The 121,896-nt window shown below is 50.0% G+C and overlaps 4 protein-coding genes across 7 annotated transcripts in view; all 4 read right to left on the bottom strand.

Moving 5' to 3' along the window:
- Positions 1 to 762: 762 nt before the first annotated feature.
- On the bottom strand, positions 763 to 81,203 carry Nlrc5 (NLR family CARD domain containing 5). Of its 3 annotated transcripts, XM_013119507.3 has the most exons (49): positions 80,654 to 81,202; positions 62,326 to 62,480; positions 58,862 to 58,974; positions 54,042 to 54,330; positions 53,358 to 53,417; positions 52,716 to 52,784; positions 50,060 to 51,722; positions 48,190 to 48,273; positions 47,974 to 48,057; positions 46,600 to 46,683; positions 46,422 to 46,511; positions 45,636 to 45,695; positions 44,437 to 44,502; positions 43,939 to 44,022; positions 41,573 to 41,656; positions 40,530 to 40,619; positions 39,576 to 39,644; positions 38,662 to 38,730; positions 37,832 to 37,924; positions 37,383 to 37,466; positions 36,001 to 36,090; positions 35,055 to 35,099; positions 34,273 to 34,362; positions 33,054 to 33,137; positions 29,005 to 29,088; positions 25,560 to 25,649; positions 25,348 to 25,410; positions 23,947 to 24,030; positions 22,022 to 22,105; positions 21,214 to 21,303; positions 20,896 to 20,961; positions 19,756 to 19,839; positions 19,593 to 19,676; positions 15,743 to 15,829; positions 15,080 to 15,160; positions 14,302 to 14,385; positions 14,015 to 14,107; positions 11,831 to 11,914; positions 11,166 to 11,249; positions 7,932 to 8,015; positions 6,154 to 6,237; positions 5,808 to 5,891; positions 5,625 to 5,702; positions 4,873 to 4,956; positions 4,718 to 4,789; positions 4,384 to 4,467; positions 3,093 to 3,176; positions 2,683 to 2,766; positions 763 to 2,218 (listed from the first exon to the last, which is right to left on the bottom strand). In XM_013119507.3, exons 4-49 carry the CDS (start codon positions 54,316 to 54,318, stop codon positions 2,116 to 2,118), a joined length of 5,502 nt encoding a protein of 1,833 aa, XP_012974961.1. In that variant the 5' UTR covers positions 54,319 to 54,330; positions 58,862 to 58,974; positions 62,326 to 62,480; positions 80,654 to 81,202; the 3' UTR covers positions 763 to 2,115. The 3 variants fall into 3 exon arrangements, with proteins under 3 accessions (XP_012974961.1, XP_012974962.1, XP_021087826.1); XM_013119508.3 differs by lacking the exon at positions 4,384 to 4,467 and having other exon boundaries at positions 80,654 to 81,203; XM_021232167.2 differs by lacking the exon at positions 44,437 to 44,502.
- On the bottom strand, positions 65,702 to 67,427 carry LOC121137920 (heterogeneous nuclear ribonucleoprotein A/B-like). Its single transcript, XM_040740814.1, has one exon. The coding sequence runs from the start codon at positions 67,226 to 67,228 to the stop codon at positions 66,224 to 66,226; it is 1,005 nt and encodes a 334-aa protein (XP_040596748.1). The 5' UTR covers positions 67,229 to 67,427; the 3' UTR covers positions 65,702 to 66,223.
- Positions 81,204 to 86,737: 5,534 nt separating the features above from the next.
- LOC101825761 (cholesteryl ester transfer protein) lies at positions 86,738 to 104,891 on the bottom strand. The gene is made up of 16 exons (XM_005078609.2): positions 104,693 to 104,891; positions 103,879 to 103,993; positions 100,660 to 100,794; positions 100,497 to 100,567; positions 100,248 to 100,335; positions 99,602 to 99,671; positions 99,353 to 99,413; positions 97,637 to 97,728; positions 96,761 to 96,940; positions 96,012 to 96,062; positions 92,963 to 93,130; positions 89,956 to 90,023; positions 89,335 to 89,368; positions 88,907 to 88,976; positions 87,474 to 87,559; positions 86,738 to 86,997 (listed from the first exon to the last, which is right to left on the bottom strand). The coding sequence occupies exons 1-16, from the start codon at positions 104,808 to 104,810 to the stop codon at positions 86,923 to 86,925; spliced, it is 1,482 nt and encodes a 493-aa protein (XP_005078666.1). The 5' UTR covers positions 104,811 to 104,891; the 3' UTR covers positions 86,738 to 86,922.
- Positions 104,892 to 121,417: 16,526 nt separating this feature from the next.
- Positions 121,418 to 121,896, bottom strand: part of Herpud1 (homocysteine inducible ER protein with ubiquitin like domain 1) — a 10,113-nt gene continuing 9,634 nt past the window's right edge. For both annotated transcript variants that reach the window (XM_005078608.4, XM_005078607.4), the window contains exon 8: positions 121,418 to 121,896. This exon is cut by the window's right edge and continues 277 nt beyond it. The gene's annotated coding sequence lies outside the window, so the exon portion shown is untranslated.

Below are 121,896 nucleotides of genomic sequence, written 5' to 3'. Positions count from 1 at the left end.
GCCTTCCTGACCTCATCAGTTACCTTGAGTCTGTCTACACAGGTGCAGAGAGAGAAAGAGAGAGAGAGAGAGAGAGAGAGAGAGAGAGAGAGAGAGAGAGAGAGTATCTAACGCAAAGAAATAGTTCATGCCTTACAACATAGGTCTCACGAGGCCAAGTCATTCTCAGCCACTTTCCCAATGTGCCACACTCTTGTCCAGGCAAAAAGCAAAGGACAGATGATAGGTGAGGCATTGCAACCCAAGGGATGTGTGCTCCATCGAGTAGCCTTGGACATTCAAGTGGGAGGGCTAGACTAGCTCCTCCCCCCACCCCAAAAGAGTCTCTCATAGCCCAGGCTGTCCTGGGATTCGAAATGCAGCAGAGAGGAACCTTGGGCTTCTGATTCTCTTCCCTATGTAGCCCAGGGCTAGGGCGGGAGTTGCAAGCATGTGCTACCATGTCTGGCTTTAGACTAGCTTGGGAGAAGCCAGAGTTTGGATTTTTATGAACAAGTTCCCAACTGTAAATACTGGTCATTAATTGAGAAGAGTTTAAGGATTATGTAGGTCAAACAAACCTGTTTCTGTCACCTGAACTTGGATAACAGCCGAATGCGGCAGGTGAGGTACGGTGAGTTACCCGTGGTCACATGACTGGTGTCGTCCAGACACTGCCCATCCTAGCACACTTCCATCATCTCCCAATTCTCCAGCCCACAGTGCGGAGGTACGCTCTGCTGACCCCAGAAGAGCAAGAAAGCATCAGACGCCAGCCACAGGTAGGAGGACTGTCTACATTTATTGATCATTTGAAGTGTAGTGAGGCTATCCTTACCCTCTTGGAAGTCACACATACACACACACACACACACACACACACACACACACACACACACCAAAAAACAAAACAAAAACCATGGAGTGTCAAGGGGTTTCAGAATCCTGCTGAGGTAGTGGGTGGGCCCAGAGGCTTTACCTAATGTTCTGGAAGTACCTATCCTAAGGACTTGGCTTTGACCTTATACCGGGAAAGAAGAGCTGAGCCTGAACTGTCCCAAGATTAAACTAGCTCCTAAGCCTGGACTGAAAGTCCTCCAAAGGGAGGGCTACCCAATTAGCAGAAGGGATAACTGAGGCTTTGGCAGGAGGGAACTTCATGCTGAGTCCCAGAGCCCTGACTATTAGGCTACTGAGTCAGTCAGTGCTTTTCCCTCCCAACCCAGGGCAGAAAGATGCCCTGGCATAGCTGCTCCAGATATCACTTATAAATACTTTCTAAAAAATGATACTGAGCCAGCCAGTGGTGGCATACACCTTTAATCCCAGCTCTCGGGAGGCAGTGGCAGGCAGATCTCTGTGAGTTCAAGACCAGCCTGGTCTACAAAAGCTAGTTCCAGGACAGCCTCCAAAGCCACAGAGAAACCCTGTGTCAAAAAACAAACAAACAAACGTTCCTAAGCATTCAACCGAGGGTTTCACACATGCTGGGCAAGCACGCTACCACTGAGCTGTATCCCCAGCCCCTTTTGACCTTGAACTTGCAATCCCTCTGCCTCAGATTCCTGAAAAGCTACCAGGCCTATGCTATTAGCCTAGCTTCATGTTTTTAAATAGTAATAAATTAGGTCTTGGACTTGCCCATGGTCCCTTGCCTATGGCAAGCTGAGTGTTATGTGATATAGACAGCATGTCATAGGTGGATTCCTGATCCTGTGTACTGCCATTTACAGTGCTAAGAGCCACTGGCCAGGTGCCACACTGTAAGTTCCATGTAATACTATATATGGCCTATTCTATCATGAGTATGACCTTCCCATGTTGAGGTCATGATGCACCATACATAGCCTTCCCCATCATATATGACATCACGGTACTCTCATTGTGCCAGCGTCCCACTGGTAACACATGTCACATATGATGTATGATCTTCTTTTGGTCAAACAAAGTTCTCAGTTCCCAAGAAAGTTCTCCCTAAGGATTGTGACAAGACAAACGCACTCTTGCCTCCTGGGATTTTCATAGGATGCTGAGCTGAGCACCAACTGAGGCTCTTCTCCTGAGACCCCCTTCCTGGGAGATGATGTGGTTGTCACTGGGATGGACCCAACAGTCTTGAGAGGTCCATCACGTTCCTCAAAGAGTCTGGGGCTGCTGGTCAAAGAAGGCAAAGTCCAACCTGGGATCCTGGCGCTGCAGACTCTGGGCCACATGGGCAGGAATGGGGTTGTTCCAGAGGCTGTGGGTACAGACATGGGCCTCAGCTCCAGAGTTGTCCCCTTATTCTCTTGGCTCTACTCCTAACCTACCTACAGAGTTAAAGATGACGTCCTAAAGCAGAAGAGCCACCCATGTCACCCAGTGGAGGCAGTGCACACCAACGCAGCCACCCAAGCAGGATGCCCCCCACTGAGAGCCAGCATGTCCCAGGCTCCGAGCCCTATCCATTCTTTAGTTCCCACCACCCTTCCAGGTAGGGAAGTTAAGGTTCAGAGACACGAAGTTACAGATGTAACGTTAACACAGTCGGCAAATAGCAGAGCTGGGATTTGATCCAGGTCTGCTGGCTGCCAAATCCTTAATGGAATAGTCCAAGTCTCCCTGGATAATCCTCAGCCCTGGGCCCTGCCTTTCCCCACAGGATGTTGATTCAAATTGTAGGGTCTGTGTGGTCTTCCACCGCAAGGCTAAGTCCCTCATTACCGAATGACTGGAACGCAGGAGCCCTGGACCAGCCCTTGAGCCAGGAGTTGGGCTCCACATGCTGTGATCCGGTTCTTCTCCAAGCTTTGCAGTGGACAGTGGCAGGGGAAGAGGGAAAGAGGCAAGCATGAGGCTGGGGACAGGGTTTCCTCCTCTATGTCCCATCCCAGGCAAGACCAGTCGCCTCCTCCTCCATTGCCAGCATATAGCACTGGACTCTGACTCCTTGTGGGACGGTGGAGAGGCTGATGGCCTGAGCATGGGAAGAACTAAGATTGGCAGGGGCTTGGGACCAGCCAGGGTATTCCAAGACACTGGACAGACTTCCGGGAGCCAGGGATAGCCCAGTAACCTCTGTGCTTATTTAGGATGAGGGTCCCTTCTACACTTCCCACCCAAGGGTGTCATACTCCACTCTCTTCAGCTGCCCCATCTGCGGCAGGACCTGGGCCAACTCGGCAGCCACCTCGTCACCAAGGAGGTTCCACGACAGCCTGCAGAGTGAAGGCGGGGCGAGCTCAGAGGCAGAAGACAGCAGTAAGGACCACTAGGTGCCAGCAGTATCAGGTACAAGAGCTGTTACCCAGCCAGATGCTTGAGTACCTACCCCTGAAGAAATCGCAGGGCACAGGTGGTTCCTTCCTCCCTGCCTGTCCCCACCCTATCCTCCTTCCTGAGCAACATGTTCTTCAGAAACAATATGACTCAATGTACACCAAACCGAGCACCTCGATGCAGTGTCTGCCTCCCATGTGATAGTGTGTCATATTTTTTTTAACTCTCCCCCACATTGTTTTTGCTGTGAGACATTAATCTTCAATGGATGCATATCTCTCTGCTGTCTGTGGAAGCTCCATGTGAAGGACGGGAAAGTGTTGAAGACAGTGAATACAGTGCCACCAAGGGCAGAACTCCCAGTGGGGACCCATGTCCTTCCCAGGGTACTCAGCTGGGGGGGGAGGGGGGAGGTCACTGTTAGCAGAGCTCAAAATCAGCGAGCGCTGACCTGTGGCATAAGGAGGAGGATTAAGAACTAAGAACGCTGAGGACTGAGGGTGTAGCTCAGTGGCATAATACTCACCCGATGTGCATGAGTTCTATTCCCCAAGACAGAAAAAAACAAGTATCCCCAAACTCTTTAGGATGCAGACCTAGAAATCCCCTTCCACTCTGTACCCTGTACTTTGGGAGTTAGAATTTTCTTCTTCTCAATGCCCAGTGCCTCGAGTCCCAGCAGTCAGGTTTGACACCCTCAGAGTTTGAGGTCTGAGGCAGTGGGATGGCCAAAGAGGTCACAGCCAGTGAGTGTGTTGGGGGAGGGGGGGTAGTGGTGGTGATGGTGTTAGTCTACCAGCTTCTACCTTCTGCATTATCAACAGCTATTCACAAGCAGAATCTCCATAAACCATTAAAAGTGCACCCCCAAAGGGAAGGTCAAAGGCCAAAACCCTTTGCAAAGGTCCACCACCCTTCCCACAACACACTAGAGAAACTGGCAGGAGAGGTCCAGTGGCTCTGCCCTGTGTTACCGGAGCACATGGGGGTAAGACTGTGGGTGGGGGCAAGAAAGGGCTTCCCATCTCCTGAGGGGAGGACTAGCTGAGAGGCAGGGCCAGCTCCAGCACACAGCAGGCAGGACCAGGCACCCTCTCCCCGCCAGGCATCTGCTCTTCCCGACTCAGGGCCCTCCCAAGCACTCACAAGATTTCTTCCAGGGCTGGGCAGAGCATGAGGCTGGTGGCAAGGTGCTTGGCAGCTTGGTCATCAATTTTGCAGGAAATCAGGCTGGGATGGAATGGTGATGTCCCTCTGAGACAGGGGCCACCACTAGCAGGACCCCCCCTTGCCCATAGTGAGAGCAGGAAGGCCCAGAGTAGCCTGGCCAGGGCCAGGGGTTAAGTCTTAGAAAATCATCTTTTCTCCTAGCCCCCAGCTCCAACTCCCCTCTTTTCAATGGCCTTCGTGGGTATGAGTTCACTGAAAAAGAGCTGTGGTCCTTTTGCAGGGCCCCTGGCAACGCGGACAGGCTACTTACTCAATTTGCCTGAGCAGTGGGAGACTCTTGCAGAAATGTGGGACACTTCCAGCCAGGTTATTCTCTGCCAAGCTGTGGGGCAGGGTAGACACAAGTCAGAACTGCCCGAGACCCTCCCCAACCTGTTCCTCAGCACAGGCAGGGCTCCACCTCACCTGAACTCTTCTAAGCGTGGGCATCGCTCCAGGGCCCGGGCCAGGCACAGGGCCCCCTCTGGACCCAGATGGCTGGATGGCAGACTGGAAAGAGAAAGGCGAGAGGAGTCTGGGGCCAGCTCTGGGGGTTGGGAGCCCTTCCCTTAGCCTCACGTTCTTAGCTGTGCCGCAGACTACAGCAGCAACCTTAGCTGGCCTCTGACTGTCTCTCCTCAAGAAGGACCCAGTGAATGCCACGGTCCCTCCCTGACTTAGGGGGACTGAGACACTAAGTCCAAGCCTTGGCTTCTTTGTGTATTAGAAAGTCAAGCTTCCTGCACTGTTTCTAGTCTTAGCTCTCTTCCTAGAAAATGGAACACACAAGATCCCAGCCCCAGGGCTGCACGGGACTCAGGAAGCCAGGAACTTGACCTGAAGAGGACAGAACAATGCACTTGGAGCTTTTGCCTGTGGCCTTTTGCTGACATTTGTTGGAACACCCTCAGAGACTTGCTTTCAGGCAGGAAAGCTTGGCTTGGTGACATCTTTTTACAAGTGAGGAAAAAGGCTCAGATGGGGCAGAAACTTGGCTAAGGGCTCACAGGGACAGTGGGTAGGGTCAACATTAGGCTTAGTCTGGGGGCTGGGGAGTGGCAGCAGAGAAGGGGCCATGCTGATCTCAGGCTAGGCTGCTCAGCCTATGGCTTGCTTGGATCCCACTTCTCCTGGGTTCCTTCAACACTGCTGTGTGCACAGTCGGGGGGGGCACTTACCGTAGAACCCTCAGTTGTGGGGGCAATCTCTGAGCCAGCCCCAGGACTGTGGGATCCCCCAGAGCGTTGTTGCCCAGTCTGAAAGAAGAAAGGGCGGGGCGATGAACCACTCATCGTTCTGAAAGGACAGGTGGGCTGGGGGCCCTGTGGGGTACTCCACCTGGATACTGGATAGATACTCACATGATCTCCTCTAAGCACTTGCAGTGGATGAGAGACTTGGCCAGTGGCTCTCCCCCCGCTGGGCCAATGCTGTTCCCTGAGAGACTATGAAAGGCAGGTTATTGGACCCTCTTCTTCCTCATCCCTCCCCACTACATTTGTACAAGAGATGCAGTCACGCCACCCTCCCCACCCCGATAGAATACAAAGACCCAGAGAACAGGGTCTAGGAGGTCACAAATCTCCCCTCTCCAGGCACCAAAGCAGGGAGAGATTCCCTTTGTAGTGCTGGCCTGGGCCAGGGGCCAGGGTCTCTTAGGAGCATGGCATGGTCCTGCCGGCTCTCTTCAGTAGGGCTGAGACTTACTCTAACTTCCTGAGCCCTGGAAGACCTGGCAAGATGGCAGCTAAGTTCTGGGAACCCGCGTCTCCAATCTGGTTGTGCCTTAAGCTTGGGGAGAAAAACAAAGACGAAGAACCATGAGCTTGCCACCCACCTCGCCTTGCCCGTACCCTTCCTGGTTAAGACACACAGCGAGAGGCCTCAGTTCATACAGGAGTTTCATTATCCCACGCTTGGATGGGACTCCTAATTCTTGGTGTCACCCTAAAATCTTTCCTGACACTCTCGCATACCTTCTTTGGGAGTCCAAGGCTGTCCCTTGGAGTTGCTTTTGCAGCGTGGAAGCGAACGGCTTACTTGAAGAGATCCCCCTCCTCCCCATCATTTCTCCCTGACAGAGTTGCTTGGAATCTGGGGGAGGGGCAGGCAACTTGTCCCAGCTCCTCCAAGCTGTCAGCAGCTCTGAAGGGTTTCAGAAAGGCATCAGCTGTCATCACCAATCCATTCCTGCTCAGCCTGGACACAGAGGACAGGCCTGGAGGAGCACAAGGGCTCTTGCAGGTGTTGTGTGCGAAACTCTATAGACTGCCAAACCCATATCCATCCAGAAACTCATATGCCACTCATAAAACTCTGGAGGAAAGTAAGTGGAGTGACAATGACAGCTCCCAGTGTCCCAGGTAAGAAAACCGAGCTGCTAGAGACTCACAGAGACTTGCAGGCAAGGCGGCAATGCCCAAAGCCCAGGCCTGGAACAGACTACAACCCCCAGCTTTGCCTTATTTGCCTGGACCCCATCAACAGGGTTCCCCAAGTGAGTCTGGCAGGATGGAAGCTCATGTGGATTCCCCCGCTAAGGCATCTGAACTGAAAGGGGGCTTTCTCTGATATTATTACTCTATTACCTCCACCTCCACCACCACCACCACCACCATAACCACACCCACATTACCACCATCACACCATCATTACCACCACTACACCACCACCACCAACAACAACAACTACCAACTACCAACCTCCACCACCACCGCTACCATCACCACCATCATCATCACTGCCGCCTTTTCGGCACCTGGACTAGCCTTCCCTGCATGAGAGGCAAAAGCTATGCTAAACTAAAAATAAACTAACCTGCCCAGGCAAATGGTTTGCCCTCTTGTTACGAGGGCTGTTTCCTTCTCACATTAAAGTCCAGCCAACTGCCTTGTAGAGGATTGACTTTGGATCTTGTGTGTGCCACATATATCCTGCAGCATGCTAACCATGGGGGGCTCTGCCAGAGTCAGGTGGGCCTGTGACAGAACCAAATGCCTGTGGCACAGCTGAGGTTTGTTTGAGTCACAAAAGTTTGCGCTTGGGGGAAACACCACATCATAAAAGAGTGTGGCATTCTCCTATCGACTTGGCAGGGGTGGTGTCCCAAGTGAGGACTAGTCCAGCCCCTCTTCACAAAGTGTGGTCTCTGGCCCATAAAACTGTCACCACTAAGGTGCTCATTGGAAATACCATGCAGGCACCAGTACCTGTGCTGTCCAGGTACTCTACACAAATCTACAGAGAATCCTATGCATGTGCAGGGCTTTTATGGGGCTCCAACCCCACTCTGCCAGGTCACTTGTGTGTCCAGGAGGAAGCTGGTGGCCCTAGCAGGTAAGAACAATGGGTGTGCACCCCAAAGAGCGCTGTGATGACCCCGGAGGGAATAAACCTAGGTTCCAAAGGAGGTACCCAGTGTTTCCCTGGATGGTGTCCCAACAGTCTTCTTACTCTTTCTTTCCCAGGGGTCACTAATTACTCACCAAAGGTGCTGCAGAAGGGTCATGTGGCTTAGTCCTTGAATGAGCAAGGCCAGAGAGGAGGCTTCCAGCGGAGAGTGACTGAGGCTAGAGAGAGGAGACCTGGTGAATTTTGCATGTCTGGGATGCAGACTGAGGCCCTGTCCAGACAGACTCATGAGGCCTCTGCACTTAGCACACCCACAGCCATCCAATGTAAAGTGTGAAAGGCAAATGGCACCCAGAAATTGTGCATGGGTTACTGAGTCACAGGGCCAGTGGTTCTGTGTTCTCAACCATGTGCGTAGACTGTGCAATAACAGAGATCACATAATAGCGGCCAAAGACTGGGCTTGGGCCATCTTGAAACGTGGGTGCACCGCCATCTCCATTCTGCACATGAGGAGCACTGAGGCTCAGAAAGGAAGGGGGTCTACTCAGGGTCACAAGGGAGAGCAGCAGCAGCAAGGATAGAACCGAAAACCTCAGGACCCTTTCCAGGGCCCCAGTCATGTGTTACCCACTGGCGGGCAATCCCAAGGCCTCCAGCTTGAGCACAGAAGGGAAGAATGACGGTATTAGCCAGGCTTCCACCGAGAGAACTCAGTGAGCTTCTGTTCACAGCCCTCATCGTGCATCATTTCACTTAATCCTCATAATCCCAGAAAATCAAAGCTCGGAAAGAGGACTTAGCCTAGACAGGTGAAGAGTGTGCCCAAACCAGCACGGCAATGTGGCAGCAGGACTTGGCCAACTGCCTTGGTTTCCTAGAGCTAGAGTTCTTAAGGACACATGATCAGTGATGAAACTGACAAAGCCTCAGTCAACAAAGACAGTCAACAAGTCTATCAAGAGCCTGTCCACAGTACGGGGATGGCATAGTTCTGTTCAGGGTCCACTTAGAGCCTATTCACTGTACCAGGATGGTGTGGGTCTGTGTAGGGTCCACTTAGAGCCTATCCACCATACCAGGATGGTGTGGGTCTGTGTAGGGTCCACTTAGAGCCTATCCACCATACCAGGATGGTGTGGGTCTTCACAGGGTCCACTTAGAGCCTATCCACCATACCAGGATGGTGTGGGTCTTCACAGGGTCCACTTAGAGCCTATCCACCATACCAGGATGGTGTGGGTCTGTGTAGGGTCCACTTAGAGCCTATCCACCATACCAGGATGGTGTGGGTCTTCGCAGGGTCCACTTAGAGCCTATCCACCATACCAGGATGGTGTGGGTCTTCGCAGGATCCACTTAAAGCCTGTCCACCATACCAGGATGGTGTGGGTCTTCTCAGGGTCCACTCTCTTAACCTAAGAAGTGGGTGAGGACAGCTGGAAGAAGCTGGCTGGGTTTGAGGGGAGCTGCCAGTGGCAGAAGACATGGACCTGACAGATCTGGCTTCTGCATTTAGAGGACCCACCCCCTTCTTCCAGAGAACAAGGAAGAGGTAAGGAGCAGCCTGAGTGTCTGGGACTCAAGCCTGAGGGTGATGGGCAGGATGAGTCATCCTACAGAACCACCAACCCCTAGCCCTGGCCAAGGCTTCGGGGCCACACAGATGAATGAATCAATGAATGACCTTTTGGGCCTTTTAGCCCACAGATAAAGCTTCTGGAAAATTCCAGAAGGTTGAGCAAGTAGTAAACACCTGGGGAAAGCCCAAGCAACAGCTCCATGGAAAGATGGGGGTGGGGTGGGGAGCTTGGTTTCCTAATGGTTCAAGGTTTCCTAATGTCTCCCATCCTCTCTGTTTCCCCCTAGATGACCTAGGAGGGACACACTAGGGACACATCATAGCAATGGGATGAAAGACAGGGGGCTGTTTTTCAACTCTGTGCAGCACATATGCGGAGAAAAAAATCTGGAAAACAGTTCACATACTGACTGTTCTGGGAAGTTTTCTGAAGAAGCTTATCTCTAGGGGATTTCACCCTCTTTGTTACATATTTTTGAAATTATGGAGCTTTTTATAACCAGGGTGTATTTTGGGTCATCAGAAAAACAGATTCAAAGCCGAAAATGAAGTTAAATGTGCTCATAAGATAATGCCTTAACAGGGTCTAAGTGGGATGGGACCATTTCTTTTGGGTTGGGCTGTTTCTGGCATCTCCATGAATTTGATGATTGCAAATTACCAGGGAGAGTAAAAGTAGACAGTTACTAAGAAACAACCTCGGCTGGCAAGATGGCTCAGTAGGTAAAGGTGCCAAGCCTGAGGACCTGAATTTGATCCCTGAATCCCATGGTGGAAAAGAGAGACTCCCTAAGGCTGTTCTCCGACCTCTGACTGCTCACCATGGCGTGTGAACATGCACGTGCGCACACACAAGCGCAATGTAGGAGGGAAGGATGGACGGGCAGATGGACAGAAGGAAGGAAGGAAGAGAGGAAGGAGGAAGGGAGGAAGGGAGGGAGGGAGGGAGGAAGGGAGGGAGGGAGGAAGGGAGGGAGGGAAAAGGGAGGGAGGGAGGGAGGGAGGAAGGGAGGAAGGGAGGGAGACAGGGAGGGAGGGAGGAAGAAGGAAGGAAGGAAGGGAGGAAGGGAGGGAGGAAGGAAGAGAGGAAGGAAGGAAGGAAGGGAGGAAGGGAGGGAGGAAGGAAGAGAGGAAGGAAGGAAGGAAGGAAGGAAGGAAGGAAGGACAGCGCTGAGCACAGGAAGGGGTTCCGCTGACAGTTTGTGTCCTCTCTTCTGTAACAGCATCTGAGTCACCACTCTTCCTAAGTCCAGAGGACAGCATAGGCCTTAGATCTCAGTTAGCCAATGAGAATTCAGAGGCAGGTGTGTGACCTGAGTTCACTCAATCCATCTCCCAACTGAGCACAGGGAGAAATGTGCTCCTTTCCCCCAAGGGAAAAGAAAGACGTGGCGGGTGCTGGTGGGCCGGCACAGACCAGTAACTGGCCCATGGGTCCAGCCGCGCCTGGAGTTAGTTACCCTCTTGCCCTGGCTGCTTTGACTTGGGGATTATGTTTCCAGATTATGACACTCAGCTGAGCAGGGAAGGGAGGTGGGGAGAAGTCATCCCGGGACTAGAAGGTACATTCAGAGGAGGCGGGGGAGGGGGGAGAGACAGAGACACAGAGAGACACAGAGAGAGGCAGTGGATCCGAGCACATTTCATACACTCCTCTGCATGGTCCCCACTCATTCCCCCCTATTCCCAGCTGACTTCCTCACTCACCCCTCCCATGCACTCCCCGTCTGCTCCTCTCCCATCACTCTCCATGCACCCTCCTCCCCGTTGGCCTCCCCTCACTTACTGCAGCCTCTTTAGCTTGCAGGTCCCCTGAAGGGCTGCCATCAGTGGCTCTATGTTCTCCTCATAGAGATGGTTGTTGGAGAAACTGCAGGAGCCAAGCAGAAGGTTCCATTCAGGCAAGTGTCCTGGACAGGTACTTTTCCCAGATCTTGGAGAGGCACTGTCCCATCTGTCCCCTGCCCCTTGACCCTGGGGAGGCTGACTGGGTTGCAGATAATAGGCTAGACTTTCTGTGGCGCTCCTACCCCAGGAGCATTCCTGGTCCCAAGGGCCAAGCTCTAGGGTCCCTGCAGGAGTGGTGGCAGCCACAGCCGGATCAGATAAGGAGGATGTCGGGTGAAGGCTACAGAGAGGATGAGGGACATGCAAGCATACAGCGACTCTGCTGTCCCTTAGTGCTTTCTGCACGCTGGCATTCATCACCAGCGGAGGCAGAGGCATACTGGAGTACTGTTTTGACAGATGTGCAGTCCCAACCACGGGGAAGAAGAAAAATCTAGCCAGAGACACCCCATGGGTCCAGGGTAAAGGTGAGACCAGGAACACAGTGTTCAGCCGGAGGACTACTAGGCTTGGTCGGGGAGAACAGAGACAGGTGGAAGGGCCTCTGTCACCCTAGCAGAGCTGTCCTCCCAGCCCTGCCCTCGGCCAGCCATCCCAACTCACTCCAGCTCTTCCAGATGGTGGCAGTGTCTCAGACCAGATGCCAGGTGGGTGAGGCTCTCTGTGCTTACACAGCTGGAGGTCATCCTGTTGGGGACCAAAGAGTGGCAGGTCAGGCAGAGCCCATGCCTCAGGATATCCAAAATTGATGACAGAGGCTGGGAGTGCTTCTTGGGGAGAGTGGGTAGGGGACACCTGTCCTCCATAAACCTTGGACTAATTAAGTCAGGGTGTGCTGGAGGCAGAAGCTAGGTGTCCTCTACAGTTGGACACCATGGTATATTCAGCTGACACTGTACAGCTCTGCATCCTCTGGGGTCAAAGTCTGATAGCTCCAAAGAGGCTTCGCTTGTTTGTTTGCTTCTTGTTTGCTTTTCTGAGGCAGGGTCTCCCAGTGTAGCCCTGGCTGTCCTGAACTCACAATGTAGACCACGCTAGACTCTACCTCACAAAGATCCGCCTGCCTCTGCTTCCAGAGCTCTGGGATTAAGGGAATGAGCCACGACACCGAGCTCAAGTTCATGAGTTTTTCTTGCTTGTTTTAAAATTTTTCCTCCACTTAGATTTTTTCATGTTATTTTACTTATTTATTTATAAAAATTTGTTATGGGGAAAATAAGGAAAACTCCTGAGAGTGGGAGAGGTTCCAAGGGAAAAATACCAAGTGTCTCTATCATTTAAAAACTATGGTTTTATTTATTTATCTAGTGTGTGGGTGTGTATGTCTGTATGCATGCACATGCCATGATGTGTGAATATGGAGGCCAGAGGCCAATTTTGGGGAATTCTTTCCCTCCTCCATGTGGCTCCTGGGGATTAAACTCAGGTCCCCAGGCTTGGAAGCAAGAGCCTTTACTCACTGACACATGCCACCACCAGCCAAGAGTTTCTTGACGTAATCAGTTCACTGAACATCAACAAATTCCTTTTGAGTTGGGTATGGGGGCTCATGCTAGTAATCTTGGCAGTCAGAGACCAGGACAGGAGGATGGAGAGTTCGAGGCTAGCCTGGGTTACACATTCACACCCTTCCTCAAAATCAAACCAAACCCAACCAAACCAAAGCTCCATTTCAAAGTCTTCATTCTGATAATTAATTCAGGCAAGATTTACCAATAGATGCCAAACTTTGTGGAGGAAAGTCTGAAGGACTGGATAGTGACTCTGAAGTTATCTTCCTACAAGACATGTGTCAATCACAAAGAGAAACAGTAATTTTGCAAGTGAAGGAACTTGGCAGACACCACCTTACAAGGTGACCCAGTGAGTGTCTGCAGTAAAGGGACACACACATGTGTGCCTCTGATAAAAGGTGAAGAGGAATACAGACGGCCTGGGTGGGAGTCCTGTTATAAATGCAGGCTCTAAAGCTAGGCAGACATAGGCTTAAGGATACTCCTGCCTGTAGATGTCAAAGACAGTGAGTGTCTAGAAAGACACAGGCAGTGGAAGGGAACACACACACACACACACACACACACACACACACACACACACACACACACACACACACGCACGCACGCACGCACGCACGCACGCACTGAAGTTCATACTTTCCTAGATTATGGCAAATGACACTCTGATTCTTGGGACAGTTCTAGTGGTTAAAGAAGAAAAAGAGGATAAAAGAAGGAGGAGAGAGGAAGGGGAGAAGGAGGGAAGGGAACAATGTGAAACTATTAACAGAGAGATTTAGGGTAAATTCCCCATCCTACAAGTTTTTCTTTTTGAGATAAGATTTCCAGGTTGCCTCAGTTACTTGTGCTTTGTAACCTTTTATTTGCAGTTATTCCAGAAGAAAACAAAACGAAATAGAGCGTGGAGAAGGGAATACTTGTTGTTTGTTTGTTTGTTTTTTCAAGACAGGGTTTCTCTGTGTAGCCTTGGCAGTCCTGGAACTTGCTTAGTAGACCAGGCTGTCCTTGAACTCATAGAGATCTGCCTAACTCTGCCTCCTGAGTGCTGGGATTAAAGTTGTATGTATGCCACCACTGCCCAGCTGGGAATACCTTTTTAGTTGTATGACTGTGTGTCTGAGGTCACATTTTGGACCCTGTAGCCTTAGCATCATCTCCAGGACCCTGAGGCTTTAGCACAGGGTGGGACCAGCATCCTTTGGGCCTGGAGCTTAGGATCAGGTGGAGTGGGCAGGCAAGGGGACCCCCGTGAAAACGCAAGTCCACATACCGGAAGCTCTTGAGCTCACTGCTAGACAGCAGGAGGTTCTGCAGCAGCCCAGACCTGGCGTCATCGTCGTCTTTGAAGTTAACCTGAGACAAGCTGAAAAGCACCAAGAATATTCTGGAAGACTGCAGGCTGGGCACACTTCGGGGGTCACCATGAGGGAAAGACCCTCTAAGAGCTCTCCTGGGCCCAGGTTTGAGGCCCACCCCAGGGAAGTGAGAATATGGCCCGGGGAAGACGTTGGGGTAACTGATGAACCTGAAGCCACCACTAGCTTTGGCAGTGCCAACCTGAGCTGTTGCAGTCTGGCACACGTCTCCTTCAACTGTCTCTTAGGAAGACTGTGGTCAGCCCCTGGGTCACAGTGAGCCAACCTGGAAGCAGAGAGGGAAGCCACAGTTTCTGAGCTCCTGGTTCTCGATGGGGGTCCAGCCCCTGCCTTATGCTCATGGCAAAGGGTAAATACATGTTAGTTAAAGAGTTTACTACCAAGTTACAGGCACAACTGGGAAGGGTAGTCCAGGTGGGCGGCTGGCATGCCCAGGCAGATCGTTGGCTACATGAGGGTAAGCATGCAGACAAGGGCGTAAATTGGGGCTGAGATCCAGTCATGCTCCAGTCCCCAGAATGTATGCATGCAGAGCTGTGTCCACTCAAAAGAGGTGACAGTTCAGTTTCCAAAAAGTATGACATTTGGATCCAGAGGTCATAAATCCAGGCACCTATGAGGGTAGAACGTGGGAGGACTTGGCCAAGTCTTGGCTCGCCACAGTTGAGATGGGGCATTTAAGCTGAAACTCGGAGTATGAAAAAGCATAACCAGATAAAAGAGGAGGAAATTAGTCGGAAACAAGAGCCTGTGCAAAGGGCCTGAGGTTAGGAAGGGCAAGGTGGTGACTGAGGAATTGCGAGTTGGTGGGCTGGGTGGGGCTGTTGGGTTGGAGTGGAGATGGAGAGTGAAGGAGCAGATCTTTCAGGACATGGAGAGACAAAACATCAAAAGACGCTGAGCAGGGGCATGATCATTGCCACGGCCATTCCCCCGAGGTTCCTGCTGCTGGGTCCCACCTGCTTGCCATGAACTCGGAACTGTCTTCTTGGTGCCGAAATTCCAGCCGGAGCCACAGCTGCCGCTGGGTCTCAGAGAGGCTGAGGGAGAGAAGGGGCAGGGGGAGACACATGGCAGCTTGTCTTGGCAGGTTGAACAGGTCTATGTCTGCCTGCTCTCTGACTCAGATCATGGTACAATAGATCCTCCAGCCCCAAACAAGGGCAAGAACACCTCAAAAATGGGACATGATGCCAAGAACAGACAGCACGATGGTGAAATCTGTTACCACACGTGACCCAACCAAAGCCTTGCTCCCAACCGTCCCCATAGTTTTCTTCCATTCCCATCATTGGTATCTATAGGACGTGTTACTGCACCCCAGGCCACTTCTGGGTAGCAGCATGGACCCCCAGGCTTGCCTGCCTGGACCTTGATCCTTGAGTTTCCTTCCTCTGACTTTGTGACCTGCTTACTGCATGAGATTACATAAATATGTAATCTAAACAAATGTTGTATACTAAACAAATGCATATAGCTCTTTAGGAATGTCCAGGAGTCTCTGCCAGTGACAAAGCTGTTAACCTACAGGACAAGACACCAGTTTCTAGAGGACTGAGGGTAAGGAAAGGTTGCAGTGGTCATAGAAAGGTGAATTCCCAAAGGTTCCTCTCTGGACTCACCTTAACTCAGTGAGACATCCTGAGGCCTGGGCACAGACGTCCATCACAGTCAGTAAGCTGATGTGACCCACCCAGGGCTCTTCTAACCTGTCACGGAAGGGACACAGGCAAGGACCCCTGGGCTGAGCATCAACCTATACCTGAGCAATACCTGGGGGAAGGCTAGTGTCACAAGGAGCCTCGAAGATTGTGTGTATGTGTGTGTGCTCGCACACACGCAGGTGATTTTTAAATTATAAAATCAGGACTGACAGGACTGAGGATATACTCAGTTGGTACAGTATCTGCTTCCAATGTATGAGACCTTGGGTTCCATCCCCAGCACCACAAAAGACCAGGTGTGGTGGTGTATACCTATAATCTCACCACTCAGGTGGTGGAGGCAGGAGGATCAGGAGTTAAAGGTTATCTGGGGATGCTAACATCTCTAGCTCCTGTCCTCCTTAGGAAGGGATTGCAGCAATTACAGATGCACTCCACGACCAGTTTTATACAGATCTGGAGATCTGAATGCAGACTCTCTAGTTTCCAAGCCATCTCCCCAGCCCAATGAGAGTTTTTGGATATTTTTCAAATTTAACACACGTTGTTATGTGGTAAAGGCAATGAAACCAAAACATACGTAAACTATAACTCCAATTCCGTATTTAAAAGAAGGAAAATGAGGTGGAGTTAGACACAAGGAAAATGTATGGACTATCCTCGGCACTGGTTAGATGGAAGAATTTTCATGAGCGATTTTATTTTGATTTTAGTTTTCTTTTTTAATGACTTGTTTTTTATTTTATGTGCATTGATGTTTGCTTACATGAATGTCTGTGTGAGGGCATTTGATTCCCGGGAACTGAAGTTACAGATGGTTTTGAGCTGCCATGTGGGTTCTGGGAATTGAACCCAGGTCTTCTGGAAGAGCAGCCAGTGCTCTTAACCACTGAGCCACCTTCCCAGCCCTTGATTTTGGTTTTCTACATTTTATAAACTTTGATTTTTGTTTGTTAGTTTTTTTAGAACAGGGTTTCTTAGTGTAGCCCTGACTGTCCTGGAACTCATTTTGTAGACCTGGCTGGCTTTGAGCTCAGAGATCTGCCTGCCTCTGCCTCCTGAGTGCTGGGATTAAAGGTGTACACCACCACTGCCCAGCTCATTTTCTAAGCTTTGTGCAAAATGCACAAATAAATTTAGTAGTATGGAAAAAGAGTTTATTTTTTTAAAAAAATTCCTGCTTTATAGTTTAGTTCCATTATATTTTTGGTTGTGAGCCTAGCCTTTAACCGCTGAGACATCTCTCCAGTACTAGTTGCATTACTTTTTTAAGCATTGTTTTCCTTTAGGCTAGCCTGGATTTTCCACCAATATGTAAAATGTTACTTTTGGGCTTGGAAAGCTTCACTTTAAAGCATTATTTGGGTGATCTAGGAAAGGACTGAAAGCGGGGACACAGTCACATTTGCACACCCACATTCACAGCACTTGGTTGAAAGGCAGAAGCGGCCCGAGCGTCCATCAGCAGGTGAAGGAGTAAACTGTGATGGACCCAGATGCTGGCTACTAATCAGCCTAAAAAGGAAGGCCCGCACCTGCAGCAACACAGGGAACCTTGAAAACAAGGCCCGTGAAACAGTCAGCCACCAAAGGGTAAACACAGCAGGATTCTACCCATAGGAAGTGACTGCAGGAGTCCGGTTCACAGACTGTTCCTGCCAGAGGCTGGGGTAAGTGGGACACTAGGAACTGTTCTTTGGAGATAAGGCTTCGGTTTTGCAGGATGGAGACTGGTTGCTCATCAGGCTGAAAGTCTTTAGTATTGCCGAGCTGTACACTTAACTGTGTTAGGGTGGCTAATTTCTTTTTTACTTTTTTGTTATTTCATGTTTTTATTTTTTACTTAAACCTCTCTCCCTCCCTCCCCTCCCTCCCTCCCTCGACAGGGTCTCATGTAGACCAGGCTGGCTTCAAACATTCTAGGCAGTCAAGGCTGTCCTTGATCTCCCGATCTGGGAATTGCAGGCTCATGACAGCACTCACACTGGTTTTACTATAATTTTAAGAAATGTGATTTCTTACGTCTTAAAAAAGAAAGTAAGCAGCTCTCACGTGCCTTTCTTGGGGCTACAGTCAGTGATGTGCAGCGCTGCCCATGAAGCCAAGTTTTGGGGTGAGTTTGTTTGCTCACCTCATGGAGTCTTCTGACAGAGTTACCACTCTAGGAAAGGTAGTGGTTAACCCCAGCGCACAAGCACAGCCCAGAGCCATGGACCAGGAGTGCCCAGGAGCCTGTGTGGACTTGGGCCTCACATGTAAGGACCAGGTGAGAATTCCATATTGAATCAGATAATGCATGGCCCTAAGGGTTGCCAGTAGAGTCCTTAGGGGTCCTGGGTGAACTAGAATCTTTATTTATTTGTGCACGTGTGTTTATGTTCCTCTGTTGTGTTGACTTAAATGAGAAGTGTCCCCCCCATCCCCTCAGGCGTTTGAGCACTTAGTCTCCAGTAGTCACTGTTTAGGAAGGTTTAGGAGGTGTGGCCTTGTTAGAGGGCGCCATTGGAGGTGGGCTTTGGGAGGCCACAGCCTCACCCCACTTCACCTTCTCGTCCTCTGCTTTGTGCTGTCTTAGCCTCCTGGAGCTACTGCATCTGCAGCTGGCAGCCCCGCCATGATGGACTCTGTTTTTTGTTTTGCCTTAGTTTTTAGAGACAGGGTTTCTTTGCATAACAGCCTTGGCTGTCCTGGAACTCACTCTGTAGATCAGACTGGCCTTGGACTCACAGAGACCCACCTGCCTCTGCCTTCCGAGTGCTGGGAATAAAAGTGTGCGCCACCACCACTCAGCTCATGATGGACTCTTAGGAACCGTAGGCAAAATAAATTCTTTCTTCAAAGTTGCCTGTGGTCATGTTTTATCACAACAGGAAAAGTAACCATGCGTGCATGGGTTCGGGTTCCAGGGTGTGCCCGTTTGCATGTGGGTGAGTGCATGTGCACTCCTGCATTTGGAGGCCAGAGGACAACCTCAGACACTGTTCCTCAGGACATCCATCTTGTTCTTAGAGACAGGGTCTCATTGGCCTAAAGCTCGCCAAGTAGGCCAGGCGGGCTGGCCAAGGAGCCCCAAGGGTCCTCCCATCTCTGTCTCCTCACTGTTGGGGTTACACCCTCTTTCATTTCATGGGGTTTTAGTTCTGGGGCTGACTTTGTGTGGCAAGGCAAGCATTTCACTGACTGAGACACCTCCAGCCCCCGATTTTTAAAGAGACTCACAGCGAGATGTTTAGAAGAGGCATTTTTATGAGGTCTGTGTTTTACTTTAAAACACATTTAACTCGAAGTAAATATGGAAGAAACTGAGCAATTACCAAACACGGGAAATGGAATGTGGGTTTTCAAAGATGACTCTCTCCTTTTTTAAAATGCATTCTTTTTCTGAATGCTTTCACATTACAGTGGACATACAGGCATATTTTATGTTCCATTAGGTATCCTTCAGAGCTTTTTTTTTTACAATGAAATAAATTATATATTTATATATATATGTAGTTTGTATATATGCATATATACATATATCCTTCAGAGCTTTCTTTAATTATTTATAACTGATTTTAATTATTATTTCCTTTGTGGTGTTTGAGATGAAACCCGGGGCTTCATATATGCCAGAAATGCTCTACCAACTGAGCTATATGCAAAGCATCATTTATCTTTTTAAACCCCAAAGCACAGCCTCCCTGTCCTCAGGGACAGTTTCTCTGTGTTCCTGGCATGGCTCTGAGGCAGGGAGTGGCCAGGCTATGACTGTAGTGACCCCCACCTTCCTCAGCTTCCCCACTCCCCTCCCAGTGAAGGAGGGTACCTGAGGCCCAGCAACCCTGCTGGCCGAGTCACCAGATTCAGGAGGTTCGTCAGCTGTGGCAGGTCCAAGTGGCACCTGGTCAGCCTGGGGACAGAGATCAGTTATTGGTAGGCTCAGGCCGGCAGGGTGCCCCACATGTCAGTGGGCTGGGCCTGTCACTCACGTGAGCTCGGTCAGCTGTCGGGCCTGGCTCAGGCTGGAAGCCATTCTGGATACATGTTCTGGGCCGAAGCTGCACTCACACATCCTGAGGGGAGAAGGCAGGGCTGAACCTGAGGCTTGCACAGCTGGCCTCTCTCCTGGGATCCCCAGAGGACACAGGCCTAGGCCGGAGCCTACACAGACAACAGGTGCTGGGGGCACTGCCCTAGGAGCTGGGAGTTAGTCACTTGTGGAGCATGACGCACGGGCACAGTGCCAGCCTCCAGGCACAGGGCGCCCGCCTGCTACACATCTCATTTAGACCTCACGGTACATGGTAGGCAACCACGGACTAACCCCCCCACACACACACAGCTGCTGGGTTATTTCTGGGGAGGGAAAGCTGGCTTTGGCAGGGTCAGCCTGACTCTGTGACTAATGGGGTAGTTCAGGCTCCCTGTGTAGAGGGTGAGCCTAGACATTGGCTGTGACCCTGCTCCCTACTGCCTACAAATAAGCTAGGTCTATTGTCTCTGAAAGGGGGCTGCAGGATCCCCCAAAAAGGTTCACTCTGATATCAGGGCCACTGGTGCTCCATGGGCCTCTAGGAGAGGATGCTACATAAGCTGGCCTTAAAGGTTAGGAAAACTTTATCTAAGAAGCAGCAGGAGAAGAGAATGCCTGACTCACGGCCATTGTGAGCAGTGCAGGAAGGCCTCATCAGGCAACGGGTGCTGGGGGATGCAGAGCATCCTGTGTGTGTGTGTGTGTGTGTGTGTGTGTGTGTGTGTGTGTGTGTGCGCGCGCGCGTGTGCGTGTGTGCGTGTGTGCATGTGTGCATGTGTGTATGTGTGAGCGTGTGTGTATGTATGTAGTGTATATCTTGCGTGTATAGTCTATGTGTGATATGTGGGATAGTAGTGTAGGTATGTCATGTTGTGTATCTGTACATGTGTGTATTTTGTGTATTGAATAATATGGTATAATGTAGTTTATGCAATGTAGCGGATGGAATGGGGACATTGGTGCTCATCAGGAGACCAAACCTGGGCTGTAAGTCAGAAGCGGGCCATCTTAGAGGAGAACCCATCCAGGAAGCCGCGGTTCCTCACAGACCAGAATCCCTGCCTTTTTTTCTGCTCAACACCCCACCTAGGATTACCTCAGTTTTGTCCCCGCTTCTTCCTCCTTGGACAAGCGTATCCGGAAGTTCTGCTCAGAGTCCAGACTGTGAGAAAAGAGAGCAGGAGGCATGAGCCAGCATTCTGGGCACCCCGGGCACCGAGTGGGTGCAGAAGAGAAGGCTGAGGCCCCAGGGAGCAGGGCAGGTCTTAGCCACACATTCTACAAGGACTAGGTTCTGTGTACCTGGCTTCTCCACCCTGGTGGCATCCCACTGGGGACAGACTCAAAACCACAAACATAAAGCTGCAACGTGGTGGTCTTGTACCCCACCATTAGTCAGCAGTTAGCAGTTTACCTCACAGAGATCTCACAGACACGAGGGCAGGAAGGCAGGGCCTCCAGCAGGCACAGGACCCCTTCCTGAGAGATTCTGTTGTGACTGAGGCTAGGAGAGAAGCGAAATTCAGCAGGGTCCTGCACCCTTCCTGCCCTCCCATTTCAATGTCCAAGCATCCATTCTCCATATGACAGAGAGAGAGAGAGAGAGAGAGAGAGAGAGAGAGAGAGAGAGAGAGAGAGAGAGAGAGACCTAGAAGGGACACTACCCTACTACCCTACACAGGAAAGGCACCTGGCTCCAAGTCCCTGAGAGCTGCCCCTACTGAGCCTGCAGTTCCTGTGGTATGGGACATTGAGGAGCCTGATCAGGCAACTCCATCCCTAGCAGGGCCAGGGACTCCCAGAGTACCCAGTTCAGTTGCCTAGCAACAGGCTGTATGAGGAGATGAAGTGAGAGTGGATGACTTCACTATCCCTTGCTGCGGGTCCTTTTCCAAACTTGTGTCTCACAGATGGGGTTTCAGGAGTGGGGTCAGCCAGGAGCTGGTTGCTACGGCCCCACATCACTTGGTAGGGGTAGCTTGGTGCCGGGTGCATGACGGAGGGAAAGGTCTACTCTACCACAAGCTCTAACTTATCTTGAGTGTCTGACACAGAATCTGCCCTTGGTGGGGAAGAGAGAGGAGGCTGTGAGAGACAGGTCCAGGTAAGAGCCACCCCTCCCCATCACTGGCCCCTGTTCTCGAGATCCCTCGAGATGTTCTCTAGAGAGGCCCATTTGTGCTCATGTAGAAGTGGGGGATCTCCCTGGCTGTCTCACTTACTCAAGCCACCCACAGATGGGCAGCCGTGGCAGGCATTCCAGAAGGCACCTGAGTCCATTGTCATCCAGCAAGTTGTTTGTGAGGCTGCAAGGAGGAAGGAACAGTGTTAGTGATCCCAACTCCAGCTCTGCCTTCTCGTCATGGTCCCCATGGCTACTAATTGGATGCCACTTCTGCTTGTCATCACCATGGCACCAAAAACTCCACCACCAGAAGCACCAGTGCTGTTCTGAGCTACCACACCCATCACCCCACTGCGAGCATCACAGTCCCCGCTGCTCCCCTTATGGGCACCACAGTAATCCTGTGTTTACTGTATTCTCATCACCCACTATCTGTGGCACTCACAGGGCTCAAGTTCCTCTAGCAGGCTTTTAGGAGTTAGAAAAAAAAAAACTAATGAGTTTTCCCCTGCCCGTGGCAGCTAGAATTCACAATTTCCCAACAAGAGTGAACCAGGGAAGGGACAAATGTTTGGAGGGTGCAATTACCTAACCGGTTTCCTCCTGTAATTTAGGAATCTGACATCAGAAATCATCAGAAACTACCTGAATACCATCCCTACTCCCTCTCCTGATAGCATCTCTGGTCTCAGCCACAGCTTCAGAAACGTAACCATGGTGTCCTGAGCATCTGATTTCCCATCTACATTTCTGACACTTAAAAGAGATAATTTATTTTGTTTTATGTGTATGGGTGTTTGCTTACATGTATGTATGCCTACTGCATGTGTGCCTGGTGTCTATAGAGGGGTCAGATGCCCTGAAACTGGGGTTCCAGCCCATTGACAGCTACTATGTGGGTTCTGGTAACAGTCTGGGGTCTCAGCAAGAGCAGCCAGTGCTCTGAACCATCATTCCAGTCCTATATCCCTGACACTCGTTTATCTGGAATTTTCTGGAGAATTTCTTTTTAAAAATTGCTTTGTAAACCGGGTGGTGGTGGTGCACACCTTTAATCCCAGCACTCGGGAGGCAGAGGCAGGTGGATCTCTGTGAGTTCGAGGCCAACCTGGTCTACAGAGAGAGCTCCAGGACAGCCTCCAAAAGAAAAAACAATATAGAGAAACCCTGTCTCTAAAGATAAGCATTCAACACAAGTCACACATCACTTCACAAGTCCCCACCCTGGCTGGCTCCAGGTTCTTCTTCAGCCTAGCCATTTGGTCCTTTTTACCATCTGCCAGACAAAACAATGCTCCTCTCATTAGCCACCCTGCCCTCCAACCTGCAAGCCCGGCTGTACTGAGCCAGCACATAGGGTGAGGCTCCTGGCACCTTCACCGAAGAGTTGCCCAAGTTACAGGATGGGTGGTTAATCTTCATTGCCAACCTGACTGGATTTGGAATCACCCAGGAGCCACACCCCTGGGCACACCTGTGATGGCATTTCCAGAGAGGCTTAACTGAGGAGGGCAGCTGCCTTGTGCTCATGCTACACCACTGTGCCCTCTCCATCATGGCGGAATGCCGCTCACCCTAACCAGGTGAGTGGCTAGGTGGGACAGTGCCCACCTGTAATCCTAGCATCCTGGAGGTGGTGGCAGGTAGAGCCAAAGCTCACCGTCATCCTTGGCTACATAGCAAGCCTGAGGCCAATCTGGGCTACATTAGGCTCTGCCTGAAAACCCGAGCCAATCAACCACACAGCCCACAAGGCAAAACAACCCTGAATCCCTTCCTTAAGTCACTTCAGTTAGGCATTTTGTCACACGGTGACACCTGACCACGTGGGAGCAGGGGAGAAGAGAAAGCGCAGACTGGGGAGACTCAGAGAGGAAACCCAGAGCCCCACACACCCCTGACAGCTGGTCCTGAGATGGGCAGTGGGGCACACGAGGGTGCCTGCTCTTAAGGACGCTCCCGTTCTCGCACCTGCCCAGCCTCACCCCGGGTGTGCCCCTCTCCGCCCTCCTCCCAACTTACTCAAGCTGGCTGAGGGCTTTGCACCCGCTCAGCACACCGCACAGTGGTTCCATATGCTCCCCGCTGAGGCTGCATCCTGGAAACCTGCGTGGTCCGGTTGGGGACAAGCAAGAGATTAAACATTCAGATACTGGGCCACTTCCAGATCAGCTTTGTCCTGCATTTGGCCTCTGAGCTCCAGGTGTCCTTACAAAAGCCTTTGAAAACACCAGGCACCCACAGCTCCCTGCAGGCCCCTCTGGTGTCTACACACTCCTCCAGGAAGGGGTGCTTCTCAGTGTGGTCCCTACCAGTCTCACCAGAACCATTTGGGAACTCAGGATGAGAATCCCACTAAACCTACAGATCAGAAACTCCAGACCCCAACTCAAGTTCAAGTCCTCCAGATCATTTTAGTAACTGGATTCTCTCCCTCCAATCAGAAAACTCAGGCCGAGGAGGGAGAATAAGGTGGCATCTGTTTATTTTGCGAAGGCTGGGATGTTGACAGTCAGCCTGTCTGTTTTAAAAGGCCTACAGTGAAATCGCAAAGTCGGTTACGTGAAAGGGCCACGGCCAGCAATCTTTGAAAACAAACAAACAACAAACCCTTAAGTTAGAGAGTTGATAAAATTGCTAGCTAATTTAAAAAAATCATTATTACTCTCAATGTTTAAAACCTCTCTTTTATGAGATGGATTTTCTATGTAGCCTAGTGGGGGAAGGGGGGCTTAAACTCATGATCTCCCCAGTGCTAGGATTGCAGGCCTGTGCCGCCACACGTGGCCTCATTATTTCCTATCTAACCCTTTGCAGAGAGACTGTATCTGCCTCTGGGTTTGAAGCAGTCATCAGTCAGAGCTCAGAACCTGCACTCTTCCTCCACTTCATGACCACACTTCAGTGCCCAGCGAGTGCTAGCTAGTCACTGACTGTCATTTCACAGCAAAGAAGGGGACAGCCAAACAGACAGAGCCAAGGTCTCACAGTGGCGTTCAGCTGCCTCTGCGTTCAAGACTGTCCTCCTGCCCTCCAGTACCATCAGGGCTGGCAGGGCACGGTCCCTCATGTCTGTCTGTGCCTGGGGCAGCTTTGCCAATGTTCTGCTGCTCCATAGCTCCCTACTGTATTCAAGGAAACCAACAGCCAAAGGGCAAGAAGCTCCAGGCCCTGGTGCCATTGGGTTGGATGGCAGGATTGGTGGGCAGGTTATAAAGCCCTTTGTGGAGATCTAGCCAGTTTGGACACATTCTCTGTTAGCCTCTGGGCCCAGCTCAGCCCTGTTTGGGCCTTTGATTCTCCCCGTTGGATGAACTAGCTCACATTTGGCAGCAGGCATTCTGTACTCCCCACTGGCCCTGTGACTTAGGTCTGCTTGTCCCCAAGCCCCAATGGATGTCCAGGATGGTTCAAGGGACTTACCCAAAGCACACACCCTCTTGCTCCTCCTTGGAGCCAAAGTGCAGGACAGCATGGCATAGGGACCTGTAGTGACAGTAAACACTCAGTCACCCTTGGCCGTTGCCTCAGGGTGCCCCCAGACTTCAGCTTGGGTACTTCTGATCATTCACACCCTCCAAACATCAGGCTCTACCTTCCAAGACTAGCCCCAGGGCTCCCAGCATGATGCCTACCTGAGATTGACCTTCTGAACCCCTGGGCACAGGTTGAAGACATCGGCCAGCAGAAAGGGGCTTCTTGAAGACAGGACCGTGTGGCTCAGCCTGAGAGGGAAAGGGGCAGGGACAAGCAGGGTCACTGGTCAAGAAACAGCTATGCTGGAGGGGTAGGGAGAAGAGTGTGTCTTGGCTGCTGGCTCAGCAAGGTGCTAGTATTTAGGCATCTGTGCTGGCCTGCTCTCGGAGATCTGACGGGAAATGCCCTCAGCTGCAGCCACTGAGCGCACCGCCTGCCCCTGTTCACTGTGTTCCCTTTTAAAAGGGCCCCGCCCACCTCCCATCCTTCTCTCTTTCGTTCTCTCCCTCTCTCTGTCTGTTCCTTTCTTTTTCTCTCCCCCCCCCCTCTCCCTCCCTCCCTCTCACTGCTCCTGTCCCCGAGGCCGGTCTCCCCCCTACCCTTTTCACAATCCCTTTCCCTTAATAAAAATCCCACTGCTTGAACTGTCACATAGCGTCTTTCTCGAGCTGCTTTTAAGAAAAAAAAATTACAACACAAGGTAACACAGAAGACAACAGGGACTCGAGGGTGTGGGGGAAGGGCGGGGGTGGGAGCAGGCTGCAGGGTGTGAGTTCCAGTTCTCTGACAGCTGTGTGACCTCGAGTAAGCCTCTGAGTCTCAGGCTCCTTCTGGGACAAACGGGATTAAGTGTGGTGTTCTCTCCTCTCCAGCAGATACCCTGCCTGGCAGGCAAGATAGTTTCTATGGCTTAACTTTTCTTTTAAAGGTTTATTTATATTTGTATGCCTCTGTGCGTGTGTCTGTGTGGGAGTCTGTCACCTGTGCGTATGGAGGCGTACTCAAAGCATGCAGAAGGTGTCAGATCCTCTGGGGCTGGCATTAGAGGCGGTTGTTAGCCATCTCATGTGCCGCCCGCCAGACTTGGTTCTTTGCAAGAGCAAAAAGTTCTCTTAGCCACGGAGCCATCTCCAGCCCCTTAAGTTTGCCTCTTCTTCCTTTCTGTGTGCAGTGTTTGCACACGTGTGTGAGCATTTCGTGTGTGTGTGTGCACGCGCGCGCGCGTGTGTGCATGTTCATGCGTGTGCATGTGTGTGAGCGTGTGTGTGTGTGTGTGTGTGTGTGTGTGTGTGTGCATCCTAAGGTTACTATCAGGGATCTTCCTTGATCTCTCTCTCCCACGGTATTCTTTGAGGCGGAGTCTCTCCATTAAATACAGAACTCCCTAATATGGCTGGTCTCCCTAGTTAGGTTGCTCACCTGTGTTCTTTCCGCACAGCTCACAAGCAGCAAGAAGTGAGGGACAGCACAGAGAGATATCCTAGTGACACCCCAAGGGCAGAGTTACCACCAGCTGCAAACTTCAGCCTTGGAGAACTAGATGTGGGTGCGTCTTGCCTGGGGCACAGCTCCCTGCCTTCCTGGTGCTGCTCTTCTAGTCTCTACTCAGCAGCCAGCCTTAGCTTTGGAAAATTCAAATTCCTCTTCTGTCTTTCACATTCCTGAGAGTGAAAACCCAAACCCTCTCTCTGGCTCTCAGGTCTTGATGTCTCTCTCCATTATCTCCTAGCTTCTTCCTGCCAACTAGTGTCTCTGCTCTCATGCCAATCAAGGCTGTTCCTGCAACCCATCAGGCTAGTTGTGCCTCCAGGCTGCAAACATGCTGTTCCCTTCCTGAAATGTAGTTCCCTGCCCTTCACAAGCTCTCAAAGCCAGACCCCTGTTTTCTTTCTTTCAAGTCTATTATGGTAGTTTCAATGTAATTGGTCCCCGTAATCTCATAGGGAGTGGCACTGTCAGGAGGTGTGGCTTTGTTGGAGTGGGTATTGCTTTGTTGGAGGAAGTGTTAATGATGGGGGCCTAGTTTGAGTTTTCCCATGCTCAGGATACCGTCCAGTGTCTCAGCTGACTTCCTGTTGCCTGACAGATGTAGGACTCAGTTATTACTGCCTGCATGCTGCCATGCCCCCCATCATGGTGGCAATGGACTGAACTCCCGAAACTATAAGTGAGTCACCGCAATCAAATGTTTTCTTTATGAGTTGCCATGGTCATGGTGTCTCTTCACCAACAGAAACCCTGACTAAGACACCTACCATCAGCTACCATCACCTCTCCAGCCACTTACCACCGGGAGAAGAGTACCTTGTATCTTGTTACTGGTTACATTCACATATTGATCTTGTGGTTTAGGCCTCTGTCTCTCTGTCTCTGTCTCTGTCTCTGTTTCTCTGTCTCTGTCTCTCTGTCTCTCTCTCTGTCTCTGTCTCTCTCTGTTTCTCTGTCCCTGTCTCTCTCTCTGTCTCTCTGTCCCTGTCTCTGTCTCTCTGTCTCTGTCTCAGTCTCTGTCTCTCTGTCTCTCTCTCTCTCCTTCCCTCCCGCCTCCCTCCCTCTCCCCCCTCTTTCTCTGTGAGGCAGGATTTCACTCTGTAGCCGGGCTAACCAAGAACTTGAGATCCTCTTGCCTCAGCTTTCCCAAGGGCTTCGTTTGGCATGATGCCCCCTGGCTGTATCATTCAATGCCACTGTGCTCCTTTCTTGGTTCACTGCACTACCAGGCAAACACCGAGAAGGCAAGGACCTAGTCATTTGCTTTAATTTCCCATGTCCATAGCACTCCCAGTGCCTGGTCAACAGCACTGAGGGTGAGTAAAATGAAATTAAGACCAAGCTAGGGCCCAAAGACAGATGCAGAATCAGGGCCGATGCTGTGTGACTGGCCCTGTGTGACCATCTTACATCTGCACACCCCCTCCCCACTACCCATAGGCTCAGAAGAGAAGCCAGGGTCCAGAGGCCATGTAAGCAGCCTTGGACATGTCCAGAGCTCAGCCTAGCTGCTCCTGGTGTGGCTATTAATGCTATGGTTCAATTTCCTGTTGTATTTTTTTTTTCCATCTCAGCTGTGGATGTTTCTCCCCAACCCCCTCTGCTAGAAGCATATTTAAAGTAAATCCTTTTTAAATTCTAACCAGTCTGCACTGAAATTAGAAAACAGAGTTTAAAATACTTTGACGGATGCTGCTTAAATTCCTCCCCTTTGACAGAGTTAGAGGGTGACCTTTAGAAACATGGCGTGTGACATATACATGGCCTGCATCTGCTCGGGCCCTTCGCAGGTGTAGGTGACCTGCCCATGGGCAGCAGAAGCATGGCTGGCTCTTGGCCACACCCCTCTCATCCTTCATGAGCTTCTGAGCACATGGACAATTTGAGTCTCTGAGCCAGAGCGAGAGCTGGGGTATGAGCCCCACTGTCGGAACACAAAACCTCGACCACAGGGGACAAAGAATGAGGGTAACTCTGGATGATTGGAGTCTCGGATGTGAGGGATGAGTTGGTGCAGTGGTGGGAGAGAGGGGAGGGGGATAAGAGGGACAGCCCAGTCACACATTGCCTGGGGGACGTGGTCAGCTGGCAGAAGGCCTGGAAACCTGGACTTACTGCAGCAGGCGGAGCTGGGGCAGCTGGGGCAGGTGCTGTAGCAGGGTCTTCAGGCTCTCATCACTCAGGGTCTTGCAGGACAGGCTGTGAATCAGCAAAGGATCTGAATGAGGTGGTGGAACCTTCTAGAAAGTGGGCAGCGTAGCCTTACAGCCAGCGCCCTCAGGATATGAGATGAAGAGTGTCGCCGACAGCATCCCCTCTCAAGACTGGGTCAGGGGACACAGGCACCTCAGAAACACTGGATGGAGCAAGTGGCATTGTTTTACTCTGTGTGTCTTTAGCAAGCTGCTGCTGGGCATTTTGGATCCCAAGGGACTCCTGGTCTAGGAGACTCTCCACAAACTCCGTGGATTGACCAAACTGTGAGTGGAGAGTCACCCATCATCTCCACCCCAGCAGCGGGGAAGCAGGAGGAACTACTGAGCTGCCATCCCACTGGAGAGATGCGGGTTTCTGTGGCTCATTGAAACCCATCAATCACCGAATCGCAGGTATGGATGTGGCAGAATCAGTACACACTGGAGACAGTCCAAACACCAACCCTTGGGCCACTGTGTGTCCTGACTATCTGGAGAGTGCCATTGCCTCCACTAGGGTCTGGGGTCACATGCTGTCCCCTGAGCAGTGTCTCCCTCCTGCCTTTGTCCCCTCTCCCCACCCTGGCACTTTCTCCTCTCTCCCTTTCCCTTAGCACTGGCCTCAGTCCTGCTGCACTCAGGGGGCAGTTGGAAGGAGGGTAGGACAGCATGATGTGGGTGAGGACTGGAGGGCAGGAGCAGCCTGTGGTCTGAGGCTGAGTATTCTACCTGAGCTCGCTTTCAAGCTCAGACTCGCTCTTTCTGGCCGCACCCGGCCAGGACCCAGGGCAGTGTCTGCATGGGGCCTTCACTGAGGGAGCCCTTAGCATAGCATCTCCCCATGAGGGGCTTCCCCACACCCCCAGTCCACAGTACCATGACCTCTGGGCCTACACACATTTTTAAAGCAATGGACACATGACCCAGTCCAACGTATCACTGGTCCACCAGCAGGTAGAGAAGGAAGTGGGCCTGCAGTAGGGGAGCCGACCACCTTTCCTGACCTCCAGGGGAGTCCCAGGACAGCCAATTGATGCTGGGGAGGGACCCTGAGACACTACTTATTCCCGGAACCCTCAGCTCTGCCTGCCTTTCTTACGAAGCATTGGCAGGGCCTGCAGATCCAAGCCCTGAGTAACCCACAGTCTGGTATTCAGTGGGCACTTAACAGGCACGCAAAGCTGGCGTGTCTGGTAAGCATTGCTGTGACACCACAGGGAGGCCTGGTATAGCCTGTCTATACAAGTCTAGATGGATCTGCAGCGTCCTTCTGCAGACGGCCAAGGTACAAAGGCATAGAAATGCAGGCACTCTGCAAAAGCACCCCAGGCGGGGCCACTGAGCACTGGATGATGTATTTGACGGTTGTAGGACATTACTGTTAATATTTTTGTGGCTACATTAAAGACAAGAGTGCAGGGCATGGTGGGACACACTTTTAGTCCCAGCACTTGAGAGTGATTTCAAGGCCATCCTGGTCTATAAAGTGGGTTCCAGGCCAGTCACAGCTACACAGTAAGACTTGGTCTTAAAAGCTTAAGCAAGTAATTAAATAAACATTAAGGAGTATTTATAGTTTTCATACCAAAATACTTACAAATAAAAGTACAAAGTGTCTGGAAACTACCTCAAAATCACTGAGCACGTATGCCCGCGTTTGTGTATGTATGCGTGCATGTGTGTGCACGTGAATTTTTGTTGTTTTGTTTTGGGACAGGGTGCCACTGTGTGATCCCACTGATCTGGAGCCAGCTATGTGGTGCAGGCTGGCCTTATGCTCCTGCTACTCCTGCCTCAGTCTTGAGTGTTGGGATCACAGCTGCAGGCAGGTGCCACCATGCTGCGGTGAATGGGGGTGGGTTATGAGCCCATCACCCCTGGGGAAGAGGGGAGTGCCTAAGGTTCTTTATTCTCTCTATTTTTATATATGCCAGAAGTCTCTAGAATAAAAGAGCTGTTTAAATGACAAAGTAACCTCACAGTGGGGAAGTGTGACTCAATGTAAGCATGACAGCCCGCAGCAGCCATAAAGTGACACCTTGCGTTAGTTAGGCTGGTGGATGCTGCCCCCAAGACCAGACACCAGCTTAACCTGGAGAAAAACAGTCAACTCAACCAGGAAATGGCTTACAAAACAGCTGCCTGGTATTCCAGGGAGGACATGGAAAACAAAGAAAGGATTGCAAGGCTTCCAGGGAGAGGGGAGGCTGAGAAGCAATGCTTGACTGCAATCTGGGTGCAGGCTGCTATCTCTCTCAGATCCATAAAGCTTGAGCCAACAGCTGTCTGCCACAGGTGGTTTCTTCACTGTGACAAACGTCACTATGTAACCAGAGAGGCTGGCTCTCTGCACTCCTCCACAGCTCTTTTTGATACATTTGAAATTACTGAACAGTTTGAAATGATTCTAAAGGTGTTTGTTGGAAAATGAACAGAGGGCCATTGAGAGGTGAGATGGCTCCCTGGGGTCTACACAGGGGAAGGTGATAACTGGGAGCTGTGAGTTCCTTGGACTTCCACATAGTACACATGCACACCCACACACGCACGCCACACACATGTAAGCTTTTTAAAGTGACTCGAGGCTGGTGAGATGGCTCAGAGGACAAAGGCACTTGCCACCAAGCCTGACGACGTAAAATCAGTCCCTGAATTGACTCCTGAGACAGCTCCTCCACACACACGCTGTGGCACGCACATACACTCCCTCCCCTCCCCAAACGATAAGTGAACAAAAGTGATGAGATGTTTGTAATGAGCTGGACTCACAACTTGACCCTTAGGGAAAGCCACTGTCACTGTCAACAAACAGTTAACTAGATGCAGGGAGATCTCGCAGGGCCAGATCCCATCTTGTCAAACAATGCAAACCCCTCCTTCTGGGTGTGCAAACCCCTCCTTCTGGGTGTGTTTGCTATGGAGAGTGCATAGGAAACCCGCACTGGGGTCTGCATGGATTATCTTGTCCAAAGGGCTGATACGGATTTGAGGTGGAGCCAGAAGTCAGGACACAAGACGGCTGCAAACTGGGAAAGCAGGTGTGAGCCAGGAGCGACTGTAGGCTGCCCCGGGTCTAACACTACAGACTTAGCTTGAGTGGCACTAATCCGAAAATCCGAAATCCAAAATCTGAAATAGTTTGAGCACTGACATCACACTGCAAGTGGAAAATTTCGGTCTTGACAGGTCCCAGCCCCCAAGTGCAAGCTCATTATAGACACTGAATATGACTTTCAGGTTATAGGCTTAGGGCTTACACGAAACAAATGAATTTTGTGCTTAGACCTGATTCCCTCATTCTGCATATGCAAACATTCCAAAATCTAAAGAAAATCCCCAAATCCCGAACACCGCCAGTCCCAAGCATCTTGGATAAAAACTGTGCAATCGGAAAGTAAAAACGGAGCATACAGTGAGCAAGAAGGGGACAGGGCTGTGACAAGTGACACCAAGATTCAATGAGAGGAACCGGCTTGTTCAGTGAGGGGGCTTCAGCCTAGCGTCTTCTAAAGGTTATTTTCATATAAGAATCATAACACTGACTGCTAAGGAAGGGTGCACAGTCTGTTCTACAGAAGCAGAAACTAAGGCCCAGGGGCTTAAATCCTGGAGTCAGCTTCCAGTGATTGAGTAGCTCCTGGTTACGGGATTAGACTCTGGTCACAGATCTGGTTGTTCTGAAGTGGATGGGGTAGTGTAGGGACAAGGGGTTCAAAGGTGACGATTTGGCCCTGGAGGCAGGATGAGGGAGAGACTGTGTGGGGCTCTGGGACAGGACCCCGTGCGTCCTTGTACTTGAGACTAGGGTTCATGAGAGAGACTGACCTCCTGCCCAACTGCCAGAGTGGGGCCATGGGTCTGGTGGAAGGCCAGGAAAAGATTCATCAAGTCTCCCCTGCAAGCCGCCCTCTCCCAGGTTTCTGCACAACCACCCACACTGTGCCCTCAGGGGTGTGTCTTGTCACTTACTGAACTTCCAGAGGCCCTGGGCATTTCTCCAGAGTGGCACAGAGGCAGGTAATGCTCAGGGGCTCCAGCTGACAGCCCCGAAGTCTGAGAAGGGACAGGGGATAGGGAAGAGGATCAGAGTGAACCCAGAGCCTCTGTCCTAGGACACCCTCCTCCTCCTCCCAACAGATGCTCCCACCAGAACGGCAGGCACGCAGCCCCTCTCCCATGCCCTTGCAGGACATACTTCCCCCCCCAAGCACTCCTATCCTGTGTCCACCATTATGACATCGACATTAACACTGCTGCGTGCAGTGCAAACCTTTCTGCCTGAGCCCAGACACCATCCTCACTGACTTGGATCACTCACTACCCTCCGGCTTCCGCTTGGTCTCACGATCCTTCTTCACCCTCCAAGCATCTCATCTTTTTAATTTGTTAAAATGTGTTTTGCCTGCATGTGTATACAGGCACCAAGTGCATGCTGGGGGCCCCGTGGGAGAGGGTGACCCTAGAACTGAAATTATAGATGGTTGTGAGCTGCCATGGGGGCGCTGGGAACTGAACTCAGGTCCTCTGCAAGCAATAACTAGTGCTCTTAACTACTGAGTCATTCCTTCAGTCCATGTCTTATTTTTCAGCACTGCCAATCCAATGGGGACTCTCCACTGCTTAAAACCTTCGGTGGCTCCCTAGTATCTGTAAGCAAAAATGAATGCCCTGCCCAAGCTCCCCTGCTATACTCTCCAGCTACACTTCAAACGGGTCCAAAGAAGCCCTCATCCTGGCTCTGGCTCTGTGTCTCTCCTGCCTGGGGCATGACAACTTTTCTCGGAGTAGCTCCATTGATGCCCTTAGGCATCCCTCGGGGAGAGCTGTCAGAGTTCAGAAGGGTCTTGTAGCCCCTTGTGGCACAGTTGGGAGTTACCAGAGCAGACTTTTCTGGGGCGTGAGGTAAACCTCTTTCTAGAAATGAAAGGCTCAAAAGCAGATGGCAAGCCAGGGCAGGGATGGCTGGGTTTCCAGTGTTTCGCAGATATGACATCTTCTCTAAGGAGAATGACAGGCCTTGACCCCACTGAGGTGACCCAAAGGGTCCAGCAGCCCCCAGCGCTGGCCTCTGTAGCATACCTCTTTCTTTTTCCATCTTTCAAACTCTCTTCCCTCTATCTTAATTTGTATCCCTGATGCCCTAACTCTGCCCATTCCCCAACCCCTGAACAAAAGTGGGATACAGTACCGGAAGCTCCTGGAGGTGTAGTGAGGGCCGAACGCCAGTAAGGGGGCTCCAGCCGGGAATTCTGGTTCACATCTGCCAGCTGGTGCATCCCTTGGAGGGAGAAGACACAGCTTGAGCCACGCCCATGGGACCCGGACACCCTCAGGACTTCCACATCTGCAGGCAGAACTGGAGGGGATCCTGGAGATTTGGCCCCAGCCAGGCCCCTCGTTGATTAGGTGGGGAGACAGACTCATGAAAGGGAAGCTAGAGCAGTGCACACCTCTCCAGGTCAACCCCAGCCAAGTAAGTGGACACAGAATGGAGTGCCTTCCCTGACCACCAACTTGACAGGACCGTACACCTGCCTCCCTGTTTCTCAATTCTTTTGCCCTCGGATCCCAGAGGACCTCCACAGGGATCTTAGTTGGGGGAACCAAGAGCATCTATTCTAGGGCTAGCCTGGCTTCAGATTGCCTGGCACGTTAGCTGCAGCGAGGTCACTGCCCAGCTGGCCCCTCCTTAGGCCCAGCTCTGAGGACAGCCTCTGCCCCAGGGTTCAAGGCCATGATGCATGTTGCCACTAGAGGGCAGCTGGGAGCACTTGTGAAGTGCTAAATTGGTTTATTTTAAAGAGTTAACCTGGCTTCTCAGGGGCTTACAGATTAGAGCAGCTGTTCCAGAGACCACACCAGACCTGGGGTGTCGTTCCTGGGCACGGGTGTGTGTGTCAGGGTGGAGACGGGGCATCCACAGGAAGTGGGAATCAGAGCCGCAGGGAAGCCCAGGTCTCCCCTCCTCACCTGCCAGTGCCAGCTCCTTGAAGGAGGATGTGGTCACTCTCAAGGCTGAAAGTGAAGAGGAGACAGCTGGTTGAGAAGAGGCGAAGTGCCCGCTCCCCAGAAGGGCTTAGGGACCTGGAGTTGGCCTGCCACCCAGGGGATATAGCAACAATGGATCAACAACAGCTATGGTTATCCAAGACTCTCGCTGGGCTCGTGGCACGCTATTTCAGCGCCCCCTTGTGGCGAGCCAGGAGAGGACGCAGGTTCGGCGTTCTATCCAAACAAGGACTTTAAGGCCCCAATAATGTTAAGGACTTGCAAGAAGCCGCACAGCTTTGTCCACCTGCCGCCACATCTTTATCCTTAGGGTCAGGGGAGGATGGACAGCAGAGCGCCCCTAAAACTACAGGTTTCTGCATGGAGGGATCCAGGCTGTGAGGTGGCTGCTGCCTTCCCTTCCAGTGTCACCAGTTCTGGAGATGCCACAGTCAGGCTAGTCACTGAGCCCCAAAGGCCACCAACCAGCTCCCAGCTTGCTTAGGAGTGTCTAAGGACAGTCTAGTGAGTTGAAAGACTTTTGTCCCAAGGAGAACTTGGAGAAATTGAATTGCTTCTGTGACCATGAGGGCCATGCTTTTCAATCCTTCCCTTGATCATTCCCTCCCTCCCTCCCTCCCTCCCTCCCTCCCTCCCTCCCTCCCTCCTTCTCTCCCTCCCTCCCTTGATCCTTCCCTCTCTCCCTCCCTGTCTCCCTCCCTCCCTCCCTTGATCATTCCCTCCCTCCCTCCCCTCCTCCCTCCCTCCCTGGCTCACTCCTTTGTTCATTCCATGAACTCCTTGCACATGCTCACTGTACCTGGCATCATCTAAGACCCCAAAGATGACCCAGGTGCCCCCCTTAAAGAGGGGCCTCAGCAGGAGCTGATGAACGGAGGGGGAGGAGAGGGACAGGGCGGTCACTCACCTGACATCTAGGTGGAACACCCACTGAACGGAAGGCATGCATTCGATCAAGCCAAACACAGCATCCAGGGACACGCCATTCCTGCTAAGGCTGGAGATCACACAGGAGACAATGGTGAAGCCACCGAGGACTCAGACATGCCCTCTGAATGTCAGAGCACAGGGCCAGGGATGGGAGTGTCTCTGACAGCAGATGACAGACCCTGCTGAGCTCCAGGTGACCAGTGAGGAACCCTCCAACTTCACTGCATCTAGACAGGAAGGAACTTGCTCAGGTGGCAAGCTGTACTGGTGACAGAGCTAAGATCGGAACTCAGAGTTCCCTTGAATTCTTCTTCGACATCCAATAAAGGAAGGGTAAGATAAAAATGGGCAGGAGACTCCCATCCTGAAACAAGAACAACAATTTCTTTTCTCTCATAGTCTCTGTCCACCTATCGTGTGTTTTTTATTTGCCATGTAATGTCCCACTGGGACCCAGGGTGCCTCACGGGTACCTTGTCACCTTGTCTTAAGGACACCTGTAAGAATCTGCCAGCAAATTCAATCTGCATGTCACTGTCTGCAAAGGAAAGGCCCCCTACCTGCCTGTAAGGGGCCCCCAGATTTTCCCCCACCCCCTAGGATCAGAGGTGACCTTTTTTTCTCAGCCAGACTCCTCAGAACACAGCTTTCTAGTAAAAAAGACCCTGGGGTTATACTCGGGGGAGCTACCCCTGATTCTTATGCATTTACTGATGCTGCTGTAACTTCCCAAGGCCAAACAGTGCTTAGCAGCACAGACAGCCAGAACCCAGGGCCCCCAGCAGGAAAGTGGTTGGCTGCAGGCAGAATGTGGGGGGATCCTGACTTGTTGCCAAGGTCTTCCTCCCACGCTGGGTGCCTCCCACCTCCCTAACAGGTCGTCAGAGCTCCCGGGCTGCCCTAGACATCCTGCCTGGTGTCTTCTCCAGCACAAGTCCTCCCCGTCCACTTAGGCCAAGTTTCATCGAGCTGCCCCTCTTTCTGAAACCGGGGACTGGAAAGACTTCTGGCAGCTGTTCATCCCTCAGTGTTTCCTCAAGCTTCCACTATGCTTCCCATAGAAACCCACGACGCCCAGCCCAGGTGCCGTGTGAGCCCGTGGAGAGACACGGGGGCTGCTTGAGAAGGCCTGGGGCCGAAGCCAGAGCACTGAGCTCTGTGAAGTGAGTCAGCGCTCAGTCGAGCCTGGTGAGCAGAGCACCTGTTGGGCCCTTGTTGATGGTTCCCGTGTGGTGCTGGAGGAAGGCGGTTCATGTGCACTACCTGGTGACATCGTTACCACTGGTGACATCTTTACTGCACCCTCCCCACTGATGGCAACCCAGAGGCCTGGGGGCGGGGTGGTTAGTGCTTACTTACTTCAAAGACTGTAGGGGACCCAGTCCTGGGAGCAGCTGGGCTAGCAGGGCCACCCCTTTGTCCCCCAGGGAGTTGTCCGATAGGCTGGAAGGAAAGGAGAAGAGGTTAGTGGAGGATGGAGTGGGTTCTGCTTTTGTAGCAGTGTGGTTGTCCAGCTGCCCCTGGGACCGGGGACCCCAGTGGAAGCACTAAGCTAAGACTTTGCACATCACACACGGGGCACGTCACTCCCCCCAGTGACCTTCCGGCATGGCTGCAAAGGTTACCAATGTGGGATGTGTACTTGGAAAGAAAGTCACTCTCCCCCCCTCCCCGCCCCTATCAGGTCTCTGATGCTAGTAGAGGAAGGTAAGGACCAAACGCTTCAAAACAGAACAGGGAAATCTGCACTCCATCACCAAGCAGCCTCTACTGTCCCCACCACTGCCTTCCTGGATGCAGATACTCACTCGAGATGATCCAGGTGGTGGAGCTGGAAGTTGGCTCTCAGTGCCCCGCAGAGCCTCTCTGTGTGCTTGGCCAGGAAGCCACAGTGTGTCAGCCTGCAAGGAGCCAGACCCGCAGCCCTGCAGTGACCTCTAGACACTGTGCCCAGGGGAGAGCTGCCCCCACCCACCCCAGAGCCAGCAGAGAGGCCAGTGAGCAGCAGTGAGAGGTTGTGGAACATGGCATTAAGTCAGACAGGAGACTGACACAGGGAAGTCATGCCTCAGACAGCACAGAGGGCCGGGGCTGAGAGGGAGAGAGAGACAGAGAGGCAAGTGGAGATAGCGCTAGAGACCGTAGACACAGAGACAGACAAGTAGAGACAGCAAGAGGGTTAGTTAGAGACAGGCTGAGGCAGAGACAAAGAGACACAGGGAGACAGGGAGGGACCGAGAAGGATGGATAAGGAGAAACAGTGACAGAGGTAGAAAGCAAATGGACAAATGAGGAGAGATAAGACCAAATGCCCTAGGAAAGAAACCAACTCTGAATGAGACTGGCAGACAGGTAGGCAAAAGGGAGACAGGGTTGGTGGGAACACACAGGGCCGAGGAGCCCAGGCAGAGGCCCAGCATCGGGGATCAGTGGTTCTTGGCTCTTCCTTTCTCTGTTCAGTCTCCGCAGCCCGGGGTTCAGGGAGCTATGGAGTGGGGCCGCCTAGACAGTGGGAGGTGGCTGAGGGGAGGGCTATGCAGGGAACAAGATGCTGCCAGGCCATCCTCGGCAGAGCAGGTTGTGGTGTCCTCCAGCAAGCTTATGAGACAGGCTTGAGGCGAGGAGACTATTACCATACCTGATCCTTCGAGAGCTCTGGGATGTCTCAGAGGCCACAGGAGATGCAAAGCTGGTGAGTGGTACAGCACTGTAGGATACACAGCAAGGCCAGACTGAGCATCTTGCCTCTGGCTCCATCCCCAAACTCACTGTCCCATTTCGTCTCTGTGCTTAGCCAGGCTCAGCGGGACATTAGCTTGGTGCGTGGCCTGGGACTGGCCTCTCTGGGACTAATTTGGTATACTCGAGTTGTCTCAGTCTAGCACTAGATACACACATAAGGAAATGTTCAATGCACCCTGGTTGTCGTCACCATTAATATCATTGTCATCACCATCATCGGAGATAGAAGAGAGGGCAGCTCTCCTCCCATCAGCCTTCCAAACTCAGACCCCTGCCATAGCTTGTGGGTGGACGCCCACGGCACAGAGCTAAGCCTCTAGATAAGTCCTGGAAGTCACTTGAGGGAGAGAGGCAAACATCCCTTTAATGGTCCTTGTGTCAAATGAAGATAGAAGCTCTGGCCATATCAGAGCTCTGGGCCGGGCTACTTTCCATATTTAGGCCCCAAACCCAAGTTTCCCCATGAACAATTGTCTGTCTATCCCAGCTAGACAATAACTATCTAGCTATCCCTGGGGTACCAGCCAGGTCCTAGTCTGCCCTCTGCTTCTTCCTCATCAGCCTCATGTCTCCAGCCAAGGCTGCTCATGGCCTGAGCCCTGGTGGATTCTTTTTCACTTTCTGAGACAGGGTCTCCTGTGTGATTTGTGCAGTGCTGGGAACTGAGCCCAGGGTCTCATGCAATATCAGACACTCTACTACCCAAGCTACACTTCCAGCCCCACTTTATGAGCTCTTGTCAAGGTCTCCCTGGGCCAAGGGGGTCGCAGTCCCATCCCAGAGAGGAGTGTGGGGACACTGGGTCCTTACCTCCGGCGGCTCCTCTCCTGCTTCCTTGGCTCCTGGGCAAATGTGAGTACCACAGTGTTGCTTTGCAGGCTGTGGACAAGAGTTGAGCAAGGGGCAGAGGTTACGGCCCTTGTCTAACCCTGACCTGGTGGAACCAAGACACCACACCTGCCCAAGCTGAGCCCCCTCCTGTGACCTCCTCTGAGGCTTTGCGGTGTGAAACCTTCCTGCTACACAGACTGCAGATTCTCCCTGCTCTGGTTCGTGCCTCAAACTATAGTACGCCCCCTCTGCCTGCTCTGGTGGAGTAGGGTGGCGGGTTTCCTCTGATGCCTGGAGCACTTTGGGATGTGGGTGCTGTCTCCCATGGCATCTCAGAGATCACAGTGAATGAGGACCCTAATCTACCTTGTGAGAGATGTAGGCCCCCCCTCAGCCCTTTGGGGGAGCATGAAATAGAGATGTCCATGCAGCTGAGAACCAGGACCAAGGCTTGACGCAAAGCAGGGACGGCACTGGCTTTCATTCAATGTGTCCTCGGTTCTTCACATCGATAGGGATAGAACTGAGGTTGGACCAGAGGGGCAGGAAGTCACTTGTCACTTGGACATTGTTCTCAAGAGGAGCTGGGAAGGGACTGAAGGAAGCTGGAAGGGGCAGGGCCCAGCCTGATCCCGCAGTTCCTGGGGGCACAGAGGGTCCTGCGTAGTTTGTATCAAATGAAGCAGGGAGCTGGAGGGTTGTCCCCCATTTTGTGATGCTGCCACTCCCAGCTGGCCCCACCAGCTCCAGGCAGCTCTCCACAGGAGACCCACAGCCCTGGCAGAGGCTGCACTGTTGTGATAGCAAGACAGCGGTCAGGCAGCGTCTTCTAGGGGTCCCTAAGGCACGAGGCCAGAACAATGTGGGGAGCTTCAGAAAGTGTGCTGATCGGCCTTGAACTCAGAGGAAGGGCAGTGTCCCGTGGGTGCCCACCTGATGTGCAGCTCTTGCAGGGTCCCACAAGTGCTCACGGCTCTCACCACATAGGTCACCCCCGTCTTAGAGAGGCCGTTGTCACTGAGGCTGCAGAGAGGAGAGGGTGTCAGTGTCGGCAGGCAGACAGCTCCTGCCTCCTCGAGGCGACTTGAAAGTTGTTGGCTGTCATGGGTCCCCAAGTAGGGTCCTTCAAGGAGTTCTGGCCATGTGAGTCAAGGGATACATGTCACCCCCACCCCTGCCAAATACACATACTCAGAGAATCAACCTCTCTGGTTTAATCTACCAGCACTGCCTCTGGGTTCTCCTGTCTCTGAGCACCAGCTTTGTGGTATGTGATGCGACTGCAGTCTATGGAGGGCTGACTAGTAGGTTCTATACCAAAGGTTTTAGGCATACGTAGTCTCGTTTAACTCCATTTTACAAATGGAGAAACTGAGGCCCAGAGACATTCTATTGCTTTTCCGGGGTTTCAACGTGACACAGTTAGCGCCGAAGCCCAAACCACTTTCCCCAACCTCTCCACTCCTCACCCAACCCAAATGACCCTAAGATGTAACACAACCCACCGAATACCATCTCTGCCCCAGACCCGCACCATTGGACACCCTGCTTTCCTGGGTCACCACTTCAACAACTTATGCCTACACCTAACCAAACACACCTCTTTGTGCCCTAAAGCCTTGACCCAGTGGCAGGGTACCCACCCACTCAGTACCGCGGCTCTGGCCCAGTGCAAGGCTCCAACCTCCACACATGAGACCCTGTCTCAGAGCTGTGGCGGGGGCTACCTGGCATGTGAGCCGGACGTGCCATGGACATGCTGTCCGTGTGCAAGGAGTTAGACAGTGATGCTACTAATGGATCAGGGCAGAGGCAAGAACGAAGTATGGTCAACAGCCCAGCTTAGCTGGAGAGAGGAAGCTGGGCAGATCAGTGCTACTATTGCTGACTGTGGACACGGAGAATGGGGGCAGGCAGGGACCAGATGGACTCTCCATGGCTCCTCTTGTTACCCAGCAGTGGGGTGTGCAACTCACTCCAGTTTCTGGGCAATTTGCAGCTGGGAAGCAGCCTCTGCCACAAGTCGACAGCCTTCGTCTTCCAGACGGTTTCCTGAAAGACTAAGATGGAGGCAACGGGGAAACACTCTCACAATCCCTCTCCAGCTTTAGTCAGGGAAGCATTCCACAACTTATTTATTTATTGTTTATTTATTGCTTTTTGAGACAGGGTTTTTCTGTGTAGCTTTGGATCCTGACCTGGAACTCACTCTGTAGACCAGGTTGGCCTCGAACTCACAGAGATCCGCCGGCCTCTGCTTCCTGAGTGCTGGGATTAAAGGTGTGTGCCACTGCCTGGCAGTAAACTTTATAATAACTAAAGGGGACAGGCTTCCAGCTCCATGTGTAGCTGTACTCTACACTTGTGGCATGTTTCATACTCACAATCTACAAAGCAGAGACTAGTATCGTCATCTTACTACCAAGTAAAACGAGGCACAGAGTCCTTAAGGGGCCCGCTCAAGGGTGGGCTTGGCTTTGAACCCAGACAGTCTGACCGGAAGGTACCACCTGCGCCTGTTCCTGTAAGCTGCAACACGCATAAATGTGTCTTGTGATAATCTCCCTAATTCCAGGATATCTGACACAGTGTAGGTCCAGGGAGGCTTTCTTGTTTTTGTTTGTTTGTTTTTTAACTACTTGCTGGAAATCCCAGGACTTTCATAGGTAAGTGGTTGGGGAGAGATTTGGGAAGATTGTCTCTAGTAGTGGGAATAGCATACTCAAAGACCCTGTGGTATAGCACATGCCAGCATCCGGAGGAAGCCAGTGTGTTTAGACTGGAAACTGAATTAGGCTAACAGGGTGAAAGGGGCTGAGGAGGTTGGGGCAGGCTTCTGGGTCCCACAAGGATTTGAGGATTTGGGCTTTACTCTGAGTAGAGGGAGGGAGTGAAGGCCATAGGCAGTGGTGAACACAGTCTACCAGGCCAGGAAGAGAATGCTCTGCTGGAAGCTGGGAAAATCGTGAAGCAGAAGCTAATGGGGTCACGAGGTGAAAGGTGGGGGTTCTAGCAGAGGAGAGTATGAAGAGTCTGGAGAAGACGCAGACTTGAGACTAAGTTGGACTGGTAACAAAGGTGAGTGAGGTAGCTGGGAAGGTGTTATTCATCTAACTAGTGGGGTGGGGTTGTGTTGCCAGTGAGAGCGCTGGGAAGGGACAGGCTCAGTGTTAGAGATACTCCATGCCTTCTTCTTAAGTTTTGTTATGTAAATGTGTGTGTGTCTGTCTGTGGGAAGGTTCTGGGTCCCTGCAACTGGAGTTATAGGCACTTGCAAACTGCCTACATGGGTGCTGGAAACTGAAGCCAGGTCTTCTGAAAGGGCAGCAAGCACTCAGGCCCTCAGCCATCTCTCCAGACCTTTTAATCATTTTTTACAGATTATGTTTATTTTTTGTAGTGGGGAGTGCATGTGAGGTCAAAGGACAACTGAGCCATCTTGCTGGTTCTCATTTGCTATGTTTTAACCTTGTCCCTGAGTCTTCTTATAAAACAAGGTAATGGACCAATGGCTGATTACATGGGCAACCCTCACCCTATGTAACACACTCTGAGGTGGGGCCAACTCATCTCTAAATACTTCACAGCACACACCATTTCTCTCTCTCTCTCTCTCTCTCTCTCTCTCTCTCTCTCTCTCTCTTTCTCTCTCTCTCTCTCACTCTTGATAGGATTTCTCTGTGTAGTCCTGGCTGTCCTGGGACTTGCTTTGTAGACCAGGCTGGGCTGGCCTGGAACTCAGAGATCCACCTGCCTCTCAAGTGCAGGGACTAAGGGCGTGTACCACCACTCCCGGGTGCACCCCACCATTCATCCTGTCTTCACATCCCTTAGAGGATTGTTGGTGGGGCTCCCTTCCAATCACTAGGAAATAACCACCACCAGTTCTTAAGCTCCACTCAGGAGCCAGACATCGTGGGAACTTCTTCAGCCTGTAAACAATGGGTCATCCCAAGTGCAGGAGGAGTCCTACTCTCCTGACGGCCATGGCAGTGGTGGCAGGACTCAAGAGGATGGGCTGGGAGCCTCAGGCCAGACTCTTCCTACCTGCATGATCTTGAGCAAATTTACCTCCGTGCCTTCATTCCCTTCTCTGTAAAATGTGGTTACGTCACAGCAAGAAGGTGATAAAACATGCCTCACAGCTCCTAGCTAAGCACTTGATTCAGGACATCGCTGCACGGTAACAGATGTTCTGACTGTTGGGATGTCCCCAGACTCTGGAGGAGTCAGCCAGCCATCACCACACCCCCACATGAAGACGGGGGGGGGCCTTGTTTGCCCTGCCCAGCCCCCTAGCTGTTCCTGTCCCAGGTCTCCCACTCTGTCCCCCGGTACTCACTCTACTTCCTCCAGCCGGGGGCCTTTCTGGAATAGCTCCACAAGGGCTTCTGCATCATGGACCCTGAGCTGACATTTCCGAAGCCTGGGGGGATAGGAATGGGGGATATGGAGGGGGGGATCATGGTCCTTCCCGTTCAGAGTCAGATGAGTCCTGAGGGCGCAGACCTGGATCTGTGTCCCTCTAGGAGTGGAGTGATCTTGTTCAAGAAACTTAGTCTATTTGTGAATTAATTTCTTCCTCTCCCAAACTGGAGTAATATGTGCCATTCATGAGGGTCCTAGAAGGCTTCCCATGAAGCACCAGCCACCTCCAGGACAGTGCCCCACATATAGAAAGGGTCTGTTTGGCTGGAGCTCCTGTGACAGTTGCTTATGCATGCCCTTTCCTGTCTTTCCATCTGCTTTTCCTGTATTCCTTCCTGCCTGTTCTTCCTCCACTGGGGAAGGACCTTCCTCCATTATCATTTTCGGAGGGCAGTAGGCCCTGCTGAGGTACCTGAGTTCTAGGCTTCGGCTCTGTCCTTCTTTCTTCGGGCTGTCTTTATCCTGTAGGTTTGGTGCTCTGAAAAGAACAGATTGCACACTAGTTTGGGCTCAGGAGCCAGACCTGATGGACTGGGCCTCTTCACTTGGCATCTGGGGTCTGAAGCCCTGCAGCACGTCTCATGGTGAGTTAGTTCCAAAGACGGCGCTGGAAGGCACTCAAGGCGCAGCTAGGAGAAGCAGCAGGGGCAAAGGGCTTGGGGCCCTTACTCAAATGTGCCCCCCCTCCCCGCCACCGTCTGTGGCTGTGCAGTTTTGGCAAGCCACATACCCTATCAGACTCTTCTATCTCCTAAGGTCACCATGACAAGCATCCCCTTGATGTGACCTTTGGTTCAGAAGACAGAGATCATGAACTGCCACAAGCAGGTCCAGGGAGAGGGGAGCTACAGCCCTTCCAGACTCTCACACAGGGAGAGGAGAGTGCCAGGGACTGCAGAGAATCCTGGGCTAATCGTCTAACAGAAGCTTCGCAATGACAGAAGTGCTCCTCCACTGTGACATTTGCCACGGGAACCACCCGTGGCCCCTGCTGAGTCCCGAAAGGGTGGAAACCGATAGACTGAAAGTTACTGCACTTACATCGTCACAGTGGCTGGGAATGGCCACGTTGGGTGTCAGAACTGGAGGCATGGGGAGGGCAGGGAGTGAGATTGACGCTGGGAGCTTAGTCAGGGAGCAGTGTGGGGAACCTGGGAAGAGCTTTTGCTCAGCGGGGAAACCTTTCATGTCTTTACCCACCCAGTGGGGGGGGGCATATGGAAATCCATGTGTGGCCAGCATCTGAGAGCTGGTGATATGCCAGCATTTGAAGCATGTTAGATGCATTTGCTCCCTCCATGCCCAAGGCAGCCCTGAGATGTAGGTACCACCACTGCCCTCTCCTCTATCTTTCTTTCAGTTAGGAGAATTTTTCAGATTCGGTGCATGGTATCTTGACATCCTCCCTACAGGCCTGGTTCACTCTGAGACTCTGGGGATGCTCCCTAGCCAGGGGTTGTATGTCCTCCAGACACATTCGAGGAAGGGAGGGCACTTTGCCAGCCCTGAACAGGAATTCACACTTGAGCTCTCACTAGGTTCTCACCCTCATCTCCCCAGCTTGGATCCTTTCTCAGGACTAGCTGGGGCCATGCCTCCCAAGCTACTTACTCTGATTGTTGCACAGCCGTTTCTGTGATTGGGGACAGAAGGAAGACGAAGTCAGATTCCCTAGAGGGTCAGACACAAAGACATGATATCCAGGAGCTGGAAGTCAGCACATGACCCCACTTGCCCAGCTGTCACCCACTCCTGCCCCAACCATCCAAGGGAAGTTTATTTATTTCCTGTCTGATAGAGAAACAGGAGAATGCAAAAGAATACCCCAGCACAGGCTGTAAGCCCTCTGCCACCCAGCAAGCCTGCTTAAGGTCAGAAAGATAAGGTGAGAGGGATCTTTATTTAGTTTTGTTTTGGTTCTGTTTTTTTGTTTTGTTTTTTGTTTTTGTTTTGTTTTAGCTGTCTAGTAAACCAGGCTGGCCTTGAACTCACTATGGATCTGAGGCTATCCTGGGATTCCTAATCCTCCTGAGTGCTGGTATTTCAGCTGTGGATCACCGTGCCCTCTGAGAGCGTTTCAAAATGAGAAATATAATTGTATTCAGATTAAGAAGGCTGTCGCCCAACCTGCAATGTGAGCCAATGAGGTAATACTGTTTCAGTACCATGGAGAGTGGCACATGGCTAATTATTCATTCGGCTACGCCCGTGCTCCATCCCTGCGTCTTTCCATCTACTTACTATTTATTAAGTGCCAGACCTGAGCAAGATTCTAGATGTGTATTAAGCCGACTCTGGCATGCACACATAGATCTTGGAAGCTAGGGACCTCCTCCTTTCCCATACCTCACTCCCCTACCCCTTTCCTTTCCCCCGAGAGTTTGAAGATCTGCTCACCTGACCTGCAGCTTTCTGACAGTAGGACACGTGATGGCCACCTTCACCGAGGACAGTAGAGTTGACACGGAGAAGTTGTTTCTGCTCAAGCTGCATGATTGTGGCATAGTGTCAGGGGTGGACGCCCTTGACATGGTCAGTCAGGAAAGAGGCTTGGCTGGGGGTAAAGATCACTTACTCAAGTTTCTGGAGCTTCGGCAGGCAAGGGAGCAGTTCCACAAGGCTCAGCACCTCTGGGTCCTTGAGCTGGTTGTCGTGCAAACTGCAGGGAGGCCAAGACCCAATCCCTCAGATGGGGGGATGGACACTAGGAAATCCTAGATGGGTCTTATGAAGTGAGGTGAGGTGAGCTAGTGGCATGCTCCCAGGGCTTAAGTGTACAATGTGCATGATTCCTGAGCTCGCCAATGTCCCAGGGGAAGACTGAAATCCCTCCGGGAGGCTGAAGACTCTATTTCCAGTATCAGCTCTGGCCACAGCTCCCCAGAGCCCAGGACAACCTCTCCAACCTCACTATCTCTACCTGGAACCCCAGCTGGAGGGACAGATAGATAAATGAAGTGCAAATTATTGAAAGCAACAGGGGGAATTAAAATAAATAAAAAGGGTGATGGGGGCCAAGATTAAGGTCACTCAATAACCAAGAACGTTTTAATAATATCAGTGACTTAAACCTTCATGCTAACCAGAGTGACCACTACCCAAAGGCACTCATCATCGGGAAGAGCAGGGACTGGCCAGCTTGTATTCCATCCTGTAAGTTCTGTATCCTTCCTGGTGAGCTTTTGTAGATTCGGGGACTGCCTTTCTGAATCTCAGGGAGGAACTATGTAAGACTCTAGTAGACCAAGGATTTTGCTGAGACTGTGTCTCCTAGCAATATCAGAATCTATACTCACAAAGTTTCACTAAACATGCACCTAACATGGGCAACATCAACAGACACGTTAAAGTGGCTGGGAGAAAGCCCATGACACCTCAACCATACACGAAGAATTATAGGCAACTGAATGCTAAGAGCAGGAGAAATAGTCTTCCCCAGGGAAGAGCATAGCAATTGGCTATCCAAATGCCAAATGGTCATCCCTGGAAACATACAGACAAGTAACATTATACAGCCTGAGTGGGTTATGTTTAGGAATATATATGTATATACACATATATGCATACAATAACCATTAATGAAAGAAGAGGTCATGTGCCTGAAAGAGATCAAGGAGGGAGAAATGATGTAATTATATTATAATCTCAAAAATAAAAGAAAATATACTTTTTTAAAAGACTGTTTCAGAGGGTCCCTAGACACTGCAATCCCTTTTCCTAGGGTCACAGAATGAGGGGAGGGAGCCCAAAACTCATGCTCCTCTCAGGTAACCCAAATGTGTGCTCTGCTGGGTTCAGGGAAGTGTACTTTTAGATTTGGCCCACCTCACTCTTGGACTGATATCTTTCTCTGGTGGTCCCTGACGGAGAATGCAAGTCCCAGGGGTGTCCTAAAACCTGGGAAGTGACCCTTCCCCCAGGCAAGGGAGCTGTCCTAGAAGTCACTCACCTGAGCTCCTCCAGCTGGGAACAGAGGGGCAAAGCCTGTACCAGGTGGCTGATGCCCCGGGCTGTGATCTTACTTCCTGTTAACCTACAGGGCAAGCAGAAATGGCAGATGAATGAGGATGGAGAAGGGGACTATCCAGGAGCCTGTACAGAACTAAGTAGGGAAAAGTGTGCCAGACATCCTTCTTGAGTATCTTGCTTGCAAGTCTTGGCTCACCCTAGCATCTTCAGGCTCCCCATAGTAGGCAAGCTTCTGCCCAGGGCTTCTGCAAAGGCATCCCCACACTTTCTGCTTTTAAAGCTGCAGGAGAGAAGCAAAACGAGTCAGTGCTGGGCAGGGCTTAGTGATTGACAGCACACCCTTGGCAGTATGCCCCATCATAGTAGCACGAATCGTCATTGTAGTTGTTGGAGTAGCAAGAAATACAGCTTACAGCATTGGTTCCTTTATCTGCCAAACCAGTTCTCCACTTCACTCATAGAAATACAGTCACATATAGTTTAAATCATGACAAGCAAACATCTGCAATGTGCATGCGTGCAAACTTACCACACGTGCGCATGAGACAGCCAGAGGTCTTTCTCTATCACTTTTTCGTTCATTTGTTTGTTTGTTTGTCTTTCACTGGTCCTGAGACTCACTCTATCCTAGGGCGGGCTGTTTGACAGTGAGCTCTGGGGATCCACTTGTCTCTTCCCCTCAGCTCTACTATTATAGGCATGAGAGGATACGCTCAGCTTTTATACGGGTGCTGGGAACGTGAACTCAGGTCCTATTGCTTTTACAACAAGCTCTCTTAGACTCTGACCTATCTCCCCAGACCCAAGATACTTTCCTTAGAAACAAAAAGAACAACAAAGCTAATTATCAAAATGGACAGAGACTTTTAGACTTTAGCAGAGGTATAATTTCACCTCACAAATTGGTCTTAAAAATTCAAGTTCATATCATTTCAAAAACAAGATCATCATTGTTCCGTAGTGTCTTTCTTTTTAAAAATGTTATCTGGTGTGATTTTTTTTAAGTTGTGGGGGCTTCTTCTACTTGATTATTTTGTTTCTATGTTGTTCATGTTTCTTTCTTGTATTTAGTGTTTCAAATATGGTTTGTATTAAAAGATTTAAAGTGATATAACTGTAATTCAGGGGGCTGGGCTGCCTTGTTACAATGTTAATATTATCTACTGAAAGTGTAAAGTGTTTTCATATGTAAATGAAACTTGGTGTTGATTTGAAGGAGGAGAAGAAGAAATGGAGTTCTAGCAGAAGTAGTTTACCAGCCAGAATTGACATTTCCAGCTCCTCTTGCAGCCCTGAGTGGCTGGCTGTGTGGCTATGTTCTCAGTGAAGCAATGTGACTAGAAGGGATGTGTCCTACTTCCGTGATGACCTTTAAACACATTCCTCCAAGGTCATCTTTTCCCTTCCTCCAAGTCAGGGCACAGGGACACCCAAGCTTCAGCATTGATCCTACAGCTAGGATGTCTGGAGGATGCTGTGGCCCCTGCATGACCGCATGGGGTAGAGCAAGCTTCCAACTTGGACCACTTACTTCTGACTTGTCCGTCACAGAGACAGAGACTCCAGCAGGGCTTGCCCCACTGTGTCTTGGGAAGCTTGCATGGGGACTACACCTTTGCTCTCTCTAGCTGATAGATACAGAGCCTTGGTCTGGACCAGATGCCGTGTGGAGAAGCCTGCTTGGGCACCATCCCATCTCATCCTCCCACGGCCCCCTGACTTGTGTACTCATTGCAGGTATGGAGAACCACCATCAAGGGAGGTAATACGTACCTCGGTTCAAGGTCAGACAGCCTTGAGCAGCACAGCCCAGATCTAACACTCCAGCCCCTGGCTGCCAGAGAGATATGAGAGTCAAGAAGCCACAGGCAAGAGAAAGTACACCTGGACTCCAGAGGCCTGATCAAGGCGTATGGCTGCCTCACCAGTGTTAGACACTAAATGAGCATGGAACGTCCTTTTTGGACCTGAATCCAGTCTGTCTGGCAGACTGGTTGACCTCCCTCTTTCCCAGAGCACAGTGCCCTCCTCCACCCTTCCCTAACCTCTCTTCTGACCTGACTCACCTGAGATTCTCAACCTGCCCACATCCTATCAAAGCCTCTGGGCAGCGGGGCTCCAGTGGGCAGCCATCAAAATCCAGATGGATGGGGGCAGCCCTGTGCTCCAAAACGTTGGCCAGCACAGCCAGGTCTTCATGGGTCAGTGGGAAATTGTGGAAGGAGAGTCGGAAGGGGAGGCTTTGGGCAGTGCACCTCGCCAGCTCTGGCTCCTGGGTCTCAGCCACACAGTGGTACAATTCTATCATCTTTGGCCCTGTAAGCCTTCGGTTAGCCAACTTCCTCAGCACCTGAACAACAGCAGCCTGCCTGGAGCCCACCCAGGCTTCATCCCGCTGAGCCAGGCGGCAAAGGAAAGCATGGCAGGTATGGGACGCCAGGCCTGCCAGGAATGTAGGGAGGTGGTCGGAAAGGCCCAGTCTAGATTTGGTCCGCAGTACCCAGTGGGAATTGAGGGTGACATAGTAGGTGAGTGTGTCTTTGTCTATTGTGTCGCTGGCCATCAGGTGCAGAGCAGCAAAGAACTCCTGCAGGCTGAGGTGGGTGAAGGCATAGCCTATTTCTTGTTGCTCAGGGCTGGTACGAATACAGAAGGAGGTCAGGAGGCTGTGGACAGCTCCAAAAGCCATCAGGGGAGGAGGGATGTCTTCCACGGAGAAGATGACCTTCCCAGTGTTCAGTCCCACAAAGGCCACTTTTCCAAGGCCCAACAAGGATGTGGCAGGCAGAGTCCCATTGTGGCTAAAAGTCTCCACCATCTGCAGGTACAGCTGGGTTACAGTGGGCAGGAGGGCCGTAGACTGGCCTGGAGGACTTCTGGGAAGCAGATGGCCGAGGCAGAAGCAGGCAACGTGGCATAGTGCAGGAACTCCACACATTCCCCGGAGACGGTCATTGGTTCTCATTTCTGCCAGGGCCAACTCCTGTGACAGCAGATCACTGAAGAAGTGGCTGATATATTTCTCCACCCGCAGCCCATCAAAGCCCCACATGTACACCATGGCTGCCTCTGTGGGCACACAGGCAGGCAGTTTCCCAGGACGAGAGGTGGCCATCACCCAGCAGCCTGGCAGGAGGGTCCCGCGGCAGAGGTCAGAGAAGAGGTTGAGGGCGGAGCCTGCATTGTCAGCGCCCTCGGAACTGGCACGGAGTGCCTCATCCAGCCCATCAAAGATCAGCAGGACTTGATGGGCATTCTCCTCCAGGTATTGAAAGACAGCATCTGGGTCTGACTCGGGGCTCAGATACAGATCAAAAAGGAGCTGGGGCAGCGTCAGCATATGTGTGACCATGTTGAGCCGGCGGAACTCAAAAAGGAAGAGAGCCTGGAAGTGGTCCAGCTGACCGTCAGCCCACCTCCAGCAGAGTCGGTGCGCCAGAGTGGTCTTGCCCATCCCAGCCTTTCCCAGAAGTACTGTCACTCGAAGTCCCTTGGGGGCCTTGACATTGAAGAGATCCTGGATGCTCACATCAATGTCGTCTGTTGCATCAGGGTCTCCTATAGTGGCTCCCTCCTGAGCATCCAAGGGTGCTGTAGCCCGGCTCCACTGTAGAATCGGGGGGATGTAGGCCTGCGGAGAGGCCTGAGTATGCCCTGCCCCCGGGCATTCACCACCATGGTACTGCCGGGCAGAGGTCTTTAGGAGCTTCAGATACTTCTTAGCCAGCTCTGCAAGGGACACAGCAGGGGCATGAAGACAGGAACTCTCACACTGGGTACATGTCCTGGGACCCCGTGATCAGGCTGCTACTGTCTTTATCCCCCAACTATGTGGGAATGGGGGTAAGTGTCAAGGGCACAATGGATGCTCTTAGGTCATCCATATTCCCAGAGGGAGTGGTTGCACAGCAACATAGGCTCCAACACCACTTACACAGGGAGGTGGGGATGGGCCCTTGGGTCACAACTTTCTCTTCCAGGACAATATAGGTGATATAGTTTTCAGTAAGCTAGTGGAGGTTGCTTGTTTTGCAACATCAATGGGGATCAGCTCTAAGACGGCAAAGGTAACTGCATCCTTCCCTTGAGAGTGGGCACCAACAAACTACAGGCTTTGTACCAGTCAACCAGATCGTGAGAACTGGGCTCCTGCTATGCCAAGTGTTACTTTCTTCCTTCCTGGGTCATTGGGAAGACTCAGCCCCCATCCCTACCCCAGAAAGGACTGAAGCGTGGTTTATTTTACAGATGTGAATTTTCTGGTTATGCTCATGATTCTTGGAGTGTATGTGCACGACAGGGCTGGGCCAGGACTATTCTGGACCACTGGTAGAAGACAGACAAAGTTTCACCTCTCCTCTTCCCCATGGCCTAGCCTCAGTGCCCTGTATCTCCACGAACCTCCTATCTGGGGGTTTTCCAAGGCACCTTTAATACCTCCATCCTCACTCATTCCCAACATGACCACTGAGGACCCAGGCCTGAGGTCACACTGGTTACCACCCTGATATTCCCACAATCTTGAGGACAGTTTGGAAGAGCTTCATTAACAAATGCCCTTGAGACACCCTGTCTCCTCCTCTGCTCCCTCAGGACTTCATTCTTTCTCTCCTGGAGACTTGGAAAACAAGTCACTGGGTCTCAGAAGATTTCAGTCAGGGACAAACCCAGAATCTGTCCGTGATCAACCTCAGGGCAGCCCAGTCTACTCCCATAACCCACCTAGTTGCTGTTTCCTGCAGTGCTTCCGACGAGGCGAGGACCCACAGCTCTGAGAAGGGCGCTTGATGCCTGGAAAGAGAGAAGTGGGGCATGGGGTAGAAAATGGGGACCCAGCCAGTACCTTTGGGGTGCTCTATTCCATAAGTGGGCCCAGGCAGAGAAGCATGAGACTCCCTGCGATTATGAGAAGGGCATTTCCATAGTTTCACCAGCTAGCTTTAGGCTCTGGGCCAGGATGAAGCAAGCAGACCCACAGCAGGGCATTCTAAGGGACAGGTTCTGGTGTGAAAGGGAAGCTTTCAGTTACTTGGCTGGGCCTGCCACTTGTCCTTGTGAATATGCATGATACCTGCCTTTCTGTAATTCCGCAGGGTTGGGAGGGGACAGGGACATGAGAACAGTCTCCCTGGGTGACACCTGACAGTGGATCTAGAGGACTAAGGTCAGCCACACCCAGTCTCTTCTGGGGATCCAAATTAGATCCCCAATAAAAGGCGGTGGGGCAGGCCTTGAAAGTCACAGAGAGGAAGGGAGTGGGACTTGGTCCATGTGCCGAGGAAGAAATAGTCACTAACCACCACTAGCTTAAGGTAAAGACTGAGCCCATCAGCTGGTACTCCAAGCCCTAACCCCAGTTCTCACCATGGTGCTGCAGAGGTCCGGGATGGCTGTCCTCACCATCTCCTATCTGCTTAGAGAATTCTGTAAGACAGAGCAGAGCACATGCCACTGGGGATGTGGGACACAGTGTCATAAGGGTATAGGGTGCCTGAGTACCTCTGAGTGGTGTCTGCTCTGGGAACAGCCGTAGGTTCCAGAGATACAGCTGGCACCTAGTCGTCTGACAGGGAAGCAGGTGGTGCACTCTGCATGCAGCAATGTGCAGAAGTACGCATGTGTACATATGCACACATCAGTGAGGATGCATGTCTGCACACACGTCTGTGTATGTATGTGTTCGCATGCATGTGGGATCTGTCTGCTCATGTGTGTATGACTATGCATCCCCATCTCCACACTGGTACAGTTCATGGTTGAGTTCCCACTTTCTATCCAAGGACTCCTTGTCCCTCATCAGTATCTTGTGCTCCTCCTCAGTGCTCTGCTCAAGAAGGTGCTGAACGGAATAGTCAACCTCCCTGCTCATTAGTAGGGGCTGAGGTCTCTGACTGCATTGCAGAGGGAACCCTCTTGGTTGCTGCAGGCATTTGGAATGCATGGCTCTTCTATGTCCCCTCGGTGTGACCGGATGGGTCATGGGTGCGGGGGGGGTGGGAGGGGAGGCTGAAGCTCTGTAGGTCACCAGGCTCCCATGTGGGCCCTTACCATCTTTTTGGCCCCAGATGCTCAGCAGTGGTACCTCCAGCTCGAGAGGCACATCAAGCTCCATGCACAGACTGTAGATGAAAGACTGCCATGTGGCCAGGCCCTGGGTGTACAGCCTTCTGAGCCGATGATGAATGACCTCAGTCTCGGGAGCCGTGTTGCTGCAGTCCAGGTCCATGGTAGGAAGGTAGAATCTAACCTTGGCACTCAGCCATTCTGAGTTTTTACTCAGCAGACTCACAAGCCAGGCCCACAGTTGGAGGCTCTCGGAGTCCATCAGAAGCCGGCCCTGTGGAGATGCGGGGGAAACAGGTGAGGGGGGGACAGGCAGGAGTAAGGGGTCTGTGATGATTTATGTCGAGTGTCAACCTGACATAATTGAGAATCATCTGGGAGATGGGCCTCTGAAGGGTCATCTGCTCTACGTGCGCTGACATGGGAGGAGCCATCTGGACTGTGGATGGAACACTTCCCTGGGCAAGGGATCCTGGGCTGTACAGCGTGAAGGGAGGGAGCCGAGCACTGGCATTAATCACTCTCTGCTCCCTGACAGTGGATGAGACCAGCAACTTCACTCTCCTGCTGCCCTGACTTCCCCACTTAATGGACTGTGAGCAAGAATGATGCTTTCTCTACTCCTAGTGCATTTTATCGCAGCAACAGACAAGTAACTGGATGTATCCACTCAGATCAGCTTCATCGATGGGCCTGCTTCTGTACCCTTCCCTGACCTGTAACCACACACACACACATACACACACACACACACACACACACACACACACACACACACACACACCCCTGCCAAACACACCAGTCTACCAGCTCTTCAAGGTATACAGGGCTCAAGGATGCTGTTTCCATGGACCATCTGTGCTGCTTTCGCGCTGGATTGATTTCATGACAGAGACATCTAGCCATCCGCTAATATTGTTTTTCCTTTCTGTCTTAGAACTATAACTCCAAACTATTCCCTGATTATGCGGAATAGACTTGGCGCCCTAGCCTCCCTAATAGTTAGACACAAGCACATCATGGGGGTGGGATGGGGGATGGTCAGTGGGATGCTATCTACCTTCCTTTGCTTCCTCCTGATGGCTGGAATGTTAACAGGGTGTCTAGACCTTGGGCAGCCATGTTGGGTCACAAGGTAGAAGTCAGTGCTGAGGAATGTGTGGGTAAAGTTGCTCACCTTCCCTGGACTCAGCGCCTTTAGCCCTCTGTTATATGACTAACAAATATATATTTTTTTGTTTTTTTTTGAGACGGGGTTTCTCTGTGGCTTTGGAGGCTGTCCTGGAACTAGCTCTTGTAGACCAGGCTGGTCTCTAACTCACAGAGATCCGCCTGCCTCTGCCTCCGGAGTGCTGGGATTAAAGGCGTGCACCACCACGCCCGGCTAAGAAATACATTTTTATTTGGTTCAAAATACCATCACTTAAGGAGTTCTGTGTATAGTCAACCCAAGTCTTGGCTACTACAGACTATCTGCTCACGCACTCTAATCTAATTCTCTCTCTCCAAAGATAAGAGCTTTGTTTTATATTTATGTGTATGTGTCTGTGTGACTGTATGTCACATGTACGTGGGCACCTGTGTGGGTTAGAAGAGGTCACTGGGTTCCCTGGAATTACAAGCAGTTCCAAGCTGCCTTATGTGGCTGTTGGGATCTAAACCCGTGACTTCTGGAAAAGCCGCAAGGACTGCTGAATTATCTCTCCTGTCCAAGTCTCCAGCTCTAGATGGGAGCATATGAAGAGCCTGCTGGGAAGAGTTCCAACAGAAGGCAAAGGGCTTTCACAAAGCAGAAGCCTAAAATAACGAGCCATGGTTTTGATCCAGTAATTCCACATGCAGTAGGAAGCCATCAAGGATACACAACTCTTTTTTTTATTACAAAACTGTTTATGGCACAATTATTTATAATAGTTACAAATCAAAAGCAACATGAATAGCAAACAATTGGAGGATGGGTTAAATAAATGGTGGTCTATATGTTGGAATACGCTATTTGGGGTATATTTCTCCATGAACACTTACATACTGTGTTAGGCATGGTATTCTATGGATTAGCTAATATAGGTTAGCTAATCCTCACATTTGCAGAGATATCACCTCTAGCTCTAGAAAGTGTGGGAGGTCCACCAGGAGCTGGCCTTGCTATACCCATTGTATACTCTGGACACTCAGCAGGGCTCCTTCCTGGCCCCTCTCCTCTGTTAGACTTCTAGCATTTGTGCTAGAGCTTACAAGTCATGCAATGTGCTCACATCCATGATCCTTAAGGTCTCGGACCACTGTCTCTGAAGGAGAGAAGCAAGTGTCCAAGGTCACACACATGGCAGATGCAGGATCAGAACTAAAAATTTTTTTGGCTCCCAGATCACCAAACTTCCAAAGCCTTGGAGCCTCAGGTACCATGAGACAAGGGCTTTGTGTGATTTTTGTGCTAGGGGTGTGTCCACAGGAGGGCGTGGCTTCCTTACTGGGCTTGGCTTATCCTCACATCAGCCTGACTTGGAGCCTTTGTTTTGCCAAAGGTGTCCCAGCTCTTGAGATGAGACACCAAGCTCTTTAAGCAAACATCACAGGGAGACAGGGCACATCCAGTCATTATAGACATAGTGACTTCTGTTGGAAGCAAACTCTGGGACATGATTTCAGCAAAAAGATCCATGACCCAGAGCCACGAGATGATTGCTGGCCTGGCTTACTACTAATTCTCCGTGGTAGGCCTTGGGGACATTTACAGATGCCCTTTGGTGGTATCACAGGAAACCATTCCTTTGCATTTGGATGTGGCTGTGAACTCCAGTTGTCTGGTAAAATTTGTTAAAAATGACATAGGTCACATTTGTGCAGATGCTTCAAGAGCCAATATGTGACTCACCCTGATCTCTGCTCCTTGTTCCGTTTCAGATCATGGGCAGTATGGACCAGAACTCCCCTCCATTCAAATGGCCAGAGAACAAGGGTGGGTGGTGCTGCTTTGGGGCAAACTATTTGTTACCACAGCAGAACCTAGCTGACACACTCACAGTGTGACTCCGGGTGAATGTGTGTTATTGACATGGACATGGGAAGCACCCCAATCCTGAGAAACGGAGAGGCTTCCCTCCTGATGGGAGTATGTGCGTTGTGAAAGCATGGACCCCAGTTTCCTCCTGGATGCTTACAGACTGACTGCACCCTACAGCGACCTCCTATTAAGACGAGCTAACTTCTCCTCCTTGTGCTATGCGTTATATACACAGCCAAGTTTCTGGATTGCATAGTAGGTGCCCTCCATCAGAGCAAGTGCAGCCCATCAGACCCCGACTTCTCTCTCTCTCTCTCTCTCTCTCTCTCTCTCTCTCTCTCTCTCTCTCTCTCTCTCTCTCTCTCTCTCTCTCTCTCTCTCTCTCTCCCTCCCTCTCTCTCTCTCTCTCTCTCTCTCTCTCTCTCTCTCTCTCTCTCTCTGTGTATGTGTATGTGTGTGTATGTGGTTTCTTCATTCCTGTGTTGCCCCAGGTTTCCAGGACTAAGCTGTGCAAGGCATGGTAAAATGTATGCCTCAGTCATACCATCTATAAATGGGTAGAATAGAAGCTCAAAGCTCTCTGAGATTTTCTGTACCAGGAAATTTTGTTCTCATGCTGAATAGTGTCCAAGGGCAAGTTTGTTGGGTCTGGATAACCCAGTTAAGACAGAAGCCAATACTCAACTCTCCCTGAGGATACTTGGTCAGGTGATACACTTGGTTAAGTGTTGTAAGAATGTTAATGTTCAGCCTTTGGTGGTGGTGTATGCCTTTAATCCCAGCACTTGGGAGGCAGAGGCAGGAGGATCTCTGAGTTCAAGGCCATCCTGGTCTACAGAGTGAGTTCCAGGACAGTCAGGGCTACACAGAGAAACCCTGTCTTGAAAAATCAAGCAAACAAAAAAGAAAATTAATGTTCCACAACTGGACAATATGTAGATAATGAGAAACATGGAATATTCTGTCTTAAATGGGATGTTACAATCAAACCTCTCCCCTCAAGGCTCAGGAATCTGTGCAACAGGGAGGTGGAAAGATGCCAGAGGTGACAATGACTCCAGTGTCTTTCAGACATGATAGGACTGGTACACGTATGAACTCACAGGGACTGTGGCAGCACTCACAGGGCCTGTGCAGGCTCAAGCCAGAGCAGGTCCCAGCACTGAGAGGAGAAGTGGACACAGGCTCTCATCCCTCACCAAGAAGCTGCCTCTAATTGATGTCACAGGGAAGCTCCTTGATGATGTTCCCCATCCCTGTGAATGGTGACCAAGGACAAGTTTGTTGGGTCTGGTTACTCAAGGTCAAGAATGATAACATGGGCTGCCATTAAGGGCCAAGGGTCCTGATGCCTGAGGCTAAGAAGCTATAACATTACTGAGAGCCAGGTGACACCTTCAGAACTGTCACACTGTCACCAACCCTAACTGCCACCAGCTGCTTCCGAGGGCTGGTGAGGGTTACACCAGCTGCTTAGAACCCAGCGACCAAGCCCAGAGCCAAAGCCTCTACTCCAAACACATTGAACGCTATGTCTCTGGCTTCTAACTCTCCAGTTCTCAGGGCTTGGAGCTGTAAGTTCTAAGTCTTTCAGATCTGCCCAGAGATCTTCAGCACTCTAGGGCCTGGGACTGCCTATAGCATCAGGACTATTAGCCCACTCTTGGTTACCATCCATGGTGGCAAAAGGGTACAGCTGACTGATGACACAGGGATGTGGATTGACAGTCTTGGCCACAGAAAAGGAGAGGAGGAGTGGATGGGAGGAGAAAGGAAAAGAGAGAAGAGGAAAAACACCTACCTGACTTCTTGGATCATGATAGATGGTCCTGTGTCCCCATATAGAGGGTCCCTGGAGTGTCTGGGCCTTGTCCTCTGACCTTCAGTTTATAGCCTGTTTCCATAGTGCTGGACCTAAATGGAGAGAGAGTCCACAAGAGTCTTTCACCCCAAAACCAATTGAATTCTTCCCAACCAAGTTCTATATGTCTCTAGGGTTGGCACATCCCAGTCTTCCTGGTGCCATCCTGCTTATCCAGGAACAGAGTGTACTTTCACGTTTTTTAATCATCGGAAAGTGCTGGGCGTGGTGATGCCATCCTAGCACTGGCAAGGTGAAAGCAACAGGCTCAGTTACACAGTGAGTTCAAGGTTATCCTGGGCTACAAAAGACTCAATCTAAAAGAAGAGCAGGTGGTGATACAAAGTTAATGTTCTCCCCAGTGCACATGGTACCGAGCAGACTCAGAGATGGGGCTACCGAGATTAAGGAAGATGAGAGGTGGATCTGCAAGTGTCCCTACAAGATGCAGGAAGCCACTGTCTCTTTCTTCCCCATGAAAACACAGCAAGTGGCTGGGAGCCCTCACTAGACAGCAGATGTGCTGGCATCCAGATCTGGGTTTTCCCAGCTTCTGAGAGTGTGAGCAACAGTTGACACCCAGACTATGATATTCTGTTACAGCCATATGAAGTGACTAAGACACACCTGCCTGTAACCACAGAAAGTAGAAGGGAAACATCTCCATGTTGACATCAGTCAGAAAGCAATGCCTCTTAAAGTCCATCTGGACACCCCAGAGACCTTAATGAGATGACAAGAACAGTCATTTGGAGGAAAAAAAATCAAGCAGGGCGTATGGCTATAGGATGTTAATATAACAGTGAGAGACATTTTCAGTTGGAATTGGGTAGTTGAGGGCTCAGGCTGCAGCTCGGAGTACAGCACTTAGGCATGTGTTTAGCAGACACAGGACTCTGGGGGTCAACTCACAGGAACACACATGAGAGAAAACTGAAGGCAATTTTTATCAAAAGACCATCTGGGGATAGGCAGGCAGGTATGTGGGGGAAGCTCTAAACATAGTAAAGCATCTTCTAGAGTGGCCACCACTGTAAGGAACTTGGGTTAAAGACAGAAAAAAATTGGCCAGATGAATGGAATAGAGACCAAATGAGCTCATATTCATTCAAAACTCACCAATCAATGGTATTTGCCACCACAGTCAATTAAAGAACAATTGCTTAAAAATTATTTTTTATTTACTTTTATGTAGTGTGTTGTTGGGGGAAGTCCTGTGCATTTGTCAATAAAGCACTGTCTGGCCAATAGGGAATCAAGATAGGAGGAACTAGGAGACCAGAAGGACTTTGGGTAGGAGAAACATACGGAGAGTCAAGATGTAACGCCATGGGGTAGGAAGCCCGGAACTATTCTCCGGTAAGAGACATACTTAGATTAACAATTATGGGGTAATTACTTAAGTCAGAGCTAGCTAGTAAGAAACAAGCAAGGCCAACAGCTTCATAATTAATATAGTCTCCTGTGTGTTTATTTGGGACTGATGCGGCTCTAGAACCAGGCTGGTGGGAAGGCTTCTCACAAGGAAAAAAGCTTCCCTTTACAGTGTGTGTGTGTTTGTGTGTGTGTGTGTGTGTGTGTGTGTGTGTGTGAGTATGCACATAGATATGGGGAGCTCTTGGAGGTCAGAAGAGGGTGTCAGATCCCTGGAGCTGGAGTTATGGGCATTAGTGAGCTTTCCAACATGAGTTTTGAAAACTTAACTCAGGTCCTCTACAAGAGCTGCAAACGTTTTTAAACACTGAATCCATTGCTAGCCCCTAAATAATTGTTTTTAATTAGGTGAATTTAAATGTTTTGCTTAGGACTGAAGAGAGGGCTCAGCAGGTAAAGGTGCTTGTCACGTACCTGAATTTGATTCCCAGAGCCCACGTAAAGGTTGAAGGAGAGAAGTGACATGACAAAGTTGTCCTCTGTGTTCCATGTGCTCACGCAGCACCCACACACTTATGTCAAACACACGCACACTCTCTAATAATAATAAATAAGCAAATAACTTAAAAATTGCTTGGAGCTCACAAACCTGGGAGCATGGCATTTCACACCTATATAGACTGTAAAGAAAATGATGGACTCTGTTGATATGGATTTGGAGAAACTGGAGCCCTCATATATGGCTGGCAGGAACGATACAGCTAAGTTGGAAAGCAGCTTGGAAGTCTATCATAAACACTGTTATGCCATTCCTAGGTCTAGACCCAAGAGACATGAAAATACTGCCCACGCGCAACTGGTCAGAGACCGCGGGCAACTGGTCTGAGACTGCTCAGATCAGGTTTGTAGGTTTTCACCTCAACAAAGCTACTGAAAACAATGTATACAAACAAATGAGTTACAATGAGTTCAGTTAGAGAGTTCATCACTCACTAATTTTCTATTTGAGTAAGAAAAGGCAATGATAAAATGAAAGCAACACTCTGAAAAAAGGTGTTATATATGAGAACCAGATGATTTTCTTGATAGAACAATGACTCTAACAAAACATGGAAAAGACTAACAACTACATTGAGAATACAGTCAAGGATAAGCAGTGACAATATTTAGGGGAAAACAAATACTTGTATACTTTATGTTTGTGGATAGAGACCTATTAAAAGTACTCCAGGGAAAGCTCTGTAAGTTATTATTACATGTAAATTACCATGCTCCCCTAGTCACAGGCCCCAGGGGCTAGTGTTATGCCCTAAGTAGATGGCTGAGAAATAAACTTGCCTCTCCTCCACTGATGGGTGAGTATGTTTTGTCTTCTTTTTATGAGGATGTCATAAAAGCCCTGTGGCCCCTCCCAGTCACCCAGCCTCACCTTCATGTGCTTGCTTTACATCTGACTACCTACAACTGGAGGCCAAGGATTTGATTTGTTTCCTTAGCCAAAGGATGCTGAGGGTTGATGTGTCAACACCCGATTCCCTCCTCATTAGGCAGGCTTCCGGTACCCACAGTGTGAACTTGCTCAGTGACACACCTCGGAGATGCCTGACCTCCCCCCCCGATTTCCTGTCCCCAGAGCACTTGATGGGACCACCTCCTAAATGACTGAGATGTGTTTGTCCCCAGGTTTGCTTATGAAGGAATCCAAACCGGAACAGGAACTTGGCACCATGGATAGCCAAACGCCCTTCCACTCATCATGCGCACTGTCACTGTGAGGCATGGGAAGAATTAACATGTCGGCAGTGACTTTCACTCATTAGGAGGCAGTAGGGCACACAGACTGTCCTGCAAAAGGCTTGAACTGTCTTTGGCAACAGGACTCTCCGGGACAGGGAATGCTCACCAGCTGGCCTTCAAGGTGAATGTTTACAATATGTCATTCAGCTGTCGGGGTGGGGGGTGGGGGATGGTGGGGAGTGGGTGGGGAGGGGTGTGGGGTGTGGGGGAGGGGAAGAGGCTAAATAGCTCACCCAAATTGGAAGGATTGGAACCCAGGTTGTCAGAATTCCAGTATACAATGACAAGAATGGCGATTGATCTCCTGCTACTGCATCTGAGGACTGGTGGGAAGACCAGGGTCCATCAACAGGAGGTGAATTATGAAGCACACATATGAAGCAGCTGCCTGAAAGATATTGATAGATGAGTCATGACATGGAAAGTGTCCGGAGCAGCCTACTAAAGAAATACACATGTTAAGAAGGCTTTGACCTCATGTGCACTCTACTAAACTAGCATAATCCCCACCTGCATTCTAAGTACTTACCCACAGGTGAGTGTAGCTTCCACTGCCCAAGCTTAACTGATACATCTACAACACAACTCCCACACCTAAGGCCCTGGGAACACTGCAAGAAGGCTGCGGTAGTCTGAATGAGAACAGCCCCCCCAGAGGCTCATATGTCTGAATGCTTGGTCCCCCAGTCAGCGGAACTGCTTGGAAAGGATTACAAGGTGCATCCTTATCGGTGTAGGTGTGTCATTGGGAGATGGGCTTTGAGGTTTCAAAAGTCTATGTCAACCCAGACTCTCTCTCTCTCTCTCTCTCTCTCTCTCTCTCTCTCTCTCTCTCTCTCTCTCTCTCTCTCTCTCTCTCTCCCTCTCTCTCCCTCTCTCTCTCCCTCTCCCCCCTCTCTCTCTCTCCTCTCCCTCTCGCTCTCTCCTCTCCCTCTCTCTCCCTCTCCCTCTCTCTCCTCTCTCTCTCTCCCTCCCTCCCTCTCCCTCTCTCTCTCCCTCTCCCTCCCTCCCTCTCTCTCTCTCCTTTCTCCCTCTCCCTCTCCCTCTCCCTCTCCCTCTCTCCCTCCCTCTCTCCCTCCCTCTCTCCCTCTCTCTCTCTCTCTCCCTGTGGATCAGATGTAAAGCTTTCAGCTCCAGCTCCAGCAGCATGCTGGCCTGTCTCCCACCACGATGATAATGCACTAACCCTCTACAACTGTAAGCAAGGCCCCAGTTAAATGCTTTCTTTATTAGAGTTGGCTTGTCACAGTGTGTCCCCACAGCAATAGAGCAGTGACTAAGAGGGGAAGAAAGATCGCAAAGAAACTGTGTCTCCTAGAAATGATACCTCACCAGCATGGCTGCTGAACAAGTTACAACACCAACAGACATGCTAACACGGAAGGGGGAGGTCTCACAGGGACATAGACAAAAGAGCTGCCGGCAACTGAGAAATGCTGAGAGTGGGAGCGTGCTGGTTTGAATGAAGACGGCCTCCAGAGGCTCACAGGGAGTGGCACTATTAGGAGGGGTGGCCTTGTTGGAGTAAGTGTGGCCTTGTTTGAGGAAGTGTGTCACCGGGGGTGGGCTTTAAGGTTCCCAATGCTCAAGCCAGGCCCACTGTCACTCTCTCTTCCCGCCGTCTATGGATCCAGATGTAGAACTCTCAGCTACCTCTCCAGCACCATGTCTGCCTATGCACTATCATGTTTCCCGCCGTAATGATAATGGACTGAACCTCTGAGCTGTAAGCCAGCCCCAACTCCTTCATAAGAGTTGCTGCGGCCACTGTGTCTCTTCACAGCAATAAAACCCTGACTAATACAGGGAGAATTAGGGATGAGCCCCAAAACTGGTTATCCAATATCAGATGGTCAACCCTGAAATCGTATACACACAAGTAGCCCTAAGTAAACTCAACAGGTTGTATTCATACATTCATGCATATGTGTGTAATAATAATAATTAAAGAAAAAGAGGCATGAATTTCTTTTTTGTTTATTTCTTGAGTCAGGGTCTTACTCTGTAGCCTTGTCTATGTAGACTACGCTGGCCTCAAACTCCCAGAGGTCTGTCTGCCTTTGCCAAATGCTAGGATTGAGGATGAATTTGAGAGGAAGCAAGTGTGTGTGTGGAGGGGAGGCATGTTTGGCAGAACTGGGCAAGAGGAGGGAGGGGGAAATAATGTAATATATTTAATTTAAAAATTTGGAAGAAAAAGGATTTGACAATTGACTAATTGATAGAATTTGAAATTGGATTCCCTAAATAACTCAGGTTGCCCAGAATTTGCTATGTAGCACAGATAAGCTTTGAACTCACAATCCCCCTTCTGCATCCCAACTTCTGGGATTACAGCTATGTATATCATACCAAATAACAACTGTATTTTTAAAATGCATATATGTGTGTCTGTATACACACAGCTACACAGGAAACTAGTGGTAAATTATATCTGAAAATGGGACCTGAGGGCCACAGAGGGAGGAGAGCCTTTTATTACACTGTACTTGCTCTTTTTCATTTAAGACATGTAGCATAGGCTGGCCTCTAACACTCCACGTAGCTGAGGACGATTTTGAACTCCAGGTCCTCCTACCTCCACCGCCCAGGAGCTGGGATTACAGGCTCGCACCATCCTGCCCGCTTCCACTGTTCTCTTTTGGTCACTTCGCACCACTTACTTCATTGTGTTTTATTTAAGTGTGTGTGTGCGCGTGCGTGTGTGTGTGTGCGTGCGTGCGTGTGTGTGTGTGTGTGTGTGTGTGTGTGTGTGTGTGTGTGTGTGTGTGTGTGTCCCTGAGTGTATGTCAGTGACCCCGTGCACTCAGGAAGCCATGGAGGTGAGAAGAGGGCATCAGATCCCCTGGAACTGCAGTTACAGGCTGTTGTGAGCCACTATGTGGGTGCTGGCTGCCAAAACCAGACCCTCTGAAAGAGCAGTAAAGGATCTAAACCACTGAGGAGTTTTCCAGCCACATCTTGATTTTAAAACCATATAACCATCAACATTAAAAAACTAAGATATCAGCCAGGAAGATTCCATTCTTCCTGACCCCAACAGGCAAAAATTCCTTTCCAATATGACCAAGTCATCTTCTTAGGGTTTGTTTTGAGGCTGGGTTTCCTTGGCCTCACAATGCTCTTGCCTTGGCCTCCTGAGTACTTGGGTTATAAGCACACTTTCAAAAGCTACCTTGATAACGTTAGAATGTTTCTCACTGTGGGGCCTCAGAGATGGCTCAGTGGTTAAAAGTACTGGTTACTCTTTCAGAGAACCCAGGACCAATTCCCAGCATCCACTGCAGCTGGCTCACAACACCTATAACCCCAGTTTCTGTTGATCAAGCACCCTCTTACCAGGATGCCTGTGCACCACTCAGATGCACATACACACACACAATAAAATAAATATACAAATATTTTATTTTATTGCATTTTTATGTACAGTTGTGTTTTGTCTGCATGTATGTCTATGTGAGGATGTCTGATCCCCTGAAATAGGGGTTACAGACAGTTGTTAACTGCCATGTGGGTGCTAGGAACTGAACCTGGGTCCTCTGGAAAAGCAGCCAGTGCTCTTAACCCCTGAGTCTCCAGCCCCTACAAATCTTTTTTTTTGGGGGGGGGTTTAATTTTTATTTCAAAAGCTCGGATAGCTTCAATATCCAGGTCGTGGCAAAATCAGGACACGTGTAAAATACCTTACAATACATTAGATTCCCAAAAGGTACCAAAAAGTACAGTAAAATTAACACTTCCATTACTGGAAATGTATGACACAAATAATATAAAATTAAAAGGTGAAAAAGGTGACACTGGTTTCCTAAGATACAGTTTACTCTACAACCAGGGTCCACAGGTCCAGGCTGCAGAGCAGCAGCAGGAAGCAGACCCTCCAATCTAGTACAGGGTAACCTGGTAATAAAAATCAGCCCCCCATGCTGCTCTGGCCTCTGAGATGCCACACGCTGCCTACAACTAGAGCTCTGGAATAGTAAACAGGAGAGTGATTTCCGGGGGGAAATTTTAAATAAGATGCACATGGGACAGGCCATAAAAGTTTGCCAAGTTAAATTTGGTACATAATTGTGTTCACTCCGCGTCCAAACAAAGCGTGTGCGGTCGTCAGTCGGCCGCTCCTGCTGCCTCTCAGTATGGCTTGTAGTTATTCTGATGGCCACCACGTCGCTGGCTCTTCCCGTAATTTGTACTACCCTGACTGTAGTCGTAGCCGGGGCCGTAGCCGTAATAGCCATAGGGCGAGTAGTCGTAGCCGCCATAGCCGGGCCCGTAGCCCTGCTGGTAGCCGTAGCCCTGGTTCCAGTAGTTGCCGTAGCCCTGATTCCAACTCTGACTCTGACCTCCACCTCCACCACTGCCTCGGTTCCCTCGATTGCGGTTTCCTCTTCCCCCAGAGCCATACTGCTGTTGCTGATACACCTCTTTAGGCTGGGCAACTTTGATTTCACACTTGCTTCCACTGACAGTATGGAACTTTTTCTCCAGAACTTTCTTTACAGGGTCTTCCTCTTTGTATGTAATAAAAACAAAACCCCGTCTTTTGTTCAACTTGGGATCTATTGGAAGCTCAATGGCCTCAATCTCCCCAAATTGGCCAAAGTATTCTCTGATCTTTTCTTCTGTGGCTTCAGGGTTCAGACCTCCCACAAAGATTTTCTTCACAGGATCCTTCTTCATAGCCATTGCCTTTTTAGGGTCAATAACACGGCCATCCAGCCTGTGTTCCTTCTGGTCTAAGACCTTCTCTACACTGGAAGAGCCTTTGAATAGGATAAACCCAAACCCTCTTGATCGTCCAGTGTTAGGATCCATCTTAATCGTACAGTCAACGACCTCCCCAAACTTAGTAAAATAATCCTTTAAATCTTTTTTGCTGGTATCCCAACTCAGACCACCAACGAACATTTTTCCCGCGTCCTCCTCGTTTTTGCTGGCGTGGATCTGATCACGCTCGGCGCCGTTCTGGTTCCCGCTCGGGGTGGCCGTGGTCCCGCCCCCAGACGCGGCCGGGGCTGCGGGGGCCGGTGCCCCGGCGCCCGGCTCTACCGGGGCCTCGCCTTCGGGGGCGGCCTCGTGTCCGTTCTCGGTGGCGCCCGTCGTTTCCATGGGCTGCTCCTCAGCCGCGTCCGACATGGTTAGCCAGGCCGCAGCGGCTCCTCGCCGCCGATGACGCCGCGAGGCCTTACTCGCCGCGGAAGGCGCCGCGGGCTTGGCCGGGCTCGCACCCGCACCCCCGGGAGCTCGTCCGCGTCCACCGACGGTGTCGCGCCGCTCGGCTGCCGGCGTCCACAGGCCACAGACGCGACCTCAGCTCCGTCCCGCGCGGTGCCACCGCCTCCCTACAAATCTTTTTAAAAAATGTTTCTCATTGCATTAGTTGTCTTCCACTTATTTTTAATTCATGTCTTTCGATTTGTTTTTTTAAATAAATGCTCATTTCCCCAAGACAGTACAGTAAACAAGTTGTGTGTGATATTTTCTTGAAAATTTGCCTTTTCTTTTATTTAGTTAGTTTTTGCTCTTTTTGAGACAGATTCTCACTGAGAAGCCCAGGCTCTCCTCACACTCAACATCCTCCTGCCTCAGCCTCCTGAGCTGATATCATAGGCATGTGCCCACGCCTGACTCTTGTAAGTCTGAATCACTTCAAATATTCATATTTAACACATTTTACTTTATTATTTATTTTTATTTATTTATTATTATTTATTGTGGTGGTATGAGCTATTTCTTACACATATAAACATAACCTTTCAATTATTGTTTTGATTATGCCTATCATGGTATGCAGTTTGATCATTTGATACTGGCCCGGACTTCTGTCTGGTAGGCACCAGCTGTGAGACTTCATGGGTTACTCATCTTCTTGGAGTTTTACTTTCTTATTCTGCACACTGGGGGATGCTCTAGGTCAGACTCCTGGAAGCAGAGCCCACGACAGGTCCTTATGGACGTTGTTTGTTAGGGGGTGAGGCCAACAGGATGGGGTAGTCACAGAAGCTAGGCAGAAGAGTGGTTTGGGAGAAAGCCGGGCTCTACATCGGGGTGTGGGTGACTATCTTGCCAGGCTCTTGGACATCCATGCCAGTCACTGTTTCTAGGCAGGGCTTAGGGCATCAGGTCTCTCTAGTGAGGCGAGACCATCAGCTATGGGCCATCTTTCCGGGAAAGATGCAGACACCAGCAGCCCAGCGCCGTGGATGAGGCAGGCGTGGACCGTGGTCTCTGTTACTGGGTTACAATTCCAGGTTCCTGGTCAGGCTGAGGTGAGGTGTGTCCAATCTGACACGGTACCCGCTGTGTGAGAATAACCACCCCTGCTAACTCTTCTCACTGCTGGCATGGTTGCTATTTCCTCTGCACCACCCCACCCTCAGCCCAGTGCCGGGTTTGAAGAAGGAAGGGAGGATGTGAGAGGGGATAGGTGTGCCTCACAGACTGCTGGCTCCCCACTGGCTTCTCTCTTGTCAAGGTCCCAGGTTTATGTAAGGGCGCATGAGCTGTGGGGTTGGGAAACATAGAGCCTTGTGTCCTCATGTGATTGAGGATGTTTCCGCCTTCCTTCTTTCTGCTCAGGGCCAGCTGAGAGAGTCATGATGAGAGAGCTCTGACCCTGAGGTGCCTGCTGGAAAGAGGACATAGGAATAGGACAGGAGAAGAAATAAAGGACATCGAATGCTAACCTCAGGACCAGAAAGAAAGTGGACCCGGGGTGGCCAGAAAGCCACCTCTAGTCATGGCTATGGTCACTTGGACAGAAGTACGTCAGCAGAGTAAGTGTTGCTGGGGTTAGTTTCTCATGCCACAGAGGCCAGTCAGTCCCCTCGGTACCCTTCCATCAAGCTCAGCTCGCAGAGGGCCAGGGTCTCTGCCTTCCCCAGAGGTGGCTAATGCTGTTGGACACTGAGCAATCAAAGATGACAGAGCTTGACGTGTCCTGGCTGTGAGGTGCACAGAGAGGGAAGTGAGGTCCTAAGAGAGGAGGGCACTGTTGGCACAATGAGGCCAGGCCTGGTCCACGAGGCCCCTCCTCCTTCATGGTCCCTATGGTGAAGGCTGCCTTGGGGAGGGAGGTGCCAGCCATCCTCTTTACTCACAGACGCTAGGAGAAACATCTTTGATCCATACACTTCGGTGGGGTAATGATAATGTTTGTAGGTGTGTGCATGTTCCATTTAGGAAAGTTACCTCAAGCCAGGCAAGGAGCCTGAAGCAGAAAATTGACTTTGACAACAGGGCTGGAGATGGAGCTGCCACTGAGTGCTAGCCTAGTATGTATGAGGCCTTGGGTTGGGAGGGAAGAAGGGAGAGAAGGAGGGAAGAAGGGAGGGAGGACAACCTGAGATACATAGTATGATGCACTACATGAATAAAGCCAAAACCCCCAAATCAACAAACCAAAAAAAGAAAAAAAAAAAGAAAAAAGAAAAGAAAAAAGAAAAAAAGAAAAACCCTGCAGATAAACCTTATGGTCACTGTGTTCTGCAGAGGAGGGAATGGTGGTCCCAAGCCCAAAGAAGAAGCCCCTGAGGCTTGAGCCTCGGAGCTGTAAGCTAGGGACATTTCTCACCCCACAATGCTCTGGATAGCCATTGTCATCTAGAGGGAGGTCCTGCATCACCCCAGGCCTGGGCTGCAACCTGCCATTTCCATCAAGAAAGCCTGAGAATCTGGCTCCCAGCTTAGCACACGCATGGAGCTGCCTCCTTCTCAGGGATCAGACTCTCCACTGAGGCCCCTAGGGAATCCAGACGAGCCTTCCTTTGGGACCAGGGCGCTGGCTCCAGCCTGGCTGGCACAATGTATAGCTGTGGAGGTGATGTCTCTACCACTCAGCCTTGGGTTCTCCCTGGTCCCTCTAGACCAGGGCCCTGCACTTGTCTGCACATTTGAATTACATGGAGGCAGGGTGAGCTATATGTCAGCACAGTCTCAAGGGCGGGGTTCAAGCAGTGGAAAGTCCCCAGGTGGCTGCTACACAAACGTATCTGGGGACCAGTATGCCAGACTATGATATACCAGTTCTCCACTCCTGGTGGGATGAGTCTGACTCTTTGCCCCTATATTGGGCACTGTTCCTCCAGCAATCCGAGTCCTGGTTATGCCGACTAGAAGGTCATGTGGACTGCTATGTCCTCATAAAGACCCCAAGGGTGTCTCCAAGAGAGATGCCCGCCTTAGCCTCTGTTCTTTCATGCCTTAGGTCCCCACAGGGTGGTTGTGTCAAGTTCTATCCTGCAGACAGAACCCAGAATGCCACACACAAACAAAAACGAAACTAAGTTTGGAAATCCCCCCCCTTAGCTCCCAGGGTGGGGAGTCAGCTTGGCCAGAAGAATCCAGTCCTGCTGTGAGAAGCCAGACAGAGAGCAAGGAATGGTTCAGATGTGAGGAAAAGAGGAGTGAATTCCCAGGTTCATCTGCAGGATTGCCGGCTCACTTTAACATCTAGGCACACATCCGCTCCTAGATCCCACCACTCAATCTGGCAGGAAGCGAGGCAGCACCAAATGGCTAGAGCACATGCTCGCGACTACGAACACAGTATTTTTGTCATCTCCCAAGTCATATGTTGAAACCCTAGGTTCCAATGGTTTGAGGTGGGTTTTTAGTTCACCAGGGTAGGGAACTGGAGAGCAGGATTTGTTCCTTATGGAAATGCTCAGCATGCTCCACAACACTCTTTCCATCATATGAGCACACAAAAATAATCTGGCAGTCTGCAACCCAGAGAAGGGACTCTTGGAACACACCATGTTGCCATCACAGACTCTTGGACAATGATAAACACATTCTGATGGTATATAAAGCCACCTGGGCTCTGGATCCTTGTCACAGTAGTCCAAATAAACCCAGGCGCCTGATTCTGGGCTAGCGAGATTCCTGCAGTCATGTTTGAGCAACCCAGACATCCACAACAAGGCCGTTATTATGCTGTAGCATTCTGAGTGTGAAGGAGATGGGTTGGGGTTGGGGATGGACACAGGTATGTCGTTAGCATGCCACGCCCAAATGAGCCATGCTGTATAAAAACACACGTAGTATGCCACCTGCAGACATACAAGCCAGCTCCTGGTTCAATATCCAGATTCATTAAAGAAAAATAGAGCATAAACCCAGGTATGAACCATGAACCTGGGGCTGGCCCAAATGGAAACATAAGGAATGATCTTCTCTCTAAATGCATGTTTTGGCACATTTATATTACTTTCTGCTTACAGGCATAGCCTCACTCATTTGGAAAATTCTATGAATTGCAGGAATAACTATCAGGATGTACTCACAGTCTGCCCTTCAAGGATGTGTGCAATTTTCTAGACTTTTTTTAAAAACCCATTTGTCATATGACGACTACTTTATATGACAACCAGAGCTCCACTTCTCAAAGTTCTGGAAACCATCTCACTTTTAACTTTAGTTTTGTAAAGTATTATTTACCAGGACTGGAGTAATTCCCTAAAAGAAACCCCCAGAAACAAACCAAAAGAGGCTGTGGAGTGGGAGTGGGTGTTGCTGATCCCAGCTCTGACCTGAGGTCTGGCTGCCCTTGTGATTGTGACTGAGCATGTCACAGACACCCTGACACCTGGCTGAGAAGTTTCTCCATGACTAAGCAGGGCACGGGACATGGGAACTGAAAAGAGAACGATTTCTTTTCTTTACGATTTGATTTAACCCGAAACCCCCGAGCCTCCTAAGCTCACTGGGTAGACGCCTCCTGGGTGAGTCTTAGCTAGAGGACCTCTGACCTGTCCATCTCAGAAAGAGGACATAAAACAGCCAGTGATTTCTTTCCCAGCACAAGACCCTGAGGCCACTAATGCCGATGGGGGTGGGGTTGGCTCCATCTTCTGCCTCTATGTTGCCCACAGCAGTGCTCCAGTGATATAATCTTCAGGATTTAGCAACAGGGCTTCATTTTCAAAATAAAGGCCAACCTCTCCCTTGAGAAGTCTAACTTAAGAATGAGCCTGAGCTGCCGGCTGTGGTGGCGCACGCCTTTAATCCCAGAACTCAGAAGGCAGAGGCAGGTGGATCTCTGTGAGTTTGAGGCCAGCCTGGTCCACACAGTGAGTTCCAGCACAGCCAGGGCTACACAGAGAAACCCTGTCTCAGAAAAAAAAAAAAAAAAAAAAAAAAAAAAAGAAAAAAGAAAGAAATAAAACAAAGAACGAACCTGAGGAAGTAATCCACCATCAGAGTAGGGCTCTGGCTGCCAGCAACCACACCTATGTCTGGATGTCAGCGGGGAGCATCTTACTTTCCTAGGAGGGAGACTGCACCGGGACAGGGAGCCACCTGCCTCGCTAGCACTCTGAGGAGGGTGTGGCCTCCCCACAGGGCTCTGAGCTCCTGTGGGGAGGGGTGGTGACACTGTCCTGCTGTGCTGCTCCTCTATAAAATTACTTGCAGATAATTCACCCAGCAGCTGCAAGTGTAGGCACAAAAGCAAACTTTGAGCAGTCCCCTCCTCCCCCTCACTCTCTCCTCCCCTCTCTCCCTTCCTGCTTCTCAATGTTGCCACTGGCTTTGCCTCCTCCTCTCATCTCCCGGTCACCATGGTTCACAGTTCCCTGCCTCTCCTCTCCCAAATTCTCTCCCAAATGTTACAAGGGCCCCTCATGAGAGGGTTACATTATTGAGCCTTTCTCCCAAATACAGACTTCCTCAGGCCTTAGATTCTCAAGCCAAAACCTTAGGAAATGCACCTGAAAACAGAACATTCTAGAAGCTGGGGAAGGAATGCAAGAGTTCAGATGAAAGCCCACCATCAGATTAACGCCACTGTCAGTTTGGGTCAGAGGAACTTCCTTTTTACAGTGGCCAGAGGTGACTGCAGAGACTCACTGGTCAAGGCTCTGAGCATGACTAGATGCGGAGTGTCCAGCCGTACACAGGATATCTGGACTTGCCCTGGAAGGCGTAGGGAGTATTGTGAAAAAAGAGGTGGAAAGAATGTGAGAGTCAGAGGAAGTAGGGGGCGGAGGAGTAGTGTTGATGCGGCCCCGCCCCTCCCTGAGTGAATGGCAGAGGGGAAGACATTTTCGATAGAGGCATAGGCACTGATAAGTGCTGCTATATGTAAACCCTCACACATGCTTCTGTAAACAACCCTAATGAAACTCATGGACTCACACACACACACACACACACATACACAGAAGCTCTAATTGGGAAGGAGAAAGAGATTAATGGGTGGAAGGGAGATCAAAGATGATGTGTGGCCAAAATACACTATATAAATGTATGACTATGTCTTAATAAGACTCAATATTATGTATAACTATTATATGCTAATAAATATTTTTTAAAAAAGAAAATAGAGCCAGCAAGACGGCTGAGAGGCACTTGCTGCACAAGTTTGGCGAACTGAGTTTGGTCCTCAAAACCCACTTAACGGTGGAAGGAAAGGACCAATTTCACAAAGCTGTCCTCTGCTCTCCACACACATGCTATGGCATGCACCCACACATGCATCATACACACACACAATCATAATAAAGGATTTTTTTAAAAGAAAATGTGCCCACAAAAAAATCAAAGCAGAAAATCTAGGAAGAAAAACCTCCCCATATTCAGGTAGAGAAACCTCCCCACGTCACATATAGCTAAAACAGTGGAAGCCGCAGAGAGCATCATCCAGCCTTATAAAAAGGCAAACCACCAGAATAGGAGGAGATTTCTGAACAGAAACTCTAAAAGTCAGGAGGACATGGAAAGGTGTAGCTTAAGCTTTGCAAAACTATTACTGCCTATCCAGATTATTACATCTTGCAAAACTCTCCTTCAAAATTGATGGAGAAATACAAAGAAAAAACTTGTATAACAAGCACTAAAGGAATTCATGAACATCATATAAGCTCTGCAGAAGACACTTGAGGAATTCTATGCACTGAGAGATAAATAGTGTACTCACAAGACTATAGAACAGAATAAACTATGTTGGGAAAGTGGATTAGGGGACTGGAGAGACGGCTCGGTGGGTAAGAGCACTTAACATTCTTGTAGAGGAGCTGAGTTCAGTTCCCAGCACCCTGTAGGGTGTTTTGCAGCTTCTTGAAACTCTAGCTCTAAGGGATCTGATGCCCTTTTCTGGATCTCAAGGGCATCCATGCTCACATGGTGCTCACCTGAGTGCATATGTTTGCACATGCACGCACACACACAAATTATAACAATAATAATATTATGTCTACCAAAGACTCATTCAGTTAAATACACAAAACAAATATGAATTAATATATTTTTAAGTTACTTAACTAAAAACAACAACAACAATAAACACCATAGACTCAGAGGGATTCACTGCTGGAGTCTACCAGATCTTTAAAGAAGAACAAACATTAATACTCCTCAAAACACTCCATAAGACAGCAAGGGGAAGAACACTTTCACATGCATTTTAGAAGCCAGTATCAACACACACACACACACACACACACACACTTACATACACACACATACATATGCATACACATACATATACACGCCTACACACACAAACACACATACACACACATATACATACATACACACACCTACACACACAAACACACATACACATACATACACACATATATATACATACACACATACACACACAAACACATATACACACACATACATACACACATACACATACATACATACACAAACATACACACACACACACACACCTCAAAACAAATAAAATGATACATGAAGTTGGGCTGTAGATCAGAGGCAGAGAATTTGCCTAGCATATATGAGGACCTAGGTTCAATTCTCAGTACCCAAACAAACAAACAGAAGCATACAGGAACCTTAGACCCTGTCTCAAAATATAAAACCAAAAGTTGGATACCAAACTTACATAAACACAGAACAGAAAAGAAAATTATAAGCTAATCTCTCTAATGAACATAGGTGCAAAATTTCTCAACAAATGCTAGCAAACCAAAGTTGACAACACATCAAAAAGCACATTCACCATGATTAAGTTGCCCTCACTCAAGTATGCAGTAATGGTTCAATGAATACAATCAATAAATTTAATGCAGCCATAGTGTCAAGTACAGAAATTGCAGGATTCTATCAATAAATAGAGAAAAAGCCTTTAACAGATCCAACATCACTTCATGATAAAAAGCATAAAGAAATTAGGAATACAAGGAACATATCTCAGCATAATAATGACTATATATGAGAAACCTACAGCCAACATTATATGACAAATTCAAACTATTTCTACTAAAGCCAGGAACAGGATAAGGGTGTCCACTTTCTCCACTCTTAATCTACATAGCACTGGAAGTCTTAGCTTGAACAATAAGACAAGAGAAAGGAAAAAAAAGAGGATTCAAATAAGAAAAAAGAAGTCAAAACCATCCCAATTTAAAGATGACATGGTCTCAGGCACAAGTGTCCTACCAAACGCATCAGAAAGCTCTTAGAACCAATAAACATTGGGCAAAGTGGCAGGATGCAAATGACAAAGAAGGCAGCAGACTTTGTATCAATAATGAACATGCTGGAAAGAAAATTTTAAAAATCCCACTCACAATAGCTTTAAACATAAAACTCGAGAATAAATCTAGACAAGGCTTCTTGGAACGAAGGCTTCTACACTGATAGTTTTAAAATACCAAAGAAAGAAATCAAAGACACTAGACTATGGAAAGATTGCCTATGCTCGTGGATTGGTAGAATTAATACTGGAATGTGTCTATATTATTGAGAGTAATCTATACAGTAAATGCAATCCTCATCAAAATTCTGCTAACTTTCTTCATAGAACTAAAAAAAATTATAAAATTTGGATGTACAAAAGATCCCCAAGAGCCAAAGCAATACTGAGCAAAATGAATGAGCTAAAGGCAGCACATTCAGTGGACACTATGGAGTCACAGTAACAAAACAGCATGGGACTGGCACACACACGCACACACATACACATACACACGCCAAGTACACGCATGAACACACACAGGCACACGTACACACACACACATCAGTGAATGAAATAGAGGATCAAATAACAAACCACACAATATGATTTTTTTTTAAAGTTACATACCATAAACATATGTTGAATAAAAACAGACCCATGGACGAATGGCGTTGGATATCCACATAGAGAAGGATGAAACCGGATAGTTATTTCTTTCCTTGCAAAACTGAACTCTGAAATGACTAGAGAAAACACAAACCAAACACCTCAAGATACAGCTTTAGGCAAAGGCTTTCTGAAAGGAATTCTGATAGCATGAGAATCAATACCAGGAACTGAAAAGTAGGACCGTTCGAAATGTAAAAGCAATTGAGTAAAACAAACAAACAAACAAACAAACAAAAAACACACCAAAACTAACAACAGGAGACAAGCTTTGTCATCTCTACATGTGGCATCTGATTAATAGCTAGACAATATAAAGAACTCAAAAACCTAAATGCTAGAAAACCAAACAACTCGATGAATAAATAGGCTAAGGAGACGAGCACAATTCTAGAAGCTGAAGAACAAAAGACCAATGGACGGTCAAGAAAGTTTAATTCCTTAGCCATCAGAGTTCAAACTGAACAACAACGAATCCCATCTCGCCCCAATAAGAATGGCTATCATTCAGAAAGCATCAAGTGTTGTTGAGGATACATACATGCATACATACACACACACACACGCGCACACATGCATACATACATATTCACTGAGAATGCAAATTAGTTTAACCAGCATAAACTTAATACAGAGGCACTTCAGCAAACAAACAAACCTAAAAATAGGATCACTATATGACCCAGCTGTCCCACTTCCTGTGTACCGGAAGTGCTCCAAACTCACCCACCCCATAGATATATGCATATCCATGTATAGTGCAATAAAATAGACACAACTGGAGATCACCGGATTAAATGGATACAAGACAGACTCAGGAAGACAAATATTGAATGTTTTCTTTCATTTGTGGATCCTGGATTTTTTATATAGATGTATAAAATAATGCACATATTATTTTATGCATTTATAATGTAGATATGGTCTAAGAACAGGATATACTTGCATAAACAGGCCTCTCTGTTCACAAAGAATACACAGTCATAAGGAGGTCTGGAAACATGACCCAGTGGAAAAGCACTCACTTGTCATGCCCAAGCCCTGTGTTTGATCCCTAGCACCAAAATAATAAATACATAGAGAGAAAAAGAGAGGGAGAAAATAAAGATTATTTATTGCATTAAACAAAGATAAAATTTGTGCACACTCCATACAATACACTCTCATCGTGAGAAAGGAAATACATGTGTGTGTGTGTATATGTGGGTGTGGAAACACCTATGTACACATCTGTATATTTGTATGTGTGTGTGTGTGTGTGTGTGTAATCTAAAGTCTTTTTTAATAAAACTGACTGTGCAGGGAATACACTGGATATACCCTTGTCTGTTAGATTCTGGAAGAAGACACAAAAACTCAATGACTGTCTTCAGAGAAAGTATCTGGTTCACTGCATTTTTACCTTTTTACAAGATGAATGTATTAGTTACTTAATTAAATTACTTATTTTTAAAAAGCTGGAGGCAAGGTCTCACTGCATAGGTCAGGCTGGGACCCACCTCTGGTAAGCCTTCTGCCTCAGCCTCCTAAGCACTGGGTGTGTGTCACCATGTCATCCATGTTATTTAGTTTAATAAGTCAGATTTCAGTTTTTAAGAAATATCTGAGTACATTAAACTATGGATGCACACATGGAAAAACCTAGTGCTCGAGGGCCTCTGCATGCCAGCTCGGTGTAATTCCCTTTTACCCCGTCATCGGCGCCAGACAGAGGTGGTCAAAGGCCCTGTGGAAAAGAGCTCCCTAGGAGGAGTTAAGAGGAGTTATTGGAAGCAGCACCTGGGATGTTCCGTCCAGGCTTCAACAGGAAGAACCAGTTAAATCAGGTTTCCTCTGGCCTTCCATCCCAGAGAAACGGGTATGTACATGTCTTGGTTCGAGACAATGAGAAGAGTCTGCAGTCACAGGTGACCAGAAAAACTGAGCCCCCTACTCCCGTCTCTGAGATCACAGAATGTAAGATTCAGGGTTCCCCTAAAGAGAAGAATGGGACCATGTCAACTCCTCCAGCTTCCAGGGACCTAGAAACTGGAGCTAACATGTAAGTTACACAGTCGCACAGTCGCACCTATTTATGGGTGACAAGTCCCACAGTGGTCAGCGGCACCTGTTTCCTACTTCGGCCTGTTTTACCCAGGATTCTCTGAAGCTGTGAAGGCCCAGAAAGATCCTGCTCTTGGAGCCTGTTGCACCAGCAGCCAATAGGATCTACTCTGTTTTGCTTCTAAATTATGTTTCTTCTGCAGAATTAGTTCCAGCCAAACAGGGTTTGGGCTATCAATTGCAATCTCAGAAACAGATCTGGTGAAGGCAGACTGCTTTACACTCTAGGTGCACCTACAAAGTGGGTTTTGCTTGCCTCCTGTGGTAAGAATAGAACCTAGAGTCTACTGCAAGCCAGGCAAACTCTTGGCCTCTGAGACACACATTCCCCCCTAGAGCTTCTTAAGCGTCTTCACTTCCTTGGCCCGGTTCTCTGCATGTGGTAGAGGAGAGAGGCTGGGATGATGTGGTAGCCCAGTCCCATCAAGCACTGATGTAAACAGCAGTGCTTTGCTCTGTGCTGGCTGCAGTCTGGACGTCTGCACCCAGGAGTGGGTAGAGGCCCCTCTGCAGGCCTAGAGAAGGAGCCCTCCTTCTTCCAGTTCAAGCAGTTGCTTGGATTCCTCAGCTTGTGGCTGTCTACATACTGATCTCTATTACCAGGCAGAAGTCATAGTGGGCCCACCCTACAACCTCATCTTAACGGTCTACAGCCACCTCATGTCCAAATAAGGTCATATTTAGAGGCAGTGAAGGTCAGGACTTCATGTCTTCCTTAGGGGGCCCTACACACATCATAACAGAAGAGGAGAGAGGGAGGTGTGCTAGGGTTCAAGGACGCTGACCAGGTCTTGGTGCTCTCTAGCTAGTTGGGGGACAAGTTCAAGCAGACTTTGGCAGCCAAGTGCTAACTAGGCCTGATCACACTTAACTTCTGAGAGCAGGCCGGCCGTGCATTCAGGGCCAACAGGACCTTAAGCAGACTGTGGCATTCCCTAAGCTTCCGCATTTGTCCCATCAGGACCCAAGACTCCTCGCTTTTGTGGGCAAGTACTTCAATCCATGAGACAAAGTCTGGACTACCCATTATGCCTCTATTATAGATGGGAAATCAAGCTTCCGAGAGAGGCAATCGTTAGCTCATGGTCATCCAGTAAACACACAGGGCACAGTGCTGAGAGTCCCAGGAAGTCCCCACTCCAGGAAAGGTGGGGTCTGGTTCTGGAGACAGGGCAGAAAGGCATAAACTCTGGCGACTGCTCTGAAGGAAGTACACAGCTGGGGCTTACGAGCCTCAAGTCAACAGCACTCACCCTGCTCTGTTCTCCGGTGGTAGATCAGGCCAGGTGAGTTAGTTTGGGGGGTGCTGAGGACTCAACACAAGGACTGACCTACCACTGAGCTAGAACCTGGTCGTTTTCCAGGTTTCCTTGTCCCTTAGAGAGAAAGTGTCTTGGAAAGAGGAAGCTCCCAGTATGGCTTGGCTACACCCATCTTTTACCATTCCCTGGCCTTTTTCCCAATCATGGAACTCAATTTTCAAAATATCTTTTATATACAAAGCCCCCCCGTCCCTCATTCAGAAGAGTCCCAACAATGCACGCACACAGTACTGAAGACCAGTACTGTTGGCCACTCCCCAACTCCCAGCTCTGGCTTTTCTGAGTGAGAAAGTGATTTGAAAGCCACATGGCAATGTGGGAGGGAGGTCAAGGACAAAAGACTACCCAGGCCTGCCCTTGTGACTGGTGAGTTTATGATCACTAGAAATAGAGGTGATGACATTAAAGAATAGTTGGTTTTTTTAAATGCAATATTCTATTTTTTAAAAAAGATTCCTGTCTTTTCACACACTCTGAAATATTTCTGTTGAAATTCTTTATCGGGTGCTTGTTTCAAAATAAAGCTGATGGCGAGAAACCTGAGGTTGGTGCCTGTTGGGAGAATGGTGAGTGCTGGGGGGGGGGAGGAGGGGGGTCTTCTATAAAAACAATAAGTTGTTATGACTCAGCCAAACTCCATTTCTTCTACTACTGTATAATGATTTTTTTTAAGACTGAAAATTTGGAATCGTGTGTAACAAAGGGGACTTCTGTGATTGTTAATAAAGCAATGGAAGTTGAAAAGAAAAAAAAAAAGCAAGAAAGGATGACTGTAGTGGGTGGGGTGGGTGGGGGCACCAGAAGAAGGGGCGCACAGACATACAGCATATTCCCCAAGCTGTGTCATTCCCCAACTTGACACTTTCTATAGCCCCCAAACTGCAGAGTGACCAACTGCATTTTGCTAAGCCACCAGTACGCACCCAAGCATCTGTCCGTGTGTCCATCTGTTTGGCCTCTGGCACCCCCTCCTCCCTCTCAGCTCAGAATCCGAACCCATAACCTCCATCCGCGCCCCCATCCGGGCAGGTAACTCACCGACTGGGCTCCTGCTCCACCGCTGCTCTGCACGAAACTGAAAGTGGCAGCCCAGCGCTGTTCGCTGGTCGCTTGTTCATGGAACCCGCCGCCGCTGCCGAGAAATCACGTGGATTCACAGTGCCAGCCCCAAGGCACGCGGGGAGGGTGCCCGGAACCCGCCGCAGCTTGGCGATCGCGGCCGAAGACGTTGGGGCGCGCTTCTATGTCTGACAGCAAGGAAGGCAAAGGTGGGCTTCTGCCGGACAGCGGGTGGGGTCAGGGCGCCGCAGGACCCGCACAGTTCTTTGGAAGGCAGGAGGAGCCACTGAGCAAAACTTTATGGAGTTGGATCCAGGCTCCTGACTACTCCTGGCTCCAGCGCGCTGCAGGATGACAACTGTTCATCACCTGAGATCTGACCTGCACAAGCACGGTCTCCAGCTGTGTCTCTTCCAGGTCTTGAGGAGCCATAAGACATAGGTGCAAGGGGTATCTAGTTAGTCGACAGAAGAAAGTAGGGGTGCAGGGCAGACGGGAGAAGGGAAGAGGTGGAAGGGATTACATGGCCAGGGTCAGTCCTGGAAAGCCGCTGGTCCTGGCTCTGTTCCAAGGTCTACATCCTGCCCTGCCCCTTGTCCATCCTCAGGAGGCCAGCTCCTCCTGAGGATGGTTCTGTTTTCCATATGAGGGAATTTCTGTGACACCCCACAATGAAGCGGCTCTCCCAGAATGCTCTGGGGCGGAGTGGCAAGACAAGGATGTCACATGAGCGCTGCTGACAGGGGCAGGAGTAAAACCATGACCCCAACGCCTCAGGCTCAAGTCCTTTTTTGTGTGTGTGCTGGCTACATCAGCCTTGGCCAATGGTTCTCCATCTTCCTGATGCTGCTACCCTTTAACAATACAGGTCCTCATGTTGTAGTGACCCCCAACCATAACATTATTGTTTTGCTACTTCATAACTGTAATGTTGCTACTGTTATGAATCATAATATACATATCTGATACGCAGGATATCTGATATGCAATCCCTGTGAAAAGGTCATTCAACCCCAAGGGGTCGCAACCCATAGGTTGAGAGCCACTGAGCTAGATCAAAAATCTTGACTCCCTGGGTCTCAGCTCTGGCATCTGTCTGGTCCTCCGTGAAAATGGAGGACCAGAAGTTATAGCAGATGTAGCCGACACCCACAACTTTTAAGAAGCTCTTGTATTTCTGTTCCTTTCTTTGGGTCTTGAATTCCTGTGACCTCTAGCCTCCTTCCTCCAGGGACCAGGCCAGAAATGTGAAAAGGTTTTGAGAAGCAGAAGTAGGTGGCATTATGTTGCAGTGATGACTTGGGTGTGACTCCTAGCTTTCCCATCCCTGCCTGGCTCACCTCTAAGGATGCCTTGATTTTAGCCGGCCTCCGTTTCCTATTGTCAGAGGGTGGAGTCCTGGCCTGTGGTACATGGTGGGCTGTCAGCTGGATGTGTGAGAGGAATTGTAGCCCAACAGTAGGGCTCAGTTCTTATTCCTCCAACAGTTATGTGTTGATGGACCTAGACCCTTCAATGCTCACAGAGGGTGTCAGTGGACACAGACAATTAGGTGGAGAGAAAACACTCAGGCCGTATTTAGATGAACTAAAACCCACAAAGCCGGGCTGGAGAGATGGCTCAGAGGATAAGAACACTGGCTGCTCTACCAGAGGTCCTGAGTTCAATTCCCAGCAACCACAAGGTGGCTCTCAACCATCTGTAATGAGATCTGGTGTCCTCTTCTGGCCTGAGGGGATACATTTAGGCAGAGCACTATATAACTAATAAATAAATCTTTAAAAAAAATAAAAACTAAAACCCACAAAGCCCCATGAGGGCTCAAGACAGGTCAGCATCTCAACAGGTACAAGGAAAAGATCCAGAGAGCTCAAGTGAGAGCTAAAGGTCACATGGCAATGAGAACTGGAACTTGACCAGTACCCTTCCCACTGTTGTGAAGCGAGGCCTGCCAAGAAGGGTTCGGGGTGAACTGTTTTCCCAGACTCACCCTGTGTTATAAGCCATTGCCCTATAAACCAAAGTACTGCTGTCTTCATGAGATCAGAGGACACGGGGAGGATCACTGAACCCTCACTGGCCACTCCTCCCAGCCGCTTGCAGGCAATTCTGCCCTAATTGCCTGAGGTCTCTAGAAGGGGCAAGAGTATACAGACTGGGAGAACTAGGGGAGAAGGGCTCCTCTATGCAGCCGTGGGGAAGCTATCATCCATGCTGAGTGACGACTTTGCCGGGCAGCTGCTTTCGGGTCACCAGTGCTCTGTAAGTGAACCCAATAAATTCATTGGTTCCCTAGGGTAAACTGCGTTGACACGGTATTTTGGTTTGTAATTAGGACCTTAAGAGGAAGTAATAGATGATGTTTATATCTCCCTCCCCAGGGAAAGACTTTTCACAACAGTCCAACCAATGGCCTGAGACCTCTGTCAACACCAGTTTCTTTTGGCCAAAGTGCACACAGTCCTTCTCTGGTGAAGCTTACACGGTTATCTGCTTTGGAAAGCTAGGTCCCTATGTGTGAGAACTGCCCCCAAGGTGCTTGAAAGCCGAGGAAAGGTGAACAGACCCAGGCCTGGAGGAGTACAGTTTACTGGGGACTTGTGGATAAAAGTACTCCTTGGGGGCGGGGCTGGATAGGTGGCTCAGCCATGGCTGCTCTTCCATTGCCAGCAACCACATGGTGGCTCACAGCCATCTATAGTGGGATCTGATGCCCTCTTCCGGAATAAAGTTGTATGTGCAGATAGTGCACCCATATACATAAAATAAATAAACCATTTATTAGGAAGGGTTCCTTGTTTGGCAAAAACATCCCACACGTCTACCTAAGGCCTTAGTCCCAGCTGAGATGGTAAGATATAATCTCAGGGCCCTGGCCGGGGAAGCACTGTTTGCTGTCTAGAAGGAGCAGAAGGTACATCCTCCAGGCAATGGATTCTAATCAGGTCTGCCAGTATCTGGCCTCCGCCACAGTTGTCCTAATCATTAGACGTCGGTCTATGCAGAACTTCTGGGCTGGGAGTAGGGTGGGGTGGGAAGTAGGTTTGTGACAGAGTCTGGCTGTTTGCTTCAGTTCTAACAAGCCTCTGCTGTTTGGGCTGCCACTGATCCTGCTACATGCTCTCTTGGCACCCTTTGGTGACCTGTAAGTGCCCCCGCCCCCAGCAGGCCTGGAGACCTGTTATGCAACAGCAGAGGATACTGGATGATAACATCTGCTTTCCATTATGGCTCAAGGATGTGTTCCAGGGTCCTAGAGTGGGTGGTATTTGTGAGAGTGACACTCTAAAGGACTTCTCAGAATGCCTCTAGTGATTTGAACATTTCTGGACAGGGAAACTCCCATTTTTTGCTCTGTGGCATTAAAGGAAGGCCTTAGGCTTTTTGAAACCCCTTAAGAGAGAAATTTTGATCCACTGTGGCTTCTAACTGGTGTCCCTGGCCTAGAGGACAACATTGTAAAGTCTGGAATTCCCCCTTAGACATCTGGAGCTGGCACACTCTTCCTTTTCTTAAGATTTACTTTTATTTTATGTGTATGAGTGTTTTGCCTGTTTGTATGTACGTATGTATGTGTGTGTATATGTATGCATGTATGCATGTATGTACCTATGTATGTATGTATGTATGTATATATATATATATACATATATATATATATGTATGCTACATGCATGCCTGGTGCCCTCAGAGAACAGAAGATGGCCTTGGACCCCCTGAACTTGGAGTTAGGGGAAGTTGTGAGCCACCAAGCAAGTGCTTGGAGTCAAACCCGGGCCCTCTGCAAGAATAGCGAGTGTTCTTAACGGCCAAACCATCTCTCTAGCCCCCAGGAAGCATTTTTGCAGGGGTGAGGGCTTTCAAGAACCCTCCCCATGCTCCTGGTTGCTTCTGGTATCAGACTCTTGCTCTGCGATCTGAGGACAGAAGAGAACAGGGACAGAGTAAGCTCAGGCCGTGAAGGCTGAGGGAAGATGCCTGGGGCTCACTGCCAACAGTCTAGGCTTATGGTGAGTTCCAGGCCAGTGAGAGACCTGGTCTCACAAGAGGTAAACTGCATTTCTGTGAATAAATGAATTTTCCATCTGACCTCTACGTGCTGGCACAAACACACATACACATCTACACATATATGAACACATGGATTCATGAATGCGTACACACATGCATGTTTTTAAAAGTCAAGTGTACTTGTCTCACGGTAAAGTTCATAGCCTTTTCTAGAGGCTACCGAGTCTTAGAGAAGTGGCCTTCAACCTTCCTAAATCTGCCACCCTTTAATACAGTTCCTCATGTGGTGACCTCCAACCATAAAATTATTTTTTTGCTCCTTCATAATTGCAGTTTGCTACACTGAGTAGTGTCTCATTTCCTAAGAGCATTGGAAATAAGTGTTTTCCAAGGTCCACAACCCACAGGTTGAGAACCTCTGTCTTAATCTATGGCATTGGAGAAGGTATCACACCGTGTCAACTCCCAGTAGAGAACAAAAAACAAAAAACAAACAAACAAACAAACAAAAAAAAACGAGCGCAGAGCACAGATGGAAGGAACAGAAGACAAGGGGTGGCCCAGTTTTCCAATAGTCGACTCTGGGAGTCGCCAAGCTATCCCTGATTGATCAGGGGTCTCCTCAGTTGCTTCTCAAGGCCCCGCTTCTCAATACTACCACAATGTGTGTTCTGCAGGCGGCAGGACAAACCATCCACTGGGCCAGTGCAGTGACCAGGCCTGGAGAAAAACCTTCCAAGCTTGAGATGGAAGAACCCTCTGTGCTGAAGCCTAGGGGTGGCGAGGACAGGGAAGCTAGAGGTCTGTCCAGGGACTTTCTCTTCAGCATTAAAGTTCAATTAATTTGCCTGTTCAGAGGGCCCTGGCTTCCTCTTCTGTGAGAAGTCAGACCAACACAAGCCCCCTGTGCTTCCTACCTACCGGAGTCTCCCATCCCTTTCACTTCCTGCCTGCCTTCCCCTGCAGTGTGAGAGCCACAAGGCATAGGGGACTAGCCAGATACTCCATTTGGGCACAGGAAGGAAGCTAGTCAGAGGAAGGGACGGGACTTAGATGGTGGGGAACAAAGGGTTGTCATACTGATGAGCGGGTGCGGCGCAGAACTGGAAATCCTCTTCCCTGACCAGGATATGGTTATGGGGTGCACGTGCTCAGGGATCTAGGACCAGCCCACAGGCTTCTGAAGAGAAATCAGCACAATGCAAACAATGAGGCCAGTGAACAAAGTGATTACTGTGTTGCCAAATTAGGAAATGAATGAACTTTTCTGGACCCCACAAGTCCGGTCTGCCTCTATCACCTTTTCTCATGTGGCTACTTCGTAAATTCCTGCTCAGCCTTTAAAATGTGACATAAGTAGCCCCTCTGCCCCTGGCTATTAGAAGATGAAGGTGTGTGTTCAGGTATGGCTTGCAGCTGGTTGTGACCTTCTCTGGTAGGACAGCCTGCTGTCCATCAAAGCAACTCAGCCAGGGTTTGAGCTCTTCACCCAGGTTTACCAGTCAGGACTTGGTATCCTGTAGGGGGGAGTGGACCCTTGCTGGAATGGAACATTCCCTCTGTGCACAGGATGACATCTCAGGCGGGGGTGGGGGAGGGTGGGGACAGGGGGGTGTCCCTGCTGCTTGGGTGGCTCCCTGGGATATCACTGTGACAAGTCTGCCACTGTGGTATTCTGCTCACCCAGTCTCTGAACTACTCACAGACCCCAGCACATTACATTTCCTGCTCTGTATCCAGATTAGAGTATGTGTCTTGCAATGATGGATGTGTTATATACGTGGCCACTTGGTGTCTGACCCTCAGGCTTCCAGTCTGAATCAAGGGCCTTGGTTGGTGCACGCACACTCTGGGAGCTAGGAAAGCAGTTGCTAGGGCGTGGGGGTGATGTCCACAGGTTCCACAGGGGTTGCATGGCTCTGGAGGGCTGCAAGTAGGGGCACCTACCAGAAGGACATTGTCACAGATTGGCTCAGCACATAGGCATGATGAGTAAGATGGGTCCCTCCCATACTCTGCCTTGTCCCCTTTCCTAAGAAGGACATTCTCACATACTGGTCAGAGCATTTAATGGCAGTAGGCCTTAATAATCCAGGAAGGAGGGAGCCAGTCCCCATCTCCTTGTCCCCACTCTGAGCCCCACACAGGAGATGCCAGCAATCCGACGCTCCAGTTCCATTGTGAGTTGGGTGCACGCCTTTGATCCCAGCCCCATCAGCCTCCATTGTTAAAGTCTCCTAGTTAAGGCTCTGCAGGAAGTCCACCAGCAGATGCTCTGGGAAGCCGAAGTCCATCTGTAGCAGCAGGAAGCCCTGCAGGAGACAGGCGCAGGTATGCTAGCTCCTGAGCCTCCAGGAGAGAATTACTTTCTAGTAGCCACCAACAGTCATCTGAGCGAAAGCTCAACCAGGAATGGTTTAGATCAGGTTAGTGTGTGGACATGTCTGGGTGTGTGTATGGTGGGGGGCTGTCTTGATTATTAATTGATGTAAATTGGCCCAGCATAGTATGGGCAGCACCATTCCTGGGTGAATAGTCCTGGCCTATAGAAGAGTTACCTTAGCATGAGCTTGAGTGGACCCGCAAGCAGCATTCCTTCATGGTTTCTGCCTCAAGTTCCTGCCCTGACACCCCCCAGTAATGGACTGTAACCTGTAAGCTAAAATAAACATCTCCTCCTCTGAGTCGCTTTTTGGTCAGAATGTTTTGTCACAGCGATAGAAACCAAACACGAACACTATCCGACTGTCTGCCCAAGAGACGGGGCTGGAGACGACTTCATACTCACGTCACGACTGATGATCTCGGGGTTGATGATGTCGAAAAGATCCAGGCCTTTACTGTTAATGAGGGTTGTCAAAGCCACCTCCAGCCCTAGGCAGGGGAGGGAGCCAAATCAGCTCTTCTTAGGGAGCAAGGCCAAGCCCCAGCGGGAAATGTTGGAAGGGATGGTGTTCTGTGAGTCTCTCTCAGTCACCCTGCTGCAGCTGTCACTACCTAGTGGTCACTCCTCATACCGGAGCTTCTCAGTGCTCTTCACAGCCACAGATACAATCTCCCTATCCGTCTGTCTCACCACCTGTGTTATTCATTTGTTCCTTTAGTTTTTTGTTTTTCTTTTTTTACATTTATATGCATTGGTGTTTTAGCCTCTATATGTCTGTGTGAGGGTGTCAGATCCTCTAGAACTGGAGTTACAGACAGTTGTGAGCTGCCATGTGAGTGCTGGGTATTGAACCTGGGTCTCTCTCTCTCTCTCTCTCTCTCTCTCTCTCTCTCTCTCTCTCTCTCTCTCTCTCTCTCTCTCTCTCTCTCTCCTAGGTCTCACTAAGTTGCCCAGGCAAATCCTGAACTTGATCCATAGCTCAGACAGGGGTTTGCCTCCCAAACAGATGTCATCACAGGCCTGCACCATCATATACCCAGTTCCCCTGTAGCTTTAGCATCATCATATTGATGGGGAAACTGGGGCTGAGAGAGACCAAGGCACACAGGTTAAGTCCAGTTTCTCTTCTTCCTGTGTCTAAGCCATGGAGATAGCAGATATTCAAACGAAGGTGCAGCCAACTAAGCATCCCTATGTGGAAGGGAACACAGGTCCTCTTGTAAGGTGCTCTTTGCACAACCCTGCGTGAGATGCTGCCATTGGACAGAGATCCTACAATGTCAGTGTTCACAGGGAATCTGGGGAATCAGTAAATCGGACGTTCTCATTTTATAGGAAGGGAAACTGAATCTTGTCCTAGGCTCCCACTAAGTGGCAGCCTCCAAGCTGCCAGGATATTTTCTGACATATCCTGTTGCCTTTGGTGGACCTGTGTTCTTATTTTTATTTTTTTTGAGACAAGGTCTCTCTACATACCCCTGGCTGTCCTGGAACTCATTATGTAGACCAGGATGTCCTTGGACCCATGGAGATCTACCTGCCTCTGTCTTCCAAGCACTGAGTTTAAAGGTGTGCACCACCACACCTGGTTGAGTCCTGGGCCCCTAATGTGGGCTTAGCCAGCAGTGAAGTGGCAGAGGCAATGCTTTCAGTGAGAGCCAGAATCACCGTGTTACACATTGTCACCTGGGAAGAGACGGAGGCCACCCAATGGACTTGTGAAGCAGAGGTGCTTCAGGCTCTGCTTGGGAAGGGCCTCTGCAATGAACAAGCTGGAAGTGGGGACAAGGTGAAGCCAGACACCCACCCCGTCCTTTCCTGGAGCCCGCACTTACGAGACATGACCTCGGGGATGCCTACTGTGGTGATCATCAACTGCAGGAAGCTCTGGATGGACGCGGAGTCCTGTCAATCAGATCACAGGAGTGCTGACCCATGAGGCAGGTGGCTAGAAAGTCTCCACAAGCACTCATGCCCACGCCCCCAGGAAAGTGCATCTGAACCCATACCCTCTGCTCCTTCCCAGAGGTCCCTTCTAGGCTAGCATCGCTACCTCATTCCACAGAAGGGAAACTGCTGTCTAGGGAGAGGCTACCTATCCAGTATTCTCCTGCCTTCTCATTTAAGTCTACCCTGATCCCATTTCTGCAAAAACAACGTTTCTTCTGGCAGAGAGCAGGAGAAAAGTTATACAAGAGACCCAATTTCTTTTACAGCCTCTTCCTGTCTTTCCCCAGAACTTATTTCTTCTAAGACTACCTACCTCATCCATGTTGGAGGCCATCTTTGGTTTAATCCTGAAATCAAGAGAGGAGAAGAAAATGGAAAGTTAGAACGGCCCCATCTTAGCCTAACATGCTGACGTATACCCATAACCTATCATTCTTGAGCCTGAGGCAAAAGGAAACAGGTTCCTGGCCAGCTTGGAATATACAGTGAGATCCTGTCTCAAAAAGCAATGGCTTGAAGCATAACTCATCAGTGCAAAACTTGCCCAGCAAATGAAAGGCCCTTGGCTTCATCCTCAGCACCCAACCACATATGCAAAGAAAGGAGGCGGGGTGAAAACCTGCCCTCCTGTGGGCATCCTCCATTCTCAGTGTTCTTCTCCTATGTCCAAGGCCTCCACCCTTAAGAACCCTCTTTATATTTGCCTTCCAGCCACCCAGCTTTTGTACTGGGCAGGCCAGGCCCTCTCTCCATACTGATGTTTCTTCCTCCCGATGCTGACATTAGGGAGGGCTCTTTTCTCCCTGCAGACACTCCTAAGTTCTCAAGGGAACCAGCCACATGCCCCGACCCAGGTCCCAGCACCATGCTTGACCCTACAGGACCAAGACATGTTTTCCAAGTCCACCCTCTTCCTCCAAACCAGAAGACATACTGGAAATCCGCAAGGCTTAAGAAGAGCTTTTTCTTGGAATAGGAGGCCTGGATGGTAGTAACGATATCCTGGGGAGAGAAACCAGATGCTGTGATTCGGGCCCTCCTGGAAGCAGAGCTCTCTGTCCTCTGCACTGCACAGAGAGGCATAAGGAGCAGCGGGTCCTGCCAACCTCTGGGAGGAGGCTGAGCTACTGGCCTTCTGAAAACTGGAAGGCTGGAGACATAGCTTTAGTGGTGGAGTTCTTGCCTAGCATGCCTCAGGGGCCACCCTCAGCACTACAGATGGAAATAAAAACCAAACACGAGTCACAAAAAAACAACCGATTAATTTACAGGATAAAAAAGAGCCATCAATAACCTCCGTGTTCTATGGATAGCAGGAAAAGGCTTCAAAACAAAGAACTAAAAGAAACTATGTTAGAGAATCAAGTGACACTATGAGACATTTTTCATCAAGAACATCACACAAAGCAATTGTGTTTAAAAGAAGAAAAGTTGGGGGAGCTGGGGAGATGGCTCAGCTGCAGAAGTGCTTGATCTCAGCACCCACATTAACAGCAGGGCCTGGAGCAGGCAGTGGTAGCATGCACGCATGCACGCCTTTACTCCCAGCGCTTGGGAGGCAGAGCTAAGGGAATCTCATTTTTGTGAGCTCTAGACTCAGTGAGAGACTCTGTTTCAGAAAGTAAGATACAAGCCAGGTGTGGTGGTACACACATTTAACCCCAGTGTTCAGGAGGCAGGGGCAGGCAGATCTCTGAGTTCTAGGCTAGTCGGGGCTATATAGTGTGACCCTTTTCTCAAAAACGAAAACAAACCACCAAAGGGAAGGAGGGGAGAGGGAGGGAGGGAGGAAATGGTACAGAGCATTAGAGAAAAAAACCTGATGTCAACCTCCAGCACTTGGACGCACACACACGTGTACACACAGGAGCGTATACATATGAATATACAACATACACACAGATGAAGGGAGGGGGGCAGGATAGGGCTGGAGCTGTTCTGTGGTGGAGCACCTGCCCAGGACACACAGATCCTGAGTTCCACAGCAGAGGGAGGGGATTGAAAAGGTAAAACAGAAACAAGTTCCCCAGCACCTTCAGCTTTGGACTTAGGACCCTGGTCTTGTCCACACACCCAGCTGCTTCCTCCTGGTAGGTCTGAAATGACCAATGACCAGGACTTTAGAAAACTACTTCCATCTTCCACCTGCAACGCAAAAGCCATTCTCCACATCCAGTGCTGGTAGCTGGACGTGCTTGTGTTTTCACACTCAGGGAATCCAGGACCCTGGATAGCTGCATCTCCAGGACTGTTCCCATGGTCTGAGCCCCAACATTAGGAACAAGGAGTATGTTGAAAATGCATATAAGCTAGACATTATGGAGATGGGCCCAGAAATCTGTGCCCTCCCAGCCTTCCTGGGGCAAAACATGTGAGTGTGTGAGACCCAGGTACAAATGGCCTTCAAATAACCTTGACATTGAGTTCAAGTTACCTAAGCACCTTTACTGTGCATACTTATCAATTTTATATCTCTGGGCAAAAGTTTTATAGTCTTTTGCTTGGATACCAGTAACTCTTTCTCTACCCACTAGGCTATATGCTTCATGTGTCAGGATTCATATGGCCTGGGCCATGGTAAGAACTTAGTGTATAAGGAATGTAGAAGTTATTAACTCAGAGACAAACATGAGCTGAGGTCCTGAGAAAACGTCCTCATGCTCCAGGCCTCCAGAACCACCTCTATCAGGAAGGGGTAAGCCCACTATTTCTCTAGGACTCCTACCACCAGAACTCACTTTAATGTCCCCTCAATCAAGACAGCCTACGGTGCCAGCCACGTAGTCCCCTCCCTCCCACCCTACCCAACAGCCTGCTGCGTTTCCTCCTTCACCCTGTCAGCCTACAGACACACTCTCACTCCAAACACCCACACTCAGTGTCTGAGGACCTAACTAGTTCAGTTTTCTGGAAGCTTTCCCATCCAAGGTCCTGGGTAATAGCGGGACATGAAGGCCGCTCATGTGCATAGCCGAGTTCATAGAGAAGAGGAGAGTCCAGGAGTGGAGAGGGGGAAAGTTACTGGGGAAGTCAGGGGAGGAGGGTAGAGTGTGACATCTGGGGAAAGGGGATTAATAGGTGTCTACCGTGGTCTGACCTAAGGTCTTGGCTTGGCCATACTTCAGTCACCTCCATGTGAGATAGGGTGCCACTCTGGGCACTTCCTTCAAAGGCAGCATTTCTCTGATAGGCTTCACTGCTTTTGCCTTTAAGGTTTGGGGAGGGTGTATTTTTTGATTTAAGGGTGTGAGGTTTTTTTTTTTCAGACAGGGTCCCCTGTGTCGCCCAGGATTATCTTTAACCCACAATCCTCCTGCCTAGCCTTCCAATGTTGAGATTATCAGAGAAGATGCCATGCCTGCTATCTTTAGAGCTTGAGCTACTAAAAAACACTGAGGAGATCTTGAAGAGCCTTGGAAACCAGACTGACCTCAGCTACTTCATTACAACTGACCTAGCTAGCATCCAAGCTCCTGTTTCTGAGGTGGTGAGACCTAGTCACTCAGAGAAGGCTTGGTACCCAGTCCCCGCCTTGCTTCATGTGGTTATGACACAGGAGCAGTGCCAGTGTGTGTTTGATCATGGGTGCCACTCCAGACCCTACATGGGATCTCAGTGCCAAGTCCAGCATGTATACACTTTTTTCCTAAAACCCACAACATGGGGAAACTGGAAATCCATGTGATCCTAGAGGCTGTGGACAGAGGCGGATGGCGACAACGTTTTAGACCTAAATGACAATCATCTATGTTCCAGTGCTCCAGTTAGGGGGATCTTGGTAAAGCTGAGGCGTCTTGTCGGCCACTTCCTGGTTCACACCCCACAGTTTTGATGATCAGGAACCGTGGGTAGGAAACAGTGAATCCCAGTAGAGATGGTGAAAAGAACAGACAGATTCTGGCGGCCACCAGATCTGCCACAAATCCCCACACCCATCTTACCTCTTCAAAAGTGTGAGTCACAGAATCTTGCCCATCCTTATGTGGGAAGAGGAATTCTATCACCACGGGAGAACTGACCACGACACCCTTGTTCTGGCAGGAGATTGTGGGCCTCCCCGGGCAGTGGACAGTGACTCGGCCTGGGCTGGTGAGGAAGGCACTGAACAGCTGTGGAGAGATGGGGCCATCAGAAGGGCTGTGGCCACTGCCCTCGGAGACTGGAGGGATCAGACCGACTGGAGTCCCAGGCGGATAGAGACAGCTTGGGGTGGTCGCTCAGGCTCTGGGCTATACCTCAACACTAACTTAACAGTGACACAGAGAGACATAGGACTTGGGCTGGAGAGACAGCTCAGCAGTTAAGAGTGCTGGCTGCTCTTCCAGAGGACCCTGACATAGTGTCTGTAATCCAGTTCCAGGGCATATGACTTCCTCTTCTGAACTCCATGGTCACCAGGCATGCATGCTATACATGCAAACATGCAGGCAAAACACTCACACACATGAAATAAGTAAATCAACACGAAAGTTTTAAAAGTAAGTTAATACTCTTGGCCCCCTCGGACCCTCAGTTTTGTCACCTGTATGGGGGAGAGAAAAAACTGTTACTACCTTGCCCACCTTCTCATGGGAGGAACACAGTGACTTAGGTTTGTGGGCCTCACTTTCCTGGTCTGTGAAATGGGGGTGTCAACTGTGAGGAATAAATGAGATCACCCACATGCAGAGCTGACAACTGGTCCTACTGGGGACCCAGGAGAGGCGATGAAAAGAATAGAGAGAGTTTTTTAAAGCCAGGCATGGTGGCGCACACCTTTAATCCCAGCACTCAGGAGGCAGAGGCAGGCTGATCTCTGACTTAGAGGTCAGCCTGGTCTACACAGCAGGAAAGGCAGAAATTGCTTCTAATAATATCTGTGGTGACCTTACTAACTTCAGCTCTGACCACAGCTGGCTTCAGCAGAGCCAAACACACATGGTCTTTGCCAGCAAAGCCCAACACTTGCTATAGAATCCCCAAGCAAAGTGTACAATTGTAACCAGAGATGTGACAGGAGAGAGGGACCACCAGGTCAGGGTGCAAGAGTCTTGGGCAGAGGATCTGACCTAGGCCAGGAGGTGGGAGATGGAAACGAATCAGACAGAAGGGGGCGGACAGAAGAGTTAGCAGAGGCCCTGTGGGTGGAGCTTAGCCCGCATAGGAAGGCAGTGGGCAGGGCAGGTGGGCAGAGCTGCAGGATTGGCTTGGCAGCTTCTAAATGCACTACTCAGCCAGAGAGTGCCCCGAATGGGAAGCTTCACTTAACACATAGTGGAGCTCAAAATAAAGAAAGGGTGATCCTAGGTTCTGAAGGCAGGCTTCAGATGAGAAGCGAAACGGTATGCAGAGAAGCCCCGAGACGCAGGAGAGGATGTGACACCAAGGGGCACATGTCCCTGGACTTCGGTGTTCTCAGAAGTCGCTGAGGTGTACAGCTGGAAGTAAGACACTTCCCTTCTGTGGAAAGAATGCTGTAACTACTCCCACCCAAAGGAAGCCACAAAGAGGTTCAAGTCAGATAGAGGGTGTAGATTAAAGAAATACCCAAGCATGGTGGTGAGGTCAGCAAGATCAGAAGTTGGAGAGCAGCCTGGGCTGCACATAGAGTTTGAGACTAGTGTGAGCGAAACCCCGTCTTCAAACAACGGCAGCAGCAACACAAGGGGTAAAATGAGCAAAAGCAAGCCGTGCACACAGGACTGAAGGACAGATTTGTAACTGAGTCTGGCAAGGTGCAGGACAACCTGAGCTGAACATTTAACATAAAAATGCACCTTGTCGGGATTTTTTTTCCCAACCTATAGAACCAAGTCAAGGCTGGTCTGTGTTTAGCTTACTTTGGTCTTCAAGGACATTTGTGTGTGCTTTGTGGTGCACGTGGAATCGAGTTAATCATCGTCAGAGTAGTTTTCATCAGATTGCACTTAAATATGCCTAAAATAATCCCTCAGGGTCAGACTCCAGAGGTTCGAACCAGCACCTACTACTGAGTCGTATCGAACTGAACTGTCTTCTTGCTTCCCACTGCTTATCTCTCTGCAGCCCGCTGAGGTCACAGAGACCCCGTAGTAGCTGGGCCTGGTTGGGGATGGAGGCAAGGGGAAGTGGACAGACTCTACAACAGTGTGGGTACCATGATGCCTCTCAGTGCGGGCATGACGGGAGGACAAACCAGAGGTTTGCCTATGTTCAGAGTTCCGAGTTCCGTCTCTGGAAAGAGGAAGCAGTCTAGGCTGGGAAGGGAAGGCAGGAACTTCAGAAGGGGAGGGCTGTCACTGCTAGGCCAGGGAGACCCCCCACCAAGAAGGAGCAGGAGGGGGTGAATGGGCACAGGGACAGAGGGGAGCCCTGTTGGGGCCTCTCTGGGAGAAGCAGTTGCATAGAGTCCCTGGGTTTGTGGGAAGGGAGACGGTGGGAAACTGGGAGAGTCTGAAGAATTTGGGGTGATGTGGAAATACCTAAGTAACCACCACAGTGGGTGGGAATGAGTCCATCAGAGGCTGGAGGAGTTTGCCCAGAAAGGTCCCTTCAAGGGCAATGGTCCCTTCAAGGTTTGGATTTTGCCTTGAGAATCAGGTTTACAGACATTGTCACCACTTAGCAGAGGGAAACTGTGAGGTCCAGAAAGCCCATGGGTTCAGAGTCAGTAATGAGTAGTCACCATTCTGTTGTCTGGGCCCTCTGAGAGAGCCTGGGGCTAATCCTGGGGTTCCATTCCACCCCCAGACCCTATGGATTTGGTATGGGGCAGGGATATGGGGCATAATCTTTAGAGTCATCACGGCTGGCGCACAGGTAGCCCTGCCATTCGCTGGGCTGCCCAGTGTGAGAATGGCGCTCAGAGCAGTGACTGGATGATAAGCAGAAGGCCTTAGCTCGCTCGGGTTAGACACCCAGGAGCTTGTCCTTGCTCATATGCACTGCTGAGACTGGCTGGAGACAGGAGGGCTCCTGAAGCAGGGGCAGGATCGGGGTACATAAGCTAAACCCCAAGCTACAAGAACTTACCTCTGGAATGATTTCCTGGTTAGGGTTGAAGTGCCAGGTCTCCAGCACCGCCTACAAGAGAAAGGGTGAGGTTACTCCTTAGAAAGACACCGCAGGCATGGGGTACAAGGTCATGGATTGGACCCCTCCTGAAACAGCCCCAGATTAGATCAGGGAAGGGTATAGTGTAAGAAACCCTGACCTAGCTGGAGGCTTGTGACACCCAGGCTGCGGGACCTTGCAGTCTTCCCTCTAGGAGGCCTCGGTCTCCCCATTCATTCACTGGCAGGTGTGGACCGTAAGTCAGCTCAGCATCCGTGAAAGGTGCTGGCTTGTGAGTGAGTCACCTCTTCTGACCCAAGCTACCCAGGACAAACTACCTGTCATCTCAGGCTTCTTTGTATTTCTTACTTTTGGTTGAACACTTTTACATACTGAAAGTGGCAGCATTAGTCACCTACAGCCAGTGCAACAAAAATGGCAGCAGCACTGATGTTAAAAGCGGGTAACTTGCATAATTACAGTGTGCCAAAAATATCTGTAGTTGCATCTGCCTGTCTGTTGTTTCGTTGACCAGTGACTCTTATACACCACACATAGAGGGCGCCAGTAGCTGCTAGAATTTAATATTGTGGCTGCACCTTCAGTGGTCCATGGCTCCTCTGACCAACACCCAGAGCTCCCTTTAGGCTCTCCCATCCATGGGTGGGGACGGACACATACAGACCATCACAAGCGTGGTTGTCCCAGCAGCCCACCCCGCCTCTTACCCTGAACTCCGCCTCTGCCAGACTGAGCTGAAGGCGACCATCCTGGAAGGCGACCTTGGCTAAGGAGTCGAGGACTTGCTCAGAAAACCAGAAGTAGAGCATCCGGGTGTCCCCCAGCAGCGTGGGTGAGAAGGCAGGGAGGGGGAGCGCCTCAGAGATGTTCTTGTAGACGAAATGGCCCTGGAAGAAAAACAGCATGTGTTTCTTCTCCTTAGCCCTGCTGGCCTCTGGAGCTAGCCTCAGGGAGAAGAGTGGAACTTTGGAAGGCAAAGCGTCTAGTCAAAGACAGATGGGGAAACTGAGGAACAGCTACACTCAGTTTCCTTCCAGCCACTCATTCAGTGAATACAGCTAAAGTGCCTGATATGCTCCGAGCACAGTGTGAGGTGAGCCAGGTAGGCTCGGGGACCGCTTCACAGGCTGAAGCTCCGCCAAAGACGACAGTCGGAGCACCTGGACTGTGGTTCTCCAAGTTCCCACTCTGGCCACCAGCCCTGAATCTCCAGGGAGCTGAGAGTCAATGGCCACTAGTCCAGTCAGCAGAGTGAGGAAGACAAGTCACTTCTAGTTCCTTCCCAATGACAAAAGCCACAAGGGAGTGTTGGCTTCCCTGATCGACGCTTTTGAGGAGGACAGAAGACAGATAAGCATTTTGTAAGGAGACCAGTGCTGGACAGGGTGTGGGACCCCCTGGCACCTGCAGAGGCCATGGGTACATGGACTGAGGTCCTTTTCTGCCCATGTCATAAAACGCCTTACAGGTGTGGTGAGGGACACTTGGCTTACCCGGGATAAAAGTTAGGAGAAGGTGTGGAGAGTAAGGACCAAACCCAAGACTACAACAGAAAAAGTCCTGTCCTCTCCTAACACGCCTACCTTGTGATGGGACTCAAGGTGGGTGGCCGTGATGACGGGTGATCTTGTCAAGGAAATGTCCACCTCGACGTCTCTGTCTGAGATGATGCTGGCTGTGGGGAAGTGGGGAAGCAGAGGTCAAATGGACCCTGTGGATGGGGCCGGCCCTGGTTGAGGTGTTCTTTGTTCCCAAATGCTCCAGAGAGGAGCTCCCATCTGTGGAACAGTCCCAGGCCAAGGATGGACACTACTTGGCTCTTCTCACAGCTGCTGTCTGTCTGGGTAGCTCCATGCTGAGGCAGACCTTGTGGAAGAAGGGTTCAGAGTCTAGGCCCTGCAGATCCAAACTGTGAGTGGCAACAGCAGACGGTGTCCTGACCTCCTCAGGAACTCTTGTTCTCCCCTCCGAGGACAGCATCTACCTCGGGGCCGTGTTCTTTCCATTCATTTGTGCAAAAGTGTGAGAGAGTGAGATTGTAACACTGTGAGCGATTCTACTAATCTTTCTTCCCAGACTTCTCCCGGGTCCAGCACGGCCTGCAAACGCCTCCCACAACGGCGTAGACAGAAAATGCTCAGCCTCTGCAGCCCCGAGGGTCTCTGTAGCCACGAGTCCCACTAGTTGGTATGGACTCAGATGTAGGTATGGGACCCTGACCTCCCAGCCCATCTGAATTCTGTGTCTCAAGCAAAGCCCCACTCCTGTAGGCTGGCATTCCATTCCCTGATGGGCAGGGCCATCTTCATGTTCCCCCAGAAGCAGGAAGTTCCTGATCCAGGTTTCCCCAGTGTTGGTGGTGGGGAGGGGGAGGCAGCTGGATGTATGTCCATACTGTGTGGCTACTCTGCATCCTGGACAGAGGCTGGGATGCTGCCAGGGGCACCTGGAGCTGTGTGCAGGTCTCCCCTCCTAAGTCATCCTCTGCAGGGGTCTCCAGGGCTCTTGACTCGGGGCTTCCCTGCTCTTACTGCCCTTATTCAGGGAGCAAGGACTATGTGGCCAGGCGCAGTACTCAACTGCTAAAGGACCAGTTGTTTCAATCCTCTCTTCCACTTCTTGCTTGGGGTGTGGGGAGTGTCCTGCCAGCTTATAAGCTAGTCGTCATTAGTAAAACGGGGCTAGAAGCCAACTGTTGGGTGACTAGGAGGTCAACCAACGGTGGCCCTGTCCATTAGTACCAGACAGGGTACTTACTCCTCACAGCATCCAGTCCTCTCTCTCTGTTCCTCCCAGTGACATAGGAATGCCCTTACTGGACAGCACAGTCCCTGTGGTTTCCTGTACATGGCACAGCCTTGTGTTAGTGCCATCATAGCGCAAGGCCTGATGAGAAGGTAGGGTGAGACTGCAGCCCCTCCCCTCAGCGAGACCTCCGCCTCACCATTCATCCATTTGCTGCTGAATGTGTCGTGGCTGCCGGGCTTAGCAATAGGAGAATGGGATGCTGATAAATCTAGTTGTGGCAATAAGCGCTGGCAATGGCCCAGCTATTGACTTACTTTTTTTTATATTTCCATTTATTTTTTAGTAAGTTCTCTGGTTACCCTGTGGGGTAAGGTGCTGCTATCACCTCTCAATTACCAATAGGGAAACTGAGGCTCAGAGGTTCAGTGTCTTGCCCAAGGTCATCTTGAGAAGCTGCATTTCCAAGAGGAAGTGACTCTCAGTTCAGCAAAAACCACCTAAGGCTGTGGCCGTGCCAACGTCACACAGTAAACCATGAAGACAGAACTCACCAGCCCTTGTCTGGACAAAGTCAGCCATGATGTTGGAGATGACGTTGATTTCCTTGCAGACCTGGAGTAGACAGCTCAAGCTGTTTATCAGGCAGGAAGGGAGGCCAGATAAGAGGCAGACAGTGCCTCCATCTAGTGGTGTCTGAATGGCTGCACTGGGAATGGGTACAGGGGTGGGGGTGGGGGGAGGAAGAGCCGGGAGAGTAGGAAGCCTGTTCCAGGGCATGACTCTGGTCTGGCTTCACCTACCTGTCCCTTCAGGACCAGCTTCAGGGTGAAGGAGATTATATTTGTGAACAGCTGTTTAATCCACCCAGGCCTGAGGGGACCAAGCGTCACAGTGGGTCTTCACTTGGTCATGTGCGCGAATTGAGTACCTACTGTATGCTGACATCCAGGGCTCCTCTGCCCTTAGAGTCCTTCAAGGGCTCAGGAAAGAGACATTAGCATCCCCACGTCACAGCAGAGAGCCCTGAACTCGGAAGGCCTGGAACCCACATCAACCACATTGCCACCTCAGGCTTTCCCCAGAGGGCCACTTCCTGTCACACTTTACCTTCAGTGCCCATGGACATGCTGGAGTTTGCACCCACACGTGAGCCCATGTGTTAAAGGGCCGAGAGATGGCTCTCGCCAGTTCCCAGACAGCAGCTCCCCTTGCTAACCACATCTGTCACTGACTGTTCCTGGGGCTTCTCTGAGCCTTGGGCTCCCCTCTGTGCAATGAGCTTAGAGCACCCTTTACCGCATAATGTATTCTCAGTAATGGAGCGGCCGTTGCTGTTGCTGCGTTTCCGGGGTCCACTAATGGGAAGGGACTGGAAATGGCACCTCTGAGCAGGGGCACCCTAACAGACCTGGGGTATAGAAGGAGGTCTTGGAGATGGTGACTTACTCACGCTCCCCTTGGAGGTGCAGGAGCAGCTTATGGAAGGAGATGGAACAGTCGGGGGCATCAGTCCGTACATGGCCAGAATCACAGCCTGCAGAGAAACCAACACCCACCAGGGTAGCCTGGGCTACAGGGCAGGACTCGTCCTGCAAGCTCTCCCAGCTCGCCCCTCCGAAGGCCTCAGAACACCCCTCTACTTGGTCTTCCATCCCTGCAGCTTGGCCCCCCACCTTCCCAGAGGAGCCAGCATACTCAGTTGCGTGTTGATCTGGAGGTCAAAGGCTGACTCAATCTCAAAGTCAACCGACTGTTCAATGTTCAACCTGTAAAAAGCCAAGGACCAACACCCTCACCAAACTGTCCCTGTGTCACCAAGAGGCCAGCAGGTGGCTCAACGGATAATGGGAATGCTCACCCCCAGGCGCCCTTGTAGCCATAGTTCAGGGTCCCCTTGAAGATCACAGATGCATTCTGAATGGAGACATCGACAGATTTGGCCTCCACCAGCTCAACCTGGCTGCTGGCAATGGACAGGTGGCTGATCTGGATGCTGTGAGGGCAGATGGTGGTAAGGAGGGGGCACTAAGGGCAGAGAGGGGCTGCCCCTGTCTCTCCACATGCTCGACAGACCCCACCCTGTCCTGTTGTCCTGGTGCTAAATGCACCCTGGAGTCACCCCAGGAGCCTGGGTCTCCCAGAAAGCGTCTAAGGTTGTTTCTCACTTTGCCTAAGAGGCTGGGGAGAGTATTAGATGGGATAGCAACCTCCACCGAAATCACCTCCTAATCAACAGAGGGGGCCATGCAGCTGTGGGAGCCTAAGTCACCCAGGCTGTAAGCTAATTACAAGCCCCACTGTTGGACAGTGGGAAAGGGAGGCAAGAGTAGGCGTGTGAGCAGGGAAGATGGGCAAGGATGTAGCCTTGCTGGTCTCAGAGACAGAGGGGTCAGAAGCCTGGGCTCGGGTGGCCTCTGGAAACTCCACAAGGCAGGGTACCCTGTGTCCCCTGTGACCTCGGAAGAGTCCCTGCCAGCACTTTGAATGTCACCTACTGACACATGCCCTGCAACTGTAAGACAGTAGGCTTAACGCCACCGAACTTTTGTTGTGATAGCAAGTAGAAAATAGGCACAGCTTTCTAGAGGTGACACCAGTGGAGGGAGGAGGGGACCTTCCATGTGAGGGAGATCTTGTGGCCCACCTACTGTCACAGACGTGGTGTGTGCTCTGAGGGGAGAACCTGCGTGTCCCCGGGCTTCATCTGCATAGCCACACCAGGAGATTGTCACTGCCACAGTGCTGGGCTGAGGCAGAGTGTCCCGGAGAGTGTGTATGGCTTCAGAAGACTTCTCTGGAATTTCATCTTTGACCTGCCCCGCTTGTGTAACATAGGTCTCTGTGACAGATGCTGTCCGTGAAGAGCCAGGCATTGTCACTTGGCCTCTGGTGTTCTGTCTTTCTCTGGCGTGTGCGCCACTCCTCTGTGCCAGCTGCCTTTTGGTTTGCTGGTTTGAGACAATCTCTCACTGGTCTAGAGCTTACCACCCAGGTTAGGCTGGCCAGCCACTGAGCCTCAGGGGTCTTCCGATCTTCATCTTTCCAGTACTGTGATTCCAAGTGCGTGCCGTCACACCTGGTGTGTGTGTGTGTGTGTGTGTGTGTGTGTGTATGTTCATGTGGGTGTACGCATACGTGGAGGCCAGAGATCAGTGCCTTCTTTGGCTCCTCTCAACATTGTGTAGAGGACAGGATCTCTCATTAAGCCTGGGACTCACCTATTGTCTAGGCTAGTTGGCTAATGAGCTCCAGGGACCTGCCTGACCCTCCTTCAGTGCTTGGTTACAGGCTGTACTGGCTATTTTTATGTTAACACGTGCTAGAGTCTTCAGAGAGGAGGGAGACTTCGTTGAGAAAATGCCTCCATAAGATGAGGCTGTATAGGACAGCCAGGGCTACACAAAGAAACCCTGTCTGGACAAACACACACACAAACAAAAATCTGGCTGTAGGAGAGCCTGTAGGGTATTTTCTTAATTGGTAATTGACCACCTCTGGGCTGGTGGTCCTGAGTTCTGTAAGAAAACAGGCTGAGCAAGCCAAGAGAAACAAGCCAGTAAGCAGCACTCCTCCATGGTCTCTGCACGAGCTCCTGCCTCCAGGTTCCTGCCCTCCTTGAGTTCCTGTCTTGATTTCCTAAGGAATGGTCAGCAATGTGGAAGCATAAGCCAAATAGACCCTTTCCTCCCTAGTTGCTTCCAATCATGATGTTTCAACATAGCAATAGTATACCTAAGACATAGGTAACATGTTCAGCTTTTTCAGGGGTGCTGGGGATCTGAACTCATGTCCTCTTCATGTGTGGTAGGCACCTTATAGACTGAGTCATCTCCCCACACTTTTCTTTCCTCTTAGATCTTATTCTGCTCCTTCCATAGACAACAGGGTAAAGAATCCCCATTGCACACAGTGATTCCAGTCATAGCTGATCCCCAATCCCCGGTTATACAGCCATGCCTATGCAGGTGACACTTAAATAAAAATGAAATCTATTCTTGGGCAATCTGGTCTGGACTGCTACTAATGTGTTGAAGGTGTTCTCTCTCTCTCTCTCTCTCTCTCTCTCTCTCTCTCTCTCTCTCTCTCTCTGTCTCTGTCTCTCTCTCTCTTGGTCTCTCTCTGTCTCTCTCTCTGTGTCTCTGTCTCTGTCTCTCTGTGTCTGTCTGTCTGTCTGTCTCTCTCTCTCTCTCCCCTGGAACTTGCTATGTAGACCAGGCTGGCCTCAAACTCACAGAGATCCTCCTGCCTCTGTATCCTGAGTACTGGGATTAAAGGCGTGCACCAGCACACCCTACCAGTTGTATCTCTTTTTAACAACATGCAGGACACTTTTGCGGCCTCTGGCATGTTGTGACATAGGATATGGATGTCATCCTCATAGAAACTGACACTCAAGGTGTCCCTCGCACTCCACCTGTAGCTGTCCTCGGAGTGGAGTTCCAGCACTGTTAGCACCACCTAGTGGCTCTAAAAAGGGGCAGGTTCCTGTTCCAGCATAAAGCTGGTCACTGTGCTGGGTTTGTTTTAGGGGGTCTGGGGAAGAGGACTTTGGTTTTAAACAAAGAGATAAAGCCCAAGAACAGTGTTTTCCCTGGGCTTGGAGCCTTAGACTCACAGAAAGTTGAGTCCCGGGAGCTGAGCTACGGCTCAGCTGTGCCTGCTGCGCTGTGTGCAGCCTAACCTTCCGTCTCCTCTTTCTTATTGGTTAAGCTAGGCACTTAGGGAGATGCAGTCATGAAAATGCAAAGCACAGCTTAAAAAGCATCAGGCCCACAGCCTGATCTTGGTCCTGACCATGATCCCAATCCAGTCAGAAGACCGGCCTGGCCAAGAAATCTCAGCATACTCCCTTTGCCTCATCGACCTAGCACAGATGGAAGCAGTCCTCGAGGTCCGACTCCTACAGGGGCTGCAGGGGAGGTGAGCACAATGCCAGTCACTCTGGGGTCCCCTACACTTGGACAGATTGAAAGCAGGGGAAGGCACATCGTGACAGAGCCTCAATCGTGCTGCTCCTCCTCCCTGGGCCACCATGTGTCCCAAGTTCTTCCCTGCCAGTCCCAGCCCTGCCACTCACTTGTGCAGACCATACTTGACTCGGCCAAGCAGCATCATAGACCTCTCACCCGTGATGTCTGGGTAGGAGGCCCTCTGGAAGGCTGTCTGGATGACCTTGGCTGTCTCCTGGTTCACTGGAAGGAGAGTTGAGTGAGAGGCTGTCCAGCCTCTCTGGAATGAGGCCCTGCCCCCAACAGGTCTCTGGGTGAGGGTGGGGGTCCCCTCAGGAAACACAGAACCTCTTCCCCAGATTCTGTCCACACCCAGGCTATAGTTCCCCAAGCTTAGTAAGGCCGTGGTTCTAATCAAAACAAAACGGCATCCCCCAACTCCAGCTGCACCCAGACCCCTGGCTCCCAATACGACTAATATGGGATATTCTGTGTAGACAACACAACTTAACCTTCCCATATCCTCATCGCGCTGAGTTCCAGAGAGAGCAGGAGGGCTAAGGTCTCATAGCAGTTGGTGACACAGGTTAGCCTCTGTCACCAAGGACACATGATCCCCAGCTTTGTCCCTAACCCGATTTCCCTCGGGTTCTCAGAACTAAAATTGACTCAGGATCCTCTGCAAACCGTGCATGCAGCTTTTTGAAATCTAGAGGGCACCGGCAACCTTGCTCTTGAATGTGAAGTCAGAGGAGAAAGGGGGGCCCTGCCTCTCACCTCGCTGTCACAGCTCATCCCTTTCCCTCTCCCCTCTCCTTCTCTCCCCCTCTTCCTCCCCACCTCTTTCTCTTGCCCCTAAGCTGCCAGGGTGCAGCTCGGCTCCAGTGCTGGCTTCTGGCCGCAGCGGACGTCCCTAAAGGACAGAGACGGGCAGGCACTTACACACCAGAAGTGCAGCCTTGGTGATGCGGCACACGATGCCTGCCTCGTAGGAGGTGCTGGTGGAGCAGGCACAGGTGCCTCCTAGCAGGGCCAGGCTCAGGAGCGCGACAGCTAGCATGATGCTTCAGTGGCAGTGGCCAGTGGCCTGGCGGGTCAGCCTGCGCTCCTATATATGTGTTTGCCCAGCCCCCATGAGGTTCTTCTGGGAAGCAGGGTTTTTCTGGCTCTAAATGTCCACCTCTTTCCTGCCCAGCATCTCTGACCTCCTCTGGGGTCAGTGCTGGGCGAATGACCAGGGGGCCCCACCCTCCGCTCATCCGCCCTCAAGCACCCACGCCCTTCTGTTGTATACTTCCCTTAATTTATGCCCTCTTCCAGCTTCAAATAAGTGCATCTAAACTTTACCTCTCACTTGCCATAAATAGAGAAGTCAAAATACAATGGTCATTAAATAACGGCATCCAGCTCTTGCAGGATCCTGCTCCCCACAGTGACCGGAGCTAGAGGTTTGCTGCTGCATGTCAAAGGGGCAGACGGGCTGCTTGGCTGGTAGGGATCTGAATCCCAGTCTCTCCTTTGCTGTCTTCTGATGATCTGACAGTAGCTTTCTGGAGCACTGAAACTGTACCTCAGAACCATCACACCACCTTCCACCGACAGCCGCCTGTACAGCCTGCTCTGTGGGATGCTTCGGTTAGAGAACACCGAATTCAGCTTCGCACACCCTTATTGTCTCGAGGAAGAGGATGAGGCCCAGATAGGGAGGGGGCTGGCACAGGTCACGTAGCAGTTGGTGGCAGCTTTTTCTAGACATCCAGGTCCTGGGTCCACATCCTTAAGGGTTTTGAAGACCCCCATTACCCATCCCTGAGATGCTAGAACATACCCTAGGCCCCCATGCTGGTCCCCACTCGGTCTCCTCAATATTCCCATTCCTGGGATCAAAGTTTTCTGGGTTCCGAGTCACTAGGGCTATCATATCCTTGCCTTCGGGTGCCAGAGAAGGAGCAAGAGGAGCACCGTCAGACCCAGGTTCATGCCAACTGTCCTGGAAGCCCCCAGAAGCAAAGGAGTTCTGTGCTCAATGCAGCTTTAGAGTGCCCACTCCAAGGGACAGGGAGCCAGGGGTCCCGTGGTCCAGTGGCTTCTCATGCCCTGGAACAGTAGCAGGAGCCTGCGAGCTGCAGGGGGGGCTGGGAGTGACCGGACCTCAGCCACAGCAGCTTCGTTCCCACAGTCAGGGCCCACCCTGGCCACCCTCCCTCCTTTGCCAGTCACCTGACGCAGTGTCGTTTACCCTGGTTGAGCTCTGGTGCTTCCGAACATTTCTCATATTCATCATATTATTATAAAAATGGGCGTGGCTGGTGGCTGTGTACACCTTCAATTCCAGCACTTGGGACGAAGAGGCAGGCGGATCTCTATGAGTTCGAGGCCAGCCTGGTCTACAGAGTGAGTTCCAGGACAAGCAGGGCTACACAGAGAAACCCTGTCTCGAAACACACACACACACACACACACACATATATCTATATATATCCTGCAAATGTAACTCAGGGTTTGATCCCCAGGACTGCATAAAACTGGTGTGATGGCACATGCTTATAATCCTGACACTTGTGTGGTAGAGTCAGGAGGATTAAAAGTTCAAGGCTGTTTGTAGGCTGCATAGCAAGTTTAGGACCAGCCAGGAGTACACGAAACCCTGTCTGTCTGTCTGTCTATCTATCATCTATCTGTGTGTCCATATATGGATTATATGCATATGGACATATGTAGGACTTAGGTAGTAGAGAAGATGTAGAGGGGAAAACTATCAATTCACTTGGGGCTGAAAAGACAGCTCAGTGCTTAAGAAGGCACACTGCTCTTGCTGAGGACCCACGCTTCTTGATTCCCAGTACCACATCAAGAGGCTGGTAACTGCCTGTAAATGCAGCTCCAGGGAATCCAATGCCTCCAGCTTCTGTGAGCACTGACACGTGCACACACACCTAGACATACAGACACACACCCACAGACACACATCCACAGACACACACATACAACACACACACACACACACAAAGATACACATGGACACATACACATATACACACAGACATACATGGACACATATGCAGATATACACACAGACACACATGAATGTCTACACGGACACACACATATACACACAAATGCAGACACAGGTGCACAGATACACACACAAACACACATGCACATTTAAAAATAATACATCTTTTTTAAAAAAAGAGATCAATTCTTAATCCCAGCACTGGGGAGGCAGAGGCAGGCAGATCTCTGTGAGTTCCAGACTAGCCTGGACTGCAAGAGCTAGTTCCAGGACAGCCTCCAAAACCCCAGAGAAACCCTGTCTTGAAAAAAAAAACAAAAAACAAAAAAGAGATCAATTCATTTGTTAATCCTTCCATTCCAAAACAAACTTATTTGGTAGGGATGTGTGTGACAAGACTTTAGCACCTCTGTATATTTATTAAACGGATAAATGTTCCCGATCATCCACTGTATGCAGGTCCTGGATGCAGAAATGGGAAACAAGACAGCTCATCCTCTCCTGGACCTGGAGGTTCACATGCACAGGTCCTGTTTCCACCTCTCAGACCCAGACATGTGGTTGCTGGCTGCATAGATTGCTAAAAGCCCTTACTAAGTGGTCCGCATGTGCCTCTGAGGTCATAGCTAAAGTGTGTCTTCACACAGTCGGCTCTCATAGTGAACACTGGTTGAATTGGGTGTGAACTGGCAAGCATGGGTAACTCACTCTCCATACATCTTATTCCATTCTTATGCTAACCCTGTGAGTAGTTATTGTTGCTGATGGCTTCTTGTCCCACCAGGTCCCACCCTTGAGCCCCAAAACAAACACACAGATGCTGTATTAATTATTAAACTATTGGCTGATGACTATGGCTTCTTATTGGCTAGCTCTGTCTTAATTATTAACCCATTTCTATTAATCTAAGGATTTCCACATGGTCTTATCTTACTGGAGAAGGGTCTGGGTGTCCGCACCTCTTACTCCTTTGTGGTCTACATGGCAACTCTCTGGTGGGCTCCCCTGCCTGCCTTTCCCAGAATTCTCCTTGACTCCTAACCCCACCTATCTTCTTGCCTCTACTGACTACAGGCCAAACAGTGTTTTATTCATCAACCAATAAAAGAAACATATATACAGAAGGACACCCCCATCAAGTTATTACCTATGATTCTCCATTCCATCCAACAGTCCGAGCTCAGGAAGACTCCTCCAGGTGACACAGCTGAAGGACATTACAGGGCTTTAAACCCCAAAGGCCACATTCTGCAGTCATCTGTAAATTGCCAGTAACATCCATCCTCGTCTTCAACGAGCAGCCACCAGGCAAAAGGTCTCTGACACACTGTAGGCAGTGAGACAGGTTTCCCACACCGTTCACACCCCATACAGCTCTCCCTGGTGACAGGCAAGGCTGCGGCCACTAAGAAAGAGTCTGTTGACCGTGTGGTGTCACCTTCTCCCAAACACAGGCTCCCACAAGTCTCTGACACTGGAGAAAGGGAGAACACAGGCTTAGTGACACGGTCTATGTGTCCACTGTGAGCCTCAGTTTCTTCATCTGTCAATTGGGAAGATGGCCCTCCCTGCCTTTTGTTCTACAGGACTAAAGGGGCAGGCCTCTATAAAGAGCCTCTGTGATGTCTGTATTTCAAGTTTTGTGGGTGTGTTAGCTTTCCAAGACTTACAACATATGACGTCTGATCCACAGGGGTCAAGAACTGCCCTGTTTTCACTGGAACCGACTCACCAGTTGCTGACACTCACAGCCCCTGGGAAGGAGCCAAGGATGTAGGGGCCTGGGCAGGACAGCCCACAAGGAAGGGCCAAGGAAATGGAAGGCAAGAACACACTCACTTGGCACTGTCTTACTCCAGCATCAAGGGTTCAAAGCTTCTTGGGAATAGGAACAAGCCAAGCCCCAGCTACCAAGATTTGGAGAGGTCAGCCTGCTTCTCCTGGGCACACTGCCTCGAACGAGGTTCATACCCACAGCCATGGTGAAGGCCCCTGCCTCAGCTGAGAGGGTGGGTGAGTGGAAGGTAGCCTTTAGCCCAGACATCCCTTCCTGGGCATCCCACCCACACAGGGGCCTCCAGTGTTAGGATCATGGGGACTTCCTGGGGCTATTGTCCTGATTGTTGTTTGTGTACAACTCCAGGGCAACAGAGGGCAATGACCCAGAGTCCCCCATCAGGGTACTATCGGTCATCGGACTAAACAGAGAGGTAAACTCTACACTCCTGTGCAAGCGCCTCACACCTGTGGAGTAGTACGGTGGGGAGGGTAATAGATTCAAAACAAAACAGCCAAACTCATAAAGGCGCACCGTTCAAGCTTGGGAGACTGTCTCAGTTCTTAACCCTGAAGGTCAGGCATGGCAGTGTATGCCTGTAACACCAGCACCTGGGGAGCAGAGGCAGTAATTCTAGGCTAGCGTCAGCCACATAATAAGTTTGAGGCCAGCCTTGGTTACATGAGCCTTTGCCTCAAAAACAAAAACAAAACAAACAAACAACCTCAGCCAAATGTCCCTGCTTCAGCTGCTCGTTTAGCTCCCTGGTGGTCCTTCGCCGTTGAGCAGACTCAGGGTCAGCACAATGGCTCCCTTGACGTCATGGTCACCTTGCGGTAGTCTGGGACTTCTGATGGGTCTCCAGTGCCCTTTCCCCTCTCTCTCGAGGCTAGTCCTGCTGGTTTTCAACTGGGTCCCTTCAGGATCGGCACCGGGCAGCTACAACCACAGCACCAGTCATGATGTCACAGACTTTCCTGGGAATATGTGAGAAGATGTCTGTCCGCTCTTGATTGGACCAAAGAAAGACTCCACCCAAGTCTAGGTGTTGAACCAATGAGCTGGGGTGGAGGCAGGGGTTTACTTACAAGGGCATGGATGGCTCAATGGCGTCTGTGTCACTTAAAAGCCCACACCAGGACTCCCTGGGGAATCTTACAAGCCCAGAACACCTCGATGACTGACAGAGAGCTGAAAAGGCCACAAGGCCCTGACAAATGCCATTTTGACTCTTCATCAGAGAATCCTGTCTTACTGGATGATAATGAATGCTGAGACCTCCTTACAGTGCTGGTAGTGAGTAATGGTTGAGGGCTCAGCCCCAAACAAGACGTCCATGCCCTCCGTCTAAAGCTCAGAAAACACTGAGAGATGGGGGCAGGAAAAAACAAGCGCCAGAAATAAGAGGAGGGCTACAAAAGGCCCTCTTCTAAGACACAATTGTAAACACAAACTCAAACTAGCTGGGACTTGTAGGGAGGAGGCAGGGGGTTGACGGAGATGGTAGAGAGACAAGAAGACAGTGTGCAGGAAAAACAATCAGAATGCCTTACGTACATAAACAAAAGGTCATAAAAGAAACTTAATTGACATTAGAAATAATCGTGATGAATAAATAAGCATGTTTTAGAGTTAAAAGGGTACCTGAGTCGAGAGTAGAGCAACCTGCTCTATGTGCTCAGTCATGTCAACAAGATCACCTCCTTCTTTGAAAGCAAAACTTGACGTTGAGAACATAGTACCACACTACTGCTGTCTGCGGGAAGTTTTATGTTACTTTCAGTTATAAGAACCCTGATATGTGAAACTGTGAGGAGTTGTTGAAGTCTGTGTACTCGCCGTGAAACTTTACTATCTTACCTGGAAAAAAAAAGTGAAAAATCCTGGATAATCGGTTAGGTTGTATTGGTGCTGTCAGAGAGAGGGAGCCGGGGTTTAAGTTGTATTGGTGCTGTCAGAGAGAGGGAGCTGGGGTGGGACACAGGGGTGAGGATGAGGGCAAGGGCAGCCTAATCCAGCATGGATGGGGGCTCAACAAAATCTGTCTTCCTGGAGCTCCTTGCCCAGCTCACAGGTCTCTATCTTCAATATCTTGAGGAGAGGCTTTGGAAACTTCATAAGTTTTTGATCCCTCTGGGTCATGTAAGTTTCGTGAACCTTAGTTTTCTTAGTCTTATAACCCTCCCTGCTCACTTCAGAAGAAAATGTTTCAATTTGGAGGCGATAGCTACTCTACACTCCACCCCTTCCTCCCGCCCTTACGTCCTTTCTGTCTGTCTTAAGCAATGCTTCCTCGACCTGGAGGGAAGAGGGTAAGATAGGTATCTGATTATTCACTTCCATTTATAGCTGAACACTGGGTCATGGCACCACAGTAACAGTCATTGATTCTCAGTAACTTGACCAGTCCAAAGTCTCCGCAAAACCCACCATCCTGTAGAAAAAAAGAAGTTTCTCCCAGAGGCAGAGTCTGCCAGATGTATTCCATGGGCATAAACACAAATTTCTGGAAGGCAATCAACGAACATCCCAGATAAATGCCAACAATAGACCAAAGTAAGCAGGGCCCAACTGTGGCTTTGTGAATCAATGAGTTTATTGGGGTTACCTACAGAATTCTGGATGACTTGAAGAAAAGTACGTCCATGTTGGGTCCACTGAGCCCACGCTCCTCCTCCATCTATTCAATGGTACAAAAATCACAGTCCTACACCCTAAACCTAGAAAGAAGAATCTGTGGCATATCTGGACCCAGAATCCAGGGGATTAGCAAGAACAGGCATCAGGGAGGAGGGAGAGCAGGTATCAGGGAGGAGCAAGAGCAAGCATCAGAGGAGGAGGAGGAGGAGCAGGAGGAAAATTAGCCAGGACACATGGGAAAGAATGATGTCATTGTTTACTGGGGAATATATGCTTTGTGTCCAGTGCTCTGGCATGCCAGGCCTGTAACCCATGACTGGAGGGAGCTTGGATTAAACAGAGTAAGGTCTGAAGTGGGTGACATTTAGAGTCCCATTCTAGGAGACTGTTGTGATGACCTCTGCTGGGAAAGTCATGGAGGTCTGAATAAGGTCTGTCCCCTCTGGAACCATGTTAGGGTCTAACCCCCAGCTTAAGACCGCAAGACAGGGCATCTGCAGAATTAGAATTGGGCCAAATCATCAGAATAAAACCCATGTGACCGAATGCTGCTTGTTTTATTGGGGGGGGCTGGGAAGGTGGGTAAGTCAGAATTCAGGTAATGGTGCTGGAGAGATGGCTTGGTGGATATAAGAACCCTGGTTGCTCTTCCACAGGACCAGGGTTCAATTCCCAGCACCCTTATGGTGCCTTACAACTGAACTCCAATCCCAGGAGGGTCTGATGCCCTCTTCTGGCCTTTAGGGGCACTGCATGCATGTGGTGCACAGATATACATTCAGTCAAAACACACCCATACATAAACACAAATAAAGGGGGTGGGGTGGGAACAGCCAAGTGTGGCAGCCACATGTTCCTGCACTTGTAACCCCAGCACTGGGGGGTGGAGACAGCTGGATCCCTGGGGCTTACTGGGCAGCTAGGCTAGGTGAATTGAGGAACTCCTGGTAAAAAGTGATGGACCCTGTTTTGGTTTGTTTGTTTGTTTGTTTTCAAGACTGTGAAACAGTCCTGGCTGTCCTGGACCCTGTTTTAAAAACAAAGTGGAAATCAATTGAGGAAGACATCTGTGGTGGGCCTCTTGTGTATACACACACACACACACACACACACACACACACACACAGAGGAGATGTGGCCATAGTGAGGCCATACGTACTTGTATACACACATGCCCATGCGATCCTTGTGGCTCCCTTGCCTTGAGACTGTCAGCCCGAAGGCAGCAGCAGATAAGCACCTTAATCTTAGACCAGGATGTGAGCCAAACCCAACCTGTTTTCTTGACAGCGTCTCCAGTACATGGTGTTTGTTAGCAGCAGGCAACTGGAACTAAGAGTAACAGGACAAGGGGTTAGCCAGCTGGGACAGGAAGGCCTCACTCCTGGCTGCAAGCACAGACTGGAGGGACAGGAGCTGTGGCCTCCTGTTTGTAACAAAGGCTGAGGGAGATGCCAGCATTCCTACAGAGGGTCAATGACCTAGCTCAAACTCAAGCTGGGTTTCAAGTACCAAGACTCAGGAGTGGGGCAGGAGCCTGGATGACTTGGGGTGGTCAATGGTTAGCTTCTCAGGCATCCCAAGCTGGTTATCAGACAGGAGAAGCTGGTTTGTGCAAATGACAGTAGAATGCTACTGTTAAAGCTCAGAGCTTCTGTGCTACTTTATTACAGTTTCTTACCATCGGGGCTCCTGGTGTGGTTGGCAGGTGACATGTCTGTAGAGTGGAAAGGACCACATGGTGGGGTGGGGCCCTGAGTCTCACCTCTGCACTAAGTAATGTCACCGGCTAGTTCACACCACAGTCGTCAGAGAAGTCTGAGTCCTGATTTCTGCCTTAACCAGCAACACCACCGATGAGGCATGCAGGAACCAGATCTTCTCAGGGTTCTGCCCTGCTTTGCAGAACCCTGGTTTCTTCCATTTCTACTTTTTCTTGTGATTCCGTTTTATTTTTGTTTTATGTGCATTGGTATTTTGCCTGTGTGTATGTCTGATCCCCTGGACCTGGAGTTACAGGCAGTTGTGAGCCGCCGTGTGGGTGCTGGGAATTGAACCAGGGTCCTCTAGAAGAGCATTCACTGCTCTTAGCCTCTGAGCCATCTCTCCAGCCCTGAACTTTTACTTCTAATAGCACCACTTCCAGAAAGCCTCCCCTGACATCTTTGGCTTCTAAAATTCTTTTTCACTTTGTTCTGTCTGTAGTCATACAGTTGATCTTGTATTATAACCTGGTTTTCCCCAACTTCACACATACCTGTATTTTTTTCTTTATTTGTGTTTTAAAATTCATTATAAATATCCTTTTTCTATTAAAAAAATAATCTGATGGAGAAAAAACACTGGTATTATCAATGATCCCACCCATTTCAAGTGATGAGTGCCATTTACACACGTGTTTGTCATTTACAACACTCTGCTACAACAGCTATTTTTCATTCAACAACTATTTTTCTTTTCATCCTTCTCTCCTTCCCTCCCTTCCGTTCTTTCCTTCTTCTTCTCTTCCTTCTTCTTTTTGACAAGGTCTTTCTACAGAGTCCTGGTTGTCCTGGAGCTCGCTATGTAGACCAGGAGGGACTTGAACTCATAGAGATTTGCCTGTCTCTGTCTTCTGAATGCTGGGATTAAAGATGTGTGCCACCACGAGCAGTAGCAATCTCTTCTAAATATTTATTTTTATTTTTAATTATGTGTGTGTGTCTGTCTGTCTGTCCTTCCGTGTCTGTGTATGTGTGTGTGCATGTGCATGCAGTTGCCTCCAGAGGCCAGAAGAGGGCATCAGATTCCCCTGGGAGTTGGAGTTACAAACAATCTGAGCCACCCAACTTGGGTGCTGTGTTCTGAACTTGAGTCCTCTTCAAGAGCAGTACTTAACTGCTGAAAGGTCTCTCTAGCCCCAAGAGAAATCTTCTAAATTACAAATTTTATGCTTAATTGTGTGTACTAGAGTGTGTTGTGGGGGTGTTATGTGCCTGTGAGCGCAGTTGCCTCCAGAAGCCAGAAGAGGGCATCAGATCCCAGTAGAGCTGGAGTTGCAGTTGTGAGCCCCCTGGTGTGGATGCTGGGAACTGAACTTAGTCCTCTGGAAGAGCAGTACCCAACTGAGGAGTAACTTTCCTGCCCCTAGAAACTCTTTTATTGAGGACTTTTTCTTATATCGTGACAGTCTCTTTATAAGAATGTGGTTTGAGTGAGAATGGTCCCAGTAGACTCACATAGTTGAATGTTTGACTTTCAGCTGGTGAAACTATTCGAGGAGGATTAGGAGGTGTGGTCTTGTGAGAGTTGCATCACTAGAGATGGGCTTTGAGGTTTCAAAAGCCATGCCATTCCCAGTTAAATTTCTCTATCTGTCTGTCTGTCTGTCTGTCTGTCTCTGTCTCCCCCCACCCAATACCTGTGGATCAGTATGTGAGCTCTCAGCTACTGCTCCAGCACCATGTCTGCCTTCCTTTTACAATACTCCCCACCATGAAAGTCATAAACTCTTAGCTCTATAACTGTGAACTCCTAGATTAAATGCCTTCTTTATAAGTTTCCTTGGTCACGGTGCTTTGTCACAGAAATAGAAAAGTAACTAAGACTAAGTGTGTCTAGATAGGATCTTTGTTCTTCTCAAAAGCTATGTTCAGACTTATTACATGTTTTTATTTTTGCAGAATTTCTTTCTACTTTAAAATATATCTATGTATTTGTATGTTGTTTTATGTGCATTGATGTTTTGCCTGCATGTATGTCTGTGTGAGGGTATTGAATCCCCTGGAGTTACATACAGTTGTAAGCTGCCATGTGGGTGCTGGGAATTGAACCAGGGTCTTCAGGAAGAACAGCCATTTCTCTCAACAGCGGATCCATCTCCTGCCTGTCCTTTCTACTCCTTAGTAGATATCCTTTTCTTTTTGTTCATTTATTATTTCACAGTATTCCAATGTATCAATGGGCTCCCAATTGAATATCTATATTGCTCCCAACAGTTTGCCAGTGAGGCTGACTGCCCTTGTACGTAGGCCTTTGCCAGCAAAGCCTATGGGTAATCAGTGATAGATGGTTTTCTCATCCAGTATTTTGTGTGCACACACACACACACACACACACACACACACACACAGTTGGGCTGGAGAGATGGCTTAGTGGTTAAGAGCAACAACTGCTTTTCCAGAGGTCCTGAGTTCAATTCCTAGCACCCACATGGTACCTCACAGCCATCTGTATTGGGATCTGATGCCCTCTTCTGGCATAAAGTCATACACATAGATAATGCACTCATACATAAAATAAATAAATGTTTAAAAAATCATTTATTTAAAAAAATTACACAGTAAACAAATTTGTCTTTCATCCAGCGTGATCCCCACCTGTGTCACCTGGGCGACCTTTGGAGAGTGTGTGTGACTTCCTTGGGGCCTTGTGAACTCTGTATTGGCAGAGCTGGTATCTCTGTAGAGTCTGTGTTGATCTGCATGGAAACAGGAGCTCGGAGACAGCGTGATCTCCTTCAGGCACCATGCTGGATGCAAACTGGCCCCTTGTTCCAGCCCTACTGCTCTTCATTGCCACAGCCCCAGGCTGGTCCCCAGACAGACAGTTGTCATCAGAACAGCCTTCTGCCACTGCTCACACTACTATAAGGTGGTGCTGCAGTGCTCCATGGTCCCAAATCCTGCCTCTGTCAGCGCTCTCTGCTGTCTCTTGTCTGCTCCCCCTCCTCAAGCTGCCTCTGAGTGTGTTTGCTGTAGCCCCGTGGGGATGCAGTAGGCCTGGTCTTCTTGGCATCCTTTCTCTGGCCATAACCCTAACTCTAAGAGATGGGTCCTTCAGTGTCTGTCAAGAGCAGTGGGCTGGAGAGACGGCTCAGCAGTTAAGAGCGCGCACTGCTCATGCATCGGACCTGAGTTCCCTGAGTTTGACTCCCAGCACCCACGCTGGGAAGCTCACAACCGCCTGTGACAAAAAAAAGGAACACAAGAGTGTTCCTAACCTAAGAGTTATGGTGCTAGCTGATACGGCCTGCGGGATTGTCGCTGTCTATCGGCCCACTGAGGGAGGAAGTGTCTTCCCACATCAATGATGACACTTGGCTGATCTTCCCCTTCCTTAAACCCCAGCTCCATGGAGGACACCACCATCAGACTTCACAGCTCTTCCAGTGGCCCCGCCTTGCTGCAGCTAAGACTTGTGTTCTACCCTTTGGTTGAAAGTATCCCACAAGGCCTGCTCTGCCCACTTCTGGGCCTCATCTCCTGTCACTTCATTTGGCTCAACCTCAACATGCTGTCATACAGGATGTGTGCCAACCTCATTCCTGCCCCAGCGCCTCTGACCACTGTTTAATCCCCACCCAAACCACTACCATCTATTCACCAACCCATAAGTCCTCTTCCTCCCATGTTTGCTTTTCTCCTTAACTCTTGACGTTTTATGTCTATTTGTACCCTAGTGCAATCTCTGTTGACCTACCAAGATGCAAACCCCAGGTGGGTTTGCCAGTGCTGCTTGCTGAGTTCGGGTAATGCTGCGCACATGGTTGCCGTCTGGCCAGGCAGCTGTGGGCATGCTCCACACCTTGACATTGGTCAGCACCTCTGTCCTCAGTAGCATGCGTTTTCATGGATACAGGGGACACCAGAAAGGCCAAATACTATATGTCTGGATCATAAGTGCCTCACCAGAAGTTCATATTGAAGGCTTGGTTCTCAGTGCAGACGTGTGTCGAGGTAGGTCTTTAGGGAGTAACTGACTTATGAGGGTACTGACCTTGCTGGTGGACTGGCCCATCCATGAAGTCACAGCTTACTGGCTTCTGGGAGGTGGCATGGGCTTCAGGAGGAGAACTTGCTTGGAGGAAGCTGATCCCAGAGCAGTGAGCCCTTTGTCAGCTGAATGTATTTTATCCCTGGCTTCTTTCTATTCTTCTCTCTTCTCCCTTTTTCTCTTCCCTTCCTCCATACCTCCCCCCTTCCTCCCCCATCACTCTCCTCTCTTCCTTCTAGTAATGCCCTTCCCCCTCTTCCCTGCCCCGTCCCTCTCCCCACTTCTTAGACTCCACAAACGGAGCAGTTCTGCCCCCCACACCCCCGCCACTCTGTTCTGTCTCACTGTAGGCCTGGAGACAATGGAGCCAGGTGACTGTGATCTGAACCCCTGAAGCCAGCAGCCAAAGTATTTCTTTCTGATGAGTTGAATTTCTTGGGTGTTTTGTCACAGGCTGATTGACATGCCTCCTCTATAGCCACGGTAATGGTGGGGGACAGATACCCAACCTGACACCCCAGCCCTCGTCACCATTTAAGTCCCTTCACTTCTGGTCTCCTTAAATCCTCTGGGTGAGGCCTGCCTCTTTCTACAGATCCCAGCCCTCTCCTAGACAGGGAAATGTCAGCCTTTGCTGGAGATACTCCATGTGCTTTGTCCTCAGACACAAGCAAGGGAAGAGGCCCCGGACTCAACCAGAGTGCTAGCCTGCCACAGCCACCCATTTTGACAAGAAGCTGAGACTCGGTAGTAGTCCACCTTCTGCCAGAGAGATGGAAGCTGCTGGGATGTGTGTGCAGTGGGGACACACAGAAGGGGATGCAAAGTCCCAGGAAATGGCCACTCTGCTCCCTGAGAACATGCTGGGACATGAATTCAAACTGTTAATGTCCTATGTTAGACATAAAAGGGCAAGAGAGGGAGGGAAACGGAGGGACATGGATGTGTCTCATACAAGTTCCCAGCAGCTATTCACAACAAAGCAAGGAGGAAGTGCTCTCGACAATGGCGTTACTCTCGTGAAGCTGGTCATGGCTGAGCTTGCTGCTTCTCATCTCCTCCTCCAATGCCTAGTACACATTCCTTTGTTCTTAGTGAATGCCTTGGCTAGCGGGTGGGGTGCTTCACTCCAAGTGGAGGGGATCCAGCGCTTGTTTCTCAAGGACCTGCACCATTGGCAGTCCTGCCTGAATTGAGATGCAATCACTGCTTTGGAAAGGTGAGACACAGCTTCTGTATCCCCGCATCCCCTTACCTCTGCCATGCAGCAGCCTCGTTTGCTCTCCATCACCAAGATCTATCACTCTAGTCCATAGGGTGGCTTCCTTGGTTACATGTCACTGCAGAGAGCCAGCGAGCCCAAAGCAGCCAGACCATGGCGTGCTTAGCATCCAGCTTAATGGCTCCCTGTTGCGGGTTGGTTGACAGATCCTGTGTTGGTTTGTTTCGGTTGCTATAACTGAATACTACAGCCTGATGGTTTGTTTGTACAGAATAGAGGTTTATGTCACTCACAGTTAAGCAAGCTAGGGAGCTCAATGTCAAGGTGTCAGCACCTGATCAGGAGGGGTTTGGGCAGCATGATATGAGGACTTCACGTGGCCAGAACCAGGGAGCTCTAAACTGGAGTCTATTTCAGAAAGCCACTAATCCCATCAATGGGCCCCCACCCTTGTGATCTCAGCTAACCCTAATTGCTTCCCAATGGTGTCACCCTCAAAGACCATCAATATATGAATTTGAGTGTTTTCAACATGAAAATTAGGGAGACAGACTCAAAACATATCACTCACAAATCCATGTCCATCCAGAACCTCAGAATGTGTGCGTAAATGGAAATGGGGCACTTTCAGACTTAAACCTGATGGCTTGTGTCCTTGTGAGATGACATGAAGATACTGAGGCACAGACAGAGGGGATTGGGCCGGGCGGGCGAAGATGCAGGGACAAGGTGAGTGGGGCAGCTACCTAGCCTGAGCCCATCTGGTGGCTAAAGTGAAAGCCCGGAATGGATTTTCCATCAGAACCCCATGTTGGAAGCACCTGCCAAACACCTTCAGACTCTAGGCCTTCACAACTTCCAGAGATAGTCTTTAGGCCACCTGGTTTGGGGGGTTTGGGTTCTTACACAGTCCTAGAAATCTTATAAACACCATATGGCCTAAGCCCTAGATGATAGGGCCTAAGGACGTAGGACCAAGAAGCAGAAGTTTTGCTAAAGCATTGTCATGCCCAGTCCTGGCGGATTCAGCAATACGAACCCTCAGTGGACATTGCCCCTACCCTGCAAACACTGTCGTGTGGCGGTCCTGTGACTGGGTCCTCAGAAGGCCATTCCACAGCTGCTTCAGAAGACAGGCTGTCTCCTCAAACTTCCAGAACAAATCACCCCAACCCAGGAGGCAGGCACAATGTGCACAGGCGTGTTCTCACAGTTTAGGGGATGGGAGGGAAATGAAGGTGTGGGCCGGGGCGTGCCCCTGAAACCTTCATGGAAGAGTCTTTCTTGCCCCCTTCTGGCTTCTGGTGGTGTTGGCAGTAGTTGGCATTGCTCGGCAGCAAATCCAGTCTCTGCCTGTCTTCACAGGATTGGCCTCCCTCTGTGTTCAAACTGCTCTCAGAGGGCTGCTCAGTACGATTTCATCTTAACTAGATCATCTCGGCTAACACTGTTTCCAAAGCAGGTCACACGTGGATGTGTTTTGATTTGGTTCAGTGCTAAGGGGAAACTTGATAAGCCAGCAAATCCCACTAAGTGTAGACCCACTGCCCGCTGCATGTACTGAGTAGGAGGTCCCCAGGGAAGACAGCTCCATATCCGCAGGAGCAAAGGACTTGATAACCATCTCTGTGGCCGGCAGACTGAGCACTTGGTGGTGGCTACAGCAGGCTCACCGTGAGTGGAAGTCCATGTTACTCAATCTAGTTAAGACCTCCATCCCTGTCACCCAAACCCTTTATTCGTGAGCCTGTGGGACGGTGATGTGAGTCTGGCTGTTATCTACAAACGGGTCCTCCTATCCACTTTCTAAAAGCCGTTTCTGTTGAGCTCACCCTTTAGAGAGAATTCACACGGGACCAGGACACGTATACTGTTGGGTCTTTGTCTGTTCAGAGGTCTGCCTACATGCCTTTCCCAGACCTCCTGTCATCAGCTTCTCAATCTTGTTTCTTCCAAGTCCCTGCCCAACCAGCTAAATCACTGGCCACAGCCCATAAGCAGTATACACAGAGTAATTGGCACTCACCACAGTACAATTACGAACATGGTTGAGTCAGTACACACTATGACTCTGGATATTTCTCTTGATAAGCATACGATGCCAGTACATGAAGTTCACTACACACTGTTAGGTGACCCGGATACTTCTTTTCCTAAATGACTGTGTGTACCAGTGAGGGATGAGACGAGGCTATGGAAGCTCTTCTTAACTAGGGCTGAGCCCACATATGCCCCCATTTCCTACCTAAATGTCACTGACTTATATCGGAACCCACTGAGCTTACCTCCAAATTCAAAGCCAATGGCATTAAGTTCTGGGACTAATTATTTCTTGCTCTGAAAAACCTCAATTTCAATTGAGAAAGGAGAGAGCTCCCTATACCACTGCCTTTGGATGTCCCAGAAAGAGTAGAATGGTACAAGCTCTCCTTTTCCAGTGCTCCTACATCTCCTGTGGTGCCTTTCTGTCAGTCAGGGAATTTGCATGAGGCCTTAGACACAGACTGAGGAAGAGGGGAAATTATCAGAGGTGAGGACCACGGGCATGGGAACAATTTCCATAAGGTTTTGGGTTCCTTCCTTTGTAATATACTTAGGCAGCTCCAACATTACTGCTTCATTTGGTGGAGGCCATCTTTGGGCCTGTGTTAGAGCCCTTCCTAACCCCTTGTGCCAGAGCACGGAATCCACACCCGATTAGTGGGCTCACCCTGCTTAACCCCTTTGCATCCATGCCATCATGACCCCGTCTCTTTCACATCTGGAGAGCGCCACACATTGCAGCTCATGCACTTCCAAAATGCAACCCTGGGCTTGGTTTTTGGCAGTCTCTGACTATAGCTACACAGCGATAAGGACCATTTTAAGGGAAACACAGCTTCTAAGTCACTCATGAGGGACCTGAGTTGGTGAACAAGAAACTGTAGGCTCATCTTTTCTTTTCTCAATTGAAATTGAGGCTTTTCAGAGGAAGAAATAATTAGTCTCAGAACTTAATGCCATTGGCTTTGAATCTGGAGGTAAGCTCAGTGGGTTCCGACATGAGTCAGTGACATTTAGGTAGGAAATGGGGACATATGCGGGCACAGCCCTGGTTAAGAAGAGCTTCCATAGCCTCGTCTCATCCCTCACTGGTACACACAGTCATTTAGGAAAAGAAGTATCCAGGTCACCTAACAATCAGTAGTGAACTCTTGATTCTCCAGTGACAAAGGACACAGCAAACTGCCAGGACAATGGGAGTCTCTGCCACAGTCATTCATAGCAAAACTTTATTGAACAGAAAACCCGGCAAAGGTTTCACCTCTGCCAAGTCACCCTCAGTTTAAAGTAAAGCACTGCATTTAAAAAGCAATTATACATAAATCTCTCCTAGAAAAGTCCTGCTAACATGTCTAGCAATTCACTGATTATATAAAGTAGTACACTTAGTGTAATTTGAACATTCCAACAGGAATCAAATCGAACCAGCAGAACCATTTCTGCATCTATGACTTCCATGTAGCGCACACATGCACACGCGTCTATGACTTCCATGTACAGCACACATGCACACACATCTGGGGAGGTGCTCAGGCAGAACATGCGACCCTGGGCCTTCTGCTTACAGTGCCTATGAAACTACATACAGTATACATTAAAGCTCTTCAGAATAAAGACATGAGGGGCCCTGCTCAGTTTGTATCACGGCTTCATGTCTTAGTTTGTGCTTCTGCTTGCCACAAAAGCACACCACC

Source organism: Mesocricetus auratus, unplaced genomic scaffold, assembly GCF_017639785.1.
Source record: "Mesocricetus auratus isolate SY011 unplaced genomic scaffold, BCM_Maur_2.0 Super-Scaffold_100714, whole genome shotgun sequence".
Lineage (NCBI taxonomy): Eukaryota > Metazoa > Chordata > Mammalia > Rodentia > Cricetidae > Mesocricetus > Mesocricetus auratus.
This window is presented reverse-complemented; position numbering and strand designations above follow the sequence as displayed.

Coding starts and splice junctions, on each gene's coding strand:
- LOC101825761 (XM_005078609.2), bottom strand. CDS start 104,810: ATGCTAGCTGTCGCGCTCCTGAGCCTGGCCCTGCTAGGAGGCACCTGT. Junction 96,941..97,636: donor ACCTTGAGTCCCATCACAAG/GTAGGCGTGTTA, acceptor TTTTTCTTCCAG/GGCCATTTCGTCTACAAGAA. Junction 89,369..89,955: donor TTAAGCCTTGCGGATTTCCA/GTATGTCTTCTG, acceptor TCTTGATTTCAG/GATTAAACCAAAGATGGCCT.
- LOC121137920 (XM_040740814.1), bottom strand. CDS start 67,228: ATGTCGGACGCGGCTGAGGAGCAGCCCATGGAAACGACGGGCGCCACC.
- Nlrc5 (XM_013119507.3), bottom strand. CDS start 54,318: ATGGACTCCGAGAGCCTCCAACTGTGGGCCTGGCTTGTGAGTCTGCTG. Junction 53,418..54,041: donor CATCTGGGGCCAAAAAGATG/GTAAGGGCCCAC, acceptor TCTGTCTTACAG/AATTCTCTAAGCAGATAGGA. Junction 19,677..19,755: donor CGACAGCTGACCGAGCTCAC/GTGAGTGACAGG, acceptor CTCTGTCCCCAG/GCTGACCAGGTGCCACTTGG.